This window comes from Vicugna pacos, chromosome 2, assembly GCF_048564905.1.
Source record: "Vicugna pacos chromosome 2, VicPac4, whole genome shotgun sequence".
In the NCBI taxonomy this organism is placed as follows: Eukaryota; Metazoa; Chordata; class Mammalia; order Artiodactyla; family Camelidae; genus Vicugna; species Vicugna pacos.
The window spans coordinates 103,548,643-103,692,821 of NC_132988.1; the positions used below are offsets into that span (position 1 = coordinate 103,548,643).

The window sequence follows — 144,179 nt, forward strand, 5'->3', positions numbered from 1 at the left end:
TCATAATTTCATCTTTTTGAAAAACTGAAGTATAAGGGAAAAGGATTTGGCTCAGTGGTAAAGTGCATACTTAGCATGCATTAGGGCCTGGGTTCAATCCCCAGTACCTCCATTAAAAAATAAGTAAAAATAAACCTAATTGCCTACCCCCCCCAAAAATTTGAAATATAGTCAGTTTACAACATTATGTTAATTTCTGCTGTACAGCATAGTGATTCAGTTATACATCTATATGTTCCTTTTCATATTCTTTTTCATTATAGGCCATTACAAGGCATTGAATATAGTTCCCTGTGCTCTACAGTAGCACTTTGTTTATTTTACGTATAGCAGTTATTGTCTACAAATCCTGAACTCCCACTTTATCTCTCCACCCAACCCTTGCTTCCTCACCGAGAAACCATAGTTTGTTTTCTATGTCTGTGAGTCTGTTTTTATTTTGTAAGTAAGTTCATTTGTGTCATTTTCTTAGATTCCATATAGAAGTGATATCCTTTGGTATTTTTCTTTCTTTCTGGCTTGCTCCACTTAGTATGACAATCTCCTGGTCCATCCATGTTGCTGCAAAGGACCTAATTTTATCTTTTACCTTCCAGTTTTGTAAGTTAGTTCCAAAGGGACAACAGAGCATGGGTGTGAACAGAGGCAAACGGCCATAGGTGTGGCCGCGGTTCTTTGCCGTCCCACTCACAACTGGCCTTGGCAAGGCGCCATGAGTATGGAACTCCAGTAGACCCACGATGAGTGAGGGTACAGCAAGGACCAGTGTGTTATGTCTCCAGCTGATTGAGCGGGGCCACTGATCACCCCAAGAAGCCATGCTTTCTGTTCACGCCAGAATTTTCTTCAAATGCAACAAAAGAGATGACTGAGAAACCCTATCGTATCCTTTGTCATTCGTGTTACTTCCCTGCATTAGCAGCCCACCCACGGCTGGAAGTGACACAGAAGATCAGGGCAGCCTGAGGTTCTTCTCCCTTTCATTGCTTCCTTACTCACCAGCAAGGTAGGGAGCATCTGTAGAGTGTGCACACATCAAGAAACGAAAACAGTTGAGTCAGTTTTGTGCAGTGTCCCAGCGGTTCTGGTAGGAACGAAATATGTTTATGAGCTACAAAATGTGAGTTGTGTGATTCCGGGAACACTGTGTTTCACTTAAAAAGCTCTTGCTTGCATTTAAAGCTGGCATCACACAATACAAAGAGAACCTTAAAATTCACACTAATGATTTAAATGTAAAATTTTCAACTTAGAACGGCATTAAATAGCAATTTTTTAAGAAGATGAGTCAAGAGAGACAGTGGAAGAAAGGAAATCTTGATACCCTTGGGCCTCTAATGGGCACTTTCCCCACTCTTTGAATGAGGGGCCCCACAAATCCTGCAGCTGGAGTTGTAGGTGAGTAGTGACGTTCAGTGAGGGAAAAGCCCTGAAATTTTTAGAAAATAGATCCAGGAGGCCTGTATTTCCCTGTAACTGAAAGCAAACCATCCTTTTGGATTTGATTATCTTGTTTATTTCTCAGGTCCCACAACCAGTAAAAAAATACAATCAATGCAGGTACAACGATTCAATTTTTTAAAATCAGAGTATAAAGAGTGCCACAGCCCTGCCCACGCTTAACTTACATATTTACAGGGTGTATGGCATGGGTGTGGCGGGAGAAGCATATTTAAAAAGCAGAATTACAAAATATACAAAGGTGGTCTTAGTAGAACCTGGCCTTGTCTCCAAATGAGAGCACTTCATAACACAAATCACAGTACTATTTACTACATAACTTATGAAAAATGCTGTACAGTTGCATGAGTATAAATATATAGTATTAATGGCTCTGGTTGGGAATCGATATCTATACAGGGAAGATCGGGGAGGCTCAGTTTGGTACCCCAACCTGTGAAAAGGATGGAGAAGTGAGGGTGGGGAGAGGGGAGAGCAGGGTCTTGGTGCACAACTGCACTGATGCCTTTTCCCAGACTCAGCTGAAACTCTCCAGGAGAACTGAGGGTAAGGAGCAATGGAAAAAAGGAGGTATAAATACAACGGGGGGCTCTAGAAGGCACAGAGAAGGCATCTGGGACAAGGGGCACACTCCTTGGACCCAAAGACACACACAGTCCCCACTGCCACCTGATGATTCTGTGGTTCTGTGAGCAGTCTATAGTCATGCCCTGATTTCTGCCCTTGATTTTTCCCAAGTGAGAAGTTTTGAGCTTTGCAGGCATGGTGAGAGGACAGAAAATCAAAGTTCGTCTATGGGGATATGGGAGAATGTTTGAAAAAAGGGTTCTGGCTTAGAGGGACAGATGGCTGGGTGTATGGACAGAAGCTGATCACCAAAAGCTGACCCAGTCTGTCATCCTGCACAGGGAGCAATGCAGCAGAGAGGTGTAGAACCGTTCCATGTTTACGCACCTCCTAGGATTCAAGGTGGCACAGTGGAGGGGACTCGGGGAACCTGCATATCTTATTCCAAAAGACTCGGCTGAGATGATTTTTATCTGAACAAGAGAGTAGCACTAGGCTTTAGCCAAAGTGTCAGCCAATTTGGCTTCTAAATTAGCCAGATTAACCATCTCCCCCAGATGTTCACCGCTCCCTTGCTCTCTTCTTCCATCTGCCAGCTCACAGGCAGGACCGCTCTCTCCTTAGGAAGACTGAGCCGCAGCTCTCTGAACCCCTCTCTGCAGCTCAGATGTGGCTCCCATCTTGGAAACTCAGAGGGCACAGCAGATAAATGGCTTGGGCTGGCCATCCCTGCCCAGGTGAGAAAACTCTGACAGGGGATTTGGGGAGCATTGCTCCGCAACGTGAAGCGGCAAAGGCTCCTCCAAGTCCCCAAACAGTTACACTGTTTCCCCTGAACTGGGCTGCTGTGGGGCAAGCACGCCCGGGAGCAGCCGCTCTTGGTTATTAAAGCCTGTCATTGGTCTGAAGCTGTCAGAAGCCTGAGCTGTATCAGGATAAAGAAAAAGTATGTGCATTTATGGGCCTTTGAGAACCTTCCATAAATTCCTTCCTTGGGGCTTTTCCTTTGGAAGAGGATGGCTTGAGTATGAAAAAAAAAAGTCCCAGTGACCAGCCCGGCTGTGTGCAGGGGTGACTGTAATCATCTCTCTGGCCAGGTTTCCCCAGTGTGTTTCTACACCATCCTGGGTATGGAAGACCCAGGGAGCGGGAGCGCGGGGCTGAGATGGAACTACCGTGTAGGCTGATACACTAGGCTAAGGGGATGCGAGTGAGGACGGATGTCATTTCTCGATGGGGAAAAATCCCCATGGAGGTGGAGTTGGAGGAAGGCATGCAGAACCAGGAAGGAGGATGAGTGCGTGGGCTGTGGGACCCTCTTCCCGCCTCCAGGCAGCCCCGCCCTACAAGGCTGTGATGGTGATCTTTGTATCCGCCGTGGACTTGGGGACCCCGTCCTGGTCCTCTTTGTCCATGGCCATGTTATCAAAAGCCTGGGGGGACTTAATGGGGACATCCTGCACCTCCTCCAGGTCCTTGCAGCACCCGCTGCAGCGGCAGCAATTGGGGCAGCCACACAGCTGACAGCAGACGCGACAGCACACGCCACAGCAGCAGCAGCAGCGCTGCTGGCAGCAGCTGGTGAGCGTGGAGATCACCCTGTCCCAGGGCTTCAGCGAGTGCATCCACAAGGGCAGGAAGTCCCAGTTCTGGAGCTTCCGGGGCAGGGCGCGTGGGCAGCGGGACTGCAGGAGCCTGATGAACAGCACCAGCAAGATCACGAAGATGATGGGCACCCCCACGCCCACCAGCACCGGCCAGCCAGCCAGTGAGAGGCCAAACACTAACAGCGGGACCAGGAGGAATAAGATGATCAGGTAGACGATGGCAAACCAGCGGTACTTAGCGGAGATGCTGCCCAGCCCCTTGGCCAGGCGGATGGGCAGGCGGGTGAATGGGATTGGGTACCACAACAAGATTCCTGAGATGTTGAAGAAAAAGTGGCACAGGGCAATCTGAAACACAAAAGGTTGACGGGTGAATGGGTCTGCTGCTCGGGAGTCTCTGCGGGGCACAGAGAGGGTCATCTAGTAGCAGAATCATAGGTCTTCCTTGCTTTCACAGCTCAGCCCAGAGCAGGACCTGTGTTACCTACTATGTGTTTGGAGGGCGCGAGAGGGACGGCAAGGGAGGTGACCGGCTGAATCACAGCTCAGTCATCAGGGTCTGAAGTCCTTTAGGCCAAATCCAGCAATGAACTTGCCACCCAGTGCCTTGACCCCACTGCTTCCAGCTGAGCAGTTAAGAGCTAGTGGGGAAGAAGGAAAGGCTTGCACGATAGCTGGCTTTCTTGGCTCAGTGGCCCTATTCTAGAGACGGGAGAGAGAAGGGTAAGGATGGTCACAGTTAATAACAAATAACAGCAGCAGCAGCTGCTGTGTGTAGAGTGTTTACTCTGTGCGAGGCAAGTGTTCCAAGCACTTTATGTGGATTACTTCAATCGTCAAAAAATATCCTATGAGGTGGCAACATTATCCCCATTTGACATAGGAGGAAATTGAGGCACCATGAGGTTAAGCAATTTTCCTAGCATCACACAGGTGGGAGGTGATAGATGGGATTCAAAGCCAGGTAGCCTGGCTCCAGAGGCCACACACTTTCACTTGGCCATGTGTGCCCACCAGGTGCCGAGCAACACACTGGGGGCGTTGGACCAGCCCTGTCTTGATACATGAGCCACAGTCCTTTCAGGTGTGGCATAAGTGCAAAATACACGCTGGATTTCAAAGACTTAGTCCAAAAAGGAATATAAAATATCATTCTTTTTTAGATCAGTTACATGTTGTAATGATAATGGGTTAAATCAAGTACATTATTTAAATTAATCTCCCTGTTCCTTTTTACTTTTTAAGTATGTGCCCACTAAAAAATTTCAAATTTCATGAGTGGCTCATATATTCTATACTCATTTTATATTTCTATTGACAGCATGGCTTTAGACAGTGCCTCATTTATAATAATCCTGAGATAAGGATTATGGTTCCCATTTTTCAGATAAGGGAACTGATGCTCAAAGGTTAGGTCATCTGTTTAAGGTTGCTTAGTGTGTAAATGGTGGGACAATGATTCAAATGCTAAAGGTCATCTTGCCCAAGGTGACCGAGTTGTTCCAGGCATAGCAGGTCCCCCTGATTCTTCTCAATGCCAGGCCTCCCAATGTCCAGGCAGAGTTCACCAAGAGAAGGGCAGGAGATGGGAAGCGGTGTCTGTGCTTCCTGAATACCTTTGTCACTTCTATCAAAATGGTCACCCCCACCTTTGTTTAAACAACCGCTGGTGATGGAAGTCTGACTACCACTCTAAGGAGAAGATGCCTCTGACTTTTGTCTCAAATCTGTCTCCCTGTGACTTCTCCACATCACAGTTTTGGACGTAACAGAGAAAAGCACGGCTTGGTTTCTTGGTTAGAAACCATTTGCTTGCAAGACCACAGATGGGGTTGGATCCCACCCACAGAGCCCCTGCCCCATGCAGTTATTTCCTGACCTGGATTGAGCTCCTCAAAGTACTGCCGGGGCTGGCTAAGGCTGCCAGGATGGCGGTGGTGGTGGTGCCGAGGTTGGCGCCCAGTGTGAGTGGATATACCCTCTCGATGGATATCACACCAATACCTAGGGAGGGTGAAAATACAAAGCCCATAGCATCAGCCCCAGAAGATGACAGGAGATGGTAATGGTGGCCAGAGAGAGAAACTCACCAATCAGTGGGGTCATAGCAGATGTGAACACGGAGCTACTCTGAACGATGAAGGTCATGCCTGCCCCCACAAGGATGGCCAGGTAGCCAGTCAACCAGGCAAAGGGGAAAGGGAAATCTGGAAGACAGAGGATAAAAAGATGTGTCACAGTCCTGGGGAAGGCATGGGCTGGAGGCCCAGCTGGTACCTCTGTAGGACCCAGGGGGCATGGCTGGCCAGAGGGATAGGTTGTATAAAAGCCTCTGAGGTCTGAAATTGCAAATTGGATTATCAGCATCCTTTCATCTTGCATATTCAGATGGTGGAACCAAGGATGTGGGTATATGTTATGAAGATAAAAACAGATTCACTGGAGGTCTGAATGCTGAACCCATCTCCCATCTCTTACAGATGGAATGTTTGTGTCCACATACCTCCCCACCTCCCCCCGCCCTGGGCTAAATTCATGTGTTGAAACTAACCCCCAATGTGATTATATTAGGACATGAGGCCTTTGGGTGGTAATTAGGCCATGAGGCTGGAGTCTTGATGAGTGGATCAGTGCTTTCGCAGAAGAAAGAGCTTGCTTCCTCTCCACTCCCTCCTCTATGTGAGGACAGTGAGAAGGTGGCCATCTGTAAACCAGGAAGTGGGTGCCTCATCAGAACCCAGTCATGCTGGTGCCTTCACCTTGGGCCTCCCAGTCTCCAGAACTGGGAGAAATAAATTTCTGTTGTTTAAGCTATAAGAATTTGTTACAGCAGCTGAACTGACTAAGACATCGTCTACGGAACAACCTTCCTCCCACAAAGCACTTGGAGCACTCAGAACCTCTGTCTTTTCTGCTGTCCTGGTCTCCCAGCACTGCACACCCTCCACCTTTGTTTCCACCTGAAGGGGCACTGGAGAAAAATGAGACAGCATGGAAGCCCTACAGACCCCGCCCTCGGCCACATCAGCAGAGGATCAGGCCCTGTGTAGTCTGCATAAATAGAGCCCCTCAGCTCGTCCTCATGACGACCCTGGGAGGTAGGCTTCTTCAGCCCCACTTCATGAGGTGTCACGGGGACACTCACATTGGCCAGGATGCCATACTCAGCAGGAGCCCCTCTTGGCCAATGGAGCCTCACTGGTTGCCTCAGTGATGCATTTATCCAGTACCCTGTTTTCTTCCCAAGAGATGGAGGGAAGTAGGTACCAGGGTGAACTTCATTAGCCTTTTCCACAGGGATCCTGACAGACCCAGTAGAGTCCTGGGCAAATAAGGCACCTGCCAGGAAGGAAGGCCTGTCTCATAGCTCTCTGGATTTGAGCTGGCTCTTTCACTGGACCTTGCAAACAAGTGATGAAAGTCTGTGCCTGCTTCCCGGGCCCCACCCACGACACTGAGAAAGATTTCAAGGGTGAACGGCATCCTAATTTCAGCAACGTATCAGATCCAAGAAAGAAACTCCACGCAGAGATCCTCCCTTGAGTCGGGGGGACACAGTGATGCCATCCCCTAGAAAGTCTGGAATGAGGGGCAGTGTGCTTACCTGTGTTGATGGTCTTCTTGATGATAACAGCTACCTGTCCCCTGAGCACAGAGCCCAGGAGCTTGACAATTAGGATCAGGCAGCTGCAGAGGACTAGCAGGGACACTACCAGCAGGATGACGCCCACGGCAACATCTGGGAGGCTGAAATTCACGAAGATGTGCTTGCCTGAAGACAACATGGAAAGCCCTGCTTAGGAGGGCATGGAGCCCCTGACAGCCACAGATCGTTATTTATTCCCCAACATCTTTCTGTCTCATAGGAACAGAATCTTCGTTGTCAGCTTGACGCATGACAGCCCAGAGTAGAGACCACACATCCCAGCTTCCTTTGCAGCAAAGTGTAGCCCTGAGGCTTTGTTCTGGCCAATGAATCTCATCATCATGAAGATGAAATAATATCCAGGGGCAAACCCAGGCCTCCCGCCCCATCCTTCTACCTCTACATCCCATCCTGTGTTTTACTCATGCTACTGAAGATACCTACAACAAAGTGTTTGAAGAGCAAAGTGAGGTAGGATGGGCAAGTGGGAGCTATTGCTAATTGAAAAACTCCCTTAAAACAAAACAAAACAAAACCCTGCATGTTCCTATAATAATTCCAGAAAAACATGGTTGTATCAATGGATGTATAGCTCTTAGAACATGGGAGGTGATAAGTTCACTTGATTCTGTGAGATAAACCCCAACTAGATATGGCTCAGGATTAATTCTGAGGAGGGGGGTGTGCATGGAGAAAAGGAGAAGCAGAGATATGCAAATGAGCATGTAAGGAATAATTAGAAGAACTAATGTCTGGGCCATAAAAAATTCCAGGGGCGACAATATAGCTTATAAAATTATTAGAGCATCATGTAGGCCCACTGCTTGGTTTAGTGCTATAGCACTAGTGCCTTGGACAGAGCTGGCTGTACAGTAGGGACTCATGACTCAAAGGTGAATGGACCTGTTCTGTGTGTGCCCCACATCTCCTTCAAATCTGGCTGTCATCTCCCTGGAGTTACTGCCAAAGAGATGCCAAAGCCCATGAAGGGAGAACTCTGGAATCTGCTGAAGAGTTCTGAATCCTTCTGACATTGCCGGGGAACCGAGCTTCAAGTCCTAGTTCTGCCCCTCACAGCAGGACCTTAGGCCTGTCCCCTGTCCCTAAGCCTTCGTTTCCTCTGCTGTGAAAATACACAACTCACTGGCTGGTATAGAATCATGCTCAGTGAGTCTTACTGCCCTTACTTCCTTCACTTACTGGGGCTCCATACAGATAAGAAATAACCGTCATCACCCCAGACAGCCCTTCCCGGCGGTTGATGCTCTGTGAGTCTCACTCACACTTGGCGATGTTCTCCTGGTAGGTCACATTCTTGATGGTCCAGGTGAACAAACCATCCGTCCAACAGAGGGAAGGGGAGGTGCAGTTCTCAGGTGAGGGGACAGTGACATTCCTCTCAGTCTGGATGGCAAACATGAGAAATGCTATGTATAGTCCTCAACACGCACTTCCAGCAGGGAATGGTGGGCAATGTGGGGGTGTCGGGGGAAGCACACCCATTTGTGCATCTATAAGCATGATGCACTGTTTCCTTAGGTCCCTCCATAAATTGAAACAAGGAGGCACCAGAGATAAGCCAAGAGACATGAAAATAAGCCAGGAACAATGTGCTCACGATGTGGGCTGCGTATGTCTGTCCTACTACATAACATCTGTCCATCCAGCATTCAAGGACTTAAGGATTCTCACTGGCTAGTTTTGATTTTTCAGGAGTCCCCAATTTTTCTTTTCCCTTAACTTTTATTTGCCCAGTTTCAATGAAAGTTTTGCTTTATCAAGAATAGACACAGGAGTTTACCTACCCAGCAATACTCTTAGAAACTTACCACGTTTGTAAAAGTCTTGCACCAAATCTTGATCAGACTCTTGTTTTTGGCTGTTTCATCATTCATCGCAATTTGGTTGATAACATCTTTATCCAGCTGAGGAAGGCAATTGACAGAAGAGAGTCAGCACGTCCTCAGGACTGAGGTGGGACGGACACGTTAAGCTGTTAAGAGGGGCTCTGAGGTTGTGAACCGGATTGTGAGCCCCTGCAGTGGTGAGTTGGGACTCACTCTGTCTGCACTCTCAGGGTGGAACACGGCACCTGGCTGTTAGCGGGGACTTAATAAATGAATGATTGTATGAACAATGGACCAGTATCTAGGAAGCAGGTGGTAGATACTTACTGGATGACTGAGTGACAGAAAAAAACAGAAGGTAAGAGTGAAAGGGCAAAGTCCAAGCTGGCCCCTTCTCCCCAAGGCAACGTCCACAAAGCCTTCTTTCATTTATCTCAATAATACGGACATATCCTAGTGAGTAGTGCAATGAGATGGCAGGAAAGGCAGTAACCTCTCCCTCTTTGGCGAGGAGTAGAGAACTACTGTACCAGTGACCCCACGGGTGCTGAGACCAGTAGTGGGGACAAAGTGCCCAAGTGTCCATGGAGAGTCCTGGAGTCTCAGAAGCACTTCCCACCCCCACCCCAATAAAGATGATACACAGGTTGAAGCCAATTATTCTATCGGATCGGTGTCCTTGAAGTTCTGACCCTTGTCCATCTCTTCCATCTCTCCCCGGCTGAGTAGGACAGGGAGAAGGGAGAGGGGTGAGTGCCTTTCCCTCTCGGAAGGAAGCCAGGTTACCTGGATGATGAGCTTCGTGAAGGGATCTGTGATCACTTTCAGAAGTTCCGGGGCATCCTCTCCACTCTTGAAGTGGAAGGAGTCCACCACCAGGTTGGTCAGTCTCTCCAAGTAAGAGCTGGCAGCCTCCAGAGGCAAGAGCACCAACACGGAGAGCCAGTTGAAGAAGTCATGGATTGTGGCCCCAGCAAAAGCCCTGCAAGAGGGGAGCCCCACCCCAAGCCGACCACCAGCTTAGTCAATCAGCATGTGGGCATCCGTCCAGGCAGGTCATCACTTGTATCACCTGCCAGGTGTCACCTATCTGCCTGCATGTGTGCAATCTCACTTAGTTTTGTTCTCACAGCAGTCCCCAAATCTGTCATATCCCCAGCCGACAGATGAGGAAACCGAGGGCCAGCAGGCATAGAGGAATGGAAGACCCCTGCAAGAGCGCTGGGCCCAGGACCCTCTTCTCCCACTGCCTGGCAGAGCAGCCTTTTCCACCAGATCAGACAGAACTCTGTCCGTTCTGCTTGGGAGAAGAGGGAACTAGATGTGTCCTGGCTGCAATAATTAGCTCAGCAAGCCCTATTTGAAAAAACTTCATCAGGACGGCTTTCGAATCGTGCATTCTGAAGACAACCTTCCTTTTGGAAAGGTGGGGGCCGGTATGAAGGGGACCATCAAAGCCTTCTACACAATTGAATTCTTTAGGAGCTTGAGACGTTAATCAAACATTTGAACAGTCTTCACAGGAAACAAAGCTAATATAGATCACACTGCATCTATCTGAGAAGGCTCACGGAGGCCCCCTGAAATCCACCTTATCCAGCTCCAGATTAAGATACTTTCTTTTCCCCTCAAAGAATGCTCCTTCAAAAAACACCTGCATGTCAGGAAATATCGAAAACCAAATAGGACACGGGACGTGAACGGACAGAAGCCGTTAAACACGTAGGGGGAAATGCTTTACCTCACTAGGAGTAAAAGGCATTTGCAATTTATTTAGCTGCAAGTACAAACTGTCACCTGCCCTATTAACCGATATTTTACAAAGTTAGCTTATTCTTCCTGGAGAGGGTGCTTTAGGACATTTTCGTTCGGTGCTGAAGTAAAGTGATACAAACATTTCTTAGTAGTTTGGCAAAATGTGTAACGAGCCTTATAGGTGTCTGATACAGTAATTATTGTTCTAGAAATCTATCTAGGACAGAATTAACCAGGAAAGAATGGGTCACATCTCCAAAGATGATACTGAAAGCAGTCTATTTAAATATCCCAAACAGGGGGTGAACTCGGGCAATTATATTCCCAACGTGTGGGCTCTTTCATAGATCGTATGTTTATACACCCAGAGGCAAAAATTAGTCTAACATTGAAAAGAATCCAAATCTCCAACAAGAAAACCTGGATTGAGTCCCAGGTATGCCCCTCTGTGAAGTTACTTAACCTCTTTATATTTCTACATTAATAAAATGGGGCACAGGGAAAGGTATAGCTCAGTGGCAGAGTGCATGCTTAGAGTACATGAAAGCCTGGCTTCAATCTCCAGTACCTCCATTAAAAATAAATAAATAAGGGCAGCAGGTGTAGCTCAAATGGTAGAGCACACGCTTAGCATGCATGAGGTCCTAGATTCAATTCCTACTACCTCCATTAAAAAAATTTTTTTTTAAAAACTAAACTAATAATAAATAAAATAAATAGAACTAATGATCTCCCCCCCCCAGATTTTTTTAAATAAATGAATAAGTAAATAAAAACCTAATCTCCCCCACCACAAATAAATACAGAAAAGTCTACTCAGCTTTTTGAGAAAATCAAATTAGCAAACACCCCAGGTAATGTGCATTATTTCGACCCTCAGAACATCACATCAGAGACCAAACGAGCTTAGCTATGGCTGAGGGCAAATGAATGGCTCTGAGGACATCTGCCAGTTCACGCATGGACGAGGGATGCTGTTTGCCAGCCCCCAACCAGCCTGTTTAACACCATCTGTCCAAGGCCACAGTTGAGCACGCCATGTGGACCAGCAGGGAACTGCTTCTCTGTTTTAACAAGGTCTAGAAAAAGCCCATCACCACTTAGAAGAGAGGCTGGAAAATGCGCTTAATTTTCACATTAACCTTTTGGAAGAAAAGGGTTTCCTTTGCCTATATTCACCCCGCCCCACTTTCAGATCTTATGCATTTTGCCTTTTATTGGCATGTGAGTGAAGAACAAAGAAAAAGTGGCGTGGGTTGAACTGGCCAAAACTGGAAGCTTTAGGAAGTTATAAGTATTTCTGAGTAAGCAGGATAGTAAATCTTATTTTAAGTGGCCTTGTTTTAACTACACTACACAGCAGGTCAGGCTTTCAGCAAGGACTGTGTTTAGGGAGCCCTGACTGTGTGCCAGGCACCTTGCTGAGCATCTATCTGCATGATGGTGTTAACACCTTTAGACAACACAGTGAGGACAGACACTACCATCCCAGCCCGGCAGATCAGGGAGCTGAGTGTAATCAACCAGGAAATGACCCCAACCCCCAGCTGTACTCCACTGTGGCTCATTCTAAGAGATCCAGGGATAACAAACGTGCTGTCATTGGTTAGTTAGGTCAACATTGGTCCGCCTGACGATGGCCAAGGCTGATTCTGAGCCTCCTACCTTCTGAACTCATTCCGGTCTCCTGCCTGCATAAGAGCCACGATGGTGTTGGTGATTGAGGTCCCAATGTTGGCCCCCATGACAATGGGGATGGCAGTCCTCACAGTCAGCACTGGAGAGTGGAAAAGAGTTAAGTTAGCACATTTAGGAAGGCAGCCTGGCCATGTTCCTGATGTGGCCCAAGGCCAGCTGACGTTCAGGCTGGCAACTCCCTGAAGTAGTAATTCTTAAACTCTTTTGGGTCTATACCTTGCTGTGTGGATCTGATAAAAGACAGGTTAGCTCACCAAAGAAATAAACATATATATCCAAAAAAAAAAAAATTCCAGCACTTAATTTCAGGGAATTCACAGGCTCCATGAAGCCCTTCTATGGACCCCAGTTTAAAAATTCCTTTCTAAATTTCTCTGTCCGCCCTATTACAGATGCAAGGCTAGCTTAAAGCAGACCAGGAAATCATGTTTAAGGACTTGTATATATTTATGATGGCAAATTTCCAGAAGTATAATTTTTTACTAACAAAATCAGTTTATTGCCACAACATTCTAAAATACGAAAGTAACATATTTGAAAAGTAATGAACCTTTTTCTAATTTGGTGCAGAAAAGTTCTAGTTAACTTTAGCTAAAATGTTGGTCTGGGCTGGAAATTCACCAGTTCAAACTGGTCCCCCTCAGAGGGTCTTATCCCAACTTAGAGGGAATGTCGAGCGAGTTCGAGTTTGGGATGTCAGCTCCCCAGGCTCAATTGCCTCCAAGTCAATATTGCGATGTGACTCTGTGCCTCTATTCTCGGCATGAAGAGCAGTGGTGGCGATGTTCTACCTTTGCACAATCCAGGATGCAGCCTCCAGCTACATGTGGCTACTGAGCCCTTGAAATACAGCTAGTGCAACCGAGCAGCTGCATTTACGGTTAAATAAAATGAAAGAGCCTCATGTAGCTAGTGGCTGCTGGACTGGGTGACACAGTTATGGAGAATTCAGAACTGACTGAGTCTTCAGACTTTCAGGCCACTTTTCAGACTCCGCATGGGAATGGAAACGGGAGGCTGCCTAGGAGCTAAGCAGAACACAGAGGTGGACAAGACAGGAAGACAACAGTCCAAGCCTGGACATATTCAGAGTAAATCCCAGTGTCCCCAGCTGAACAGATAAGTGCCTGAAGTGTGTCTGGGCTCAGGGGTACCTGGACTTACATGACGAGGCCACCATGCTGACAATGATGGACGTGGAGGTGCTGGAGCTTTGCACCAGGACAGTCACCAGCACCCCGATCACCAACCCCGCCACAGGGTTGGTCATAATGGAGTTGTTGCTGAAGAACTGGCCAGCCACCTTTCCTGAAAAACAAACCCATGGCCATGGGGGTTAGGTGGGTGCTGGGTTAACGGAAGTCTCCAGTCAAGGCCAGCCGGCTGTGGGTTGGGGAGCTCAGCCTCAGCCCCGCTGGTACCTAGGGCATCTGGCTTCCACAGGCTTCTCCCCAGTGCTGCTCTGATGCCATGCCTCTGCTTCTGTTCCCCACACACCCTTATTCCTCTTGTCCCTTCACCCTGCACCCTCCCATCCTTGAACCACTCCCATCAGCAAGCCCTTGTCTAGTCTCTCTGCTCACAAGCCTGGCCTCAGCTCAGTACTTGGTCGGCTTGATGAGTGCCAGTGCATCTCCTGATGCCCTAATTCTAGCCTCTGGGATGTATTCCCAATTCAGAAGATGGCTCAATCCAAGCGCATCTTCTCATTCTTCTCTATCTACCTCCCTAAACCCCAGCCCCTAGCTCTAGCCTGTATTGAATGCTGGAAGCATCATTTTTGAGAATGTGCCTCTGAGACCATCAATCCATCCCCCAGTTCATTTTTTAAAAGAAGCCTGAAGAGTGGAGAGTGGAACTGCTTGTCTGAGAGAGAGAGTGAGGCCCCTTATGGACCAGGGGGACCAAGAGCAGCATCCAGCAAGTCAGTCTGCCCCTCATGCTCCCCTAGTTCTCCCAGGTCACAAAGATGAGCTCTCAAGAAAGGCACCAACGACTGCAGAAATCCCTGGTCTTCTGTGTCGCTGGATCTGAGTTTGAATCCCACTGTGCCAGTTACAAGGCTGTGAAACCTAGTGCTTGCTGGGAAGGGACCTCCTCAGCCTCAGCCCATTCCTCTGTACATGGGAGGGACTCTGGGAAGGAATGTCTCAGACTACGCCTACACCCAGTAGGCATTCAGAAGGCTGGCTCTTAGCTGTCACTTCTGTGGCCCAGTGGGGATACACAGGTGACCGAGCACATGGTGACTTCTCTTCTGAGCCACACTCAGAACTAGGAGATGTTTAGGCAACTCCCTAAACATATTAACTCAGCATAGGACCTCTGTCCTTCTCCTGGAAAGGCCAGCTTTGATTTTTGGTTGTCGCTTTAGCCTGGGAGAACACTTTCATCTACTAATCCCCTCAGGTGGAGAGGCCTAAAGACAGCAGGGACCTCTCAGATAAGTCTTTAAGTCGAACAACTTCCTGTCCAGGATTCATGAGCAAACACAAGGAGCTGATAGTCTGGCCTTGGCTTTAGCCCTGACCCTGGCTTCTGCCACTTTAGCCAGCCAGTCACAAACCTTTTATAGGCCTTGGTTTTTCTCTTCTGTAAAATGGGGGCATTATCTTGTGAAGGATGATCTGAAACCTAAAACACTCCAGGAGGATGCAGCAGGAGAGAGCTTGCTGACTTGCGACGTTCTGAGCCAAATTCAATGAGAACACCTCCCCCACCCCGGACCTTTCACCTCTCTTATCCATACCTCCAACCAGCTGGAAGGCGCTGCTGAGAACATCCAAGGAGCATACGAAGAAGTAGAGAAATACCAGGAGCATAATTAATTTCCCAATGCCTTGGAAGACACAGAGAATCTTCCCTTTGGTGTCTCTCTCTGGAGGAAGGGAAAAGGCACGAAGGCTATTAGTGTCTGAGACACTGAGATGTTTGACAGTGAGCTCAGAACTCCGCCACCTCTCATCCCAACCAGGAAGCCATAAGCTCTTAGGTACAGCAAGTCCGAGTGATGGGATGCATCCATGGTTGCAGTTTTCAAAGCAGTCACCAAAGTAGTCCACTTAGTGACACCTGCTGTGCATGTCTCTAAATGGATTTGCCTCTGGGAGGAGGGGTTCAGTGGATTCTGGGGCATACAAAGGCAAACCAGGCGCCATGCTCAGCTGAACGGGTGTCACTGATGAGTCGGTTAAGAGCACTTGCCACCTGCTAGGTGTGGGGTCAGAGATAATGGGTCTCCCAAGCACCTTCAGAACAGCACAGAGTGTTTTCTACAAAGTGGGAGCAAGGTAGCAATCACAGCCGCCACTTGGAGAGGGCCTGGGGCCCTCAGGCATCCTAGAATGCTACATCCTCGCTGCTCTTTTCTCCACTTGCTTTTCAGATGGTTCTCGCCCCCTTCTCAGCCCCCTTCCCCCCTCCTGGCTGTCTGATCTGCAGACAGACCTCAGACCCTGCCTGAAAAAGAAAGGCAGCCTTTGCTTGCACCCCGGTTGTCCTGTCTGTATAGTCTGTTTCCAGTAAGTCTTTCCTGATGCCCTCATTTGGGGAGAGCCCCCCATCTCCAGGACTCTCTGAGAAGGGGCCTCGTCTGTTTACTGCTGCATCCACCACACCTCCCACAGTACCTCAGAACTGGTGCAGCACAAAATGGATTATAAGGAGCAGCACAGGATCTGGCTTGGTTATAATCCCAGTGCTGGCACATTTGTTGAATGAATGAAAGAACAAAAGATCCCTCAGAAATCACGGGATGCCTGACTCATGAGCCTCCAAGACTGACGAGTGGTATCCCTTATCTTGAACAATGGAGGGCAGAGGATGACACAAAGGAGGTGACATGGTGAAGACAGTGACCTCAACCCCTTGTCAACAGGCCACCCCTCCGGCCTGCCCCCCCGGCCTCATTCTTACCTGACCACTTGATCCCCTTGTCCTTAAGCTCAGGCAGGTCCCAGGGGTCCTCCACCTCTGTGCGCTCCTCTATCAGTGCCACGGTGGAATAGGATGGCAGAAGCTCCATCTTGGTTGCAGGGGTCCCAGTGTCATCTGCCCAAACAAGCAGTGAAGGCCATGAGGAATGAGGAACCAGGCCCCGAGTCTCCCGAGGTCCTCCCAGGGGGCCAGCCCGGGGCTGAGGGCTGAAACTTACCTTTGTTGGTTTCCTTGTCTTTTGCAAGCGTGGTGGACTGCTGACCAGCGGTGCCTTCAATGTATTTATCAGAGTTAGGCTGGGCATTCTCCACTTCAGGCCAAGGAGCCATGGTCTGTGGATGGGAAAACAGAGCTTAAAGAAGCGGCCACTGAAAGGAGGAGCACTCAGTTTCCATGATAAGAAGAGCCAGTGGTCACAGAAGTGCAGGGGAGTTCTAATACCTCCTTAAGTGTGGACCCTGAAGCATCATATTTCTGTAGGCCTCTCTCAACCCACTCACCCAGGCTGTCACTAAATCAGACCACTTTTTTTTTTAAGTTACTTTTGGGGGAGTCATTAAGTTTGTTTGTTTATTATTATTATTTTTTAATGGAGGTCCTGGGTTGAAACTAGGACCTCCTGCATGCTAAGCATGCGCTCTACCACTGAGCTATAACCTCCCCCATCAAACTACTTCTTACTGTTTTTTCCATTCTAGCCTCAAATCTATACATCAGATGAGTCTCTTTTGAATGCTCTAACTTCTGTCTTTGTCTTGATTCTCTCCTTTAATCGGAAAAGGAATGCAAACCCATTTATCTTCATCAACTCGTGGTATGTATGCCAGGTTCTCACCATGCTCAAATAGGCTTCCCATCTGCTTTTTTTAAAATTTTGTTTTAATTGAAGTATAGTCAGTTTACAGTGTTGTGTCAATTTCTGGTGTACAGCATAATGTTTCAGTCATACATATACACATATATATTCCTTTTCATATTGTTTTCCAATATAGGTTACTACAAGATACTGAATATAGTTTTCTGGGCTATACAGTATAACATGTTTCTCTATTTTATATACAGTAGTTAGTATCCTCAAATCTCAAACTCCCAATTTATCACTTCCCACTCCCTTCCCATCCCCTCCCCTCAACCCCCATAACCATAACTTTGTTTTCTATGTCTGTCAACTGTGCCAAACCTCATCCTGCTGACTTAACATATATGTTTATGCCCATATACATTCTACCTGCCTTACCTACTACCTGGTCTCCTGTGAGAAGTCTGACACATGAGATCTGGTTCAAATCCCACAAGTGCCACTTATCAGTGGGTGTGTGTTTAGGCAAATCCCTCTGAGCATAAAGCATTGTTTTCCCCATCTATAAAATGGGGATAATTCCTCATGTTTTGCAGGGTTATGAGATTAATGGTTATGCCTAGAAAATGCCTGGAACTAAGCAGGCATTAAATAAATAGTAGCAATTCTATTGTACCTGGATTAACAACCCTTTGTTAGGACCACATTCCTCCCAGCCTTTGATAGGGACTTCCTTATAATCCATTTTTTCAACAAAGCCTTCCTTGGATACATGGAGAGGAAATCTGGCTCCTGACATGCCTGAATGTCCACCACAAGCAGTTCTTGTCCTGATACCCATCAGACAATGTAGCCCAAAGGATGGGAACAAACAATTCACAGAAGAGGACGTACAAGGGGCTAAAATGCTTATTACAAAATAAGAGTTCAGCCTCATTAACGACCTAACATATGAAAGTTAAAACAGTGAGATATAAGGTTCAACTATCAAATCAGAAAAAAAAATTAAGTATAATACACCATGCTGGAGAGGATGCAGTGAAATGAGCGCTGCTGGGAGATTTGGAAAGCAGTTGGCAAAATGTCTAAAACACCCTACATGTTTCATGTATCTCTGACCCAGTAAATTTCACTTCTGGGAATTAAGAACCTAGGAACACTTTTTTTCTCAGAAAGTCAAAAATACCTGCCTTTGTCTGATCACCTCTTTGAAGAGGGTTTCCCAGAGCTGGGTCTATCTACCTGACTCCTTTCCAATTTTTCTTAAGTGGAAAAACTTCCTGACTACTAGAATGTAAGCTCGACCGAAAAAAGGGGGCTTTATCTTGCTCATCACTGCATTTTCAGAGTCCACAGCTCTGCCTGGGACATTGACACGCCCAATAAATGTCAGTTGATGAATGAATGCGATGCAACCCAAAAAGGATGTTTGCTGCGCTGTCATTTACAGAGTTAAAAATTAACAGGGAAACGATTACATTAACTGCTTGCTGTATAGCCACGCAGCGTAAAGCATGCCATTAAAAAGGCTATGAAGAAGCAGCCAAACAAACAAAACAGAAAAATGCTTCGGTCAATTGTGAACAAAAGGCACATTTTTGTCTTATTCACAGCATGATCCCAGTAAGGATCCAAAAATCTGCCATGGGGTTCAAAGTGGGTGGTGAGATTGTGTGCGGTTTTTCTTTTCTTTTATCTGAAATTGCCAAATGCTTTTAAGAGATGCAGCCCAACCTCCAAACCCACAAAGGTAAGATGGTTCATGGACACCGGTACTGTCACTGTCACTCATACTGATAAAGCCGGGAGTACAAAGAAACAGATTTTGTGAGTCCCCAACATGAGAGGTTTTCATGCACTTGATTCACCCAAGGAACTTTCTCAGCCTTCCCCTACGACTGCCGAGCACAGCACACGCTCCCACGATCACAGGGAACACCCTGCCGTCGCTGGCTTGCAGGAAGGCCCAGACCGGGTCCTTCATTTCAGCTTAATAAGCACCCAGCACAGGACCTGGCACACAACAGGCTTCATGTGCTTTGTGAGTAGGATGCTGGGACCTGCAGAGCCAGCAAGAGCCAGTATTTGAGCCAGGCTGTGCTCAAGCTCACAGCCGCCCATTCGGGGAGCTACTATTATTCTCTGATGATACAGATGAAGATACCCAGGAGACTCAAAAGGGGGCGAAGTGACTTGCCCAAGGTTCCACGTGGTGGAGCCTTGAGCCCAGGTTTGAATCCAAAGGCTTCTGCAGCTGTTTCCCTCCATTTCCTGTATGTAGGGTCAGGTTTATAACATTTTACAACTGCTAGGTTAGCAGGCAGCTTCAGCGAGTTAATTTCTGTACAATAATCTCTTCTGTAAACTGGTTCTTGTGATTCCTCTTACCATCCCTGTAAGGGGTTAGTGTTGTTCCCATTTTATAGATGAGAAAACCAAAGCACCCAGAGGGATGGAGTCACTTGGCCAGAATTCAGGGACAAAGTGAGGCTCCCATGGTCTCAAAGCATCGCCCACTCCAGGTATTTGTGCCAAAGCACCTGCATTTAAACCTCCTATCTGCACTGTTCATGGGCCATTTACAGCAGTCAGCACTTTGACTTCACCCTGACTTAAATCCAGCTCATTTCCCCATCACCCCAAACAATCCCCTCCGTAGAACTTTGTTATTTATGTGATTCCTGCTCTCATCTTCCCAGAATTTCCAAGTCATCTCTGTCGGCCCTCAAATCCAGCCAGCGCCAGGACCTACTGCTGACTGTATCTGGGAGCATCTTGGTTCCGGTTTCTGGTTCCTGGGACCAGTGCAGCGGCCTGTTTAACTGATTTGGGCCCCAGTTTCTCTCTGCAAGTTAAAAAACTTTCCCAACTCACAGTTGTGATCGTGTGGGCTCATCTCTTTACTGCCCACTGCTCCCCAAATGATCCCTCTCTTTGGGTCACACCAGCCTAAAATTGGGACCCCGAGTCCTCTCCCCTGCTCTTGCCCAGGCAGCCCCCACAACCTGGAAGACCCTCCTCCCATCTTCCTTAGGCTCACCCCCAAGCCCTCCCCCGCCCTCCTCTGCCTAGGTTCCCCAGGCCTCTCTGGTCCTGCCCTGCGTGTCCTACCCACATGACTCACCTGGCACTCTATCACACCACTGCAATATCTTTTCATCGATTTCTGATAACAAGTACCGTTGAATAAGTGCCAAAGAGGTGCTGTGCGGGTGCTTGACACGTTATTTCATCCAATCTTTATACAAGAAAGGGTCATGATCATCGTCATTTGCAAATGGGAAAACCCAGGCTCCAAGACATTTAAGCAAACCGTTCCAAGTCATCCAGTAGGTGAGTGACAGCCAGTTTTTAAACACAGCTCTACCTGTCAGTGAAGCTGGGGCCCTTAATCCTCAGTATCCTGGGCCATGACATGGGTATATCTTCCTGGAGCACTGTTTGTACCCACATAATTGGGGCAAGGGAATGTTAAATATTGTGACTGGTAGGTGATTTGCATTTGATTAATCCTACAAAGGATTATTATAAGGATCAAGTGTGTTACGTTTCAAAAGTTCTCAGAAAAGTGACTGACACCTTGTTAACCTTGTGTGACTATCAGTGATCATACTAAAACAAGCATGGGCCTATTATAGTACAGAATGTAAGATGTATCTAAATTAAAAATTAAAAAAAGGAAGTCAGACACAAAGACTGCTCTGAGCCTGCAACTGTTGCGGGTTTCTCAGCAGATCTTTAAGGATGCACAGATCTGGTCTCTGCTCTTGGAGGCATTCTGAAGGAAACTGGACACTGATCTTCTATCGCCTCTTATAATCTTAATTCTCCCTCGAGTTATTCTCCTGTCCCTCGCGCACGCTTATACTGCCTTCTCGATGAGAATGTAAGTTGTAGAGGGCAGAAACCCTGTTAGGCTTTTCTCCCAGTGCTCAGTGGTCAGCACACAGTGGGCACTGCACACTTGTGAATGGAGGAGTCAACACAGAGGGTTTGCTGAAGGAATGTTCTAGATCCACATTGATCCTGACCAGGAAACAGATCCAGCCTGAATCTTACTGATGAGTGGTTGTTCCTCATCACTATGTGCAAGCTGGTTTGGCCAAGGTCTGTTGGAGAACTGTAACAAGAAACTGCAACCTGGATGCCACAGCGGCCCCACTTGGGAAACTGCCACCAGTAGTAAGGTGTAAGAAGGATGATTATCTGCCTATTATTTAAATTATGTTTTTGGTGACTAGATTTCTGACCAAATAGAATCATTTTCTTTCCAAGAATGAACAAAGTGTCTAGTGAATTCAGAAACAGACACTTCCATGGCCAAGTCATGTATAATACCGCATGCAGTGGAAGGAGCAGACATCCGTGTATGCTGAACTGGACAGAAAAAATGGGATATTATAGCAAGGGATCCAACAAGCTGGAGTGCCTGCAGTGCTTCCTCCGTGACGTCTGTGCTGGCTCCATTCCCTTCTAGGTCCTCACTTACTATTAACCAGCATCACCAAGAAGCAAAGGTGACTTTCCAGTGAAAGTCTCCACTCTTCCTTCCTGGAAGTTTTGCTTCCCCTACTCCAAGTTCAGCCATCTGTCACAAGCCCAAATCCCCTTTACCAACACTTTCTTGATGAAGCAATCACCAGTTCAGTAGGCCCTCTGCATCCTCGGATTCAACCAGCCACAGATGGAAGATATTCAAGAAACATACTCCAGAAAGTTCCAGAAAGCAAGTTAATTTGCGGGATACTAGCAACTATTTACACAGCATTTACATTCTATTTACAGCTATTTACATAGCATTTTCACTGTCTTAGGTATTATAAATTATCTAGAAATGATTTAAAGTATACGGGAAAATCGCATCAGTTATATGCAAATGCTGTGCCATTTTATACAAGGGATTTGAGCATCTGTGGATTGTGGTACCCAAGGGAGGTCCTGGAACCAATCCCCACGGACACCAAGGGACTGTACATCATTTTCTGGCACATTCATTTACTCCGCCATCACTCATTGGGCATTCACTGTGCTAGACACCTACAGGTAAGGAGAGGAGATGCAGGTCTACACACCTAAGCCCCTTCCAGGAGCAGGCAGCCAGGAGTCATCTGGCCCAGCCCAGAGCATTCTGAGGCCACCAGTCCTCCCCACCCCTACAGCTCAAGATGCTTTTCTCAGGACCCAGGAAGCAGGGAAATGCAGGCCACTGGGCACGAACCACTGTGCTTGGCAGTGTGGCTGCAGAGTCCTGATTCCCTGGCCTCCCGGCCAGCAGAGCTCCAGCACTGGGCAGGCTGACCCCTCAAATCTGGCGTAAAGGAGGACTTAGAGCAAATGCCCCATGACGAGCCCCGAGACAAGGCAGCTGTTCAGCCTCCTCCAGGCCCCTGGTGCTGTCACCTCTGCTGATACCATAGTGCCTGGCACACAGCACCAGGAGAGAGAACCACACCGTGGGTGAGGGCTGGCCCTGAGGAGTCCTGCCACTCACTGTGTGTGCCCTGAGCCTCGCCAAGCCTCGGTTTCATCATCTCAAAAATGGGGACAATGCATCTCCCTCCCTGAGCTGTTGAAGGACTAATGGATGAAGGAGTCTACGTGAGGCCCCAAGCAGAGCGTCTGGCAGTCAACACTCAGAACTTTGTGAAAAATTGCATCACAAACAATGAATAGCTAAACTCCACTTTGCCCCAGACCATAAGCTCTTCATCTCAGTGCACAGCTGAGTGGACCTCAGCAGATATTTGTGCAACAAATGAATCCAAAGCACATAAGACAAAAGGATCTAATGTTTGTTTTGTGGTGGGGGAGGGTCCTATGTGATCTGGGACCCCATTAAATCTTAAAATAAGGAAGTTCTTCTTTCCAGTTTATGAAGAAACTGAGGCACAGAGAAATTAAGAAAGAAAGTCTCACAGCTGCCCAGGGATGGTGTCAGTGTTTGAACCCAGGACTACTGGTTCCAAAGCTGAGGGAGGAGGTGGGGTCTTTCCATAGAAGTCTCGGCCAGGGGCTGAGACAGAGGAAGGAAGTTATCCTCTGGGCCCTGTTATAGCAACAAGGCACCTATGGTCAGGCTCCGTGGGGGCTCCAAAGATGCCTGGGAGAGCTGGCTGGGCTCCTGCCTCTGCAGGGGTCACTCTTGCCTAAGTCATTCAGACAGTTAGAAATGCCAGCCAAGAATGCTCTTAATAACAGCCTGCCCACAAAAGCTTCAGGCATACCAGAGACCTGGATTTGGTCTATGCCAAGCCTTTTAGGAGTCCCAGCTGAGCAGGGGAGGTGACACTGAATGGGCCAGACAGAGGATGTAGCCCGAATCAGGCCACTACTCCCAGGGGTGTGACAGACACTGGCCTGTCTAGCACTCACTTCTCTTGGGAGGGGCTTTGGGGGCCAGAAGGGGTCCTTGGAGCCTGCGGGCCCCCTCCAAAGGCTCTCTCCCATCCCATTCCTTTGATTCAAGCTGTTCCCTCTCCCTACTTTCCCCCAGGGCCCACCCCCTAAGGCTAGCACTCTCTTACCACCAGCCAGAAGTAGACAAGGGTAAAGTCATCCCCCTTGGCAGTTTGATACTAATACCCAGAAAAATGGGTTTTAATACTCAGGCACAAGATTAGTGGCTATGATCACACATCTGCTCCCTGGCTCCCCTCCCCCACCCAAATCATCCCTCCAGTTGAGCTGGCTGTGTTGACAATTCTTTTAGCTCAACTTCCCGCATCCACATGTATACCCAATGCCAAGAGGAACTCTTGCAGGCCAAGGGGAAAAAAAACTGCTCTGCACTTCTCAGACCTGGGCAGCAGGGAAATGTAGGACACCTGGCAGTCACCCAGCCCCTTCGCTCTGCATTGTTTGAGCCTCTCCAACCCCAACCAGTACCTGTTCTGGGGCCGCCTGTGCTCACAACAGTAGCAGCTCAAGGCCATCTGAAGAAGAGGGGAGAGGAGGAGGCACGGGGCAGCGTCCTGCTGAGAGACCTCAACACGCACTCACTTTCCCACCAGAAGCAAAGAGAGGATGACCTCTGGAGCCCCAGCACGCAGGACAGTGTCTGCCAGCCAAATGCTTATTGAATGTTCTGTGCCAGGCACTGCAGTAAGCCGCCCTGTTCACAAATTAACCTGTCTAATCTCACTCGCACTTGAGGTATTTCTATTTGCTTTAAGTATTTATAACTTAGTACCAATGCTATCCCCATTCTACAGAAAAGGAAACCAAGGCACACAGAAACTAACTGCTTCAAGTCACACTAAGCCTTGAGACGATTCAAATTCAGGTAGTCTACCTCCAAAGTTCTCAGTATGCTCAAGAATACTTTCTTTTACTTTGAAAGAATGACGAAGACTTCAAAAATTCCCAAGAGGGTGATGATAACTTTCTTTCAGCTTCCTTCGGCCTTTACAAAGCAACATAATCCCCAGGGGACATGGTGGTGGTGGAGGGAGGCCTATGGGACTGCAGACAGAGAAGCAACTGGCTCAGTTTTACCTTGAATGGCTTTAGTTTAGAGTTTTGAAGACAGGCACTAATAGGATTTTTAAAAGACATTTACGCTATCGCTTTAAATGAGGACTCTATTGCCAAACCACACCCACCCTCACAGTGCACTTTCAATAAATCCTGTAATTACCTTATAACCGTGTTAATAATTTTACATTATATTAGGGAGACTAAAAAGGTTAATTTATAAAAACATCTTAAACATATTGCAATCTCTTTGCAGCCTTCTTTCTGCACTCTTTCACATTTCTAAATTCACTGGCGGTGGATTAATTCATTGGAATATCCTGACTACCCCCTGCTGATACTGCCTTTCTGTCCCCAGGGTGGAGGGCGGGGGAAGAGGGGAGGAAGGCAGGGTGGAAGGTGGCTAACGGTTAAAACTGTATTCCAAATCACTGATCCTGAGAAGCTGTTTTCTTCATTAAAGTGAATTCAGGCTATTCTTATGTCCGTTTTGTGTCTAACAGCAATAACCAAGACCGCCATTCTCCCACCACTGGGGACTTGGTTCAGTGAGATGGTTGAGTGATAGGGGGTGGATTTTAGAGGAGGCAGTTGAACACCCAAAAACTTTCACAAACCTGCCCTTCTAGCTACCAGTTCCCAAAGTTACAAAAATAGAGATCATTATCAGCTGGTTGGCTGGCAAGAGCGAGAAATTCAAACACAATCCATAACAATGGTCACTCCCAGGAGGCACAACTTTTTCAAGAATACCCAAAACAGAACAGGTCAGAGAATTCCAGCATAGGATGGGGGAAAGGAAAAAGTCAAACAGGGCTGGAGCAAGCAGAGCAAACACAAATTTCTTGGTGAACCTAAACAGGGAGGAAGAGGAAATGCTCAGTGATGAAATCCACAAGCCACCTCCATAAAATCAACAAGTTGACAAAGCTGCCTCTTCACTGAAGGAAAAGGAGAGACCCTTCACCTCAGTTCCAGTTAACCAGGGACTCTGAACACTGAATTAACTCTACTCCAAGTGCCTCCTCTTTCTGGCCTGGTCTCCCCAGCATAACCACACCTGCACACATCTCCCCAGTCCACTGCCTGGTACCCTCTGACTTTTAAAACACTGAAAAATTATGGGCTCTGCTCTCCCAAGTCAACCTGAGGGGTAGACCCTTTGCTGATGCTGCCTCCCCTGTTGTGTCCAGCATATCCTGCAGATAAGTAACCGTGCAAACAGGAGCAGTAAGTAGCACGTGGAAGCCACACTGGGGAAGGCGCTGCATCATAGGACAACCGTCCAAACCTGGCATTTCCAGCGCAGGAAAGACGGAGACCGTTCTGTTCCGCTTCCTGTAAAGGGGGAAACTGAGGCCCAGGGGCTCACAGGAACCTGCCTCAGATCATACAGCTAGTTAGTGACCAAAAAGAGAGCCCAGACGTCCTGATCCCTATGTGGTAGGAATCCTAAAACATCCATAATTTAGAGTCCTGCAAACGTGCCACTACTAATTGTGTAGTCATAGGAGTTGAAAAAATAGCAACAGCACTAACATTAAGAAGAAAAAAAAATCTGAAAATTTGGAGAAGGTTGATTATTATTTTTTTTCTCTTCCACAGCCCAAAGCCAGCCAAGTTCCTTGAGGTCAGCGTTGAGGGAAATCTAAAAAAAAAATTAAGTAAATTATAAGTGAATTAGGGTGATTTCAAGAGCGAGAAAGGAGGAGGAAGCACCCTGGTCCCAGCGGCGGTACTCACCGGTGCTCCCTGCGCAGGTAATGGACCGGAGCAGGCACCCAGGTGGAGCGCACCACCAGGGTATATATAGTGAAGGTGTTGCGCAAAAAGGCCGGCGGCAGCTGCAGTCATCACGCCCCTCGCACATTCCAGGACCGCCTGCCGCCGCCGGGGCACTGCCTACCTGCCGGCTTAATGAGCCCATCGTGACCTCGGCCGCTGCGTGGAGGAAAGAAGCGGACGGGCTGCGAGGAGAAACCTCAGACGGTCCCCCGCGCCCAAAGGCGGCGGATGTCCCCGCGCACCGTCGGCCGGCGCCCCGCGCGCCCTGAGCCCCGGCTGCCTTGCCGCGCGCCCAACCCGCCCGGACGCGGCGTCGCCCGAGATCCCAGCCATGGCGGGCTAGCAGGGCTCCCTGTCCCCGGCTCTCTCCTCCCCGAGAATCTGAATCTCCGAGTTTAGCTTCTCTGAGGCTGAAGAGGTCAGAGACATTGAGACATAGATAGAAGCCAACTGGAAACTCAGGGACAAATCCTCCCAAAACAAAGCCAGGATTGTTTGGCCTTATCAGGCTCTGGGATGCTTTCTGCCCTCACGGCTTGGACTCAGCAGTCAGACACTTTGGTTAGCTGGAGCCCTGGGTCTGTGACAGGACAGAGCTAGATTAGCCAGGCTGAGAAAGGCGAGGGGGGCTGCTCTCACCATGAGAAAGTCCCGCCTGCCGGTTCTGGCTTTGGCAAACCGTGGCCCTTATTTCACCTGCTCTGCCCTATATTCTCCGTGTTGCCACACATGTGTCTCCCTCCAACCTGGCTTCAAGAAGACGAGTGGGAGGCTTAACGTAACAGCAACCCAGCTATACTCAGGTCAAAGATTTTCTCCAGTGCCCACATGACACCTTCCCTGGGGTAAGAGCAGCCCCGTTTCTAGCTGGGCTAGAGGGGTTAGCAGGCAGGACGTGGGATTACTCAGAATTTGCTGAGCTGGGGTCTCATTCCAATACCCAGGCCCTTTCCCTCTGCCAAACCGTCCTGGTTTTATAGCTAAGGAAAGGGAGCCTTAGTGTGTTTACTAGTTGCCCAGTTACCCACAACTGAGTGGATGTGCTTCTTTGAAACTAGGTTGGTTTCACTCCAAAACCAAGTGTTCTCCCCAACCTCAGGGGGAAGAAGCCAAGAGTGCTGCTTCCAGGAACCCACAGAGTCAGGCTCGCCTTGGGGCTGAGAAGTCAGTGGTTCCGCACACTAACTCTGGGGTCAAACTGCCTGAGACTGGTTTCCTGTTCTGCCCCTTGCTTTTTCCTGCCTTCATTTGCTCGTGTGTAAAATGGGTGTAATGGTCCTTATGTGGTAGAGTAAAATGAACTAAAATACTTATAGCCCATAGAGCAGCACCTGGCACGTGATGAGTCCTCAGTACATGTTAACAGTTACAGTTTCACTGGGAACCTCTGGTGTTAGGAGAAGGGGAGTGGGAAGCTTTGATTAGACTCATCGGGAACCTCGGGACTCTGAGGTCATTACTCCACAGCCTCGAATGCTGGTCACATCAGTCCAAGGGCTGAGACAGATTGCTTGGAGAGTGGGCACTAGAAATCAAATTGGGCTGGGTGGTTCCTATTAGAGGAATAATGATTTTGCCTGTAGGTGCTGGACTTAAAAGTCAGTCCTTGGAGACAGTGAACAGCCAGCACCTTTCCACGGAGTGACTTCTAAAGCAGAGTCGGCCGGGGATAGGCACGCAACTGCGCGTGCTCATTGAGCTCAGCTCCGCCTCCAGCCCTGGTCAGGCGGCCCGCAGACATGGCTCAGGGCTTCCCAGGGCAGGCCGTAACTGGACATTCATCCTGACCCGCCTCCCCCCAGTAACTGTGGCCTTTATATCTAACTGTGTTCACATTGCTTTCATGTCACTTCCAGCAAGGAGCTGACAGATTGAAATGTCAAAAATTTAGGATGAGAAAGGAGGTCTCAGGTCCTCCTTTAATGTTCCAGTAGGAAAAGAAAAACACTGATTCAATCAAACAGCTTTTGGGATTGTAGGTTTGGGGTACTCGCACCATCTGCGGAGAAAGCGCAAATGGTGTGTGTGTGCAACTCTAGGACCTGTCCCTCTAGGGGAACATATTTTCCTATCTTCATCCCATCTCTGATACAGACACTAGCACCGTTTAGCATTTCAAAGTACAGCCTATGTTTACACACAAACTTCTAAAATACTTTCATTCTAAAGTACTTTTTTGCCTGTGAGGTAGAATTGACTGGATTAGATGCTATTATTAATGTGGATCCGAGGACCACCTGCCCAAAGCTACAAAACTATGAGCTAATACAGTTCACATCCCTGGCTGAGTTCCTGGGCCAGATGTATTTCAGAATTTAGAAATTTACATTTTTAGAAAGCAAGATGCAGACACTCCAATGGGACCTGGACAGCACCCTGTGAGCAAACTCCTTGATATTTTTTCTGTAAAAATGTATAAATACTGATACTAAGTGGAATAAATTTAATTTTATACATCAGGATAGGGTGCTAAATGAGTTTTTAAACTGCAGATTAGAGATCGTGACTTCTTTTTTTTTTTTTTTTTTGCCCAGGGCCAAATATTTTACATTCATTTATAATATTCTACACATTATATATACATGTGTTCTATTTAACTATACTTTTATTATCAACATTTTGAAACATGCAGAAAAGTGGAAATATTTTTACACTGAACACCTATACACATACTACCTAGATTTTGTAATAAACATTTTACTATGTACTTGCTTTTATTACATATCTATCAATTCTTCCTTTAATCCATTATTTTTGCTTTATTTCAGAGTTGTGTAGGCATGAGTTCACTTTAGTCATAAATACTTCAGCATACACGTTGTTAACCAGAGTTCAATATTTGTTTCTGGGTTATTTTCTAGGTAAAATTTATATAACTAACATGCAAATTGTAAAAGTAGCATTTGATACACTTTGATAAATATGTATGCTTGTGAAACTCAAACTCTTATCAAAATATAGAGTATTTCTGTCACCCTAAGAAATCCCCGAATGCTTCTTCCCAGTAAATTTAAATTTGCACTCCCCCAAAGGTAAGACTCTTAAAATTGTTTTCTTCCAGAGATTAATCTTTCCTATTCTCAAATTCCATATAAAGGGAACCGTATGGTATGTGCGCTCTTGGGAAAGACTTCGTTCATTCAGCCTAATGTGGTGTGTATCAGTAGACATTTTACCTTTTTAACTGAGATATAATTGACATATAAAATTATAATTGAGATACAATTGACATATAGCATTATAGTTTCAGGTGTACAACGTAATGATTCAATACTGGCATACATTACAAAATGATCACTACAATAAGTCTAGTTAACATCCATCTCCATACATAGTTACAAAAAGTTCTTTCTTGTGATGAGGACTTTTAAGGTCCTTTACTGAGTGCTTACTATGTGCAAGTACTGTTGTAAATATTTTACATATATGAAGTCATTAATCCTTACAATACTATGAGCTAGATATATAGGCCAGGAAATGGGGACCCAGAGAAGTTAGACAACTTATCCCAATGTTACAGGACAGGTAGGAGGCAGAGTTAAGCTCTTAACCCAGTTTGCAGTTTGCAATTTCAACCACATAATCAGCAAAAATTTTTTATTACTTCCTTACCTCCTTTTCCTTTTAGGCATATTTGGTTGCCCCAAGAACTTGTATGATGAGAGGGATGAAATAGAACAGAGAACCAGAAACACATATGAACACTTGCTTTACAACCAGATCACTGTGGAGCAGGAGGGGTAAAGAAAATCTGCAATAAATGGAAATCCAAAGGGGCACATATGAAACTTCACTCTCCACCTAACACCCTACACACAAAAGAATGCATCTAAAGGTAAAAAGCAAAACACTAGGACTGCTAGAAGACAATATAGATAAATATTCCTGAACTCAGAGTAGGGAAAGACTTCCTCAGTAGGATATAGAATGCAAAAACCATAAAGACAAAGACACTTTTAAGAAAGTGAAAAAGCCAACCAGAGTGAAGAGAGAGATCTGGAACACATGTAAGTGACTAAGAGCTTATTCCAGAATATGTAAAGAATGTCTGTACATTGAGAAAAAAGAATCCAGTTGAAAAATGGTCAAGAGACCAAGAGCAGACACTTCCCAAGGAAGGGTAGTTAATAAACACATTAAAAGTTATTTTTTGAATCACAGTTAAGGGGAATGTAAGTTAAACTACAATGAGATTTAAACCCAGTGTCTATACGTCCACTCCCAGGCCTCTGCCCAAGAAAAGTGTGCACATTTGTTCACCAAAAAGAATTCATAAAACTGCCCACAGCATCACAGTTCACAAAAGGGCTCAGATGTCCATTTCCATTAGTAGAATGGAATGACAGTGAAACACTCATACAGTGAAATTCTATTATAAAATTGCCATTTTTGTCATCAAAAGGTATCAAATAATATGCATCAATGAAAATGGATGATTTATTTATTGTTACATGGGTAAGTCCATCTCACAAACATAATGTTAAGTTAAAGAAGCCAAACATAAAGGTTGATACTGTTCGATTTCACTTTATAAAATTCCCAAACTAGCCAAAACTCAATGTTAGTGTTCAAGAATGCATGCTTAAGTGGTAAAACTCTGAAGAAAAGAAGGAAGGACTATAGACGTCAGAGCATAGAGGTCACTTTGGTGGGAAAGAGGGAGTAAGACTGAGGGAACATGAGGGAATTTCTGAGCTGGTGACAGTCTTCTCTGTGGTTGTGGCCATTTGCTTTGTGAGAAACCCTGGAGTTACACTAATCTTATGTGTTTCATTTTTCCTATGACTATCTCACAATTAAAAGATTTTTAAAAATTGTATGATATTGGGGAGAGATGCAGGGGAAGGGGTAGTTTCTGGGTTCTATCACTGAGTTTGAATCCTTTTGAAGCCACTAAGTTTGAGCCACTTAGTGGCTATGTCACATAAATGTTCACCGCTACCACCAGCATACCTAGCACTTAAATGTGGCTTGCTGTGTCCAGGATGCTTAACCAATGGCGAGTTTGTAAATTGGCCTCATACACAGAGGGCAGGGAGAGACCGAAGAAAGAGGCAGTGGCTTCAAAATTGGTAGGTGGCAAGTTTAATAAGGAAGGGAACTCAGATACTAGGCTTGTCTTGGGCAGCTGCAAGAGAAGTAGATTTCTGCACCCACCCACCAGAAGCTTAAATGTTTATATGGAAGCCTTAACTGGGCTCAGTCATATATACCACCCAGATGGTCTCAACAACACCTTACTCTTTCAAGGTTGTGTCCTTGGAACAGTTCCTGCTGTGGGTATGGCTGACAGAATGTATGTTCCAAGGACAGGGGAGGGGCTGAGGAGCCTGCAGTTGCTCAGGTCCAGCTCGTGGGTCAACTGGTGGTCACATCCTCTTTATTACCTCCTCCAACACCAATTATGTGATAAACTTTTAAAATAGAACACACACAGACTTTCCTGCCAGGAGCAAACTGAATATAACCACCTTCTGATGACTTATTGACTTTTGATCATTTTATAAAATCCAATGACAATCCCATATTTCCTTAAGCCCCTCAGAGCAGCTTTTATATCCTAAATAGACCCAAACTGCTACTCCGCTTTAAAATTTTTCCTCTGTGTGTGTGTGTCTGCATGACTGTGTGTATGTATCTCTGTGTATGTATATAAATATATATGTGTGTGTGTGTGTGTATATACACATCATTTTGGGGGTACTTTCTCTGCCTCTTCCTTTGCAGCATAGTGTTGGCAGGCCATTCACAGGCTCTGAGTTTTCACCATAAATATATGTAGCAGTAACCTTCCTGCTTTATCATTTTCACCATCCATCATTATTATATTGCTATTTCTAACCTGTTGCAGATTAAGAAAATAGCTCACCTTGTTTATTTATCCATTCAGCTGATAGTCATTAAAACTGTGTGTCAAGCAAGAGCAAGTAAGCCTGAAAGTTCTATTTATATGTATCTTTTGCTACCCAGACTTAATAACATTTACCTAGGATAATCAGTAAACTGTTTCTTACTACATAGTCCCGGGCTAGGTTCTAAATAGTTGAGACCATTGGCACTGAACTCCCACTTTATAAGGACAGCCCGTTTTAGGAATAAAACTAACAGTTAGTGCCATACAAAGGATCTGGGGTAATTAACTCTGAGCCTTACAGCCTGGGTGGTGGCCAGGAGTCCAGTGCAGAGAAAGCGGTGGCTTCCCTGCCATTCTGGCCTTTCTGTTTCCATCACTCATTCCTGCCCCAGGGCCTTTGCTCTTGCCATCCCTCTGCCAGGAACATTCTCCCAGACTTTCACAAGGACACTTCTCCTTACCATTCAGTTCTCAGAGAACTTTACTGTGTATTTCTCTGGCCCACAACTATTGTCACCCTGTTTTTATTTCCTTCACAGATTGTTGTATGGCCTCTTTTTTAAACAACAGACCTCCAAAGAGTTGGCTTCTTCCTGGGCAGAGGGATTGCGATTTGGGGTCCAAATTGCTCCCTAAATATTTTAATTTCAACTTAAACATTTTTAACCAAGGGGATTTCAAATTTAGAATGTATAACTTTTGATCATATTAGTTTAAATTAATTCTTAATGAATTAATCAAACCCACAAGATGAAATAATACATTCAAGGTGAGGAGGAACTCACAGCTCTGAACTTCAGCCTGAACGCCCTCCAGGAGGCTTGCATCTTCCTTCTACTCTCCGCTGACTCTGGTCCAACAGGCCTGGTTGGAGATGCCAAAGGAAGGATGTGAGTAATTCCCAGGCACTGCACCCACACAGAAAGCTCCCTCAACAGCCCTTTAGGGCATCTCATATTCCTACCATGTGCAACTACACCCCACGAGCAGTGAAAATTATGTGGGAGGAGCTATGGAAAAAAAGAAGATGTGTGTATTATCTCAGGAGACAATGCTGACAGTGTGACAGTGGTGCTTAAAAACGGTCTTCTACTTGGCTTTCACTCCTAGACTGCCTAATGACCCTCCCCCAAAGTATTATGTATTTAGGTGTTCTTATTGGTGATGCTTATGGTGACAAGCAATTGGAGACCATTTAAATGAATGTATAACAACTACACATTTCACAAACTTTTCCACATTGACTTACATTATAATCTATAATGTAAGCTAGACACTATATTGTTTCATACATGCATAACAAAATTCTTATATTCAGCCAACCATGAGCCAGTGGGGTAACACTGAAAAGCAGAAAATAGCTATGGAGAGAAAAAGATGGGAAGATACAGACCACCCTTAATGGGGATAATCTGAGGATAAGATTTAATAACTTATTATTATGGAGATACATATATATATATATATATATATATATATCTCCAAACATATTGATTTTGACATTTTAAAAAATTTATAGATTTTTATCCATTCACCCATTCTTCCATTTATCTTGTCACTCATTGACATGTACAAGCCACCTGAGCCTCAGTTTTCTTACCTGTTAAATGGGGCCAACATTTAGACCTGCCTTCCCTAACTTACAGATGATGAAAATTTAGTAAGCTAACAGAAGAAGAGGGCTTTGTAACTGTAAAGAGTTACACAAATACATGAGAGCTGGACTGTTTCAACATACTATATATACATACACAAATACTGTTATGTTAAATAGGTAGAAAACAGGGCAGTCCATCCACATCCCCAAGAAGCTCTACCAAAGGTGAACCTGTGCATTGACAAGGATTGGAATTGCACTGAAAACATTTTTACATGTCCTTTGCTTTACCTGAAAAGCTGCTGAAATGCGTAATAAATTATAGTAACACAAACTCTAGCCCTTTGGGTTCCTACTCTCATGCATATAACAACCTGAGGGTAGGTTAGGGGAGGCCAGGCCTGTGCTGGGATGACATCAGCCTGTCTCTTCCTCTGGAAATGCTTCCTGCACTAACCCACTCCGTTATCCACCTCACACTTTACCAGCTAACGGGGGGCGGGGGGGAGGGCTCTTAGACTCTTTTGCCCATAACGATGTCCTCTCACTCTGCTTCCTTCTTGAAAGATCTATTTCCTTGAAATCCAGCAGCCTGAGAGAGCCTCCCTAAGCATCCCTGCCTTCCAGCAAACCACTCCCACCCCGATGTCCCTGCCTTTGGAGGAGTTAAGACACACCAAGGTGAGACATCTTATCTTGAAACAGTGCTGCTGTTTTGGGAGCTCACTATCAGTACGGCTTAGCTGTTAAGGAAACAAAGTGCATGAGCATAGAGCTGAGCAGGAGTCACTCCCTCCAGGGCAGGCCCCAGGCTGAGCAGCCAGGCTGGGAGAAGGCAGGTGTGTTCTGTGCTAGCCTGGACAGGAAATGGCCAGCCCAAGGCTCAGCTCCAGATGCTGCATGAGAAGACCCGGACTGAGGCCGCCAGATCTTCAGACTTTTCTGAAGAAGCCAGATAGCCAGTTTTTCACAAGGAATTTACCACTAGGAAAAGAAAAAAATTAGACAAGCCAAACAAAGGAGGTCTGTGGACTGCCAATTTGACTTTCCTCCTGATGCCAGAATATGTTTTCAGGTGTTGAGACCCTGGCTCAATGCCCTTTGCATCAGCGTTGGATGTGGCTTGTCCTCTGCCCCTCCTCCCCTGACGGTTCTCCCTGCCAGTCTCCTAATCCATTCAGTGGGGCCAGTGCTCTTTAAAGTGGCAGAGAGAGGCTTCTGAGGAGATAATGATACTCCTCGCTGGGAGACGGCTGTGCACCCAGGAGAGATGTGAGTCCAGAAAACAGGCTCTCATTTTCTTCCTCGGCTCAGGGCCCTGCCCTCTGAGTCACCAGCCTGGGGAAAGCAAGGCACTCAGACCAACAGGAGAACCAACCCCTGGCTTTGCCCTGTTAATTCCCAATTACCCAGCAGCAGGAAGCTGCCAGCGACTGAAGTAAGGAAAGATATGCCTGTTGGACTCTCTGCTGTCAAAACCGGGCCTGGAGAGACAGCAGCCGTGTTCTGGGCCTGTCTGCTCAGGCAGCCAGCGCTGAGGGCCGTGGGCAAGCAGCTTGGCGCTGTCCCGGCCGCAGCTACTGCAAGAAAAAGGTATAAAGTGGATTGTCTCATAAAAGCTCCAAAAATAACACCTGAACAAAACCATTTAGAACTTTTGCATCCATTAGGAGCTTCTTCGGGGCCTGTGACAGTGTTGATAATTTTAGAATTTGTCAGCCAGGCCCACTGACAGGGTATCTAGCCCTTGGATGTAGCCAGAATTCAGGACACGTCAAATGATGGGTTACACAGTTGTGAGAAAGCACTCGACCTCAAAGAATCCAGTTTAAATGGGGAACGGTTAAAGGAACAGAGCACAGACTGACATAATTGTGGGCTGTTTTCAACTTTGCTTAAATATGTATATAAATATGCAGGGGAGCATTCTGGAAAACAATACACAAAGATGTTCAGAACAGTTATCTCTGGTAGTGGGAATGGGTGGGTTCATTTGCTGTCTATTTTGTGCTGCTCCAAAAAGGATTTAAGGCAACTTACAAATAGACAAAGGAAAATTGATTCAAAAATACATGAGGAGGAAGAGGCAAAAAGAAAGGTAGGGAAGTAAGATTGAGGCAAGAAAGAGGTAGGTGCTACATAGTAAGTGGAACCATATGAAACCGTCATTTTTGTAGGTCAAAAAACCTTCCCAATTTCACGCAGTTCAACTTAATACAGAATGCATATCTACATTTGCTAGAGCTAAAGCACCTCTGGCTCTCAGTTTTTCGGTCACCTACCAGAAGGCGGATAGAACACCAGTTAAAAACCTATGGTGTTCATCTGGTAAAAACCAACTAGATGCTCAGGACTTCCCTTCTATATTTTCCAAGACCATGTTTTCCTTTTGTAACAAGACATTTTAAAAGTAGATGCTTTTTAAATAAATTGGTGTGGGACCTGAGGCCTCTATACTGGAGTTCTCAGATTTGGGGTAATTTTACTCTGTTTCTCAACAGCAAGATAATCTCTACTCAACCTACTCCAAAAATGGTTTTGAGTATTCAAATAAGATACTCTTCAATAAGATTCAAATAAGATGTGAAATTCATCAAGCAGCCTTGCATAGAATAGTAATGGTACCATTTATTCAGTGCTTGCAGTAGTCAGATACTGTGCTGGTGCCTAGTAACAAATACACCTTTGGAGTTATAGTCACAGATATCACAGACTTACACTTTATGACATTGGTGAATGTAAATGTTTATGGGTAAAGTGACTTGCATGATGTCTGACACACAGGAGCTCAACCACAGTAATGATTAGTACTTGTAGGAGATGTAAATGTGTTGCTTGAGTCTTAACTAAGGTCCTAATAATAAAGGTTGTAGAATTTTGCATATTTTATAAGTTGTTTAGTAAATTAATGAATACCAACTATTATCATAGTGCCTAGTACATAGTAAGGGCTAAGGAAACAGCTGTTATTCCATTTATTTCTTGTTATGAGTCTGTTACAACTAGAACCAAAGTCAGGATCTCAAACCCTGGCTCTCAAACCCTTCCCACCACACTATACACATACTGAACACATAGTGGGTACAATATGTAATTATCAATTTAATGAGTCAGGCCTCAGTATCTTGAATTTTTTTTAACCTTGAATCCATTTTTTTTTAAGTTATAGATGTTCCCTTAAAACCCCCTGTTACCCTCTTTTGTTTCACTGCTACCTACTTTATCATAACCAATTTCTCCTCCCACCTCTCCTAGTGGGACAAATCATTCTTGTGTTTTATTTTCCTCTGGAATCTCAAGTCTCCCCTGTTCCTTCTCCCTGGCAATTAAGAGAGACAGAGACCCTCCCACACAGCAGTCAGTCAAGAAGCTTTTATGAAGCACCTACTATGTGTCAGGCTCTATGGGAAGTCCTGGTACCTGTTCTCATAGGGCTTATAGCAATAGATTGTCATCAAGAGTAATTTAACTGATGCACATACAGTGACAAATATAAGGCTCTGCACACAGTAGGACTCCATCCTGATTCTTATCTTTAGTTCTGTGTGGGGAGCCTCTAGGTTCCAAGCCCCCAAACTAGCTCCTCATGCATTATCTCTTTTCATCCTCATATTGTCTCAATTATTCACTGTTTACACACTAGAGATGAGAAATCCAGACCACAGGGGTTCATTCCTTTCACAGCCTTTTGGGATTCACTCAAGTCTGCCTAACTCCAAAGCCTATGCTTTGTCCAGGGCCTGGCACAGGGTAGATAAGATGCACTTAAAATGTAAAACTCAAGGAGAGAGGGTTCACTCTCCAGTTTCCTCTAGGATCCCAGAAGTTCAGTGATACCTGCATCGCCTCTGCTACTCTCCGCCTCCCCTCCCCCCTCTCCCTCCTTCTTCTTCTTTCTCCCAGCTCAGCCCAGAGCTGGCCTCTGTCCTGCTCCAAAACCATAATAAGGCGGCCTATTCATTCCTGGTTTTCTGGCAGCACAGATCTCTGGGCCAGTGGTTTCTAAAGAGAAAACCTGCCCCATGTGCTGGGCTAACTTGAATCTCAATCATGGGACAGCAGTCTAGCAGCAGGACCAGACACAGCTCCAGCAGCCAAGGATGTTTTATACTTTCCCAGGCACTAAAGCAAGAACCAGGCCAGCTGGCAGGAAAAGCCAGAGAACTCACACCAGCACCTCATCATCTGAATGGTAGTTTCTAAAGTGCAGTTGCCAGACCAGCAGCACCTGCAGCACTGGGACCCTGCTGGCAATGCAGTTCTCAGGCCCCATCCCAAATCTCCTGATGGGAAAGTCCGGAGATGGGGTCCAGCAATCATACCTGTGATGCTGGTGTGCATCTATCTAATTTGGGGGAACTGCTGGCCTTTAAGATAGAGCCCAGTCTGCTCCAGCAGAACCTCCATGGCTTATCTCTTTTCTCCCCTCTGTGTCACCTCCTCCAGGAAGCCCTCCCTGAAGAAGGGCAAACACAGTGCTTTGTTAGTTTCTGGTCCCTGATGCCTAGCACAGAGTCTGATTATAGTAATGAAACCAAAGCGGACATGAGAAAGTGGGGTTCAGGGTGTAGTTTCCATAGAGGAAATACAACACCTTCCCGAGCCAGCACTCTGGCCAATGCCCAATGCCATGGCCAGGTAAGTCTAGAATGAAAAGTCCAGGTGAAACAGGAGGTCTCAGAATAGTGAACTGACACACCTATTTTCCCCCAGAAGTGGCAGCTGCTCCTCAGCTTTAGCTGACGGCTGCTATTGGGAACGAGGACCACTGTTGTCACTCCTCTCACATCTCAGAAGCCAGAAATTAAGACTTTTTGGTAAAATTTCAGAATTTTGGGGGTTAGCTTAAATTAAAAACAACAGCAACTCCAAAACCCAACTGTAGGAGCCAAACAAAATACATCTCAGGCCAAATGCCACATACTATGTGCTGGCTAGCTCACTACCACTGCCTGATACCGCTGTTTAATTCTTTCTAGAACTTAAGTTCTTTTTTTTCTTTTCTTTTAGAACTTAAGTTATTAATGACAATAGAAGGCAGATATCACTAAACTTTTGGGGTCCTGGAGGGAATTGGAGAGTGAGTACCTCCTTTTTCTCATTGCCATGTCCCCCAAACCTAGAAGGTTGCCTGGCTCAGAATAGAACTCAACTGACATTCATGAAATGAATGAATAACACAGAGGACAGCCAATGTCTTCAGCATCATCGCCTGATTTTGTGCCAATTCCCCCTTTATCAGAACCTGGCTCATCTCAGGAAGGAAGGTCTCCAGGAGCCCTCCTGATTGCAGCCATCACATTCTTCCCTCCAAAACACCCAGTGCCTTCCCGCTACTAATGATGGCATGGTTGCCCCTTTAGCTCTCTCCCATCACAGAACGAGGAAGGTGCGGAGGGCTCTTTGCCCCGAGATGTGTCCATGTTGGCACTGGGCAGCTGTCCAGAGGATTTTATGCTGAGGACAGCTGCTAGTTACCAGGAACAATAAACGCTCTGTATCCCTATAGGAACTCAATAAAATTGAGCTCTTTCCCCTCCCTTGCTGGAGGCTTCAGGACCCCTGAGAAAGGACTGGGAGGTTTGCCATCTTCAACTGCTACTGTTCGCTGTTATTTCATTCTTTCTCATCTGCAGACCCTTAAATGAGACTCAGAAAAATGCAATGGGCAGTCACAGTGGGGCAAACACAACCTAATCTCATCTTGGTTCAGGAAGTGAGACTTCTAATTTGGAGTCACGGCTCAAGTCACATAGTCCCTGCCCTTTATGGGAAATCTGGCCAAATTTCGACTTTTTCCAGAAACTTCCAAAGTAACCTCTGCTGATCCAAGCACTGTGGTACCCACTGACTCTTATCTCCCAGGGAATCTGTTAAAACACTTTCTCCTGTCCCAGGAATTTAAGGCCCCATCATGTGGTGTACCTCCAGAGAAACCTTTGTTCAGATAAAATCACAGTGTGGCCATGATCTCAACAGTTTACAGGTAACACAGAAGCACAGAATGTTTTATGTTTAAGTTGGAACAAACTTTAGGAATCATCCTTTTCAGTGATTTTTTTTTTCAGTGTAAACAGTTAAAACAGATCTAAGCAGAATTGTGTCATCGAATCCCCCAGCCTCCCGTAGTCTTTCCTCCTCCTAATCTCCCTTCCAGCCCTGATAACCTGGGGGCAGGGGTGGGGGTGAGTGCGGAGGAACAGGGGTGCAGATTGGGAGGAAGCTCTGTGAAACCCCTGGGATTCCTGAGTTGCAGTTTGAAAACCTGAATCAATCCTCATGTTTTGAAAAAAATAAGAAAAAAAAAACACACTGAAGATTTCTCTTCTAAAAGGAATGGAGTGTCATTGTGGAAATTGTGAAATTTCTTAAAAATTAAAAAGAAAGAGGAAAGTTACTATCAATGAATAGTCACGATGACAGTTTGGGTGCATTTTCTTCCAGTTTTTCAGTTTCCCTCACACAGGTTTTGTTTTTTGTTTCTTTGTTTGTTTGTTTGTTTGTTTGTTTTGCCTGGGGCTGTGAGCAACCAAACTGCCGGCTCATTTTTCCCAGTTCCTAGGGAAAAGCGAGCCAGTGGTGGGGGCCTGAGTCATAGTTGCCCAGACCTCCGTCCCCACTGGGCTGATTCCATAGATCTGGCTTCATTCTGCTTTGTGCCACAATTACCCTTTTTGGTGACCTCACTTATTCAATGTGGGTGTCATAGTGGTGGATTCCGGGCCCTTGGGTGGGATTTTGTCTGGAAAGCAGATACTACACTTAGCCCCAAGTGAGGCCAGAGTTACAGCCACCACGTGGGCCTCCAAGCTTCGGCCCCGGGTCAGGGAGAGGAAGACAGGCAGGCAGGCTCCAGGGGCAGGCTGCACACCACTGGAGGGCTTTATCATTTTTGTTGAGTGAGTGAGAAGGAATCACTGACTTCCCCTTCCTCATTCTCAGCTGATGATACCATTTCTAATCTTGCTGCGAAAATGGGAGCCCTCAGGAGAAACCTTCCCATGTCTCCACCAAATTAACTCATCTTCCTGAATTTGTACCCATATACTCTGCATTCCCGCTTTGCACCTGGCTAAGCTCTGCCGGCTCTTATCCCAGGCAACACCTTCTCCCTTCTCCCTTACTACATCCTCTTCCCTCTCACCTGCTCCAGGACAACTTTCCTGAAAGCACTACCCCACCCCCATATCATTCACTTCTTTCCTCAATGGGAATCTTTCCCACTGGCATATAACTGGCTGGCTTTTCCGCCATCTTTAGGAACCAACCCCCTCCTTGACCTTACATGGCCCTCTTAGCTACTGTCTCATTTCTCTTGCTCCTCTTTTAGCAAAATTCTTTGAAAGAGTCATCCACTTTCTGTCTTTACTTCTTTCCTCCCTCCCATTCTTCCCCAAACCCATTCTAACCAGGCTTTGGCCGCCAATATGCCACTAAAAGAGTTTCTTATCAAGGTCACCATTGCCTTCCATGTTCCTAACCCCATGGTCAGTGCTTGGTCATCTTATTCAACCTCATGACAGCATTTGAGGTGCATGATCCCTCTCTCTGACTTGAATGCTTTCATTGCTCAGTTTCTTTCTTAATGTTCCTCCTACATCGTGGCCAGTCACTCCTTCTCACAAGTCACTTGTTGAATTCCCTTCCTGACCCTTACAGGTCCAAGTGCCCCAGGAACCAGTCCTTAGTTCTCTTCCACTCAGTCCTTAGATGAATGACTTTCAAACTTTTGACCATGACTCACAGTAAGAAATACATTTTACATCCTGACCCAGTTTGCTTATACACACAAACACAACTGAAATAAAATATTTCACAAAGCAATGACTAACATCACTATGTACAACACACTCTGAAATTTTCTGTTCTATTCACTTTCCCTTTTTTTTTTTTTAAGGCTGGTCAGGACTCAGGGCCACAATTGGACCATGCCCTTGTCTTTAAATGCCTTCTAATGCTACCTCTATGCTGACAGCTCCAAAATCTGTTATCTCCAACCTGGACCTGAGCTTCAGACATGAGTTTCCAACTGCCTCTCAATGGTTCCCTTCACAGGCATATCCCATCAGCCTTTCAAACACAACATGATCTAAACTCCACTCTTGACTTCCTCAGCCTTCCTCATCTCAGTAATGATTCACTCAGTTGCTCAGATCAAAAGTTTTAGAGCATACCATTTAAAGAAGAGTTAATATCTATCCTTCCCAAACTATTCAAAAAAGTTGAAGAGGAAGGAATGCTTCCAAACTCATTCTATGAGGCCAGCATTACCCTGATACCAAAATCAAAGACACCACAGAAAAAAAAAAAAAAGAAAAGAAAAGAAAAGAAAATTGAAGACCAATATCCCTGATAAAAATAGATACAAAAATTCTTAACAAAATATTAGCAAGCTGAATTAAACAATACATTAAAAGGAATGATCAAGTGGGATTTATTCCAAGGGTATAAAGATGGTTCAATGTTTGTAAATCAACATAATACACCACATTAATAGACCAAAGGGTAAAAATCAGGTGATCATCTCAATATATGCCAAAAAAGCATCTGACAAAATTCAACATCCATTGACAGTAAATACTCTTCAACAAAGTGGGTATAGGGGGAACATATCTCAAATTAATTAAGACCATATATCACAAAATCACATTTAACATCATACTGCATGATGAAAAACTGAAAACTTTTCCTCTAAGGTCAGGAACAAGACAAAGTTGCCCACTATCACCACTTTTATTCAACATAGTGTCTGAAGTCCTTGCCACAGCAATCAGACAAGAAAAAGAAATAAAAGTCATCCAGATTGGAAAGCAAGAGATAAAACTATCATTTTTGTAGACATGATACTATATATAGAAAAACCCCTAAATACTCCACCAAAAAAACTATTAGAACTAATAAATGAATTCAGTAAAGTTGCAGGATAAAAAATTAATATACAGAAATCTGTTGCATTTCTATACACTAATAATGAGCAACTAGAAAGAGAAATTAAGAAAACAATAGCATTTACAATTACATCAAAAACAATAAAATACCTAGGAATAAATTTAACCAAGGAAGTGAATGACCTGTACTCTGAAACCTATAAGACATTGATGGAAGAAATTAAAGACAACACAAATAAATGGAAAGCTATTCCATGCTTATGTTAAAATGTTCATACTACCCAAAGCAATCTACAGATTCAATGCAATCCCTATAAAAATACCCATGGCATTTTCCACAGAACAAGAACACGAAACCACAGAAGACCCCAAATAGCCAAAGCAATCTTGAGAAAGAGGAACAAAGCAGTAAGCACTATATGTCCAGATTTCAAACCATACTACAAAGCTACAGTAGTCAAAACAGTATGGTACTGGCACAAAAACAGACACAGAGAGCCCAGAAATAAACCTACATTTATATGGCAATTTAATCTACAACAAAGAAGCCACCCCCCCAAAAAAAAAACAGGAAAAAAAAGTCTCTTCAATAAATGGTGCTGGGAGTACTGGACAGTCATATGTAACAGAATGAAACTAGTCCACTTTCTTACACAATATACAAAAACTAAACTCAAAATGGATTAAAGCTTTAAATGTAAGACCTGAAACTATAAAACCTTTAGAAAAGAATATAAGCAGTATGCTCTATGACATTGGTCTTAGAAATATTTTTTTGGATCTGTCTCCTCAGGCAAGGACAACAAAAGCAAAAATAAACAAATTTGACCACATCAAACTAAAAAGTTTTTTGCACACTGAAGGAAACCATCAACTAAATGAAAAGGCAATCCACTGATGGGAGAAGATATTTGCAAATGATATGTCTGATATGGAGATAATATCCAAAATATAAAGAACTCATATAGCTCAATATCAAGAAACAAGACAAACAATCTGATTTAAAAATGAGCAGAGGACATGAATGACACTTTTCCAAAGAAGATGTATAGATGGCCAATAGGCACATGAAAAGGTGCTCAACATCACTAATCATCAGGGAAATGAAAACTAAAACCACAATGAGCTATCACCTCACATCTGTCAGAATAACTATTATCAAAAAGACAACTAATAAATGTTGGCAAGGATGTAGAGAAAAAAGAGTCCTCTTATACTGCACTTTTAGTGGGATTGTAAATTGGTACAGTCACTATGGAAAACAGTATGGAGTTTCCTCAAAAATTTTAAAATAGACCTACCATATGATCCAGTGATTTCACTTCTAGATATTTATCCCAAGAAAATGAAAACATGATTTCAAAAAGATATGTACCCCAATGTTCATTGTAGTATCATTTATAATAGCCAAGATATGGAAGCAACCTAAGAATTCATCAATAGATAAGTGGATAAAGAAAATGTGATGTATGTATGCAATGAAATATCACTCAGCCACAAAAATGAATGAAATCTTGCCATTTGCAACATGGATGGACCTAGAGAGTATAATGCTAAGTGAAATAGGTAGGACAGAAAGACAAATACCCTATGATCCCACCCATACGTGGAATCAAAAAAAAAAAAAAGAACAAACAAAACAAAACAAAAACAGACTCATAGATACAGAGAACAAACTGGTGGTTGCTAGGGGGGAAGGGAGTGGGGGTTGGGTGAAATAGGTGAAAGGGATTAAGAGGTACCAACTTCCAGTTGTAAAATAAATAAATCATAGAGATGTAATGTACAGCATAAGGAATATAGTCAATAATATTGTAATAACTTTGTATGCTGACAGATGATAACTAGACTTGTAGTGATCATTTTATAGTATATAAAAATATTGAATCACTATGTTGCACACTTGACACTAATAATATTGTAAGTCAATTATACTTCAATTAAAAAAACTTTGGAGTTTAAATTTGTACCTTTTGATTCTTTCTTTCTCATTCTTACAACAAATACATTATAAAATTCCTCAAATGGCTCTACCTTCAAAATATACTTCCAAGGTCACCACTTAGCAGCATTTCTACTCCCATGCTAGACGGGATGTCATCTTCACTCACCTGGACTATTTCTAGTGTCTCAACGGACTTTCTGAATGTGCTCCAACTCCTCTGCAGTCTATTCTCCAATACAGCAGCCAAAGGAATCTGTGACATAAACTAGATCGCATCCTTTCCTCCTCAAGCTTTCCTATGTCTCCCCATTCCACTTATAACACAATCTAAAGTCTTTCTGGGCCCTCCACAGTGGGCTGGTCTAACCTCTCTTCCTTCACTTTAGCCACATCAGCCCTCCTGCTTTCCTCAAACTTGGCAAGTACATTCCTATCCCAGAACAAGTGTCCTTGCTGGTCTCTCCTCCTGAACAGTGCGAGTGTTTTACAACTTGCTTCCTTGCTTCACTCAAGTCTCTGCTCAAATACCTTCTCTGAGAAAGTTTCCCTGACCACTTGGGGGCTATTTAACCGCCATTCTGTCTTGTTTTCCTTTCCTTCACACTCATCACCCCACAACATTTTTCTGTATTTTTCACTTCTTCCATTGTCTGTGGACCATAAGTTCCTTGAGGGCAGGTTTATCTTGCTCACTGGGCCTTGTAAGTTCCTGATACACAATAAGTATTCAATGAATTTTTTTGGACCAAATGATAGTCAAATGGCTTCATTCCAAGCAGGTGAAGGTTAAGCGGACATTAAGGATGATAAGTAGCGGGGCTTCAGGCACAATGGATAGAGCATGCCCTGCACTAAAATATTCAAGTTTACATGCAAAACAAAATTAATCTAACAAGAGATGTCACTGTGTTGACATAATCAGAATCCTTCAACAGGCTACCAAGCAAGATGGGAGGGGGGTGCTAAATTTTAAAACTCAGAGAACATTAGAGATGAGAACTTTAAGATCTTTGAGATCTTCCTCATTAAACAAATTGGCAACCTGATGTTCAAATCTTTAATGACCTGTCCAGGGTTACTGCAATCTGGGGCAAAGCCGAGGAAGATCAAGGGTCTTCTGAACCCAGTGCAGGGGTAATCTTTCTATCTGCTATAGAATATTTTATGAGGCCTTGGAGAGGCCATGTGAATTGATTTGAATTGTTGAAATGCAGAAAAATCCATCCTCTCGGGGAGTACCTGCCCAGTTGAGATAACTGTGGAGAAGAGCAGATCTGGACGAACCTTCAATCAGGAAAGAGTGACAAGGTTATGACACTTGGCTTACCCACCCTACCCTCAACCAAATGGTGTATTAGGGTAAATTCTCTACTTTGAACAAAACTGGCTTTTGCTAAGATTTATGTACTAGGAAGCAAAGGCAACTTTATAACTCCAGATTCAGTGAGGACTTCTATTCTCAGGCTGCCTCCTGCAAACTGGGAGAATCTGAGCTGATAAATAACTTACACATGGAACTAGACTAGGGGACCTTGCAAATAAAGGTTACCAGGGCACCACTGGCATGGAAATGAGATGTTACTAGAAAAGTAATCATTTTCTGCAGAAGCTTTGATTTCCTTATTTCTCCCTTTATTATGTTGTGAGCATTTTTCTTTGAAGTTATTGACTCTGCAACTTGCAAATGCCTTTTCCCGCTCTTGCTGAGAGCTCCTGCCAGAGAAACGAGTGAGTATCTTCACTCTCATCCCTCTCATCCCTCTCCAGTCTGTCCTGCATCTGGCAAAGGGAGAATTGTTTATGGGAACCCCTGAACTAGGTGGTTCTCTCCTGCATTAATAGGGTCTCGTGGGTACCCCTGTAAGGATGAGGTGGTCCCAACCACCCTCAGGGAAACTACCGGCCCCTCCCATCCTAAATCTCCAGAAGCAAGGGTAGGGGAAGGTGGGGGAAGGAGGTCATGTAGGTCTGGATGCAATGCCAGGTGTACCCCCAAGGCCCCATCTCCCCCACCTTCCCACACTTCACCAGGGGGAGGTGGAGCAGGAGCATCTGGTGAGTAAATGGAACATCCCCAGGGATCCAGAAATCACCATATTTGTCAAGAGTAGAGCAATATATCACAGCCCAGGGTTAAATCTTTATGGGTTTGGGTTTATCTCATTTAATCTTCAGAATCACCTTATAAACTTGATTCCATCCACATTTTGCAGAGTATCTAAAATCACACAGCTAGTAAGTGGCAAAGCACAGGAACCCAGAATACCAAAACCTATTGCTTTTCATCACTAAATGTTTTGGCAAGCCACAAGACTCATCATTTAATGGTCCTAACAATTCTAAGCAGTCTGGTCATTTAATCTCCAGTTTACGGATGAAGAGCTTAGACTCAGAGAGGATTTGATATTCTATCCGAAGTTACAAAGTTAGTTTCTGGTCCAACCAGGATTCAAACCGAGATTAACTACTGCTTCATACAATCTCTCACAGGTCTAAGCATGAAGCTGAGGACCCATCTACTGATGGGTCTTGAACAGGTGTCCCCCAGCAGGCAGCTTGATGACAGATCAGAAGACCCCCTTACTCTGGGTACAGGACCTCTCCCCCTTGCTCTACGCCCTCCTTGATGGATCACTCTAACTTCATTCATCACTCTCTGCCGAGCATCTGACACCCCCGCTCCACCACCTTCCCAGAGGCGAGCTCTGTTCGTCCAGGACTTGAAGAAACCAAGTACACCATGGTTCTAGGTCTCTTGGACCCCATAGCATCTTCATACAGGGAAAGGATGCAACTGGCAAGAGCTGGAAATTGCTGCTTCCTGAGAGTGAGGAAGATACCGGGCCTTACACAAGGTAAGCCAAGACGTAAACTAGCCCGCTCATGCCTGCAGCCTCCCTAAGCCTATTCTACCCGGTTTCCGCCTCACGGCCCCACAGCCCCACCCAGGCCCTGAACACAACTGGAAGAAGGGGTGCTACTGGCATTATGTGGGTCGTGTCTAGGTCTGCTGCCAAGCAGCCTGCACTGCCCAGGACAGTCCCCAGCAAAGGACGATCCAGTCAAAAGTTCATTAGTACCAAGGTTGAGAAATTCCGAGCTAGAGTGTTTTTGTTTTCTTCAAAGCAGATAGAGGCTGCCATTCTGCAAATTATGCCTGAAATCTGTGTTCTGTCTACCGTGTGCCACAGGTCTCTACGCCTGTTTAGGAAGCTAACAGTGTAAAGAATAATTAATTCCTCTCTTCAAGAGACACAGGAAAGCAACTAGAAGAAAAGTCAAATTGTTAGAGCAGGCAGATAGCTAGATATGAGCAGAGAAAGGGGGACACCGACCAAAATGCAGGAATTAGGCAGAAAGGAGGGGCACAGGCCAAATGCAGGAAACCACACATCAATGTGAGCAGCAGGGACCCTTGTGCAGAGAAAGAAAAGCTGGAATCTTTGGGCTGATAGGGGACCACACCTTTTGGCTTGGAGACCAAAAAAGAAAGGTCAGAAAAGGCAGGAATTTCCGGTGTCCAAATGTAACCTTTTACTCATTATGCCATCATTTCAATAAAATTAGCCTTGCAGATCAGAAGTACCCACCACGCGCCGACGCCATGACACTTCTGATCCAGACTAAATAAGGACAAAAATCCCTCCTCCCTTTGGGAAGGTGGAGTTGGGATGATAATCAGGGCATAGGCCCCAAACCCTTTCCTCCCCAATAAATATTCCGCCCATTCATTTTTACACCCTATGTAACTAACTTGCCAAAGAAACTCAGGGCAGCTGCTCACCTGAGCCTGCCCGCTCTCCCCTGGGAGTGTACTATCCATCCTTTAATAAATTCTCACTTTACCTTTTTAACCTTTAAGTCTTGTCTCTGAATTCTTTCTGGGACGGGACAAGAACCTGGAACACCAGTTGCATCTATCGGCGACAAAATGATCCATTCCTTCTTCAAGAGCCCAGGATAAAAGATTAGGGGAGTCTGACAGACATTTGAAAGGCCTGATGTGGCAACATGGTGCCTGTGTGAAGACACACAGCTGCCTCTTTGACTGGACCAGAGAAGCTCCAGCTAATGGTCAGGTTCAGAAGCCAAGCTCTTGTAATCCAAGTGGTCTCTGGTCGCGAGTCGTCATCCATCTCAACCTTTCTAGTTGTTCTGGCATTTCTGATACATGCTCCTTTCTTGAGACTCTTTTCTCCCATGGCTTCTGTGACATTGCATTGCTCTGGTTTAACGTGTGCTGCCCCTGACAGTTGATCCCCTCCCAGGACTCCCTCGCCTCCTTTGAATACGTTCTCTTCTCTGCTTTCTCTAAACTCAATTGTTAACACCCTTTGGGGGTTATAACTTGGAATCTGTGGGCCTTGTAGAGCCTGGCTGCTGTCACAAGCATGGCCCAAGGTTTATCTGCACTCAGGCAGAGCCTTGATGGATCCAACTCAACATTACTGTACTACCTATGAACTGTGGGGTGCTACCAGATGTGAACCACAGAGAAGAAGAAAGAATTCCATCAGGGTCAAGGTCTTCCCAGTTAAATAGAAAAGACATTTAAATATGCTAAAGCCAAAAAAAAAAAAGTCCACAAAATCAGATCTAATTTAAAGAAATGTAATCTTGAAATGTAGCAGCCTGGGTGGAGACACAGATGCCTGGGATTACGCCTAGAGTTTTGGAGTTTTTGAGATAAAGACTACGAAAAAAAAGCTCAGTACTGGAGTCCCCTGGGGGAGATTCAGAATAAAGAGGAGCTGCAAAGTAAATCACCTAGAATCTCAACATTTTCGTGATACATTAAAGATAATCTGTCCATACATGTTATTTTAATTTCTTGAAATGTTAAAGACAATTTAGCATATTAGTATCTATAATAGGTTAACATGGAGGTTTTAATTTAAAACAGGTAATTGAATAATTGACTTAAGCATGGACATTTAAATTGAAATTTCATTCAGTATGTAAACCATTTTGGAACACTTAAGAGTATTTAAAATCCATCCTTTTAAGGTTCAATTTGTTAGATTTATAAAAATGATGTAGGTGTCTTGGAAAGTTTGTTACATTCGACAATTGTAATAACTTAAAGAAACCAAATATATTGAAAGTATAAGTGAAGTTTAAAATGTAAATAATCTAATTTTATAATTTGTTCCTTAAACTTTGGTAGATTTATAAATAGTGCAAATATATTCATAAACTGAATCTAAGAAGATGAAGGGAGAAATAGTTTTTAAAAATGGAAACTTGAACAAATTTAAAATGATATTTTAAAAACTGAAATCTTTTCAGAATAATCCTTTCCATACACAAAAGATAATCTCCAGGGCACACAAAAAATAAACAAAAAACCATCCAGACAACTGGGTTGAACTTGAATGCAAGTTTTTCTGAATACGCGGATATGCGCATTTTTCTGGAAAGTGGGTCTAGATCTTTTCTCATATCCACAAGGTCCTTGACCTCAAAAGTTTAAGAACCTCTTCCTGTGGAGGGAGTGGCTTGTGCATCTTTCTCTCCAGCCCCACGGGTCCTCCTGGCTGCTGTGGAGTATCACTTGGACGTCCCACCAGCACCCCACATGCAATAGTCTGCAAAACCATGTTATCAGAGGGACCCTCTCAAATCAGTTCCTTCCACAGAGATCCCTCTCTACCCAGCAACCCAGACAGTGTCAGCTTTCACGGGCCCTCCCCTTTGGCAAAAAATCCAACCAGTTACCTAATTCTATTGATCTCTTTATTGAATCTCCTGATTCTATTGCTTCCTTTCTTTACTTTAATTTTTTTATTGAGGTATAGTTGATCTATAATGTTTCAGGTATACAGCAAAGTGATTCAGTTTTATATATATATAATATATATTTTTATATATATATAATATTTTATATATATATACACATATTTATATATATATATATATGTATAATATCTATTCTTTTTGAGATTCTATTCCATTCTAGGTTATTACAGGATACTGAATACAGTTCCCTGTGCTATACAGTAGGACCTTGCTATGTATCTAGTTTATATATAGAAGTGTGTACCAGTTAAACCCAAATTCCAAATTTATCCCTCCCCTACTTTTCCCCTTTGGTAATCATAAGTTTGTTTTCTATGTCTGTGAGTCTATTTTGGTTTTGTAAATAAGTTCGTTTGTATCACTTTTTTATATTTCACATATAAGTGATATATTTGTCTTTGCCTGACTTATTTCACTTAATATGATAAACCGATTAATCAATTCTAATTGATTCTATTGGAAGTCAATAGAATTAGGTAATTGGTTGGATATTTCCTTCCTTTGTGCCACAAAGATCTGAACTGCCACAAAAACCTAGCAGTTCTCCCCCGTGAGTGTTCCGTGTTTGCTTTCTTTCTCCCAGTCCTCACACGAGCGTCAGTGCTGCGGCAGACCCATGCGTCTCCCTGCCTCCCAGAGCGACTTCCCCAAATCAGCCCTCAGGTGTGTTGCTCCAGAGCTTTCAGTGGCTCCCTGCTACTCCCGTGGAGATTTCATCCCCCAGGCACTGGTGACTTCGTGCAAACTCTGAAGGCCACGCCAAGGGCAGACTCCTGTGTGCAGCCTCGCGTGGGGAGTGCCCTTGAAGTGCTCTTAGCTTCGCCTCTAGGAATCCCATTTTCCTTCAGGACTCAGCCTATTCAGGGACCTTCTTTTCCTTTGAACGATTCCAAGAGTATCTAATCACATATCCCCTTTTTGCCTCTGCGTCTTTCAGCCCTTAAGTACTCAAAGTTCCTGGAGGATGGAAAACATTTCCTTTGCAGATTTGAAACCTCTGAAGGGAGGCCCTGCTTCCACTCACTTATTAAGCAGCAACTGTGTGCCGGGCACTTCGAAGTGTTGGGGAGAATGAAGGAAAGCAGGTCCTTGCTATAGAGGAGTTTATATCTTGGGGGAAGCAGACAGATGAAAGGCTATAAACAAATAAAAACACAATTGTTTTTAGTAGTGACACATCCATAAGGAGATTAAAACAGCATTGTGGGATAAAGTGTGACAGTTGGGGGAGGCTGCTTTAGATCCGGAAGGTGGGAGAGCCCTTTCTGAGATGGTGACATTGGTGCTAAGACCTGAGTGATGAGAAGCAGGCCCCCACCCCCATGTTCACAGCAGCACTATTTACAACAGCCAAGACATGGAAGCAACCTAAATGTCCATCGACAGATGACTGGATAAAGAACTTATGGTATACTTATACAGTGGAATCCTACTCTGCCATAAAAAAAAAAATAATGCCATTTACAGCAACATGGATGGATCTAGAGATTGTCATACTAAGTGAAGTAAGTCAGACAAAGACTAATATCACATGATATTATCTATATGTGGGATCTAAAAAAAATGACACAAATGAACTTATTTACAAAACAGAAACAGGCTCACAGACATAGAAAACAAACTTATGGGTTACCTAAGGGGAAAGGGGATTAGGGGAGGGATAAATTAGGAAGTTGGGAATAGCGCATACAAACTACTGTATATAAAATAGATAAACAACAAGGTCCTACTGTATAGTACAGGGAACTATATTCAGTAGCTTATAATAACCTATAATGAAAAAATATGAAAAAGAATATATACATATATGTATAACTGAATCACTATGTACACCAGAAACTAAGACAACATTGCAAATCAACTATATTTCAACTAAAAAAAAGCAGGCCCCATGTGGAGGTCTGGGGACACTAAGGGCAGTCATAGGGTGAGGGGACTTGTCATGATGAGGCAGTGGCTCCAGTGTGGTGACTGGGGAACTGCTGTACCAGAGAGGCGAGAGTGAGTCCAGCGCCCATCATACGAGGCCTTGAGAGGATGTGCTGAGGGCTGGCTGTGGGTTCAGGTGCATCGGAAGGTCTCAAGCAGCGGGTGCTATCCCCTGAGTCAGTTTAAAATCTCGCTCTGCTGCTGTGTGGAGAATGGCTGAGGGTCCAGACCGAAGCAGGGAGGGTATGCAGTGGTGCAAATCAGACTAGTGTGGCCACAGCTAATTAGGGTGACCGACCGTCCTGGCTGGCCTGGGACCTAGGAGTTTCCTGGGACCTGGGACCTTTAGTGCTAACGTGGAAAAATCCCTGGCCAGCCCCGTGCTTGGTCACCATGTGTGGAGGCCAAGACCGTGTGACTCACTGAGGGATGGGATGGAAGGAAAGAAAGAAATCTACAGTGACTTTCAGGAATTAGCTTGAATGGCTGGATAGATGGTGGTGCTATTTACTGGGATGGGAGGAATGAGAGAGGAGTAAGTTCAGGGGTAAAATCAAAAGTCTGGCTTCCTGAGAGCCCTAAAATGAGCTCCAGAAGTCTTTACCAAGTGGCAAAGCCACTATAATAACACTTGAGAGAGACCTGCTGCTACCCTGAATCTACAGAGAACCAAATCAGATACAAAACTAAGCATCTAATCAAAAGCAAAATCACTCTGGACTCTCCTAACCACTGGTTAATTGTCACAAATGAGCCGTCCTTCCCAGAAAGAGAGGGTAAATCCATTTGCTGCAGATGCAATGTTAACGAAATCCAGAAGTGGTCTGGGGGCCGCACTGACCCTGCCCTCTACAGTCTGGTTACAGACATCACCCCCAGCCATTTGTGATGGCTGCAAATGTAATTCAAGATGAAGATGGGAGGTGGTAGACAGGAGTCACATCAAGTTACTGCAGTAACATCCTTCTCTGCCTCCCCCCTCCCCTCCATGATCATCCACCCTTGCTCCGATTCAGTACTCTTTTGTCTGTTATGCAACAGCTTTCCCTTTCTGACCTCAGCTGCCAGGGAAGCCCTGGGTCTGCAGCCTCTACAGCAAATGGACTTCTTGAAGCATATGCCGACAGAGTTCTTCCTTGCTCCCACTGATGCCAAGAGAAAGCGCTCCAGCCTTCCTCCCACAGCCTGCCCCTTGCTCAGCACGCACACTTCTTGGAGGCAACACCACTTCTTGGAATTCCTCTAAGCCTAGCCCACTCCTGCTTTGCAGCAGCTACTCCCACTGCTCCCAGAGACCCACCACCCACTTGCCCAAAGCTAAGGAAGACCAGAAGGACAGATCTCCAGGTTCCAACGGGTAGGAGACGTGAGAAGAGTCTGGCCTCCCTGTCTCCACTGCCTGCCTGAGGCAGCGCATGCTGTCCCCTCATTGTCTCTGGCCTCACTTCTCCCACCCAAACGCATTCTCACCGCAGAAGCAGAGGGGTGGTGACACTCATAGGCACTGATCCTTTCTTAATTTAAATTTTGTTATATTGTTTACAATGAATTTTCTTGCATAGATTTCAATTATTTTAAAAATATTGCATTAAAACATTATTTCTCTTGATTACTGAGTGTTCGGGCAACTCCTTAAATTTTGTGCTGGAGGCAAGTGCCTTGCTCACTTCACCCTGGCCTGGGACCCTCTGATTTGCCCTTGCTGGCAGGTACATCTTTCTATTTTAAAACCAGGATGGTCCTAGGAAAATCAAGAAGAGCTGGTCACCCCTGGACTGCCAGAAGTCAAATCCTGGCGTGACTGCTCTGCAGCTGGGGGACAACCCCTCTGTGCCTCCATCCTCATCTGCACAGCCGGAACAGGAGCAGCCGCCACCTCAGAGTGGCTATTGTGAGGTCGTCTGCACTGCGCTGGGTGTAGTGCCTGGCACCTGCAGCAAGTGTTTCAAAGCATGAGCGGTGATGGTGATTTATTGAGTGTCTGCCACATGCTGACAGGGCATCCAGCGGTGCTGGTGACGGACACAGCCTTGCCCTTCAGGGGCCCATGTTCAAGTGGGGAAGTCAGTGTGTAAACAGGTAATGTCAAAAATTATTTGCATAACACACGTGCCTGAGAATGTGCCAGGAATGCACGTGAGATCATTTCCCCCTCTCAACCGGTTTGTGAAAGAGGGTCTTTTGCTCCTTCTGGATTCTGTAGACAGGGCCAGTCAGCGCAAGACCAGGACTTGGCAGAGATCCCACAAGGAGCAACAGGCCCGTTAGGGATTCCACACCCGCCCTCAGAGCTGATCTTCTGTCCATGGCCTCTTGGAAGGTGCTCAGTGCAGCTAGGGTTCAGAGGAATGAACTCCAGCTCACACTTTCTCTTACAGAAAATTCTTTGCATCAACAGCTCATGTTCATCAGGCAGGTTCTCCCCAGGAGGAAGCAAATGACCAATTACCATTGGCTGCTTTTACGGGATGGAGCTGGCTGCCTGGGGAAAGGGAAACATTCTACTGCGTATCCTCTTGCACTTTTGAACTTTGAGCCATCTGAATATAATTATTACCTATTCAAAAATAAATGCTAACACTAAAGTTCAAGAATAAAAAAAGAAAAGAAAGGCTTATGAATTACCTTCAGGAGAATCCTGGAATGAATTAGCCTCTGAACAAGTTCAGTTTCAGCAAAATCTTAGCAGGTCCCCCGGGATGGTCTTCCCCTGCTGGAGAGAGGGTCCAGGCTTTCCCGGGTTAATTCACCTTTTGGGCTGCATTCTAGATTCCCTGGATGTCTGAATTTCCATTAGTCTCAGATAGACCTGGAGTGATACTGGGTCTAGACGTTTTTTTCCAGATGGTCTGGATTCAAGAACAAGCTTCACAAGATAGCTCCCAAAGAATGCAGAGGAGCTGTAACTGGCCTGACTACTCTCTCAGTTCATTGGAGGGGAAAAAGGAACATCACAGCCAATAGCTCACATTTGGGATTAACTATGGAATCTAAGGTGACGCCAAACCCACAGCCCTGCTGAGGGAAGATCACATCCTTCCTTCTGGTTGGATGAGAAACTCAGAATAAAGCATTATTCTAAAAGTACTAACACAGAAGACAGTGTTAGGGGTGAGGAGTGTCCCAGGTGAAAAGTCTAGAGAACTAAGGGCAGGGCCCAGCTCTGGGGAGGCCCTGTATCCCTGATCCTGAGTTTGTGGAGTGGAGGAGTTGGGCTGATGTTTCCCTCCGTCCCCTCTTGGGTTCTAACACCTCTGTTCTGGGTCTGTCCTCCGACTCTCTCTTCCATCCCTGGATTCAGTCTCAGACCCCAGAGCTGGAGTCCCAGTTAACTGGCAGCATGCCAGGGTACCACTCCCCAAGGCAGGGAACAGGACCTTCATTCCTTTTGTATGTCTTCCCACAGAACACATGGTCCCAAATTCTGCGCACGCTCCTCCTGCTCCCTCCACCCTCCTCCTCCTCCTCCATCTCCGGAACTGCCTCACACAAGCATGGTTACTTCTGTCCCTGGCCTCACAGGGCAAGTGTCTTGTCATCACTGTCTTGCAGATCTGCTAGGGTCTCTGAAGACTGTCAATACTGGGGGCGACCCCAGGCTAGGCCAGCTCCCCCAAGGCTGGTCTGGAGACATTGAAGGATTGAACTACTGTTGAAGGCAGTTTAATACAGGCAAGGACTTACAAATGCCACAGATTCTGGGACTCACACTCTAGGAACAGACCCCAATCGTTTCCTGCAGAGAGCTCCCCTCCCCCAATCCCCATTGTTAGCATTCAGATTGTCTCCGCTCCCTGCCATGCACACCCCGACCTCAACTATTTGGAGCAGAAGTAGACAACTGAGTTGAGCTGGATCAATCAGTCCCTTGCCTGCAAGGTTGAAATTGTGCTAAGAGATTCAGTCCCGCTGTGGCTGGACCAGTCAAGAAATCCTGAGGCTGCAGGCAGCCATTTTTAACCTAGGATGCCGAGAAAGTCAGTTTTCAGGGAAAGAGAGAAATGAATGAAGCAGAAATGAAAAGAGGGCTCAAAATGGGGCTCAGAGACGGTCCCACGGGCGATTCTGTCCCTGGTCAGTTTCTGGTCAAGAGCAGATTTATCATGTGCCCATCATCTTCCAAATGATGCCCCTGTTTCCTTTGGAGGAATGACCTCTCTCCATTGTGATTCACCTTGCAGGGATAAGTCATCCTAGGCACTCACCTCACTATGTTAGTGGGGAGCCAGATCCTTCTGCCCATCCCAGGGACTGCCATGTACAGGCTCATGTCCTGAGCTGAACAAAAACAATGGCAAGTGACTGACCGGCGCCATTCTCCCCAGTGGACTGGACGGTGCGGCCTGTCCAGGCTGTTTCTGCTGGGCTTCCTGCTTTTTCCCTTCCATGTGGCCCTGGGCCACGCCCCACCTGCAGTCAGCCATAAGCTCTGTGTGCCCCCGTCATCCTTCCTTTAAGTTTTCCTTCATTTTTGCAAAACCAGAGTTGCATTCTCTTGTTTACAAGTAAGAGGTCCTGATTGACAGTCACAGTTACATCACGTGCTTGGGTTCCATGAGACAATGGGTATACATCCCCTGTGATGAGCTGGAGTGGATTTCTACTTCTTATGACCGAAAGTCCTTAAAGTTTAGGGTGGATCCCGGACAAGTTGTTTTATCTCTCTGAGCCTGTTTCCTCATCCTAAAAATGATGTAACTGATTCCTATTGTGCAGAGAAATTGGAAGGATAAAATAGCAATAGTAATAAAGAATCAATTTTGGATAGTGCTTATGATGTCCCATTAACTGCTCCAGGAGCCTACATATAGTAACTCATTCAACCCTCACAGCAGCCCTACAAAGTGCTTTTAGCCTTATTTAAAGGTTAGGAAACTGAGAAACATAGAAGCTAAGTAATCTCCCCAAAGACACACAGCTAACAAGTACCAGGTTGCCACACACATACATTGTTGTTCGGTAAGTGGTAGCTATTCTGTGTGTTAGTCAAAGGGTTTAACAAGTCCCAAAAGTCAGTTTATGACTTAGGTGGCATCCCACGTGTGAAGGAGGCATGGTGCAAGCCTCCACCAGAACAATAGCTTATTGACTGTGGCCAAGGCAGTTGCAAAATGGGAAATAATTCAAGTCTGTCTCCCTCTCCCTTTACACAATCCTCCCAGTGACCTCACCACTCTCATAGCTTCAACTGTCCCCTCTACGCCCAGTTGTCCCACAATTCTGCCCCCAGATCAGGCCTCTCTCCTGAGCTCCCAGTTCATCCAACGGCTGCCGGTGGGGCATTTCCACTTCAGTGGCTCACGGGCAGCCCAAACTTAGCGTGGCTGATGATAAACATTGCATCTTTACCTCCAGCAGCAACATAACATCATCGTCCTGTAAGCTTCCTAAACCATCTGCCCAGAGATCACCTCGCTTCCTCCCTCACCCCTAATCCATTCAACCCACCTCTAACCCAATATATTCTGCATTGATAATCCTCATCTCTCCACTCCCTCAAGCAGACAGACCGTCATCACTCCTGCCCCATCACACAACTGCTGGCTGCCAATTTCCCACTCCCCTCCAATCCAGTCCTATGTCACAGCCGAAGTGATGCTTTTAAAACACAAATCTAGCCAGTTGCTACTCTGCCTAATTTTCAGTGGCTTCTCCTTGACCCCAAGATAAAGTTCAAACTCCTTTTTATGGTTTGCAAGACTTCCTGATCTAGCCCCTGCCTACTCCTCCAGTTGTAAACCTTGAAATTTTCCCTCTGACACTTCCTGCATCAGACATGCTAAACTTGCCCCTGAATTTTTCACCATTCGTTCACTTATTAATTCAATAAAGATTTACTGAGTCCTTGCCATGAGCCAGGCGCTGGGAATAAAATAAACATGATTTCAGCTCTTCTGAGAGCAGAGCACTGGTCTGTTTGACTCCTCTTCATCTTCAAGATCTCAGCTTACATACCAGTTTCTCAAGGAAATGTTCTCTTTCCTCTAAACCAAAGTAAGTCCCATGGTGTGTGTATCCAGATTACCTTGTTCTTCTCTGTATAACATACACCACACCTTACTATTGTTTAACCTCTCTCTTTCTTGCCAGACTGTCAATCCCACGGGGTTGGGCACTGGCTCTCTTGCTCACCTCTGTACTGCCAAGCCCGGTACACAATAGACACTCAAAAATAACTGATGAACGAATGAATAGCATTATATTCAGCAAATACTCATACTTCTGGTTTTCCTACAAGACTGTAAGTCTTTTTTTTTTTAAACAGTAAAGACCATGCCATGTTTCTATTTTTCTCCCAATAGTTCCTACATTAGTGCTCAATGAGTCTTGGTTGAATGGATGGACAAGTGTATCTATCTTCGTGTAGGAAAATGAGAGTAAGGATGGTCAAAGCAGGAAGGTGACATCATTTGGAGACTGAAGCACGTGGGGGTGCCTGGAGTTTGCAGTTACATGATCTGTTGATTCTCCAGAGGGGCATGGAGTTTTTTGGTTCCCAGTGCTTGCTGTACAGTGGAATCATGTGGGGAGGTTGACTGATACCCAGGTCCCTCCTCCAGAGGTTACAATTCAATTGGTCTGCACAGAAGTTGGGCAATAAAATTTTTTTTAAGTTTCCTAGGTGACAGTAATGTGAGCCAGGGCTGGACAGGCATGGGGCCTCATGAAATTTCTAAGACTTTGGCCAGATCAAGGTCTGCAGATAGAAATGTAATCTGTTAGGGATTCCTGAGTACTGGATGTGGACCAAGACTTATGCCATAATTAGAGGTGAAACCAAGAGAATGAAGACAGAGAGAGAAGTCAGGATCCATTAGTCATCCCTTCTAGATAAACACTTATTGAATGAATGAATGAATGAATGAGTCTATAATGGGTAAAACAAGTCCTTTGTACTGCTGTGAACTTACTGGGAATAGCTTTCTTTATGGCCATCAAGCTACTAAATACTCATAGCAACCATGAAAAACATTCCTAAAAAGGTTAAACAATATTAAGCCAGTGGAATCTTCTGATAACATAGACCCCCGGGGGGCTGCAGGGTCATCCACTCATTCTCCCATTCACTCATTCAACAAACATTTACTGAGCATCTACTGTCTGCCAAGCACAGTTCTAGATGCTAGAGAGGATATGGTTTGTTTTGGGCTGAATTGTGTCCACCCAAAATTCACATGTTGAAGTCCTAACCCTCAGCACCTTACAATGTGATTGTATTTGGAGACAGGGTTTTTAAAGAGGTACCTGAGTGAAAATGGGGTCATCTGGGTTGATCTTAATCCAATATATGTGGTATCCTTATATGAAGAGGGTAATTTAGACACAGACAGACACAGAGGGAAGAGCATGGAAAGATACAGGTAGAAAATGATCATCTAAAAGCCAAGGAGAGAGACCTCAGAAGAAACAAATCTGCTGCCGCCCTGATCTCAGATTTTCAGCCTCTAGAATTGTGAAAAAACAAATGTCTATTATGTAAGCTCCCCAGTCTGTGGTGCTTTGTTTGGCAGCCCTAGAAGACTAAGAGACAGTTGCTAATGAAACCAAGTCCCTGCTTCCTAATGCACGTATCCATCAAGTCTGAGAGCTACACGTAAAACGTCAACATATTTTTCTATTGATATTTTTCAAAGCTTCGTGGTCACAGCTGAATTTAATAAAATCCACATTCATTGAAAGAGGTTTTTAATTCTAAAGGGTATTTTGCCATCATATGTATCTGGTACTAGGTAAAGTTTCAATTGGATACTAGCATGTCTTTAACACTTTTCTAACACTTGCTAAGCTCTCTTATATTACACAATAGAAAAAAGGCCTGAGCCTCACAACTGACCCTAAGCAGAAATATCTGGCTAGAATTGAATAAAATCACTGTTTTATTTTTTTCTAGTATGCATATTTAACAGCAAGGGATAAGGATTTTCCAGTTGTAGCAGTTACAGGATGTCTTCATTTCAAATACATTTTCTTTTAGGCAAAAACAAGTGATTAGACTTTAAGAATGAATATTCAATAAGTAATAGTAATGTAGTTTGTATATAAGGCAAAAATCACGATGATGGTATGCAAATGATAAAAGACTGGAAAACATGGAATGAGGAGATTTCATAGAAATTGCTAGTTTTATGATTTTCACTAACTCATTTTTCATTTCACCAACACGGATTGAGCACATACTAGCTTTCAGGCATATTCTCACAAAATATCTTATTTAATTGCAGAAATAGATGAGAAGACAGGTACCACATCTGTCCCATTCATTGTTGTATCTTCAGCACCTAGTACAGTGAGAAAGCCCCCAGAACTTTTCCTTTGAATGCTACGTGTACATCTTTGAGTCAGGATTCAACTTATTAAATGATAAATATTCAAATCCAAAGTGCAGACCACTAAGAATTGGTTGAAAGGAAGGGTCAGTTATTAATTTTCTCTTCTTCCCTGGGCTATATTCCCTTTTAAAAAAATACTATTGCGGGGAGGGCATTTGCATTCAGTGAGAGTATAGTGCTTTTTTGAGACATTAGGTGAGCTACCCGATACCCTGAAATGGACCACTTTTCCTATCTGTCCTTCATCCATCATCCATCCATCCATCTGCCTATCATCCATTCACCCGTCCAATGAAGAACCTCTGAAAAAAACAAGAAACCTACATCTTTTTCTCAAGAGGATTTGATTAGCATCTGCAAAGCAATTGACAGAATTACACCAAGTGCCAGGCCCTGGAGAGAGGTGAAACTGGCTACCAACACTCTTTTTTCCATTTTCAGGAAGCAGTCCAGTTACCCCACAAACTTCAAGCATTCTGGGGCCTCAGCCCTGGTAATTAAAAGTATGGAATTTATGAGAGGATTTTGGGTTGGGTTCCCAACTCTACCAATGACTAGCTGTAAGCTTCTTGTGCCTCAGTTTCCTCATCTATAAACCAGGAAATACAATAATGCAAAAGAGGATTAAATAAATATTCTGTTAAGCTGTTAGAAGAGTACCTGGCATGTAATCAGTGTTCAACAAATTTCAGCCACTACTGTTGTTATTATTATCTGGAATGACTGGCTTGCATTCAAGGACAAAAACTACTGCTCTTCGAGGCCAAGTTCATTTTGTCTGGGATTTAGGATTTAGGCACATTCTGAATTGGGGAATAGGCTTCAAACCAAAATTATGGAATTCTGGGGAAGAAATGACAGCAGATCTGCCTGTGGTCACTTTCTATCTGGAAGATAAAGAAGGCAAGTCACGCTTTCAAGGCCAGGGTGTGAATTCCACAGGTATATGGAAGAGACTGCATATACTGGTTAAATGTTGATGATCTGTTTCTGCTCCATCCTATCCGGTCAGTTGCTGAGCTGTGGACATTCCCCCACGTCCTTAGCATGGCATGCGAGGCCCCATCTAATTCAGCCTGATCTTCCTTTCCTGCTTGCCTCTCATTACTCCCCTTCCGGAAACTTCCACACCAGAGAGACTGGTTTATTCATTTACCTTAAAGGTTGCGCAGGATCTATTCTCATTCTTTTGCTCGTGCTGTTCCCTGAGGCTTGATCATTTGCCCACATACACCCTCCTCTCTGCTTAGATGAATTACAACCCCTTTGGGCTCCACATCCCATCACATCGCTTTTTAAAGCTTCATCTGATCTCCCTAGTGTACAGGGACCTCTCCTTCGTTAGAATTCCTGGCTCATTTGGAGTCTATGTAACTAATTTGAAGACTCCACAGAAAGGACATTATGATGACTATTCTATTACTGCCTGTGATTGTTAATTTTATGTGTCATCTTGCCTGGGCTAAGGGATACCCACAAAGCCGGTGAAACATTATTTCCAGGTGTGTCTGTGGGGATGCCTCCAGGAGACATCCTGGAGGACATCCAGGAGGCATTTGAATGGGTAGACTCAGTAAAGAGTATTACTTCACCAATGCATCATCCAGGTCCCTAAGGGCTTAAATAGAACAAAGAGGTGGAGAAGGGGTGAATTTGCTCTCACATTTGAGCTGAGGCCTCAGACATTGGCACTGCTGGTTCTCAGGTCTTCGAACTTGGACTGAATTCCACCAGCAGCTTTCCTGCTCTTCTCCAGACTGCAGATGGCAGATCCTGGGTCCTCTCCACCTCCATGATCACCAGTCAATCCCCATAGCAAATCTCTCATATCATTAGATGATAGATAGATAGATAGATAGATAGATAGATAGATAGATAGATAGCTGACTATTCTATTGGTTCTGTTTCTCTGGAGAACCTGACTAATACATTGCCTCATCTAGTTTGATGTAATTTCTTCACATAGACTGTAAGCTCTTTGGTGACATAGAATCCTCTTCTATGAACTCCCCCACAGGACTCCAAAAAAGTCTCCTTTTTCTTGAACTAACCAACATCAGTTTCTGTTGTTTGCAACCAAAATTCCTCCATGAACTAGAGGTGGAAAAAAAATTCTGAATTAACTTCAGTAAATGCCACCAAGGATATTTTAACACTCACAAAAATTAGAGATTCTCTTACTTCCTAGATAGGACCTATTTACTTGTATTTTATATTCATCTCTCCCAAGTTCAACTATTCTTTCATCAAAATTATAAATGAATAGTAGGAGGACATCTGTCGTATGTACTTCAACGATAGAAAGAAGAGCTGATTGGTCAAAATAAAGAGAGAAAAGTCATAGAAGGCAGAGCCATAACTCAACAATCATAGTGGTTTGTGTCGATGCAAAGAAAAAAAAATCATACACTCAGTAGAACCGGATGATCTCCCAGTGTAATAACCAACATTTATATAATGATGCTCTGGGTCATTCAGAGTAAAGTTAATTTTCTGGTATCTTCTATCTACAGAAAGCCTGGAACCAAATAATTCATCTTAGTAAAATTACTAACCCAAATGTCTACATTTTTTTTTAAGTATGAGGCTCTGGAGAATGTTCCCACCCAGTGCATTCAGAAATTCATTCAAGAAATATTTATGAGCACCTGCTGTAGACCAGGAACTGTCTAGTAGGGGAGGACAGGGCAGCAAACAAGACAGACGGGATCCTTGTTCTACTGAACTTTACGGTCTAGGTGGGGAAGAGATCTTAAGCTAGGAAATACTTAAATGAACAAGATAACTTTAGATAAAAAGAAGTGCTATAATATATATGGAAACAGAGCCGAATGATGTATCAGAATGGTGGGGTAGACAGTGCTTGGGGTGGGGGATAGATTATACTGGGCAGCCATGAAAGGCCCCACCAAGGAGGGACATTAGACATGGGAATGATGTCTAACGTCCCTCCTGCATTCTTCCTGCATTCACATCCCACTCTCTTGGCTCCCAGAGATGCCCCCTGCCCCCAATCAGCTGGAAGACTCCCTGCCCCAGAGAGCCATGAGACAGCTTCCCTGAGGTGGGGAGAAGAAAGCAAAACAACTGCATTCCTTGGTCGAAGAGGCATTTGAGTAAACTCAATAGTCCTGCTTTCTAGAAGGAAGTTTTTGCAGTACCTGGATTAACACATTCTGCAGTTAATCTGAAGGCTGTCCAAGTAGGACCCAGTGGAGCAGGTCATTTTATTCCCCCTCATTTAGCAACTAAGGCTCTGCCCCCACACACCCAGGGGTTGATACCCAAATAATGATGGTCACTAATTCTGCAGGAGGTTTGAAGCTGATTTAGTCCTGACGAGCTCTATACTCAGTCATCCAGAAATTATTCAAGGCTGAGGCTTTTCATGGCCTGACACTTTGGCACAAATTCTCACAACGATTCCTCCAGAGCCAGCAACCATCCTGCTCTGGCTTCAAAGTACAATCTCTGACTCCATCCATACCCTCTGCCTGCCAACCCTCCCAGAAAGGTTACTTCTTTGTCCACCTGGGCACCTGGCATCCTCCTCTACAGGCAGGTTAAAAAACTTCCATCTGTTTCCAGCAAAAATGTTGGAGCAGATTCTCGTTTTGCTTCACGTGCCTCAGGAATGTGAATAATCCCATTTCAGAAGATGCTTGATTAAGTCTTTAGAACCCAAATCAAGTTGGTCATTCTTCAATCCCGAAAGCATGGCCTGTCATGAGGTGGAATCATTCTGAGTCAGATATTGTTCTAGAGAGAAGTCTGCTTTCGTGGGTTCAAAACATACAGAGATGGGTTCCTGTAAGAAGCAATCACAGCAGTTCCCACAGATGAATTCTCTCAAGCCAGTCCAGACCCTTCACCAAAGGGGACACACGTGCCACCAGACACCTGGCCTCTGATGAAGCCAACATGTGCAAGGCAGAGAGAGGGGAGGCACTGTATCTTCAGGCCTCATTGTGTAATGCACACTCCCCAGATGCCCAGCCTTGCAGGTAGAAGCACTCAAGTACCAAAACCACTGAGCAATCACTTCTATGAAAAGTGTCTTACCACATCATGTAACAGGTCAGTAGAAACAGCTCTCTCTTGATCTCCCCCTGCCTAGTGCCACAGCAGCACCCGTCCATGGAAGCTATCAAAGAAAGCTTAGAATCTACAAGAATGAACTGTCTCAGCCCGAGCGGAGCCCGTGCTGTCTCCAAAAGCCAGATAACAAGAAAAGCACATGGCTTCAAGGCGGCAACCCACGGCATCAGAGTCCTCATCACAGCATGCAAGGAAAGCCAAGGACTTGCTTTAAGACCAACTGTGGGTTAACTTGAACACTGGTGTGTATTTCAACAGACAAGAATTCACTTGCCAGTTTCTAGCAAAGGAATATTTTCCCCCCGAGAGTACCCAGTGTGATTTGGCATATATGAATACCTGAAGAATTTCCCTCCATTACTGCTGAGGTGGAACTGAGGGGTCGATAAAGTGTGAAACGAGAAACGGACGTGGTGTAGCTTAATGCTAATGACCGTGCAGGTGGTGTGGCTGGGCTTCCACATTCTTCCAGAATCAGAAATCTGATTAGCAACTACTTTAAGACTGCATTACAGAGTCTACCCCAAATGCTCTCCTAATAAGGGGAATGTTATGACTGCCACCAATCTTTTCCTCCTGTTAATCATTTCAAGGATACCTGTGCACACAAGGTGACTATTAAGCAATTAACCCATTAAGGGTGTTTTTTTTTTTTTTAATTTCAAGATTTGGCTGAACTTGAGAATGATCCTCCTTCCTTCTCCCCACCCCCATACCTTTTAACTAAGTACCTGAGTTCATCTACTGCAGTCTGTTAAAGATGTAAATAAATAAGTCTGGTGATAAAGTCCAGAGAAATTATTTCTATTTTTAAAAAACATTTATATTAGGATGCTTGCCCTTGATTACAGAACTAGAAACAATTATAAACCTGAAATTTCCTTTACCCGTGGTATGTTATTTTCATTGCTTCAGAGGTGGAATAACCAATCTATATTCACTTCATTCTGCTGGTTTGTTTTTCATTTCTGTGTATTTCTACTGAAGACGTTGGTGATTCATTTGTGTTTTGGTTTATGCGGTGATGGAGGGAGGGTCATGATGAGGGGAAGGAGAGATGTGATGTAAAAGTCAGAAGAGCATTACTGATACGTAGCTCTCCCAATAACTTTACTGACTTGCAAAATTACTATTAATATACATAACCTTCCCCTCCAAACTGGCTTTCTTACTGTGTTTGTGCATCTGCCCAAAGTCAGAAGCCAATTAGTCGTTTTAGGATTTTCTTCCAGCTTTAATACCCACCCACCTCTACTCAGTCACCGAAGACAGCTGATTCCACCTCTGCACTAACTTTTGGGCCCACCCCCTCTTCTCCAGGAGAGCCAGGCACACTGCTGTCATTCAGGGCCCAGTCATGTTCCATGGGGCAGCGAGCAGTCCCACGGCCGGGCTCCCTAGCACTGGCCTGGCCTTCCACACACCCAGCCTCCACAGTCCAGCTGTGCCTGTGTGACTTTCTCTAACACCATCGGAACCTGGGCTACAAAGTCCCTATTTGGAAGGGCCCAACAAGGATCCTTTCTCACCTTCCCCACACCGATGAGGGGTCCTTCTACAAAATGCCCCTTCACATGCCTCCCTTATAAGGGAGAACACTGGATTTTAATTGTTTGCTTGGAAAACTATCTCCCACACTAGACTGTGAGCTCTATGAAGGTTGGAACTGTGACTTTCCCAGTGCCCCAAATACTGAGAAAATGATCTGTAAATTCTCTTAAGAAAAGGAAAAAAAGGGGGTCAATGGGAAGCTTTTTGAGCCTCATGTGTCATGAAACCTAACTGAAATCACTTGTCACCCCGCACAGCTAACTTCTTAGAATGAAAAAAGGGCATCCCGGTGGAGGCACCATGGTCCAGCATCCAACCACGCTCCTGTTTGGAGAGAATCCCCTAGCGGCAGGGCCAGCTTCGTGTGCATGTACATTTTTTTAACAAAGGGCCCTGGGTTTTTCCCTTTGCACTGGGTCTTGCAAATTATGTAGCTAGTCCTGTCTGGTGGATATGGAAGTTAGGGGGCTGAGGACTCAGATCCTCCTGATCTCCATCCCCTGTGACAGCCCCTGTCCTCTGCTGTATAAATTCACCACGCATTCATTATCTGGGTGAGAGCCGAGTGAATACTTCTTGCCTACTTACCTACCACTATTTTTCAAAGCCACATAGTTATTGACGAATTTAATAAAATATCCATTGATTTGAAAGAATCCCCTAGTTCAAAGTGGCATTTTAGCATTTTATATGGTTTGTACGAGAGAAAGTCTCAGTAGGGTTTCAGCGTATCTTTAACACTGTTCTAACACTCACCACGACTCTTCGCTAGGATAGAAAGGGCTGCAGGCTCAGAGTCTTCCTCAGGCAGAAACATCTGGTTAGAATTGAACACCCTGGTACTTCCCACCCCCTGGGAGCCAGGAGCCCAGACACTCCTCAGCTCCAACCCGGGAAATGAAGGGGTGATGAGACGCTCCCGTGTGGCGGCCCCGGCAGTGGATTCCAGCAGGAGAAGCAAAGGATACCGCCCAGCTCTCCCAGGTTCCTCCTCAGCTCCTGCCTGTTCTCCCAGCCTGCACCTCTGGGCACCTGCTACGTTTTTTTTTCTCTTTTATTGAAGTATAGTCGACTTACAATGTTGTAATTTCTGGTATTCAGCATAGTGATTCATTTATATATACATATATATATTCTTTTTCATTATAAACCATTACAAAGTATTGAATATAGTTCACCATACTCTACAGTAGGACCTTGTTGTTTATCTATTTTCTATATATCAGTTAGTGTCTACAAATCCCGAACTCCCAATTTATCCTTCCCCACCTCCTTTCTCCACTGGTAACTGTAAGTTTGTTTTCTATGTCTGTGAGTCTGTCTCTGTTCTGTAAATAAGTTCTTTCTGTTTTAGATTCCACATGTAAGTGATATTATATGGTATTTTTCTTTCTCTTTCGGGCTTACTTCACTTATTATGATGATCTCCAGGTCCATCGATGTTGTTGCAAATGGCATTACTTTATTCTTTTTTATGGCTGAGTAGTAAAGATTTGTTTGTTTCTAATGGAGGCACTGGGGATTGAACCCAGGACCTCCTGCATGCTAAGCATGTGCTCTACCCCTGAGGTAACCCACTAATTGTGAGAGGCCCCGCCACCGTTCAGCAGATTCTCTTTTTACTGAGGCAGTGGGGGTGGGTTGCTGCTACTTGAAACAGAGATATTTCCTCCTAAAAAACCAAAGATCCAACCACTGCTGCTGGAGCTCCTTGTTCCTTTCATTTGCCAGCACCCCCCTGCGACATTGGAGGTAGGGACATACAGGGAGAGATAACACACCTGCCTTCAGGGCCACGCAACCTCACAGTAGCCTCGCCCCGGACCGCAGCTGGTACATTTTTGCCTTTTGACAGAATTCGGTATTGTTAGTTCCCGTGTGCAGCTCTCTTTTTCTACCTGCTCTTCTGGGTGATAACAGCTAAGGATTACTTCAGTCTGAACAGGTACTCAATCTGTCCCAAGCCCTTCATGTGTCTCCTGAGAGGAGCATCGTGGAGTAATCATGAGCTCAGAGTCTGACCCTAGACTGCTAGATTAGAACCTCAGTTTTGGTATCTGTGAGCTGCAAACAACAGAAGTAGCCATCTCCAGCGCCGGGGTGAAGTTAAATGAGTTAAAGTACATGTGACGCTTAGCCCAGTGCATGTAAGCACTGCTTGTGTTTGCTATTATTGTTATTCCTGTATCATTAAATCCTCACAACAGTCCAGTGGGGGACGTTTTGTTATTATTATCATCAACCCCATTTTGCAGATAAGAAAACTGAAGGGCAGAAAGATTAAGCAACTTGTTCAAGTCACCCTTTAGTAAGTGGTGAGGTCATCAAAAATGGCCTGAGACAATCTGAGTCCAGAGCTGAGTACTTTCATCACAAAGTACTACCACCTTCCCCTTGGGACCACCCAGCTGACTGTGGTCCACCGTGACCCGAGATACTTTTTCAGGTCTAATGCATCCTTTGCTGTCCTGTGTCTGGGTCCTATATGCATAAACCTGCCATCTTAGAACAGTGCCTACTGAATTGCATCTTGCTTTTCACCAAGTCCTCTGACTGCCAATCCCCAATCTGTTACGGAGGCTGGGGGTAGGAGTTCAGAATGGGGATGAAGGTGGGAGTTAAGGGCTGGGGTCAGGTGGTGTAGTAAGAGATTATGTGATGGAACAATGCAGCTCCTGGGAGAAATACAGTAGATCAACATTTCCTACCTTCTCCTCACATGTCTTCCTCCACTGCAGAGGCTGGAAAGTCAAGAACTACAATTTGCAGATGCAGCTATGGGTCCAGCCACCAGAAGGAAGCAGGGAGGGGGAGACCACACTTCTATTGCTTCCACTGTTTCTCCTGGCGTGTGCCATTGCTGCGGAATCCGTCTTTCCATGGTGTTCTTCCCAATCCAACTGGTAGCAGCCCAATTGTAAAAGATTGTGGTTCCCTCGATGCCCCTCCTGCTGCAGTGTGGTTCTCAAAGCTGTTCCTGAAAGCTCAGCATGGTACCTTTGGCTCCTGAGTAAATCTCTGAACACTGTTAAATCTCCTCAGCCTAAGCTAGCCTGGGAGCTGGAGTGGATTCTGCCTCTGACACTGAATTGTGACGGATACAGCATCTGAGAGGTGGAAAGCTGACCATGACTGAGGGTAACATGTCTCATTATCCAATATTATATTTTTTAAATATAAAAAATAATGTGATAAACATCCTTGTGTCTACCACCCAGCTTAAGAAAAAACATTACAAATAAAATTGATGATGGCCCATTTCCCCTTTACCATTTGAAGCCCCTTCCTCCTACCCCAAGGACCTACCATCATGAAATGCCTATGGATGTGTTCATATTTTCGCTTCTTATGTAACCCGGCACCAAATACAGTATGATTTTGTGTGTGTCCTTCCACAACTCTTTTTGTTGCTCAACACTACATTTTTGAGATTTGCCAGTACTGACACTTGGTTGCCTCATTTTATTCTTTTTAATGACTGGATGGTGCTCTATATATGACTGCATTTCATGCATGATTCTATCACAGGTTAGCCTGCTATTGATAAGGGACATCGTATGACTTTCTAAGGTCTATTGGGGGTGGTATTTCAAATGTCTTCAGAACAGACGGGTTAGAGAAATGTGCAGAATGCTCTAGTGATAATAGGGACTAGTGCCCACGATGACCAAGACTGTCTTACAACAGGGCCCTGGCTGGGCAAGTCTCATCCCTGGGGAAGGATCACCAGAGAGTCCACTCTGGTGTCCCCAGACATACTATAGAGGCTATTCATGACAGCCAAGGCCCCGTGACAGACAGTACCAGACTTGCTACCAGGAGATGAAAATCAAGCTGAAGCCGGTAACTGGCTTCTAAAGTCCTTGCAGCCATGCCCCCCAGGTTCTAGGAAGATGCTAATGAGCTCACTGACCAATCGTGGAGAAATTCCAACACCTTTGCCAGAAATTCCGGATGAAAGGATTCAGAAGCTTTTACCACCAGGGCTTAAAATTAGTTACTCTGTCACCCAAAGTTACTGAATCATAAAAAGTGGAGATGCATTTGCTATGATTCAGTTCCAGTCAGCAGAGCCTCCCCTGGACACCGTAGTGGGGAGAAGGGGAAAGAACAGGGCTTTGCAGTTTCCCTTCCTGCCACTTTCTATGTGTATGACCTTGGACAAACAGCTTCCTGTCTCTGAACTCTGGTCACCTCGTCTCTAAATGGGATATTAAAGTAATACTAAGGGATGTGACTGACTTGGTCCTCCAGCCCCTCTTCTTTGGGAAAAAGCAGCCAGATTTCCTTCTGGGGAACCGTCCCTCCATAGTCCATACATTTTGGGTGGGGCCTCCATCCTAGCCTCAGAGGTGGACATATGTCTCAGACCTGGGTAACAAGATCACCCATGACCCAGGCTCCACCATTGGCTCATTGGTTCTGAGCCAATGAGATGGAATGATACTTTTGTTGAAACTACCAGGGCTCTGCTCAATTTGAACTTGGGAGGGTGTGAGACTGGAGTTGCAGGGAGTCACTAAATTTTTGACAAGAATAAAGGCCATACAGCATACAGACTGCATTGCTTAGAAGCAGAAAGAAACCAAGCTCTAGTAATACTGTTTGAGTGACTTGATCAAGTTTTACTGAAGACCAAGATCAACTCTTGGGACTTTCAGTTTCAAAAACAAAAAACAAAATAAACAAACAAACAAACAGTTTCTGTTTGCTTTGCTTATGTCACTTACAGGCAAGTAAGCCTTGACCTACACTCTGTCACATTGCGCATCTGTGAGGATTCATCAAGATGATATGAACAATTCCTACTATGGACCAGATTACCTTTCCCTGCCTTGTTTTTGTTCTGATCCAAAGCTATCTTCATTTAACTCCTTTCTTAATTTTATGTAATTTTAAAATCATTTTGAGTTTCTAGAAACTTCTCAAAACTATGATATAGTAGTAACTTAAAAAAATTTAAAACGTTTAGCTTAACTGTGTCATGCAGCAGTCCCACTCCTGGGCACATATCCAGAAAAGACAAAAACTCTAATTCAAAAAGATACACGTACCCCAGTGTTCATAGCATCACCATTTACAATAGCCAAGATGCAGAAACAACCCAGGTACCCATTACCAGACGATGGGTTTAAGAAGATGTGAGATATATATATATAGAGAATATTATTCAGCCATAAAAAAGAATGAAATACTGCCATTAGCAGCAACATGGGTAAACCTAGAGATTATCATAGTAAGTGAAGTAAGTCTGTCAGAGAAAGACAAATATTATATAATATCATTTATATGTGGAATCTGAAAAATAATTCAAATGAATCTATATACAAAACAGAAAGATTCACAGATATAGAAAATAAGCTTATGGTTACCAAAGAGGAAAAGTAGTGGGGAGAGACAAATTAGGAGTATGAGATTAACAGATACAGACTACTATACATAAAATAGGTAAGCAACAAGGACCTACTGCATAGCACATGGAACTATATTCAATATTTGTAATAACTTATAATGGTAAAGACTGTGAAATATATATATATATCTGAATCACTTTGCTGTACACCTGAAACTAACACAATATTGGAAATCAACTATACTTCAATTACAAAATAAAATAAAAGTTTAAAAAGTGGTCAACTTAGAAAAAATTGTTCGGCAAAATAATAGCTTTCTTGAAATACTTAAGAGGCTGTCACGGGGAAAATAATTCAACTTCAACTTGAAAAACAGAAGTGGGCAACTGAGCAGAAGTCAGCAGAAGATGCAAGCTTCAGTGTGAGGAAGGATTGTCTAGTAAGAAGCTCTGAATGGCACCTCTGAGGTAGAGGGTACCCATCACAAGACACATTCGTGTTGAGGATGGACAACCACTGGCTGTTGCAGAGGAGACTCCTACTTCTAGGGCACAGTTACATGGATGACCACTAAGCCCTCTTGTTTATACGATGCTAAGATTCTAAATAAGGTGCAAAATACAGCTACAATTTATGCCCTCAAAATAAAAGTATCTCTGATTTTTCCAACAAAAAAGGGTTTTGAGCAATTTGAAGACAGAAACTTTTAGGAATGTAGATGAATATTCAAATGTGTATGCATACCTTTATTGGATCAGCTACATAAAGCTTTGTATTTGTATATTATACAAAATTCTCATGTTTGAATTTAGAAAAGTTGCTTTTTCCCTTCTCTCATATAGTGAAATAGCATTCAAGCCCTTCATGTGCACTTTGGCATTAGTTTCTTTTTTATTAGAGTCACTTTTGAACCATGTAATGTTGGATTTGTTCAATAATGTTTAACTTTTAGAGCTGTGCCTTTATGACTATAAAAAACAACCCTAAGATAGCCATTCTGGCAGGAGAAATATCCTTTTTATTGCAAGTCTAAAACTTTCTAGCTGCTAACCTCTCGGGCCCATTGTAAGTGATTTTTTTTTAATGAGTTTTCTTAGAAACTCTTTAGCAGAAGAAACCATGCTTGGTAACTATTAGAATGTTCTCTGGATAAAGGAAGATTCAAAACCATATATATGGTTTGATCCAAATATGATAAAAAAATTAGATATGTAAGTTCAAACAAAAATATGAGAAGGAACATACCAGAAGATTAGCAGTAGTTATCTCTGAATTGTGGTTGCTATGGATCTTGGTGTTTTATTTTTCATACTTTTCTGTATTTCTGAGGTTTCTGCAATCAGCATGAGTAACTTTACAATGAGAAAAAAGAACTAGTTATAAAAATAAATGTCTGAATGGTAGTTATAGAGAATAAACCCCTATTCTAGCTTCCATAAGGTTTACAAGATGCAGTTGGACCAGGGGTCACGAACTCAACCACCTCCATGTAACAGAAACGATGGAAGGGGGCCAATCATAATATAACAGGGAGTGGTGAGGACTGTGGCAAATTGGAGAACGTTTGCCAAATTAAACAGGGTAGACAATTATTGTCATGTAGGAATGTGAGCCCAGTGTTATCAAATGCTCTGATACCGGATGTTTATGTAAAATTTCCCCCAACCTTTTTTTTTTTTTAATAGTAAAGGACAGACCCAATCCTTGTTCTGGTTTCCTGTTGTCTGTGACCTTTAAGTTAGATAGGGTTCCTGCTCTCTATGAGCTGATACTAAACTTCTGACTTTTACTGCAAACTAGAGATTTTTAATTGCATTGTTTCCTTTCAGTCTCCCCAGTTCTCTAGTATTCTGTTTCACCAACAGCGCCTGTGTCAGTATTTCCCAAAGTGTGTTCCATGGAATGTGAGTGCTTTGGGATGTTTTGTGAAAAGAAAAGGGAAGGATTCCATAATTAAATGTGTCTGAGAAACACTGCTTTATATTTCCCATCTAGAGATTCGCAGTGTACTGGTATCTTAAAGTCCCTGAGAAGTCCTACAATTTACCAAGCAAGGAAACTTTGCTTAGTCTAGCATTTCTCAGACTCACTTGGCCATGGAATTCTTTGAAGGCATAACTTCCATTAACATGTTACTGCTACAGATGTAGTGGACCATGAAACACAGTTTGAGGAACACAGGTATAGGTTATTCAGAGTTCTTGGTGGAGAAAATAACCTAAGCTAAATGAAGGTCAATTTTTCCCCCTCGATGAAGGAATGCTGGAAGTGTTGCAAAAGAATAAGCAAAGAGAGGGAGTAAGATGCTGAATGCATTCTAATTGGTGCATGTAGCACATAGTGACTAAAAGTGTGGTCCTCAAAGCCAGACTTCCTGCATTCCAAGGCCAGGTTCTGCCACTTCTTAGTGGTGTGACCTTGGGCAAGTTGCTCGTCCACTCTGAGCTTCAGCTTCCTTGAACTAAAATGGAGATAATTATAGTGTCCATCTCGAGGAGTTGTACAGAATGAATTATGTGAAATGTAGAAACATTCCTGGTATATTGTAGGTGCTCAATAATTGTTAGTTACTGTTATGCTCATTCCCTGCTCACATCTGCTAGTGTATAGATAATAATAACGGCCATGATTAATATATTGATTATTACATCTTAATAGCTAACATATATTCGGAGCTTAATATGTTCCAGGCACTATGTTAAATAGATTATCTCCTTACAAAACCTGTGAGGTAGATATTATTATTATTCCCATTCTACACATACTCAAGGGGGGGCCTGAAGTTTAGAGAGGTGCCATCACTGGGCCTAGATTAAAGGGCCAATGGGAGAGCCAGGAGAAAATTCTGCTCATCAGACTTGAAAGCCCACCCTCATAACTGCGTTCTGCTCTTGAAGTCTCACAGCTTCACATTTTAGAACAGGAAGAGATCTTGAAGTTGAGCGACAGAAATTCAATGGTGCCTCCATTTTACTGAAACTAAGGTCCAAAGGGGTTGTGTGACCCACCTGAGGTCAAAGAGATGGGTGCAGAATTGAGATTAAAGGAGAGAAAAAAAAAAGGAAAGAAAAGAAAAGAAAGGGCCAGGGAGAGAGATCCAGAGGGGAGGGAGGAGAATGAGCCCAAGTCTTCTTATCCTGGCCGTGAGGAGAACATGCCGCCCAAATACACCACTTTGGCGTGAGGATTATTTTGAGCTGAAGGCAGCTGAGAATCAGCAGATGCAGGAAAAGCTCTTTTTGCTCCCCCTTTCTGTCTACAAATTTGGGCATCCATTTCCCTATGTGAAGATGCTTCCACTCCCTTCCAGACTAGGAAGAAGCGGTGACTCATTGCTAGAGTGAGACGGCACAGCCTGAATCTGCACTAAGCGACCTCACTAGAAGAACACTTACCTCCCTTTCCTGTCACCCGTACATTTGCCTTCATGCAAGCTACCACCCCTAGAGGCCCCAACCCTTTTCCTTTGGCTTACCACTTCTCCACCAACTTTTCACTCTCTGTTAAATTGCTATAGAAACTCTCAAGTCTAACTGCCCTCCTTTTCTGTGAGACTCTTGTATACACGTAAAAATTAAAATATTAACAACAGATCACATTTTTATACTTTTTCTCCTGTTAATCTGTTACATGTCAGTTTAATTTGCTCAGCCCCAGGTACTGAACCTAAAAAGGTAGAGGAAAGTTTTCTCCTCCATTACAGCCACATGCAAGTGGGAAAGTCTGTTAGTATCAATAAGGACGGTCAAGAAGTCAGTTGGGTCTTGATGCCTAGAGCTTAGGTAGCAGGTTGGATCTGGAGATGCACCGTCTATCTGGGTAGTTACACTGCCAGAAGCATCTCCTATCCTAGGAGCCATACTAGACACTGCCCCTCCCTCATCATGCCTCATGGCCTATGAGATCTCCACTATAGCAACCCCATTTCTCTCCACCGCTTTGCCCTTCACCCTGAGCAGGTCCACCATCATCTTTCCCATGGGGACCTATACCAGCCTTCTGCTTGGTCCCCCTGACTCCAGGCATGCCCCCATCCATCCAGCCTAGATAGGGCAAATTTGCTCATACCCTTCTCCTGCTTAAATACCCTTCCATTTCTTTCCTTTGCTCCAAACTCCAGGCTTTAGACTAATACTTTCTTTGGCCCCTGCTCAGCCCTCAGTCTCTTCTCCTCCAGCTCTTCCCACCATGTGCCATGTTCTCTCCCAGTCCCCTGCTTTGGCATAGGCTGTTTCCTCTGCCTGGAGCACTCCCACCTTCTTCAGCCCACTAACTCACATCTCTGTTTCAGGTCTTCCTCTAGAGAGCCTTTCCTGCCCCTACCTCCGGGCAAGTCCCCTCCGAGGGTCCTCATAGCACCTTGTACATACCCTCTTCAAAGCCTTCATCTTGGTGACTTGTAATCATCTCCACCTACCTGTCTCCCCCAACAGCATGCAAGCAACTTGAGTGCAGCCTTCTTTGCCCAGTGCCCGGCACATAGTAGGTGGGCAAGGAATAGTTTCTGAATGGATTCATGAATAAGCAGGAAACCTATACTAACTTATACCCTTGCAGTTTAGATTCCTGTCACCCTGACTTCACTCGGCAATTATTTTTATTAGACAACATGCATTATAGACTTACTGTGTGAGTTGCCAGCTGCAGATGTAAGTAAAGCTCGCCTATAGCCAGCTTTCTTAGAAGGTGCTATCTATGACATTTCCACCAAATTTTATATATAGCTCTTTAGCTCGTGTTACTTGGTTCCAGGGAAAGAAAAATCTTTCCATGTCCAAACTCTGAGCTCCCAGCTTCTAGCGGGGCCATGTCTTGGGTGTGTGTGGCCTGGTGCCAGGGAGAGGAGAAACCAATTTTGTGATTCATGTGGGACACATTCATGGAAAGCCAACTCCAAAGCCAAGAAGACAAGGAAGGTGTTGTGTCTGTCCCTCTGGGGCTGTTTTAATAAAGGAACATGAAAACCAGTCCTTCCCAGCAGCCTCATCTGACAAAACGGAATGCCCGAACCAGGCCCAGACAGCCTCTCCTCAGATGGCCTCATTTTAGCAGGACATTGCTGGACACAAGAATCTGGATTGCCGGACAAATACAGGACACCCAGTTAAATGGGAATTTCAGATAAACAGTGAATAAATCTGTAGTATACGTATATCCCACATATTACATGTGACATACTTATGCTAAAAATGTTGTTCATCGTTTACCTGAAATTCAAATTTAACTGGGCATCCTGTATTTTCACTTGCTGGGTCTGGCCACTCTAAATGAGGTGCCCTAAATAAGGTTGTCCTAAATGAATGAAGGTTGGGATTCTGAAAGGGCGTATTTTCCCAGCAGCCCCCTCTGCCACTAGGCCGCCCAGGGGTAATGAGTGGATCCCAGGCCCAGGAGGAGGGGCTTGAGCAGTCAGAAGCTGTCTCTGCTCAGGGTTCCGGACTGGGTCATGTAGTCTGGGGGACAGAAAGAGGTTTCCAATCTCAGCTGCTTGTGAGAATCACAGCGGTTGCTTTAAAAACATCTCAAAGCACCAGCCATGTCTGGATCATTTAAATCAGAATCGCTGGGGCTGGGACACAGGCTTGGGTATTTTTTAAAGCTCCCCTAGAAGATGCCACTGTGTAGCCAAGGTTGAGAAGCACTGACTCACGACCTCTTCCTTCCCTTGCACGAGTCACACACTAACCATCTTCTGCCTTCTCACAGTTTGGTCATCTCCAACACCAGGGCAAGAAGGCCTGGGATCCCAAACAATGGAGTCTGGTATCTGATGCCAGAAGTGAAGTTGCATCTCCTAACTTGGCCGAAGAATAGTGTAGGATCTTGAGCAAGAGTTGACTTCATAGCTCTGAGCCTCAGCCTCCAGTCTGTGAAAAAGAACCACTAAAGAGGAGCTGATGGTGCCTAGTCTGCCTGCTTTGCAGGGAAGCATGAGGGCAAGAGTTGGGCCAAGTGTGAGGAGTCCCTCGAAGGGCCCGACGAGTCGCACATCACTAGAAAGGCCAGTTGTCATCATGCTGACAAACTTCTGGGCTCAGGAGCCGATCTCAGAGTTTGCATTTGGAAGAATCAGAAACTGCATTTTAACAAGATCCCCAGGTAATATGCAGGCAGATTAACGTTTGAGAAAGCACAATACAAATTCGGATTCAGTGGGCCTTGAGGGGGTGGGGTCTCGAGAAAATGCACTAATTATTTATTCATAATTGACTGAAAGATTTTTAAAATTCTATAGTGCTTTACAATTTTCAAAAGTTTCACACAGATGATTTTCTATAATCCCATAATAACCCTTTTGCTTTCTCCCTGTCTCTATCTTGACCCTCCCCACTCTGCTCTCTCCACTGATAACCACTAGTTTGTTCTGTGAGTCTGCTTCTTTTTTGTTTTATTCACTAGTTTGTTTCTTCATTAGATTCCACCTATAAGTGATATCACGCAGTATTTGTCTTTGTCTGATTTACTTTACTCAGCATAATACCCTCTAAGTCCATCCATGTTGCTGCAGATGGCAAAATTTCATTATTTTTTGTGGCTGAGTAGTATTCCATTGCATATATATACCACATCTTCCTGACCCATTTATCTGTTGATGGACACTTAGGTTGCTTCCATGCCTTGGCAGTTTTAAATAATGCTGCTATGAACATTGAAGCGCACATATCCTTTTAAATTAGTGTTTTTGTTTCTTTCAGATATATACGCAGGGAACCTGCACTTCTAGCAAGTTGCCAGCTGATGCCAGTGCTGCAGGGGGTGGACCACATCTTGAACAGTGAGGGTTTAGAACAGTGAACAGCGATTCTCAGCTCTGGCTGTTCACTAAGATCTTTCTGCAGGTGGGGTTGGGGGGACATCTGACCCCACTCCAGACTGAGTCACAAGCATTTAAAAAAATCTTCTGAAGTACAAGCAGATGCACCTGTTTTCCAGGCCCCTGGAGAACCTGCCTCAAAACCGTGGAGACAAACAGTGCTTTCTTGTCCCTGTTTCCTGCCTTCAGTTGCCATGTTGCTTTATGACAGCCCTACAGCTGCCTTCCTTTCCATTGCCAAGTCCTAAAATAGATCACACACAGGTCGCCCCAGGCCTGAACCAGCAGTTGGGCAATGGCCCCTGAGCCCTTCTAGCCCTCCCTTCTCAATCCATCTTACTCCTGGCTTTAAGATCCAGGGGAAGCACCCTACTTCACTGGCTGAGAAAGTTCTAATGTCTTCCAAGCAGTAGTGTGCTGGCAAACGCTTAAAAACTATCCCTGAGTCCCGCAGGAAAAACAGCCTTGGGATTTACAATGTTTGCCCAGAGCTGCACCTGTCACCTTGGAAGCACCCACTCAGAGTAGCTCTCGTGAATATTACTACTACAGGTAATAGTCCAGGGTGTCTCCATCCCTACATCCCTTCCCCGGGGGCTTCATGATGCAGTTACTGATGTGCACACTTGGCCCCCCTGTCAGCCAGGCTCCTGGATTGGGAAATGGCTCTGCATTTCTAACTGCCTAATCCCCAGGCTCATCCCGTCTCCTCTTTCCAGAACTGCAGAGTGGCAAGACCAGTGGTGAATCCCTCTCTGGGACTTCCGAGTATGTGGAAAGACTCCTTTGAGATCCACAGATGAAAGGCCACTCTCCATGAGATGTCATTATGATGATGAGAGTTTCCCCATCTGTAAAATGGGCTTTAATGAGGCTACTTGTTTGCAGAGCTCCTGAGATGAAAAGGCTTGAGATGGAATAGATGCTGACGAGTTTGGCTCGGGGCCAGCCCTGGGTTTGCTGTGAAGGGGGCGGGTGTGGACTAAGGAGGCTGGACGCTCCTCCCTCCCTCCCTCAGCTGGAATCCAGTGCAATCCAGGAATGGGGGTAACGAAAGGGGGAAAGCAGAGGTCAGGATTGTGTGTAAGGGTGCATGTGAGAGCACATGTGAATGTGCATGTGAGAGTGGGTATTTGTGTGGGGGCGAGAGAGCATATGTGTGTATGTGTGAGTGTGTATATGATAGTGTGTGAATGTGTGTGTCTGTGTATTCATTACCAGGGTGGATAGATAAGGCCCCAGCCTTGAGTTCAGAAAGAAATCACGGGTTTTTATACCAAATTCCAAGAACTCCTTAAGCCGAAGCTCAAATTAGTTATCCCTCAGGAGCTGGTGCTGTTCCATTTTTCATCCAGCACCCTGTGGAGCCCCTCTGGGATCCAGCATCCACTACTGAGGAAAGGGGAAGTGGAGGGGACCAGGTAGCATCCACTTTCCACCCAAAATTGCTCCACACATGCCTGTTTTTGCATTACATTTCCTTATAAGATTTCATTTGAAAGGAAGGGTCAGTGGCTTACAAATACTCCAAAAACACAGTTTAGAGGCAGGTAAAAGAGGTAAATGAAAAGGACTCTCCTCAAAGTCAGAATAGCATACCAGTACGGAACACAAACTTCAGGTATAGATGGCCTAGGTCTTAGCTGTGTGATCTTGCTTCACATCTCTGTGCTATGTCCTGAACAGCAAAACAAAGATAATGATAGTAGCCGCCTCTTAGGGTTGCTACGAATATTAAAATGAATTTACAGATGTAAAGCACAGCGGGGAGTTGGGGCTGGCACATGATGAGGGCTCTGAAGCATCTGCCGTTACTACTGGAAGCCACCATTTCCCCTTGTCAAACGTGTCAGGTGCAGCGCTTCCATATACCTTTCTCCATGGCATCTTCTCAAAGGCCCTCTAAACTAAAACCATATGTTGACCCATTTTACAGATCAGGACATTAAGGCTTAGGGAGGTGATGGAAGAATCAGAGCCGGAGCCCCCATCTTGGATCTGCAAGCCTGCCTGCTCCCTGGATAGGAGGGAGGGGCTGTTTCTCAGGCACACATGGCCCCCTACCCCGGGCCCTTCTCCATACCATTTCATTCTCCACCATGCTTTGTCCATCTGGGCAGGTAGTGGACTCCCAGTGACCAATGGTAGTTGATGCCCAGCCCTGGGTCAAGGGGACCTGGTAGCCAGGAACAGGTTTAAAGGTTTTCTAAGCTATGCCAAGTTGCTCTAGCTCAGTGTTTCTCCAAGTGTGTTCCGGGGATCTCTGGTTCAGATCCTCCAGGGGCTCTCATTAAAATGCAGATGTCTTGGCCCCCTAAGTATTGAATCCCAATCTTTAGAGATAAGAGGCCAGGAATCTGATTTTAACAAGCACCCCAGGGGATTCTGATGCTTCAGAGGAGAGACCCTTGTGTTCTGGGCCTGCATGGGGTGGAGCCGGATGGGCTAGTTCATCTGACCTTCATCCCTGCATCTCCTGCCCCAGACCCAGGCTCAGCCCCTCTCTTAGAACCCTGGCTCCGGAGCCATGAGGCCTTTCCCCACCAAGCCCCAGGCCCGCCTCCCCCTGCAAGACTCTGCTGGCACAAATGGGCCGCAGGCCCCATGAGGCTCCCAAGAGCTGTGCTGCTGGGTTCGGGGCCTTCCTCCAAATCATACCCCCGCGTGTGGTTTTCTCTGTGTCTTCTCCTCCCTCTGGTCAGGCTCAACCCCTCTAACCCGTCTCACCACAACTGCCCTTTCCACATCTGTCAAATGGAGGCGGCGACCTTGTGTTTCTCTCCTGGCCCCTTTCTAGACATGGTGCTGCCCCCCGCCCCCCACCCATTCATTTTCATGAAGTGATTGCGGATGGGGGCACATTGCAGACAGAGGGTGATAAAGGAGAGAGATGTGTACCCCAAAGGGGCTTTGAAATCGGGGAGAGACCAGTGAGGGATCTCTGGGGTCAGACTGTGGGGCCCCTCCTCACATGAGGGTACCAAGGCCCTGACAGAATGAGGAACGTGAGGGTAGACCAGAGGGGACGGTCCTTCCACAGAAAGTGAAAGGAATATAAGATCAGAGAGGACTCTGTCAGGAGGTGTTTTGTAAAAAGAGAAAGTGCAAAGATGATCTTCATTCAGTAACTTGTACAAGCCTTGGATACGTAAGAATGTAGAATGTGACCCAGCTGAGTGCAGGCACGAACCTGGGGGCTCCTTGAAGACCAGGCAGGAAGCAGTAGAACAGAGCGAGTAAGGGCCCGGCTCTGAGACAGGCTGTGACCTGGGACCTGGGTCCAGGGACTTGGGGCCCTTTGCTACAGAGCTTGCACCAGGACAAAGGTCTCCTCCAGCAACAAAATACAAAGAAATGATATAGGGCTAAAAATAACTGCACGCATGCGCAGTTGGAGCGAATGATGAACAAGATACAAAAAGACCAAAAACCCAACTGCCATGTCTTTGGTGTCGGAAGCAAAAGCAGATTACTTACTGCGCATGATCCTTGCACACAGCATCACCAAGGGGGTGGCCGGCCATCTAAGCCACCCTTCTGGCCCATCGCTTGGACCCACCCCTACCCTCACCCCATTTAAGGGACCCCTACTCAAGGAGCGAGCAAGGGAACCTGTTACTTTTATTTTGCATCCTGGGGCTGCAACATGAGTCCCAACAAGGCCTTGCCTAAGTTTCCCGTCTGGCCTCTTAGCAATTTCCATTGATTAAGGAGATTAAGACCCCTGGTCAGTAACAGCTCCATCTGGGCACTCAGTGCAGGCCCATTAAAAGCTGTGTGGGCTCAGGCAAATTACTTACCCTTTCTGAGCCTCATGTTTTCATTTGTAAACTGGTGACAGTCACAACAACACCTCATGGGTTTGTGATGAAAAGCAAATGAGATCATGAATGTACCAGGCTTAGCCCAGTTGAGTGGCACCTACTATTTGTCCAATGTCATATCTCAGAGACCATGATTCCCTGTCTTTCTGAACAGCTCCAAACTGACAGTTCAGGGAGGGTCAGGACTAAGCCATTGACCGAAAGACAGCTGCAGGTTCCGGGCCCCAGGTGTGAAGAGGAAAAGGAAGACATGTGACCATACACCACGATGATACATTAAATCCCTTACAATAACACATGATAAATATCTCCAGGCTGAGCTTAGATATTTTCCCAAAAAGCAGCAGCTTTGCTTCTGTTTCAATGATCAAGCCCATTCTAATGGGAGGGCTCTAAAGCTTAGAGGCTATCTTTCTCTCTACCTGCTAATCTTCTGGAGGAAAGTTTAATTGTTTCCAGAGGAAAGTTCAGTTCCACCAACAACAGTATCAGCCACATCAGCAGCAGTGACAATGCCGGGGCTGAGCGATGGGTGAGCGCCATCTCATTAAATTCTCAACAACTTTCTGAAGTGTGTGCTGTGCTCCCCCGCCTCCATCTTAAGGCACTGGTTTTGGAGAGCATCTCTCCAAAGTCACACAGCAGGCCCGTGGCAGGGCCAGGACTCAAACCTGCAGCTGTGTGGGCTTGTGAGTCCTCCGCCACACTGCCTCTCAACATCAGTCAAACAGTCACAGGGAGAAATGCTGCCAGGGACAGAGAGAGGGTAAAGGAGAGAAGAATCTAGAAAACTCCGAGGATTGGGTAATAAACAGTGACCCCCGAATCAACCATCCTCTGAAATGAAGACGAGGAGCAAACAAACGAAGATGAGAGAGTGGACCGGAAGCTTTGAGTCAGGGCCAGGGTGGGGGTGTAATCTCTCCCTGACATCCTGCTTTTTCACGTGACCCCTGTGATCTCGGATTCTCCCAAAGAGTCAAACACTTTGCAGTTGGATTAAAAACCAAACCAAACTTTGCAGGCCAGGAGAAGGTGGAGCTGGCAAGGCCAAGGGATTAAAGTCAAACTCCCAGAGCAAAGTTTGACTGTGACAGCCTGTTTGTCCCGGGTCACTGGTATGTGGAGCAAGGGCAGAGAGGGCAACACACCCTCCAGGCGGTGCCTCGGGAGGTTCTTCTTGCAGCAAGCGGCCTCCTGAGGGGGGAAGTGGTGATGGACAGAAGATGCTGGCAGTGAACCTGACCTAAAATGGCGACAGAAGACTCAAGCGGCCCAGAAGCAAGGAGAAGGAATTGCCCCGAATGAAACTGGCAAGGAGTAAAAGAAGACTGGCTAAACTTTCTGCAGAGAGCACAGGAGTCAGAAATGGAAATGGGAACCAGCGTCTCCTGATCACCCACCTGCAGCCTGGGCATATGCCCCCTCCCACAGGCAGCACCTCCCCCACCTCCCAGGAGCCCCAGATCCTCTTCCTCTCAGGACACACTGAAGAAGGGGACTTTCACAAGTAGGAACTGGAAGAAAAGTGCTGCAAGATGAGCTCCTGCAGCTCTGGAAACCGCAGTTTAGAAGTTGGAAGGAAGGAGGGAAGGAAAGTAGGGAGGAAGGAAGGGAGGGAGGGAGGAAGGAAGGAAGTTAGTTTCAAGTTAAAAATAAATTATTAATTGTTTTCTACCAAAAAGAAAAAAAAAAAGGAGTGTTCAAATCTACTACAGCTTTAACGAGAAGCTATTTTGCTCCACTGAAGCCTGTGCCTAGACTTCATGGACTATATCAGAGAGTGGCAAAAGAGGCAAGACAACTTAAAATTCCAGGCGTTTGGTCGTCCACATGACTGCTGAATCCCAAACCACCATACGGACGGTATAGGATAATGGGGAGGGGGAAGCAATGACAGTGTAAACCAATGGAAATTTTATTGTAGGGCCAACTTACAGACCCTGGGATGGTCAGAATGAAAAATATAGATATAATAAGAAAGACATAGACTCACAATGAGTTATCAGTGGATCCTGGAATTCTTAATGTCCTGGGGACAATTGTCTTTTCACAGAGCATTCCTCGGGACTGCTATCAGAGACAGAACAGCATATAGCTGTCGAATAAGCCCTGAATTTGCAGTCAGATAGCACCAGGTACAAATTCCGGCTCTGGCCTCACTCCTACCCTCAGTGACCTGTGCGAGGGCCTTAATCTCTCCAAGGCTCAATGTTCTGAGCTGTAAAATAGGGTTCATTGAGTTGAAAGGAGTAAAGACATTTAAATGTTTATTGGGCACTTATTATGTGCCAAGCTCTAGTCTAGGCAATGAGGATACAGAATGAACAAAACAAAGATCTGCCTCATGGAGCTTATCAACAAGAGGGTCAAGATGAACAAGAAACATGTAAACCAAAAACAGCCGAGTATATCAGATGGTGATGGGAGGGGGGGGAGGAGTGAGAGGGAAGCTATTTAATTTAGGGCAATCAGGAAAGGCTCATGATAAGGAGACACGAGGTGGTGAGTCATGCAGACTTCTGGGGGATGAGAGTTTCCAGCAGAAGGAACAGCAGAGCAGAGGTCCTGCGGCAGGAGCCTGTGTTCACGTAGCAAGGAGATCCACGAAGCTGGAGCAGACTGAGTCAGGTGGGGGTGAAGAAAGAGATAAAGTCAGAAGGTCTTTGAGCAGGAAAGACAGTCTGGAGTTTAGCCTGGGTGAGCTGGGAAGCCAACCAAAGGATGCGATTGGCTTATATTTAGAAAGGATCACTTTGCTGAAAGAAGGGGCTGGAAGGGGTAAGAGCGAAAGGGAGAGACCAGTTAGAATCTATTGAGATAATTCAGGCAAGAGATGACAGCTGTTTCAGGCACTTGGGCTGAGCACCTGGAAGCGCGGAGCTGCCGCTTACGGAAATGAGGGAAACCGGGCTGGGCAGGTCCTGTTCAGGACACAATGAAGTTTGAGAAGTCTATTGGACAACCAGATGAAGATGCTGAGTCAACAGCTGGATATCTGTGCCTGGAGTTCAGGGCAGATTTTAATGCCCCAGGTTTGGATATGCTAAGCAGGGACTAAGTATAGATGGAAAAGAACAGAGTTTGAGGACTCCAGGGCTTCATCAAGGAGTCAAGACAAAAAGCAAAGACGACTAGGAGTGGCTGGGGTGGTAGAAGGAAAACCAGGGTCCCCAAGGAGTCTATGACAGCGGTCAGTAAGCTTTTCCCATAAAGGGCCTCATAGCAAGTATTTTCGGCTTTGTGGGCCATCTGGTCTCTGTGGCCACCACTCAACCCTGCCACTGATGCATGGAAGCAGCCATAGATGCTGTGTGAATGAACGGCCATGGCTGTGCGCCCATAAAGCTTTACTTTACAGAACAGGCAAAGGACTGGATTCGGCCTGCAGGTTATAGTTTGCCTAATCCTAGGCAAGGCAAATGGTGCCCCAGGAGTCATGCAACATGAACTGAGGACGTGGTGCTCTGCAAACCAAGTGGACAAAGTTTTGCAAGGGCTCAAAGTGATAAGTGGTATCAAATGCTGCCGACAGGCTGAGTCAGTTGAAGAAGAAGAATCAGCCACTGGCTGTAGGAACACATCAGTCATCAATGGCCTCAGCAAGAACCTTTTCACTGGAGTGATGTGGACAAAAGCCTGCATGGAATGGGTTCCAAAGAAGCTGCACCGTGGTCCAGCAGTTATTATTCATGTAGGACTGCAGAGTTTACAAGGCACAGGCACAGTGTTGGGACCATACAGTGACGACAACAGAGCATTTTCACACTGTTTGAGGCAACTCGAGTTAGCTATTTGGATTCACAAGGAAAACAGAACCTTGGGGGTCTGGAGCTGAGTTAGAAACCACTAAAATATGGCTTGAATTTGATGGAGCCATGCCCAGGCATCATTCAGTGAAGCCATTGTTTTACACATCCCAAACACGGTGCCTGCCATTTATTTATATCCTGCCCTGTGATGAAAAAGACTTGAGATACGGATCCGTGTCATGGTTAAACCACGTCTGCGCTTGGTCAAAATATTCCATTCTGAACTCAGCATCCTGCAGTCTATACAGCCAAATGGGCTTTTCATTAACTGGGGTGAGTTATTGGCATGGGGTCCATCCAATGAAAAGGCCTAAATTTATGCCACACTTTGTTTCCCAGGGAGCCCAAACTATTTCATACAAATTACCTCATTGATCTCCAAAGCCCTTGTGTGAGATTTAGAACTATTATTTCTTTTTCATCTTGACACCCGGTCTGCAGCAGGGCAATAAATATCATGTTCTGATGTTTATGATGTGGGACTGAGGACTATGTCAGTGAAATTCGTGTTGCTGTTTTAGCCTCTGAGAGGAGCCCTGTGATGGAGAGATGAGCAGAAATTTGGTTTAATAGACTGTACCGGGCATGTTTCCTGGGTACCTCCCTGCTTGTGTGGGGGACCACCTTTTGTACCTTATGACCCTGCCTCCTTCTGCACTCCCCCTCCACCAACCACAGTTCATTGGACCAGGAATAGACATTACTCTGTTAGCTGACCTAAGCCTATGTCTATGCCTGGCATGACATGATGATCTGGGCCAATGCCAGAGTCTCTTGAGAGAGCATTTCCCCACTAGACACAAGGAGACAGAGACGAGCAGACACAGAAGGGAAGCACCACCACATTGATGGTGCAACCCCAAAATACAGAGGCATGAATCCAGATGCAAGAGGTCCCTGGCACCATTTTGGATACCGATGCTTGGCAGGTCCATTCTCCAGGGAGCCTGGACCCCACTGTAGCCCCAGTTCTTACCTTTCCAGGAGATTCTATCTACATCATCACTACACCCAGCCCTTTTTCTTCTTGGTGGGGGAAGTGGGGTAAACAGGAGATCCTTGTTCCTTGTAGCCAAACCTGCTGAACTCAAACCCTGATAAAGCACTGGTCCAGGCTTGAGAACCCCAAATAAGAAACTACCCAAATAGCCCATTGCTCTTAAACTTGTGTCTGCTTACAAACACCAGGTGGTGGGGGCAGAAGCAGTGCACCCAGGGACCCTCTCCTTTTGTCTTTCTTCTTCCCAGAGTCCTGCAATGTTCTAGGCCATCTCTATTGCTTCAGACCCAGAGACCTACCCTGCCCCAGGTCATCACTGGTTCACGTATTCATCATTCACTGGGTACCTACTATGAGCTCACCACCCTAGGCACTAGGGCCGCAGGAGTGAGTCAGGCAGACCTAACCCCCGCCCTCCAGGGTTATAATTTGGAAGGAGAAACGGATCAATAAACAAGCAAGTACATGAAAATGCCACACAGCCTAACAGAAGAGATTGTGAGTAGAGGGATCCTCAGAGCAGGTAAAGCCAGTTCCCATCCTGAAGAAATCATGAGGGACGTTCTGGAGGAAATGATACCTAAGCTGCTACTTGAAGGGGGAGTTGGGGTTACAAGGAGGTGGCAGAAGGGCATTCGAAGCAGAGGACGCTATACCTGCAAAGGCCAGGCCACACCAGGGTCCCCTGAGCAACCAGACTAAGGTGAGACACAGTCCAGGGTCCCCTACAAGGATGCCCTAGTGGGGAACTGGACTGGACACACTCCCAAGTTCCTTCTCACCCAGAGCTCCTGATTTAAGGTAAAGCCCACAATCCAGTCTGGGTCCAGTTTAGAGCGGATCTGAACTTTCATCCTGAGCCCAGAGAATATTTCAGTCAGAAACCAGAGCAAACACCAAGGCAGCCCCCGCCACAGGGCCACAGGTGACTTACACCCACAGCAGAGAACTGGGGCGGCTGTCCTGGGCTCGGGCTTATCCGCTACCAGAGCAGGAGGGCACACTCGGGGCACGGCTTCCTCGAGGGTCTGTGGTCCCAAGAGGCCCCCAGAAGAGGGCTAATGACACATTTTCCCAAGAGTCTTCCTTCCACCCACGTATGTCTAAGCATTGATTTGACACGTCTCACCAGCCCAGAATGGGGGCACACAGGATCTGGACTTCATGTGTTTAGAATTCAGCTTGCTACTCAGCTCTGCTCTCTGGAGAACCAGCCCGAACTTCCCCCTGGTCTCCTGCCACTGCGCTGAGAGTGAAGTGGGCTGGATCTGTATTAGAAAAGTCTCAAGTTCCTACTGCAGGTCAGCGAGGGGAAGACAGCCCCAGAGCCACCCTAGGCTATCAGACACGGAGTTCAATTCATGCCCAGAAAATAAGGGTTCTCTGTGTACCAGATGGTACTATTACCATCATCCCTTTTCACAGGTGAGGAAACTGAGACCCAAAGAGATAAAGTAACTCGCTCAAGGTCACCCAGCTAGGAAGTGGGGAATCTGAGATATAGATTCTGCTAATCTGCTACTAGAGGTCAAGGGTTAGAGTCAGGAACTATGTGTGATTAACTTCCTCTGAGGAGCCTTTATCAGCACTGCTGGGGGCCCTGTACACACGCCTTGTAAGTGGGTTTCAGTGATGATGTGAATACTAGATAGCCCTTCACTTCTACAGAATTTAACAGCTTAAACTGCAAATGTTTGCTGAATGAAACAATGAGCAAACAAGAGTTTGTTTGGGCTTCATTTTCCTTCACTCTCCACCTCTTCCCTTGGCTCCTCTCTCAAAGCGTCATATCCCCCAGGACACTTCTTACCTCTGCAAAAGTTCTTCATTTCTACTTTCTGTTCCCTTGCACCATCCTACACTTCCTCTTCTCCCCCACCTCTCCACAGTTCCCAGTCCCCACTGGACTCTGGGTTCCCTCATGACTCTGCCCCTCACTACTTCTGTGACTGTGCTGAACCTCTTAACTTCTCTGAGGCTCCGCTTTCTGATCTGTTAAAAAGGAGCTAATGGCCCTAACCTTTTATAGCAGTGGATCAAAAAGAATAATGCAGAAAATGACTTGATACGGCCCCGCCCATAGGAGGTAGTCAAAGGGTATTTGTGCCCAAGCAGAAACCTTTAGACCTTCTCTCTAACACTCCCTCTATTCAAGGATAATTTCTTTTCTCAAAATATCTGGAAGGCACATGATTCTTTGATCTTGGCTTAGGACCAATTCTAAGCTACCACACAGTTGCAAAGCCATAAAGCAATTAACAATAACTGCTATCAATTAACTGTGGGGAGTGTAAATGGGTGCTCAAGATTCCATTTACAAACAAGTAAGAAGGTATAGAAGCTTGCAGTTCTTTGAAGCCTTAAACCAAACGGTTTCCTGGAAACCCCGAGTGGCAAGGAAGCACAGCTGAAGGCTACTTCCCTCTGGAGGCCATGCCACCAGGAAGTGGCCAACAGGACTGGGGCCTGAAAAAGCTGAGACTGAATTCTGGTTATTGACACCTGAGGCTGCTGGTTTCTCCCCAGAGATAAAATCTCTCTGGAGAGTTGGAGGGACAAGGACTTAGGACTTGAACATGGGTGACTAGAGCGATTACGAGCCCCATACAAAATTAAGAAATGGAGCCCAGGAGTTCCAGTTTTCCACCTTTGGACCAAGCTGCATGACCACAATCAAGGTCAATGAATTCTTGGAACTGCCTTACTGGTCAGATGGCAAAACCTTCAGATGTCTGTGCCAACTAAGATTTTTTTTCAGATTGGCAGCAGAAATACTGGAAGGGCTCTCTTCCCTCTGCTTCTGAGACCCTTCAGAATATCTTAGCAAATGTTTTGACTCAGATGATCTGCCAAGAAGGACTCTTTGCTTGCGATTTCCCCAACACTAAATATTTGAATCGAACCTGAAGAGAAATTGAGATGTTTAGGAAGTTAGGAGAAAACTTGAGATGTCTTGTTTCCGCTTAAATTCTCTTGAGGGTCAACTCTTTGACTTATAAAGCAAATAAATCTGTATTTTGTAATGCATTATTCTTATGTAATCTCTCTAGACTTCCAAACTTTAAGAAAAAATGTTGGAGATAAGTTAAATGGTTTCTATTTACTGTAATTTAGAAATGCAAAGTTTGACTAGAAAGAAATGAGAATGACTTTCAAACACTCCAAAGCTTTCATAATGGAATGAGTGTTAGCTTCAGAGCAGTTACCTTCAAAGAATATATTTCAATTTGAAAAGTGTTGTTATAGCTCAAAACACGTTCGGTAATTCCTCTTTGATGACTGTCTTCAAGGCCAATTTATAAGATATAAAAACCTGCTTTTGACCTCAAGTAGCATTATACGACTTGTCCACTTTGTATTAGTCTCCAGACTTGACCACAAATGGTTTCTGTCTATTTCCAAAACTCAAATCTACCTTAAAAAGATTAAGATTTGCCATCCCCAAGGATATATTGAAACTAAAAATGCACTCCAAACTCTGAAGATAATTCCCAAGAAAGGGTTTCTGAAATGGGAATAAGAGAAGCATTGTTTGAAAATAAGGCTTTCTATAGCTGTGACTTTCAAGACCACATACCTCATTTGTATGCACCAAGTCACAAAACACCAGACCTAGAAGAGGCCATGAGGACAAGGCTGGGATTAGGGTAACAAATCCCCAGTGAGCACCCCCTTGGAGTCTGTATGTATGCCAGGTGCCTCACTCTCCTCACCCAAGTCGCGTCCCAGGGATCAAGGTATCTAGCGTAAGGTTAGGCTGCCTCCCTCTGCCCCATGGCTTTGTTAAAAGCATCAATCATGTTACTTTATACTCGCATCTTGTGACTAGGGTTCTGAACAATGATAATAGAAACTGAAGGAGAAAACCACTGTGCAGGCTTCTGTTGGATTTAGCGCCTCCCACAACCTGGTAGATGCTCAATAATGTTGACTGAAATGAACTGGACTCAAGATGCAACTCTAAAATGTATTTTAACTAAGAAATACACTATCCCTCTTATCATTGCCAGTGTTAACCACCGGTCTCACCATTCTGCATTGCCAGCTGTGCTGAGAATTGCAAATGCAGTGCTGTGAAACTGTCATAACTGGGTGCTTTGTGAATTTTTTTCAGACTTAAACTGTCACTAGTATTGATTTTTCTGAACCCTGGACCATAATCAAACACTGTAAAGTACTCTGCTCAGTAGATTACCATTAAAATCCAATCCCTGCCAAGTCACAGGGAGAAGAAACAAGGAACTGTGCTTTGCCAGAGACTAGTGGAAGTCAGGGGAAGGAAGAGTTTGGGGCAAATCTTAGAGTTGAACGGACCAGTAGCAAAATTGTCAACTTTATGTTGGTGGTGAGTTGGCCGTCCTGGGAGTATTCAAGTGGAGGTGGGATGACCCCTTTAGGGGGAGGGCAGAGGGCCTCTGCAATGAGCTCCAGAGCCCCCTGGCCCCTCAGAGTAATTGGGTTTCTAGAATTCTATGACAGCAGCTTGTAGGATGAAGATCTTCATAATATACATTCCTTGAATAAGTCATTATACTCTGCCTTTTTCCTGTTTTGATAAAGTAAATTTTCTTTGGCTTTTTTTTTCAAATCAAAACTCTAAGCCCTTTTGCTGTAAGGAGTCATCCTGATTTGCCAAGGAAGGTATTGACTTCATATCCATTTCCCACCCCAGCTGGGACAGTCTTTGCCTTCACATCAGGATTTCTGAGCAGCAGGAGGCATTGCTAGGGCAAGGAACTAGCATCCTGGAAAATCTTCACAAGTATTCTGTGAAGCAAAAATTCCAATTTGTGTTTTATAAATGGGGAAACTGGGGCCCCCGGGGGGTCTGGTGGTCTGCTCGAGGTCTCACAGCCGGCAGAAGGCAAAGTGGGCATTCCTATCCAGGTTGAGTGGCCCCAAAGCATACGTTCTTTCCATTAGACCAGGGTATACACTGTGTAGGTGTGGGTATAAATACTGCATTGAGTCATCAGTCCACGTATTGTTATTTCACTTCCCGCAGCCACATCACCAGTCTTCACAATACGTTTCAATAAAAACAACTAAAGCTTATCAAGTGGTAGCCATGTGCCAGGCATAATCGTGGGAGCTTACCCTTAATAGACTCACGTTACCCTAGGGAGAAGGTGCTATAATTATCCCATTTCTTAGATAAAGAAACTGAAGTATAGGGAGTTGAAGTGCCTTGTACAAGTCACACAGCCTGTAAACAGCAAAACCAGGTTTTTAAACCCAGAATTTCTGTCGTCAGTAAACAACATCTCCCGCCCCCCAACCCTTAAGCGCTCTGATCTACTGAAGTGTAAAGAGTTCTTTAAATCATCCAGAGCTGTGCGCATACTTCTATGTTCACAATAGGAAATTCATAAATATTGTATGAACTGGTAAATATGGGAGGGATTATGAGAGGGGAGGAAATGACCAGTTTCTAAATGGGCAGTTAACTAGAATGGCCTTGCAAGATGGTCAGAGATGGGCGATGTCTCAGGGCCATTCAAAACCAATGGAGGGGCAACATCCTTCGAGAAAAAGCTATAGTTATCCAAATGCAGTGCTGCCTTCTCATGTCCAGAAACCCGGGCTCAGGGCCTGGAAAGAGGGAAGGTCCCTTAGCAAACTCACCATCTGAAAAACTGGTCCTGCCTATTGGTTCTGATGCCTTTGAGAGACTGAAGCTGTGTCTTTGTGTTTTTTCAAGCATTCATTCAATAAATATTTACTGAGAGATAACTCCAAGGCAGGCACTGGGGACAAGCAAAGGCCCTGTCCTAATGGAGCTTACATTTTGGTGGGGAAAATCAGAGGAGTAATGAGCAATGTATAATATGTTAGGTGGGGTTAAATGCTATGAAGGAAAATAAAGCCATTTTAAGTGGAGTAGTCAGAGAAAGTATCTTTGATAAGGAGAACTTTCAGCAGAACCTGAATGAAGTGAGGCAGCAAGTGATGCTAATACTTGGGAGAAGGGTGTTCACGAAGCTGTGCAAAGGCCCTGGGGTTTGTTCAAGCAAGAGTAAGGAAGCCTGTGAATCTGCAGCATGAACACTGATTATTTTGCTGAGACCAAATCAGAGTCAAAAGAAATTTGAAAGTTCCTGTGTGGCTCTCCAAACTTCATCAGGGCAGACCCAGTCAATTTTTCTGCCTTATTGGGAGAAAAACATATACATGATTAAGAACAGCTTATATCTATATAATATTTATAGTCTTAAAGTGCTTCTGCATAATCGATCGCATGAGTCCTCACAACCTGATAAAGCAAGCATCGTGCTCTTTTAGAATATTAAAGACACTGAGGTGACTAAAGTTTAAGTAGATTGCCCAAGGTCACACAGGTATACAGCAGGTCCTAAGCCAGTGCTCTTGCCCGCAGTATCTTCCCTCTTCAAAGCCAGAGTACACCTTCTCTCTACTGACTGTAACCACCATCCAACCTAGAGCCTGTCAGAGCCGCCCAGATTCACAGTAAATGCCTCTCTATGCTGTTGCTGAAGACTGTTGCAAAGGGGGCCAAGGGGGCTTCCTAGAAGAGACGAGGTGGCTAGAGCAACCAGAAAATGGCCCAGACGAAGCAGGGTTTTGAGTCTATTCTTGGCATCACATGGATGGAAATTCTAAGACCCAAAGTGAAAAATGACCTGTCCATGTTCCCAGAATGAACAGAGGTCTCAACAGTTGAAGCCCAATTCCTCTGTTTATCTTCCTCGGAAAAGAATATAGATATAGATATATAGATTTATATACACACACATATATGTACGCTTACATATATAACACATTTCACATTTATGTATGTATTTCACTTATTTGAAAAGGCATGAAGCAAAGCAATTAAGAATTTAGGAGCTTGATTCCAGAGTCAGGCAGCTAACCCTTCATCTGAAAACAGGCTATTTTCTCTCTGTGGCTCAAGCAGAAACACGCTGTTTTAAGACTTAGTTTTGGGTTTTTTTTGGTGTTGGGGGGTTTTGGTTTGTTTGTTTGTTTGTTTGTTTGTTTATTATTCCCTTCCGCTTTAGCCTAGCTGAATGACTGCTTCTACACATGTTCCATTCTGGGATCCAAATGTGTGTGGAAGGCGTCCTTCATCTATCTTGTTTGGAACACAGTGTTTCTGTGTTTCGGAGACAGGCCTACAGATATATATATATATACATGTATATATATATATATATATATATATATATATATATATATATATATATGTGTGTGTGTGTTTGTATATATATATACACGTATATATATGGGAAGGCATTCACCTAAATTCCGTTTTATGAGGCAAAATTCCTTGACCTTGAAACCGGCTCTAGGAAACAGGCTGAGAAATGGGGCTAAGTGTTTCTAGAGATTGCCTTTCACTTGAGCCTAGCTGAATGACTGCTTCTGCACCTGTTCCGTTCTGGGATCATAATGTGTGTGAAAGTTGTTTTTCATCTATATTTTTTTTAACATCTTTTATTGAGTTATAGTCATTTTAAATTCCAGTGTAGAGACATACTGTTTTAAGACTTAGTTGTTGTTTGGGTTTTTTCTTTCGGTGTTGTGGGGGAGGGGGGATTATTTATTTATTTATTTTGAAAGGAGGTACTGGGGATTGAACCCAGTGGATCGAACCCAGGACCTCCTGCATGCTAAGCACGTGCTCTATCACTTGAGCTATACCCTCTCTCCAAGGTTCAGTTTTATTTTTTAAGAATATTTCTTTAGAGCAGTTTTAACTTTACAGAAAAATTGAGAAGGAACAGAAAGTTCTCACATTCCCCTGCTTCCACACATGCATGGCCTCTCCCAGTATCAGCATCACTTACCAGAATGATACATTTTTTACCATGGATGATCCTACGGTGACACATCGTAACCACCCAAAGTCCATAGTTTACCAAAGGGTCACTCTTGCAATTATGCATTCCGTGGTTTGGATAAATGTATAATGACGTGTGTGCATCATTATTGTACCATGCAGAATAGTTTCAGTGCTCTGAGAATCCTCAGTGCTCTACCTGCTCATCTCTCTCCCACTACCCCACCCTTGGAAACCACTAATCTTTCTACTGTCTCCATAGTTTTGCCTTTTCCATAATGTCATATAGTTGGAATCATATGGTATGTTTAGCCTATTCAGATTGGCTTCTTTCACTCAGGACTATATACTCATGTTTCCTCCATCTCTCGCTCTCTCTTCTTTAAATTTTTTTTTTATTGTAGTGTAGTCAGTTTACAATGTTGTGTCAACCTCCATGCCCCTTTATGGCTTGATAGCTCATATCTTTTTAGCGCTGAGTAATGCTCCATTATCTGGATGTACCATAGTTTATATCCATTCACTTACTGAAGGGTATCTTGGTTGCTTCCAGGTTTTGGCAATTATGAGTAAAGCTGCTATAGGCGTCTATATGTAAGTTTTTGTGTGGATATAAGTTTTCAACTCTGAATAAACACCAAGGAATGCAATTGCTGGATTTTATAGTAAGAGTATGCTTAAGTTTTGTAAAAAACTGCGGAACTGTCATCCAAAGTAACTATAACATTTTGTATTCCCACCAGCAATACATGAGAGTTCCTCTTGTTCCACATTCTTGCCAGTGTTTGATGTTGTCAGATGTTCTGGATTTGGGCTATATTCTAGTAGGTTAAGACTCAGTTTTCACATCTGTAAAACAGAACTAACAACAGTGGCTAATTTTTGTATCCATTCATCCATCGATGGAAACTAGATTTGCTTCCACATTTTGGTTATTGTGAAAAATGCTGCAATGAACATGGGTCTACAAATATCTCAATTCTTTTGGCTATGTGTACCCGGAAGTGGAATTACTGGGTCATATGGTGATTCTAATTTTAATTTTTTGAGGAACTCCATAATGTTTGCCATAGAAGCTGCACCATTTTACATTCCCTCTAGCAGTGCACAAGGGTTCCAATCTTTCCACACCCTTTCTAATACTTACTATTTTCTGCTTTTGACAACCATCTTCACGAATATGAGGTAGTTCTAGGGTATTCTTGTTTTTAATTTTAAGGCTTTTTTTTAAGAGCAATTTTTAGAGCAGGTTCATAGCAAAATTGAGAGGAATATACAGAAGGCTGTAGGAAATTAGTCAAGAATAAAGGAGACTAAAGAGATAAGACAAGAAAATTCAATGGCTGATCCTTCATTGGCCTGGATTTAAAATGTTTTTAAAAATCTACAGTTTAAAAGATATCACTGGGACAATTGGAGAAATGTGACCATGGAATATCTATTAATGTTAATTTCACGAAGTGTAACCATTGTATTGTGCTTATGAGGGAGAATGCCTCTGTTGTTGGGAAATGCTTCCTGGAGCATTTAGGGTGATGTTGTCATGAGGTCTACAAGTAACTCTCAAATGGTTCAGCAAAAAACAAACAAATAAACCAGGGTGTATACACATATGGAAAGAGAGCATAAATGCGTGGGGAAGTGTTAACTCTTGGTAAGGCTAAGTGAAGCATATAGGGGTGCTCATTGTCCTATTCTTGCAATTTATTTGAAGATTTAAACTTTTTTTTAATGGAAGGTAGGAGAATCTCTGCCTATAAGTCCTTGCAGTGATGTCTCTCACTGTGTGACTTTATTGCCATCTTATATCCTTTTTGTAATAAAGAGTGTGGAGTGTAAATAGTTTTTAAATAGCAGCTTCTTTCCAGACATTTTTAGTAGAGACAGTGGAAAGTGTGATTAAAAAATACAACAAAACAAAAACAAAGACCACAGCTCCCTTGTCATTTAAAAATAAATGTACCTAACTTTGTTATTTTTGATGCAATAGAAATGTTTATGCCAGTTACAAAATTCTGGTTTCTGAAGTGGAAAAAAAAAGTGAATGAAGGGCCACCAATGGCAAAATGTCCTTCTTTCTTGTGGGTGAGTTTTGTTCCATTGCATATATGTGCTGCATCTTCTTTGTCCATTCATCTATTGATGTGCACTTGCGATGCTTCATGTCTTGGCAATTATAAATAATGTTGCTATGAATAGTGGGGTGTATGTATCTTTTCGAATTGATTCTTATTTTGTGGTTGGCTTCATTCCTTTGATAACTATGTAAGTTTAAAAAGCTAAAGCTCTAAACGCTCTTAGAAACAAGGAACAGTACATGCATGTAAATTTTTTAAATGTGCGCAGTATATTGTGCATATGTATTTAAATGGAATATACTGTACATGTGAAGTCAAACTGTAACAATGCTACCTAATAAAACTGAAAAATGAAAAACAAAGTACCTATTCTAAAAAAAGACAAAGCTAAAATAAGGTAAAAATCTGAACAGTCGTTGCCAGGGCCAGGGGGCAGAAAGAAGACCGCCCACAAAGGGGCAGGAGGGGACTTTGGGGGATGATGAAAATATTCTATACCTTAATTGTGGTGATTGTGGTCCAGCTGTACACATTTGTCAAAGTCCTAGAACCACAGACCTAAAAAGTGTGAATATTGCTGTGTACAAACTATACCTCAATAGGCATGACTTGGGAAAAAGAAAACACTCTGGTTTTTTAGCATCATGCTCATATTCCTACTGGCTTGAAGGGAATTTTTCCTGCCCAGAGGTTTGTCTACTTGCCCCAAGCAAGGGAGAAAGCTCAGATTAGTGCAAATCAAGAAAGGTATCCTCAGATGCTCCATAAGCCACAAACTTCTGCTCCAACAACCTCCCTTTGGGCCACCCTCCCCCCTCACCTGGGCTTCGGTCCCACCATTGGTCATGGTTTTGAACTGGACACAGGAAAGAGGATCCACTGTCAGAAGCCATCAGTGGGAGTGTTTATGCTTTCAGTGGAAGAGAGCTTCTTGTCTTTTTTCTCATACATAGTCAATAAACATTTACCAAGTAACCTCCAGGCGCCGGGCAGTACACTCAGCATGGGAGGATAATGTGTAGAAACCCATCATAATAGACTACGATTTAGGAGAATCAGAGCATTTTAGAGTTAGAGCCCTTTAGGAATCACTATTTGATACCTTCATTTCACAAGTTGGAAAACTGAGTGTTATGAACCGAATGCTTATGTCCCCTCAAAATTCATGTGTTGAAATCCTAACCCTCAAAGTGATGTTATTAGGAGGTGGGGAGTTTGGGAGGTGATTAGGTCATGAGGGTGGGGCCCCTAAGAATAGAATTAGTCCCATTTATGGGGTTAGACTCATGAATGGGTTTTATAGTCCCTTCATAAGAGACACAAGAGAGATGCTCTTTCTCTTTGTGTATCAGGACACAGTGAGGCGACAGACATCTATAAACTAGCAAGAGGTTCCTCACCAGAACCCAACCATGCTGGCACCCTGATCTCAGACTTCTAGCCTCCAGAACTGTGAGAAATAAATGTTTGTTTTTCAAGCCACCCCAATCTATACGATTCTGTTACAGCAACCAGAACAGACTAAGACACTGAGGCCCAGAGCAATGTAGGGATAAACTCAAAGTCGTGCAGAAGTCAGTGAGCCTCTCACAAATTTACAAATACCTTCACACACTCAACAGTGAGAGGCAGAACCAGCTCAAGGCAAGAGCTGGAGCTTTCAAGCTGGATGCATTTAGACCCAAGCTCAGCCTCTTAGATTTCGGCGTGGTAGCTGGCCTCAGCTCCTCACCTGTACCATGAGCATGACAGTCCCCTCATTGCAGGGTCTCCTGCAGAAACTAGTATAGTTTATGTAGAGTCCCTGGTGTAGAGTAAACCATCGTGGGAGACATGGGGAGTATGGACCAGCCAAAGGACAACAGTCCTCTTTAAGATTCTGATAAGGAGATGGGGTAAGGAGGCACAGAGATATCTGATGAATTCACCAGTGTCACAGCTCTGCTTGGGGCCGGTCATTGATCAAATTAACTCAATGTGTTGAGATGACTCTGTATTAAAAACATGTTCTAAACGATGTTTTACAACTAATACCCTTCTCGGAAAGGCAGAGGAGAGAGGACGGGGGTTCTGATAGCAAAAGCATTTTCTGAATATTTGAAAAATGCATGCAGCCTAAATGGTACTTTATATCTGGAAATTGAAATTAATGGAAGGCTCAGATTCTTACTACATGACACAGGCAAGAAGGCGTTTTCAGATCCCTAGAGTCATTCAAATTGGACTCCACTGTCAAGGTGAGATCCTTTAGGGATCTGCTATTAGGGAGAAACAGGGTTATTTTATTTACCAAATCCATATGTTTGAGGGTAAATGAGTGCCCCTGGGGGGGCCAAAACCAGATTATTCTCCAAAGGAGCATAAAATTCATTTGCAGCCTCCTTCAGACAGTCTGGCATTGCACACCTCCTTCAGGGTTAGGCAAAATAGGTGATGAAAAATAGGTACTCTTTACTCTGGAGACTGTGTCCCAAATGGACAAAGACTTACTCTCAGTTTAACACATCCTCCCTGGCCATCCCTAACCAGGTTCTATGGACCAGCTTAGCAGGTCTGGTCCTGGCATCTCTGAGCAAGTATCTGGACCCTGCATCCTCCAAGCCTCTGCAAAGACCTTGCCCCAACTTCACTAGCCAGGGAAGTTGGTTCCATGCCTGCCTCTTTACATCTAGGTGACAGGTACCTCTTCTAATGGTTTGGGACTTGATCCTTAGGTAACGTTTCGAAAAATGTGGAAGGTATACAACATCATGGGTTAGAGGCTCAGCTCCAGACTCAGTGTCTGGGTTTGAGTCTTGGCTTAGCCTCCCACCAGCTTGGGTCCCTGTGCGCAAGCTAATGTCCCTATGCCTGCCTCTATTTCCCCGGCTACAAAACAGAGATAATGATAATAATAATAGCAAACATGTGCATATGTCTTCTCCCCAGCAGACGCTGTTCTGAACGCTTTACGTAGATCAACCAGCTAATCCTCTCACAGCAATAGTAGAAGTCAGTACTGCGGTCACCCTCCTCCTCCCTACCTCACCATGAGGATTAAATAAATTCATACCCAGGAAGGAAGGCACTGAGACAGTTCCTGACTCAGCACTCAATAAACCCTAGCTATTATTACATGAGATGATTTTAAAGGTCACATGGATAGCATGTTTAAGTTCACAGTGTGCATTTATAAAATTAAATGTGTATTAGAAGGAAACCATATACTTTGCCTATGATTTCATTCTTATTATTTCCTAAATTAAGGATGAGGATAGTATTTAAGTAAAACATATACAGTCAATTTAAAAAGAGATTAAGTGAACAATCGCATAGACTTTAAAGAGATTACAGCAAAAATCATTAAGGTCGACCATAAATGCCCAAACACTGGGAAACACTGCTCTAGACTCAAAACAGCCAAAACACTGCCTGTTATTAGCAGGTATATTCTCTGTTCTTTCTTCCAAATGTCCACGTCTACCTGGTTCTGCAGTCAAGAAAGGAGTCCCATTCCCTCCCTGAAACCAGCCTGCCCTTTTCGGCTCATGCTGTTTCTCGGGTCAAGTCCATGGTCTCAAGAAAAGGCAAAGAGTGTGTTTCCCACTCTCTAATCTAGAGGTGGGCTGGGGGGAGCTCCCCCTAGACCACACGTCAGGCAGGTGATGATAACGGCATGGGTGAGGAGACACCACCTGTCCCACTAATGACAGGATCCCGCGCCCCTGGAAGCGCTAATTACTCCCCTGGTCTTTTAAGATCACTCCCTACCTAACTGTTAACAAGTCCCTTCTCCAGAAACTTGGAAACCACTTGAGCTGTTTGGCTACAGCCCTTGGAGACAGAGAGAAGGGCTTGGCTGGGCTGGCTATACCTGCCTTTGGAGATATTTTCAAATAGGTAACTCTTTAGCTTTTCAGTGAGATCTTGAATCAAGAGGGAGCTGCTGAGGCTCCGAAAGGTCTATAGAAACCTTGGTCACAGGTTTTGTTTTCCCCTGAAGAAAAGCCCGGGGCCGTCCCAGTCTGCCCAGACTTCCCGGTGAGCTTACCTGGGAGGCAAGGCAGCTGGGTTTCCCAGGACCCTTTTCGCCGTGGAGCTGCCAGGCTGCTCTCTTTCAAACTCGCATTCAACATCACCTTCACAGGTTTAATTTCATTCCCAGAGGAAAACATGCATAGAGAAACAGAAGTAACTTCTTTTTGGAGGTTACCGAACATGGTGCCACTGAGAACTGGAATTCCCAGTCTCTCTGGTTTGTGGTCTCCCCACACCTTGTTATTGTTTTGCCTTCTTCCAGGGACACTAACGTGACTCCCCAGAGTAATTACTCTGCCTTCACTAGTCCCTGCTGCCTCGAAGTTCAGACTCATTTCTTGGCAGCTTACGAGGTACCAAAGACTCTGCTAAGAACTTTTCAAACATCATCTCATGCAAACCTCACAATGACCTTGTGAGTTTAGGTTTATTTTTTTCTGCGGGAAGCCACTTAGTAAGAAGTCTGGAGTCAAAGTCAGGGCTGGATCAATGGCTCCACCTGTCATCAGTCTTTCTAGTTTTCCATCTTTCCTCATTGCCATCCTTCTCCAGGGAAACAGAGGTTCAAAGGGCTTAAGCAACTTGCCACAAATCACAAAGCTAGTTAAAAGAAGGGATGGGATTTGAACCCAATCCTGCCTACCTCCAAAATTTCCTGCCATGCTGGATGGAATCTTTCTGGGGATGGAATAAAGGGAGAGGGGTGACAGGCAGGGATATGCCAGCCCAGCCCCAGGGGCACTAGTACTGCCTTCCAGTACATCCCCAGCTCAAGTCCCAAACACAGGGAGGACTTGGACCAGTAACTAGGAGCTGGTGGATGTGGGAGGAAAAAGGTCTGGGACCCTCATCTCCTGGGCTTTGGCTCACACCTCTGCCTGATGCAGCTCCTGGTCCTTTCAACTCCTACAAACCTCCCTACCCTGGACTACAAATGCCAGACCTCCTCACACAGGGTTGCCAGACTTAAGGAAAAAACAAGACAAAATAGAACTCTCAATTAAATTTGAATTTCAGATACAAAAGAAATAATTTTTTAGTTTAAGTATGGATATCCATTCAACAGAAAAGCAGGAAGGTTAGCAGAGATGATTCATTAAAATAATGTTATCACAGTTCTTTGGTCTCCCAAGAAAAACTATGTAAGCATAAAACTTTATGACCTTAGTATACTATTATTATTTTATGTTTACATTTGAGATCAACTTAATCTTAATATACTAAAATGATATAGGTGTTAACCAAAGACATTAATAAACATAGAAGGTAAGATCTTAAAGACAGATAACACAGATAAGTTATTTTGCCATGCAGCACTAAGAAGCGATGTCAAAGTCCAGGACTGGATGGCTTTACTGGCGAGTTTTACCAAATATACAAAAAAGAACTCATACTGGTCCTTCTCAAACTCTTCCAGAAGATTGAAAAGGATGGAGTACTCCCAAACTCATTCTATGAAGCCACCATCTCCCTAATACCAAAACCAGACAAAGAAACTACCAAAAAAGAAAATTATAGACCAGTATCACTGATGAAAATATATGCAAAAATCCTCAACAAAATATTAGCAAACAGAATCCAATAGCACATAAAAAAGATCATACATACACCATGATCAAGTTGAGTTCATCCCAGGAACACGAGGATGGTTCAACATATGTAAATTAATCAATGTGATATACCACATCCACAAAAGAAAGGACAAAAACCACATAATCATCTCAATAGATGCAGAAAAAGCATTTGATAAAATTCAACACCGATTTATGATAAAAACCCTTACCAAAGTGGGTACAGAGGGAACATGTCTCAACATAATAAAAGCTATTTATGACAAACTTATAGCCAGCATAGTACTCAATGGTGAAAAACTGAAAACCTTCCCACTAAAATCTGGGGCAAGACAAGGTTGTCCACTCTCACCACTTCTACTCAACATAGTCTTGGAAGTCCTAGTCACAGCAATCAGGCAAGGGAAAGAAATAAAAGGGATCCAAATTGGAAAAGAAGAGGTAAAATTGTCACTATGTGCAGACAACATGACACTATATATAGAAAATCCTAAAAACTCCACACAAAAACTACTAGAACTAATAAAAGAATTTGGAAGCTAGCAGGATACAAGATTAATGTACAAAAATCAATTGCACTTATTTACACTAACAATGAATCAACAGGAAAAGAAAGTAAAGAAACAATCCCTTTTAAAATAGCACCCAAAGTAATAAAATACCTAGGAGTAAATCTAGAAAGACTTCTACATGGAGAACTACAAAACATTGATTAAGGAAATTAAAGAAGATTTAAAGAAATGGAAAGATATCCCATGTTCCTGGATTGGAAGAATCAATATTTTTAAAATGGCCATACTGCCCAAGACAATCTACAGATTTAATGCAATCCCTATCAAATTACCAAGGATATTTTTCACAGAACTAGAACAAATCATATTAAAATTTATATGGAATCACAAAAGACCCAGAATTGCCAAAGCATTACTGAAGAAAAAGAATGAGGCTGGAGGAATAACCCTCCCAGACTTCAAACATTACTACAGAGCTACAGTAATCAAAGCAGCATGATATTGGTACAAAAACAGACATACGGATCAATGGAACAGAATAGAGAGCCCAGAAATGAACCCACAAGCTTTTGGTCAATTAATCTTTGACAAAGGAGGCAAGAACATACAATGGAATAAAGATAGTCTCTTCAGCAAATGGTGTTGGGAAAACTGGAAAGCTGCATGTAAGTAAATGAAGTTAGAATGCTCCCTCACATCATACACAAAAATAAACTCAAGATGGTTTAAAGGCTTAAACATAAGGCGAGACACAATAAATCTCCTAGAAGAAAACATAGGCAAAACATTATCTCACATACATCTCAGCAATGTTCTCCTAGAGCAGTCTACACAAGCAATAGAAATAAAAGCAAAAATGAACAAATGGGACCTTATTAAACTTACAAACTTTTGCACAGCAAAGGAAACCATAAGCAAAACAAACAACAACCTACAGAATGGGAGAAAATGTTTGCAAAAGATAAGACTGACAAGGGCTTGACTTCTAGAATATATAAACAGTTCATATGACTTAATAAGAAAAAAACAAATAACCCAATCCAAAAGTGGGCAGAAGACCTAAACAAGCAATTCTTCAATGAAGACATACAAATGGCCAATAGACACATGAAAAAATGCTCAATATCACTAATTATCAGAGAAATGCAAATTGAAACTACAATATAGTATCACCTCACACCAGTCAGAATGACCATCATTCAAAAGTCCACAAACAGCAAATGCTGGAGAGGGTGTGGAAAACAGGGAATCCTCCTACACTGTTGGTGGCAATGCAGTTTGGTGCAGCCATTGTGGAAAACAGTATGGAGATTCCTCAAAAGACTAAAAATAGATTTACCATATGACCCAGCAATCCCACTCCTGGGCATATATCCAGAGGGAACCTCACTTCAAATAGACACCTGCACCCCAATGTTCATAGCAGCACTATTTACAATAGCCAAGACATGGAAATAACCTAAGTGTCCATCGACAGATGACTGGATAAAGAAGATGTGGTATATTTATACAATGGAATACTACTCAGCCATAAAAATGATAAAATAATGCCATTTGCAGCAACATGGATGGCCTTGGAGAATGTCTTTCTAAGTGAAGTAAGCCAGAAAGAGAAAGAAACATACTATATGATATCACTCATATGTGGAATCTAATTGTAAAAAAGACAAATGAACTTTTATATATAAAACAGAGACAGACTCAGAGACATAGAATACAGACTTGTGGTTTCCAGGAGGGAGGAGGGTGGGAAGGGATAAACTGGGAGTTCGAGATTTGCAGATCCTCACTGGTATATATAAAATAGATAAACAAGTTTATACTGTATGGCACAGGGAAATATATTCAATATCTTGTAGTAACTTATGGTGAAAAATAATGTGAAAGTGAATATATATATATATATATATATATATATATATATATATATATATATATATATCCATGTATGACTGAAGCATTGTGACACAACACTGTAAACTGACTATACCTCAATAAAAAAAAAAGAAGTGATGTCAGCATATAGCATATTATTAATTCTTTTTCTCATATGATTTACTGGAGCTAGAAGGATAAAACTAAGTGTTTGGAGCTATCTAGTAAAACTTTCATAAATACCAAAAACTGAACAAAAAGATGTTAAAAGTGAAGACCTAAACAAGCAATTCTCCAAGGAAGACATACAAATGATCAAAAAGCACATGAAAAAATGTTCAATATCACTAATTATCAGAGAAATGCAAATCAAAACTACAATGAGGTATCACCTCACACCAGTCAGAATGGCCGTCATTCAAAAATCCAAAAATGACAAATGCTGGAGAGGCTGTGGAGAAAGGGGAACCCTCCTACACTGCTGGTGGGAATGCAGTTTGGTGCAGCCACTATGGAAAACAGTGTGGAGATTCCTCAAAAGACTAGGAATAGACTTACTGTATGACCCAGGAATCCCACTCCTAGGCATGTATTCAGAAGGAACCCTACTTCAGGATGACACCTGCACCCCAATGTTCATAGCAGCACTATTTACAATAGCCAAAACATGGAAACAGCCTAAATGTCCATCAACAGGTGACTGGATAAAGAAGAAGTGGTATATTTATACAATGGAATACTACTCAGCCATAAAAACTGACAACATAATGCCATTTGCAGCAACATGGATGCTCCTACAGAATGTCATTCTAAGTGAAGTAAGCCAGAAAGAGAAAGAAAAATACCATATGAGATCACTCATATGTGGAATCTAAAAAAACAAAAACAAACAAACAAACAAAAACAAAGCATAAATACAGGACAGAAATAGACTCATGGACAGAGAATACAGACTTGTGGTTACCGGGGGGGGGGGGGGGTAGAGGGTGGGAAGGGATAGACTGGGATTTCAAAATTGTAGAATAGATAAACAAGATTACACTGTATAGCACAGGGAAATATACACAAAATGTTATGATAAATCACAGAGAAAAAAATGTGACAGTGAGTGTGTATATGTTCATGAATGACTGAAAAATTGTGCTGAACACTGGAATTTGACACAACACTGTAAAATGATTATGAATCAATAAAAAAAATGTAAAAAAAAAAGAAACAAAACAAAACAAAAAAAGATGTTAAAAGTGATCCACCTCACTAGTAACAAAGAAATTAGAACAATAAAATATTACTTTCATTTATTAAATGTATCCATATATTAATCAGTTGAATAAACAATGCTGACAACAGCTAATGATGTGATGCAAGTGGGTATAAATATGACAGGGTACTTACATTTAATACAAGAAGGAGTAAAAATCTCTACCTTTCTCAAGAGCAATTGAGTAAATTAGATCAAAAGTCTTAGAAATGGGCATCTGTCTGACTCAAAGGTACTTCTTGAAATTTGTCCTAAGAAAATAACTTGGGATAGGGGCAAGATTTCATTACAAAGATGTTTACTGCTGCATTGTTAGTGTATATATAACATTATGATATGTATCATTATGGTAATTATTAATATATATCATTATGGTGTATATATTATATGTCATTGTAATTATGATATATAATTATTAGTAATATAGATGCACATATATGTGGTGTATATACATGTCACACATCATATATACACCATATAAATATAAAATACACACACATCAATGGGGAAAGTAATAAATTTTGGCACACCTATTCAAAGGCAAGCACTTTTTTAAATTGAAGTATAGTTGATTTACAATGTTGTGTTAGTTTCTGGTGTATAGCAGAGTGATTCAGTCATATATATATATATATTCTTTTTCATGTTTTTTCCATTATAGGTTACTACAAGATGTTGAGTATAGTTCCCTGTGTTATACAGTAGGACCTTGCTGTTTATTTTATATATAGTAGTTTGTATCTGCTAATCCTAAACTCCAAATTTATCCCTCCCCCCACATCCCCTTTGGTATCCTTTGGTTTGTTTTCTATGTCTGTGAGTTTGTTTCTGTTTTGTAAATAAGTTCATTTGTGTCATTTTTTTAGATTCCACCTATAAGTGATACGATGTGATATTTGTCTTTCTCTGTCTGACTTACTTCACTTAGTATGACAACTTCTAGATCCATCCATGTTGCTGCAAATGGTACTGTTTCATTCTTTTTTATGGCTGGCTGGGTATATCCACCATGTATATATAACACAGCTTCTTTACCCTGTCATCTGTTGATGGACATTTAGATTGCTTCCACGTCTTGACTGTTGTAAATACTGCTTCTACGAACACTGGGGTGCATGTATCTTTTCACATTAGGGTTTTCTTGGGATAGACGCCCAAGAGTAGGACTGCTGGGTCATATGGTAAATCTATTTTTAGTTTAGAAGAGCAGCCACTAGAATTTCTCTATTTTGCCAGATAATACCAAACTGTTACTCAAAGTGATTGTACTAATTAACACTCCCACCAGCAATGTATGGGAGTCCACTGATACCCCACATTCTTGCCAACGCTTGGTATTATCTGACTGCTGCCAGAATTTTTGCCATCCATATGAGACCAAAATGATATTCTCCCTTGGTTCTATTTTGAATGTCCCTGACTATAAATGAAGTTGAGAACCTCTTTGTAAGATACATTTATCTTTTCCTTTTCTTTTTCCTTCGTTCAACATTATCAGACCTTACTTGCACCCAGCAACCTCTGTTTTCTTCATTCATATGGATTAGCAAAGGAACAGGCATGCAAGCAATTCAAAAATAACTTTAATGGAATTTTGGAATTATCAGTGTTTTGTCTCCACACTTCCCTTTTTAAATCAATTTTGCTTAGTTGGTCATTAAATCTGATTTGGAATCAGATTTGAGAAGTGGAATTAGGAATAGTTAACCTTTGTTGAGTGTTTACTATGTGCTAGTCCCACAGCTGGGGGTTTTATGTATATAAAAGAACAAAAAACTTGCTATCTAAAATAACAGCTTCTTTCTAAGGAGAAACTATGTCTTATCAGGGAAGCCCTGATCTTCTGAGCACTTTGGCTTAGTTACACAAAGTGAGTGTGGAAATAAGTTTGGTGCTCAAGGCTAGAGAGAGCCCAGTGCCCTGCTTCATGAAGCGAGAGAATTCTGGGGTGATCGCTGGGAGACCCGATGAGGCGGAGAGGTGGGACGGCACGGAGGAGAGAGGGAGGTCAGTCAGTATGCAGGGTGGGTGAGTCTCTAGTTGCTGAAATGATCAAAGGATTCTCCAGTTTGGGGTTTGATGATGTCTTTCATTGTGTCTGTTATTCAACATGCAGTGCCTTATGAGTGGCTTATGTTTCTCGTCTGTGAAATTTTCTCATATGGAGTAACACAGCGTGGGAGGTAACACAGCACGCTCAGGATATAAAGGCAGTTCTCAAACAGAACAAATTCACCAGACACCGAAATTTTTTTAATACATGGCCAAGCTTGAAAACAAGAAAAGAATATCCACAGGTTCCGGAGCAGGTACTAAAAGGAAACAGTCCACCTGGTATATATTGCAGAGACCGGTGATAACACAAGTACCCAGGACCTCAGCCCATGAGAGGTGGGGAACCCGAACTGAGCCCCTTCCCAAGAAAAGCTGGAAGCCAGGAAGCCTCTCTGTCTTTGAAACAGACAACAGAAAAAAATGCGTTTATTGGCCAGGGATGCCAAAAGGAAGTTGACTGTCTTTTAGGTCCACGGAAAGTCAAAGAACCGCTGTAAAGAAAGCAGAGCACCAAGCTGCATTGGGCACAGGCGTCCGACCTGAAGCCAAACTACCAATGAGACACAAGAACCCCTTCTGCACAACTACCCTAAAACTGGTCCGGAAGCGGCAAAATCCCAACCTAGTACACATGTTTCATGGAAAGTCACTCCTACTGAAAAAAATGACTGATTACATGAACTAAACAGCTGCTGTGAGAGAAAATCAACCAACACAACAAATGCAACAAAATCCAGAACCAAGAGCTACAGATACAAAGCAATCTCAGGGAGGCCTTAAAATCATGCCATTCAAACAGACAATAACATAAATGAATTAAATGCAAGAAAGTAAGAAAGAAAATAGATGAAAGAACATGACAGTAAGGGAGGGACTGTGAAATTTTAAAAAGAATTCAACTGAACTTACAGAAATTAAAAAATAGAGTTATTAAAATTAAATATTCAATGGGCACTCATCTGAAGAGAGAACTAATTACCTGAATGGTAGATTTGAGGAAAGTATCCATAATGCAGCTGTAGCAATAAGAGGTGGGAAGAATGAAAGGAATTAAGAGATGCATAATATAAAATGAAAAGATTCAGCATAAATTTAATAGGAGTTCCAGAGAAGAGAGAGAAAGACAATAGGAGATACTGTTAGGAGTCCAGGCCAAATCATTATGCAGGAGGGAGTAGATAAAGATATTTTAAGACATAAAAAGTCAAAGATAATTTACTGTAACATCCTCTTTACTAAGAGCAATATCAAAGGTGGTATCACAGCAAGAAAGAAACTCAACCCAAAAGAAAGATGTGAGATGTGAGATGTGAAAATGGTAAGACAAGAAATTGATGAAAAGGTTAATAAAAATAATACTGACTGTAAAATTATAACAACAGTGATGATGATCAACTGGGAGTTTTTTTTTTAAAGGTGGGATTAAAATATTACCCAACAATAACATAGAAGATGGGGAGAGGGGAGTTGGGAGTTAAAGCATCCTGAGTTCTTTGTGTTGTTTGAAAAAATGATAGGGATAGTAGATCTAAATCTTGAATCATGCTTGCTAACAATGAACCACCAAATGAACAGAAATCGTATGTTTAACTTCTAAACAGTTGAAGGGGAAAGAGGTGGGTGGAGACACAAAGAAAAAACATGGTGAATAGAAACAAAACCATAAAATGAGCTAGTAAAAACAAATCCACACATACCATTAATCATAACAAATACAAATGATCGCTGAGAAACTCTCCCACGTATGCCCAAGAAAAAATAGACTAGAAGGTTCATCATAGTATTGTTTGTAAAAGAAAAAGAATTAGAAACAACCCAAATGTACCATCTTTCGGAGACTAGATAGATACACTGTGATTTCTTTATAAACTGAAACTCTCTATTAGAGTTAAAAATGAATGAAATTTGATTTATATGTGAAACTGATGTTTATATATCAACATGGATAGGGCTGAAAAGTTGAAATAAGCAAGTTTCAGAATAGTATATACTGTGTAATGCCATTTATTTAAGTTGTTTAAATACAAACAATGCTCCAAAGTGTTGATAATTACTTAAACTATAAAAACATGGATGGGAGGGATACACACGCTTTTGGCAATGGAGGGAGAGGAGAAGGCTTCAAAGAAAACTTCAATTGTACCTTTAATATTTTATTTCTTTAAAAATATCTGAAGCACATACAGCAAAAGTTTAACTACTATGTGTATATTCCAGTTGTTGATTTATAAAGCCTTCTGTGTTTTTCTGAATATTTAAGGATATTTCATAGTATAAAATGTATTTTTGACTCAAAAAGCTATAGAGCTGGTTTTTCCAATAATTAAATTAAATTTGCATTTAAATTTTAATTTAATTAAAAATTCAGTTCCTCGGTCACACTAGCCATGTTTCAAGTACTCAGGAGACACAGGGACGGTACTGGACAGTGCAATTTAGAACTTTTTCATCATCAGAGGAAGTTCTTTTGGGAAGTGATAGGGCCTTAAGACCATCCTGGTTCACATTACTTCTCATTATTTAATACTGTCAGTAGATATTGATGATATTAATATGCAAAATGTAGCCCTGAGCATAGAGCATAGCTCTACACCCCTGTGGAAATTTGGTGAAGTTTTACTGTTGTGTTGCATTTCATCAAATTACTTGAAGTTCCAGGAAGGCTAATGTCCAGTTAATTGAGATGTTCCTATGGTATTTCAGTTGAAAATAACCACAGTAATTTAGAGCTGGTAATAATAATAAGGTGGTTTCAGACACTATGTATTTGATTCCCCAACTATTCCAATTCCAACCAGCGCCTTTCCAAGGTATAAATCTGGTAAAATTAACACAAAAAGGGACACTTCTTGGATTTTCTCATTTAACAAAGTAAGTGCTTTAAACAGTTATCTGAGTGGCCAGTATTTCACTAGGGATTTCAACATTAACAACAACAAAAACAGATTACAAAAGCATTGAGAAGGTTGGGAAAGCAAGAATTGGCTTCAGAAAGGGAGAGACTTGAGAATTTGCCCTCAGATCTCAGAATTACTGCAGGTCAATAAATGTTTTTCACTGGGGCTTTAATTGACTTTCTCATGGGCACAAATTTTCCCACATCTCCTCTATGTGTCTTACCAAGGGTGATCGGTGAAATACACTAAAGCAGAAATAAACTAGGTCCTGAATGTAGAAGGCTCCCAAAATATAGTAGTTTCACCAGCCATCATTAGGTTAACACATGGAAAATTCTTTGAGCTTACAGAAGGCTTTGGGGACTATAAAATCACTGATGCTGTACAACAAAGGAAAAAGCCAATTTCAATAATATGATTCCATGAATGAGTGAAATCTATGCAATCGTTCATTTTGACAGTTGTATTTTGAATACCTACTAGGTGTCAGGCACTGTCATACCAAATATAGAGACAGACGTGGTCTCTGTCCTCATGTTGCTGATAATCCACAGGGAAGAGCTACCATCCTGGCCTATGGCACTGGGTAACTCATGAGTTAATCGTAGTCAACTCAAATGCTAACACAGTGCTTTGAGGCTTGGTGAATTGTGGAGTCAGTTTCTCTCTGTAAAGAGGATTGGGGTGTTTATAAAAGGTGAAGCTGAACTTCTCCCCAAATTCCAAGTCTCAGTGAAGAAAATCTCTCCTTGGCCCTGTCACCCTTTGAGCCATATGCATGGTTTTTATTAAACACCATAATCTCCCTAATCCCCCTGGGATGAATATGCAGTTAGCACCCTAGGGATTTTCTGAGAAGGACTCAAACTTTACTCAAGGGATATAACTAAAAGGAGAAATGAGATGTTTCACTGTGGTCCAAGGTTGAAGTTGACACTTCTGGAGCCGGACAGAAGAGCACAGTATATGTGTGTCCCTGTGGAGAGGGGGCTACCCTTTATTGAGCATCTCTTTGGTTTCAGAGGCCATTCAGTCATCACTCATTCAATCCTCCCAGCAACTCTGAAAAGTGGTCATTCACACTCCTATCTTTCCAGTGAAGAAAACAAGGTTCAGAGAGGCACAGGGTCCTCTCCAAGGCCATCAGCTAATGAACTGAGGTCAGAACCCGGGTGTAGTAGCTTCACTTTTGTGTACTTTAACCCACCTGTTCTGATTCACAGGTGAGGACAACCTCTAAGGTTCTTTCCAGTGTCTCCAGATCAATGACTGCACCCTGTCATTCAGCGAGAAGTTGAAGGAGTTCAAAAAAGGCAATTAAGCTGCAGGTAATTTAGGCATTAGAATTGTAAACCACAGTGAGCACTGTTTCATGAGTCTCTTTTTATTACTTTCAAGTTTTATTCACTTGATAAGATAATAGGAGAGTAAGACCAAACCTGAAGGCCTTTGATTGCCCTCAGTACCCAGGAAGCAGCAAGATCTTCATCATTGTGTGTTGTGGACAGATTAAGTATTAAATTATGAAACTCAACTGCTCTGATATCAGGATTAATGTCAACTTTGATAAAGCTTTGAGCTCTATGAAGATTGCTTTCAAAATGCCCTGATCTGATTCAATGAATAATTTAAGAATTGATTTTCTGGCAGAGATGCTTAAGAATAAAAGACACTGTCTCCCAAGATAATCTTGGGAGGAAAGATTTCCTTCTTCCTGAGACCTTAATTTCACCTTAGCTTTGATGGGGCAGATTCCACCATTTGGCTCCATCAGTAGCTGGTGGACCAGAGATTTACAGCTTTTCAAGTAAATGCGGTTTATTTCAGTGTGAAGATACATGTCCAGATCCCTGCCCTGGGCTTCAAGGGAGGGGATGCTTCAAACCTGAGCCAGACACTAGGACCACAGAGGCCAAAAGTATATGGTCTTTCCCTTGGTAGAACTTAAGAGCTGGGGACAAAGGCAGCGAATTGAGAATCCAATGCAGGGTGAGAAGTGGTTTCAGAGCCCAGAGGGACTCTTAGTTCACACTGGGGTGTCAGGGACACTTCTCAGAGAAATAGGGAGGCCTAAGGAGTGCAAAGTCCGGGCGGAGAGAGACAGCCTGGCACCTTCAAAGAATTTCCTGCATCTGCCCCAGCCCAGAGTACGGGATAGTGAAGAGGTCAGCAGAGGCCGCATCGTACAGGGACATCTAAGCATAGGCAGAATCCTGGTCTTTCTCCTGAGGACTTTGGTTCGGCCCTCCTAGGACAGAGCCTAGGAATCTGAATTTTTAACAATCACCCTGTGGGAGAGGACTCCGTTTTCCTGACCTCATGCTTCCAAGGGCATCTCCCACTAGGCCGACATCAGGCGCAATGCCTCATTTTCAGAAGAAATATTTTGTAGCACTGCTGTTGCTGTCCTGATACAGAATGCACAGGTAATATAACCGATTTAAGAAAAACATGTTTTAAAAAATTACCCTAACTGTAATGTAAGGGAGAAGAAAAGGGTGATTTTAATATAAATGAATAAATAACTAAATAATAAATAAATAAAATTTAATAAAATGCATTTCAGTATGTAAATATTTAGGCACAAAGTACTAGAAGCTGAAAGGGAGTCATCAGATGTTTGTCCCTATACGTGGAAACACAGAGACTGCATCAGCCACAGATACTGGCCGACACAATGATGACAATGACAATGTTGTGTCAGTAATGAAAACACTAAAGGAGTCATGGTCATCAGTAACATCATTTGCTGAAACATTAACAACCCTCAGATAAGTTCTCAGTCCACCAAAGTGTAGTCAACACTCAATTCCCATCATAGTTGCTTCTTTGGAACATTTAGTGTAAAATGCATATCAAAACTCCACAAAAAGGACTTCCATCATGTAAGAACAGAGTTCTGTTTCAGATGTGGATAACTAGAGTCATCACTCACCTCTAAGAATGCCTGGGGCACATTAGAGTGCATGCAGAATTAAAAAGAGTTCTTTAATGCGCAGAATTGTTCCATGTATTGCCAAGCCTAGCAACTCTGGCCCCCATCCACTAAATGTCTTAGCACCCCATAAATTACAGAGCACCCCAGGGAATGGAACCACCCTTTTGGTGGTGGGTAATGTGCCTGGTAATATGTCTGTAATGTGCGGGTGATGTGTCTGTCCCCACCCCTGCCTGCCTCTTCCCCTTGGGAGGAGGTGACATTTTCTTCGGTGCCTTTGGGAGAATGTCACCCCTTCTAGCTTCTCTGGTGGAGCGGGCATACGGGAGGAGATGCATCCTGGACTGCTTTCAGCCAGGCAGAAATGCTTGCAAATGTCCAGCGTAGCCCAGGAACGGTGGGTGAGTTAATTCTGCAAGCCCATTTGGCTACAAATTTAAAGCCATGTCCTCAAATCTTCCTTGTCAGTAATAAAGCTGACTTTTTGTTCTCTGTCTCCTGTATCTCGTTTCTCAGTTGCTTGAAAGAGGCACTAATGTGCTCTTTATTGGCACACACTACATTTGGAGAAGGAGATTAACTTCCTTCTGGGAAGGATGAGCCCATCCAAAGAGAGTAAGCAGAAGGAGCTGTGACGAGGCCAAGCCAGAGGCCTGGAGAACCTAGCATTAACGGCTGTGGTTTGCACACTGTGCTTCCCAGAGCCTCAGGGTCTGGAGAGTTGCCCTCGGGGCTTCCGGGAGAGGAGCTGGGGAAGGGAGCATCACCAGCCCCCAAGAACCACTGCCACCTCTGTTCAATCACAGCAGTTGTGATTTTCCGCTTTTCATATGAGGCTCAGATATTCGTCAAATTTCATTTGTAAATTTTTAAAAGTTTCCACTGGGGGAAAAAAAATTGAAAACCACTGATATAAAGAACTGGCAGAGAGGGTGGGAAGGGATAGATGGGATTTCAAAATTGTAGAATAGATAAACAAGATTATACTGTATAGCACAGGGGAATATACACAAGATCTTATGGCAGCTCACAGAGAAAAATATGTGACAATGAATATATATATGTTCATTTATAACTGAAAAATCATGCTCTACACTGGAATTTGACACAACATTGTAAAATGATTATAAATCAATAAAAAAAAGTTATATTGTTAAGAAAAAAGAAAAGAAAAGAACCGGCAGAGAAAAGAACAACTCACAAAGGGGAGTGAGAAGGATCTGCCAAAAACGCAAGTGGAAGGAGGAACACTTGCTGACCGAGAAGTCTCAGGAATGGAACTTTTCAAGGGGGAGGGAGGGGTGGCTGGAGGCACCAAAGGCCAGAGGGACGGTGGGTGGAATAGGGACAGAAGAGTGACCAGCGGGTCAGCTGACACTGTGATCCTGGCAAGAACAGGCTCAGGGAGGGCCACGCACCAAGCCCAAATGGCAGTGGGGGAAGAGCTGAGTTAGGAGGTGAGGAAGGTGAGACAGGCTGGAGCACCCTGTGCAGCAGGGATGGAGATTGCAGGTAGCAGTCTCCCAGGGCTTGAGTTGTCAGAAGGATCCCAGCATGAAGGAAGTTCAGTCTCTGCGACATGCTGGACAATAGAGTATTATTCGTGGTGGAAATGGAGAAATCTCTCTTCAAATAAAGTGGCAGGAGGGGAGGGGCGCAGGGTCAAGGGGGGGTGAGTACACGGGCACACCCTGGGCTTCTTTCCTGGAAGGGCGCTTGGAGGGGGAGGTTATTTGTTTTTTCATGTTAAAGAGAACACTCATCTTTCTAGGAAGTGTAGGTGCAGTGGGAGCCGCAGTTAACAAAGCCTCCTCAGTTTCTAGCACGTTAACGACTGTCAGACCAGCAGGAGAGAACGGCCCCTCCTCTCCCATATTCGATGTCCTGCTGGTAGCAAGGACATAAATGTTGGCAACTTGCTGCCTAATGGCCCATGGAAGTCACGGAGGTGACATCATTAGTGTTGGGGGCCTCAAAAGGGCCTCTCCCTTCCTTCTTAGAGAAAAGTACTGGAACAATTAGAAAGCAACAGATAGGATGAAAACTCCTGAAGTGAAGAAACATGGCAAAAATGACATCTGAAGTGTCACTTTGCTAAGTGCAGCTCTGACATTCGAATTATGTTTGGCCTCCCCCACAGAAGGGCATGGTAAGGAGTCAGAAATATTTGCACGGCCTTCTGAACTCCACAAGACAAACTTCAGACCACTGGAAGGAATCAGGACCTGTGCTCTTCTAGTCTCAGCTCTGATCTTATGAGTGACCCTGCTTTTCCCACCACTCTCATTCTCTGCATCCTCCTCCATTCATCAGCAAAACTGCCTTTCTAGACCTCTGTGTGGATAACTCATTACAGCCTGCCACGGCGCTCGGCCGCTCAAGTGGCAGTGGGAAAAAGTGCTCGTTACTTAATTAGGTTTAGTCCTTACAACAACCCATTTTATAGACGGAAAAATAGAGGCCAGAACACAGGTCACTGGCATATGGTCTCTCAGCTGTTAAGTGGCAGAGCCAAGTCAAGAACAGAGATATACCTGGCTCTAAAAAATATGGAATGGTGAATGAGTGAGAGGAAATTGAATGGATGATACAGGAATAATGAAATAACATTATTATATATTGTAGAAAAGTAAAGTCCCCCCCTTGGGACTTTTGTTTCTTTCCCTGTTTACTTTCAGAGTCGCCTCCTTGTCTATAAACAACCGTAAGCCAGACAGTCCTATTAATGGTGGGAGATTTAATCTTCAAAAACTGGGCAAGTTCTGGCACCTTCTTCCTGGCACACAATAAGCTGTGCAAGACTGGTAAATCTTAAGGTATCCAGAAAAAAATTAAGTGGAAGGCAGGTGAAAAACATCATCTTGTGGTTAAATAAAATTTTATACATCCACAGAATGGAATGCAATGCAACCATTAAAAATATGATATTAAGGAGTTATGAGTGGCATATTACATACAATACAAAGTGGGAACAGATGTGTTCATGTATATTATTAACAATAATTGACTTTCAGAAATGGGATTGTGGTTAATTTTCTTCTTCTTTTTTATACTTTCTAGTGTTTCCCAGATTTCCTTCAATTAGCATTTCTGATTTTTTGAATTAAAAAAATAAATCAAACTTTCCATTGTTATTCAGCACTTGCCAAAATCAGTCCACTGGAGTTCACCTTTGCAGGGTGCACTGTGTTCAGAAACCTCAGGTCATCATCTCCTCCCACTCTCCATGGACACCCTGACTCTGTGGGGCATGGTTTTCCATTGCACAACATCACACCATTTTGCTTGTCCCTTGACTGGCCTTGGCTAGAGGCTCGAGGCTTCCGGGCAGCACCATGGATGTCAGATTTCTTCCTGCCTTGGTAATTTCCATCATCAGGGTTTAGAACTAGGAGATGAAGGCTCATTACACAAAACCCAGCTAAGAATCTCCCAGGATGAACTGGTTCCCTGAGGAAGACTTGAGAGCCTGCCCCAGCATCCCCGAGGGGATGGCTGCCTCCATCTGCTGACCCCCACAGAACTGACTTAGAATTACCATCTACCCACAGTTTCACAGTGGTTTTTCTCCATGCCTCATTGGGGCTCCTCAACAGTTCTTACTTTACTTAATTCAGAGCAAATTGAAGATTTGAAGGTTACGTGACCTCCCAAAGTCCTATGGCTAAAAAATGGCAGAAGTAAAACCTGAACCTTGGGTCATCTGCTTCTAAATCCCTTGTGCCTTCCGGGGAAGCACTCTGTTGCCTGGGGGTTCCTTTCCTTCCAGAGTCACATCCTGAGGCAATTCATGGGCCACTAGGAGCCACCTTAGGTTGGCCTTAAGGATCTGTCACTCTGGTCACAAATTGCCCCTCTGGTGAGAGTCAAGGTGTTAACAAATGCTCTATTCCTTGGAAGGAATCTAAATCGTAGAGGAGCGGCCAGTGCCTCTGGCAAAGCTGTATAAGATCACCAGTAATTCCAGGAACAGTTTCTAAAAATGAATGTATTCCTCTCAAACAGAGGAATAAACAACAGTCAAAACCCAATAACAACTCTACATCATTACTTATCAGGGAAATGTAAATTAAGATCCTTATGAGGTTATTAATCCTTACACATCTATTGGAATGGCTAAAACTTTAAAGACTGACTGTACCAAATATTGACAAGGAAGTGGAGCAAGGGAACCCTCGGATATTGCAGATGGAAGGGTAAACTGGTTTAACCACTTGGGAAAACTATTTGACATCATCTATTAAAGACAAACATGCATGCCTAAGACCCAGCAAATCCAGTCCTAGGTATATATCCAAGAGGAATGAGCCCACATGTCCCTTAAAATATATGTACATGAGTGATCATAGCAGCGTTACTAATTAGTAGCAGAAAAACAGGAAATTAACCCAATGACCATCCACAGGGAAGTGAATAAATTGTGGTTTATTTGTGCAATGAAATACTATACAGCAATCCAAAAAGAAAAAAAAAAGACACAGAGTGACAGGAGTAAAACTCACAGGACATGAGGTTGAATGAAAGAAGCCAGACACAAAGATTGGTATGTAGGAGTATGCCAGAGACGTCTCATAATAGCTCATGAGAACTAATTGTTATATTTTCAGGAATTTTGCAAGCCAACTGTTAAATGCAGTCTTTATTAAAAATTAAATTATTCAAACGTACAACTAAGTAAATTATATTTAAGACAAAGGCAATGAATACTCCAAACTCTTGGCTTCCTAATTCTTTTACTACATTTTTCCTATTATCTATGTGACCGAGTCTATTTATATATATTATACCAGTATGGTGGAAACACTGTAGAACTGTGTTCTTCTGCACATCAGTTCCTATCTCTCTGTTCAATGACCTCACCTTGATGGCTTCAAACCAGTGACGGTGATTGCCAAGGAAATAGGCTACAAATTAGGTTTTTTTCTTTTCTTTTTTTTCTTTTAAATTTTGGAAAGCCTGTTGTCAAACATTTACCAGCACACCACAGGTATGATTCCATTTTTATGAAGCTCAAGAATAGGAAAAACTGATACATGGTTATTACAAGTCAGAAAAGAGGTTACCTGGAGGAGAAGCCCCCTGCCTGGGATGAGGCATGTGGGAAAACTTACAGGGTAGTGGTCATGTTCTACATTTTGATCACAGTAGTGGTTCCCTGGGTGTAAACGTATGCATGCATTTTATGTAGGTGATATCTCAGCTTAAAAATAGGGGGTGGAGGGCACAGCTCAGTGGTAGAGTGTGTGCTTAGCCATGAGTATTGGGTTCAGTCCCCAGGACCTCCATTAAATTAAAAAAATTTTAATAAAATAAAATAATTTTCTAAAACAGCTATGCTCCTGGGAGCATCTGCTGTAGGAAAGGAGGGTGGGTTTGGCATTCCCACAGTATCTCCTGTTCTATCTCCGTGAGACAACCTGAGTTATGAGAGATCCTGGAAGGAGAAAGAGGCTCAGTAACTATCTCCTGTGACATCTGGAGAACAAGATCTGAACTGGGCTACTCTCTATAATTGGCCACAAGTCCCCCCAGAGTACAGATGATCACAATGGCTAATGTTTATTGAGCACTGTTCTAAGTGCCTTACCTGGGTTCACTCGTTTAATTCCCTCAAAACCTGAGGGGATTTTATGATTCCTATTTTTCAGAGAGGTCAACGAGCTTAAGGACCAGCTCCAGGTCACGCAGTTGGGAAGTGGCAAAGTCAGGATCTCCAAGGAACCTGTCTCCAAGTGCCTATGTTAATCACTCCACCCTCCTAATAATAAATTATCAAAATAATCTGTTATGTTGTTAAATAGTTAGCATCCAGATAACATGGCATGGTGCCCATTTCTACATCTCCATTATCTGTACCTGTGGGAAGAGATGGGAGATGGTCCAAACATTTGGCCTCAGTAACCTGCTTCCCTGCCCTCTTGGATGTGATAAGCGCCTTGCGGAACTTGTCTGATGTGAAATTAAACTCAAGGGCAATAAAGGTGGTCAGCTGAAAATAATCCCAAGGGGAACCTTGACTGGCAGTTTCAGGAGTGCAACTGGGTTACCTGTGCCCAGTAAGGGCAATTGTTCCATCACAGAAATGGAAACTCAGAGATAACATATTATCACTGAACCTGCTAAGTTGAGTCCAGTCTCTCCGGCAAGAGAAATAGTGAGATCCTACCGTGCAGACTGTTGCTTCTGGAAATTAATCATCCCAACTCCACCCTGTATGAGCATGCAACTCTCCTCACACACAAATCTGCAGCACAACCCGTGCATCAGGAAATCCACTCACTGCTGAATGACTCTGGGTGGCTTGTGGGTTCATGGGTGGGCTGAGCTGGGAGGAGCTTTCTAAATCATAGAGCCCTTGCTCTTGTGGGTGGGAAGCCCGAGCTGCAGAGAGAGGTTGTGTACAGGGACCCCATGAAATAGGTGAGAGAATTCGTCTCTAGCCCATCATTTAGCCTGCTGCACGTCCAATGCATTTGGTGCCAAGAAATATTTCTCCGGTATCTCAGATCCCACCCTCTGTGTTGGGACATCTAGCCTCCCCAATGGCTGGCTCCACCATGATCATTCTGTCCCAGCCATGATATTCATTGAGTGCCTATTTTCTGCCAGTATGGTGCCTGACTGGCTTGTCAGTTGCTGAATCTTACAAGTAAAAGAGCCCTGTGTAGTGCCAGACGCAAAGCGGGGTGTGGGGAGAAAAATGGCCACAGGGAAGATTGCATGCATCCAGCTCCTGGAGCTTGAGCCAGGGCTGAGTAGAGGCAGGGCAGAGCCCAGGAGGAGCCAGGGTGAAAATCTCATCTCATCTCCTCTTAGCCTTTTTCAACACTCTTGTCGTCTTGGATCCTGCCTCTCCTCTTCTCTGTCTCTCTCCTAGTCCCCTCTCTCTTCCTGACAGAACAGAAATAAATCGGAGTGCCAAGGTACAAAAGGGGTGGGCTCTGGTGTTACACATACCTGCAGACATACACCTAAGACCCTGATCAGCTTCCCTCTTAGTCTCTAAGTGAGCCTGATCTACAAAATGAAGGGATTTTCACAGGGCTCCCAAAGGGTTTGGAAGAGGCTATAAACATGCAAGTATATATACACACATACATTATTTGTTTTACTGTGATAGGCACACTAACAAAAAAAATGAAATGTTCCCTTTTATTATCTCCATACTCAACCTTCCCCCACCCCTAGAAAGAGAGATCAGGCTTTTAATTCTGGAATTTTGCTCCTAAATCCAAAGGCATTTTGGGCTTTTGGGGCCCTTGATCTCCCAGCCTTTACGTAAGATGGATCTTCAGCCTAGAACTACTGTCTCCTCCTCCTCCTTCACTTGGTCAATTCCTAATAATACATAAGACTCAGATCAAGGGTTCCTTCTTCCTAGAAGCCATTCCTTATCTCCCCAAAATATGTTCCCTTTCCCAGGGTTCCTGAGCTGACCTCTTTCTAGTCATGCCCGTAACCCTCAGGACACAGCCTCAGAACTGGGAGTTTCTGCTTTGTGGTCCTTTTCTGGGCCACATTAACCACTGCATCCAAGGTCTACACAGAGCAGGTGCCCAGGAAAGAATTCCCTCAAGTCAGTAGCGGGGTAATAAAATGCACTGATTCACACTAAAGTGCTGGTGACTTAAAATCACCTTTCCCAGGTGACTTTGCTTAGAGGAGAACAAAGAAAGGGGGACATAGAAAGACAATCTGCTAGTAGTGAAATTTCAGGAGGTAGGGGGTCTTTCCTAAAGCTCTTGAGAGAAGATGCAAAACTTTTCCAATGGAAAGGAACCTAGAAGTAAGTAAGTTTTGCTTATTTTCCAACTGTGCTCTGTGCCTGCCTCGAGGTTCCTGGAAAGTGGGGATGGAGTGGTGAGAAAAGATAAGGATTGGGGGATATGGCCTCAGATCCCCTCCCCCAGTCAGGAAAGGAAGTCTGGCTAGTATGTTTTCCATGCTAGGTTTATGTGCAAGATTTTATTTAAAGAACACCTTCTACTGCAGGGGTGAAAAATTGATCTAGTCCGACTCAGCCATTTTATAGATGAGGACAATGATGCTCAGAAAGTTACTGTCAGTTGCCCAGAACAAAAACATCATGAGGGCCCAGATCTTTTGATTCTCCCACCAGCGCTTATTTCAGTAGCTGCACTGGTCTCCAAAGCAGACTGTGCACCCAGCTGGCTGCGCCTTGGCAGGAAGGGGGCTCCCTGCATACTCTTGATTCCCTCCACCCCTTCCCGAACCACGCTCCCTTAAAGGAGGGGGACAGCTGACATGGTGAAACCACTCCATCTTACTATTCCCTTTTTCAGATGATAAAACCAGGGCTCAGATTCTATAGTTCATCCTTGGTGGACCCCAAGCTGCTCCAGAGGAGGAAAAACATGACAGCCTTAATGAGCTCCAGAATCACAACAGCTCTTTCCTGAGACTCTGGGGGAAAAAAAGCCTGTGATCACTCGTTCCTACTGCTAAGACCATTTGGAATAATTCTCCTTCTAAGTGTTAAGATCCTTCCGGATCCTTATATCAAATTAAATACTGCCTCCTCACTCAGGGCTGGCCGAGACTGAGCCGAAGAGGCAACTCAAATAAAAGGTACAAAGGGTCCTGTCATCCTGGGAGATGTTTTCTTTATTTGTGTCTTCTGGAAACCAGCAGGCAGAAGACAATAGTCCTTTAAGGACTTACCACCAACTGGAACTGCAAGTTACTGTAGGTGCCTCTTGAAAGCCCAAGACAAAACGCACCACAGGGAGAAAACAAGAGCTATTTCATTTTATGTGGAATCCGACTCTTAAAGTGCCCTTCCCTCCTAATAGATTTTTTACATCTTTTTTCTGTGCCTCTAATTTGTCTGCCTTATTGTTACTGTGGGAAATGCAGCTCTGTGAACCAAACTCAAATCAGGAGCCAACCTAGACACGCGCAGGGAAAAACAGTATTAACAACTAGAATGTATGTCATCTACACAATCATCGTGATCCCCATTTTACAGGGGAGGAGACGGGCACAGAGAGGTTAAAAGCAACTTGCCCAAGGACACACAGCTTGGGAGAGGTAGAGCTAGGCTTCCAAACCCAGGCAGCCTGGGTCGAAACCCACAGCCTTAGCTACTGTACTACAGAATCTTGGCATCTTGCAAAACTATGGATCAAGGTCTCTCTGCTGGAACTCCGAAGGACACACAAAACAGCAAGACATCTGGGCATCAGGAACCTGGCTGGCCTGATTGAGAAAGGTAAGCAAACATTCCTCTAGGCAGGATCCTATATCATCTAAATCATAGGACAGAGCCCCTGGGGTGAGTCAGAGACCAGTTGGGAGCACGGCAGGAGCCGTGCAGTCCAGCCACCGCCACGTGACAGCAGAAGGTAGAGACAGAGCAGGACTTTGCACTCAGGCAGATGGAATCTTGTTTCTCTTCTCACCAGTTGTTAACTTTTGGTAGAGTGTCTCATTCTCCGACTCAGTTTTCTCATTTGCAAAACGGGGAAATCATTATTAAACTCCAAGGGCTGCCATAAGAACGAGAGGAGAAAACACAGGTCGTCACCCAGGTGCCAGCCTGGAGGTGCTCAGAAGGCAGGACTGTCTTTCCTTGCCCATCCAGGGACACACCTGCCACCCACCTTACACCACCTGGAGCCACTGCTCATCACTTGTGGTTTGATGAGCTCATCCTCATCCTTATCATGCACTTTGTCCTGCTGTCTCCCAGACTCAGCTGGGCTTTGTAGAAAGGACGTGGACTCTTTTAAAATCAAACCAGTACAAATGTGAAGCCTGGCTCTGATGTTTACTAGTTTGAGCAAATGGCTTTCTTTTGTTGAGCCTCCCTTTTTCTAATGAGCGAGTAGAGATGCCAGTAACACCTGTTCCCAGGGCCCTTGTGAGACTGAATGTGTGAGCTCACTGGGGGCCGTGGGATCCAGGAATCTCCCCTTTACTCCCAGCCCTCATTAAACCAAAAGCTGCTTCCTAAAGTTCCCACCGTTCGAGCCTACCTATACCCTGTGTTCACTTCCTAGGGCTGCCAGCACCAAGTCCCGCAGACCGGGCGGCTTACACAACAGAAGTGTATTGTTTCACAGCTCTGGAGGCTGGAAGTGCGGGATCAGGGTGTTGGTGCAGTGAATTCCTTCTAAGGGCTTTGAGGAACAATCTGTTCCAGGCTCCTTTCCTAGTTTCTGGGTGGCCTCAGGCCTTCCTTGTGGATGGCCGTCTTATCCCTGTGTGCTCACAGCATCTTCCCTCCACGTTATCTGTCTTGGTGCCCAAATGTCCCCTTTTTATAAGAATACCAGTCATCTTGGATTAGGGTTCATCCTAATGACCTCGTCTTAACTCAGTCACCTGCAAAGACTTTATTTCCAAATAAGGCCACATTTACAGGTGGTGAGAGTTGGGACTTCAACCTTTGTAGAGGGACACAACTCAGCCCATGGCACGCTCTATGGAATTATGCCGAAGTAGTCATCCCCCTGCTCCAGACCTCAGTACTTGGAGCACGTGGGCTCAGCATTCCTGTCTCCTCTGAGTCTCCCCTTCTCCTGTCCAGGCAGAACTGCTTATTGGGCACAATTTCCAGATCATTCAGAATCTGCCCTCTGCTCCGGGCATTTTCAACTTTGATAGGATTTTTTGGTAGGATGCTTTCTAATGTGTTTACAAGGTCAAGCAACCATCACCACAATCCAATTTTAGAACAACTTCTTCCTCCCAAAAGAAACCTCTTGCTCATTAGAAGTCACTCCCTGTTCCCCACCCCACCCCTCAGGCAACCACTCATCTACTTTCTGTCTCTCCGGATTTGCCAAGGCCATTCCCAGAATAGAACAGGTTTCTCCATAGGCAATATATCTACAAAGAACACAGTGAACCCATCACTTCCCAAGGAAGAGAAACTCCCAGTCATTGCAGCCTGTCAAGCTGGTTTCCCTTGCCTGTTGGTCCACTTGAATTTTTGAACCTGGGTACAAGAGTTTATATTTAAAACTATTTGGTAAGAATCGAATGATTCTAAACAGCTCTGAATCTGGATTCTGTCATCTGTTTTAGCCCCCACCCTCAACAGCATCACCTCATCTGAGTCTCACTAGCATGCCTTTCCTGCCCTTCTCTCCAAGTCATCAATAAGAACATTGAGAGCCTGCATTCTCAAAGAGGATGACATCACCCTAAAGGGGCAAAATCATTACACTTTCTATGTATAAATCATAGACACGAATACAGTATGTAAACAAGTATACAGTTTATCATCTGTGATGTTAAAATTTCATAAAAGGAATGGGTGTTCAGGAAAGAGAGTCTAGTGAGCATCCTTAAGGGAATAATAATGAAAAAGTGGCTGAGAAACACTAGTCCAGAGGCTAAGGCTCAGAGCAAAGCAGCACCTGAGTCCCCTGGAGGTCCCGCCAGAGCTGTCAACATCCATCAGCATAATTAACCAACTGCAACAGAGCCCCTCCACACCAGTCGTGGCCCAATGGCCATTCTCAGACAGGCAGGAATCCAAAAGTTTCAATATATTCTAATATGTGGTACAATGATACTTTCTGTAGCTATCAAAGAGGCACGTATATTAACAAATTCCCTCAGCTCTAAATGGTCATTAAATCATCCATCAATTCATTCATTTAACAAACATCCACTGAGTGCCTACAATATGGCAGGCAATGGTCTAGGAGCCGGGGATAGACCAAAATAGGTAAAAATCTCCATTTTCATGGAGCTTCCAATCTAGAAAGGGTTGGCATGAGAGGAAGATAGATAATAAACTAAAAAGTAATTAAACTATAGAGTTATGTCAGGTGGAGATAAAGTGCCAGGGAGAAAAAAAGCCTCGTAAAAGCTATGGTCTGAGGGTATTGTCAGGTTAGTGAAACTATTCTGTGTGAAACGGCAATGATGGATACATGTCATACTGCATTTGTCAAAAACCCATAGAAGTATACAACACAAAGACTGAACTTTAATGTAAAGTATGGACAGTAGTTAATAATAACGTATCAGTATTGGTTCATTAATTGTAACAAATGTACCTCACTAGGATGCTAATAATAGGGGAAGTGTGGGGATGGAGGTGGAGTGGGTATAGTGAACACTATATACTATCTGCTCAATAATTCTGTAGATTTAACACTGCGCTAAATAAATAAAGTCTACTTTTTAAAAATAAAGCTGCACGCTGAACCCATGCAAAAACACAGAGAAAAAGAAGAGGTCAACCTTAGGATGTTTGTAATTAGAAACCTTGACAAGAAGAAAGAGTGGAAAGGAAGGTGAGGAGCAGAGAAGCTGACTTCTGTCGGGTGAGATGAATCCAGGTGCCGACAGGAGTCGGGTGAAATAGTACAACCAGGAAGAAGCAGGAGGGAATCGATTCCAAGAGATGATGCGGGACAATGGGAGCAGAGGAGCTCAAAGAAGCCACTCACAGCAGTTTTGGAAACAGCTTTAATCATAAAATAGAAAAACCATAACTCTACTAGGAGAAGGAAAGGAAGCCAAGCTGTGAACAATTTTAAAGGGCAGTTCAGGGCCAGAAACAAGGGAGATGGTATTCTGTTCACACAGTAGAATTTAGGAAGCAGGAGTGGAAAAGAAATTGCATGCAATTTTTAATACCCTTCTCCTAGACACAATTTCCAGTTTCAAGCTAATTAGAATTAATTTTATGAGTTTTCCCAGCTACGTTGAACTATGAAGAATAAAAATGAAAACAAGGAACATTTTATTATACTTAGATTAATTCATTACAGGAGTCCAAACATCTGATAAGTTTCTCACATAGGGACTTTAAAAACCACAAGCTTGCAATAAACAGACGTGTAAGGAAAGGAATCAGACTTTGTGGATAAGCTGACAGCAGAGCGTGATTTCATCAGCCCATGAGTCACACAAGTGAACACTGAGTCTACTATTTATACCTCTGGAAAATCACTGGGGATTGTCTGATAGGCAAAAGAGGTGCACACCCCCTGCCCCTCTCCTTAGGGAGATTAAAGTCTTATTGGAAAAGCTAGACCTACACAAAATAGAAAGAGAATAAAGGTGAATAAAATACAGATCGGCTGAACAAAATAGAGAATGAGTGCTGTAGACTAAATGTGTCTCCCCAGAATTCATCTGTCGAAGCCCTAATCCTCAAGGTCATGGTATTTGGAATTGGGACCTTTGGGAGGTAATTAGGTTTAAATGAAGTCATGAGGGTGGAGTCCCATGATGGGATTAGTGCCCTTCTAAGAAGTGGAAAAGATTAGTGCTTTCTCTCTTAGCTGTATGAGAACAGCAAGAACGTGACTGTTGGCAAATCAGGAAGTGGGCTCTCACCGAATCAGCTGGCACCTTGATCTTGGACTTCTAGCCTTCAGAGCTGTGAGGAATAAATGTCTATAGTTTAAGTCAGCCAGCCTACAGTATTTTTCTTATAGCAGCCAAACGGAGTAAGACAGGGAGGAAAAAGGACGGTCAGATTAGGTGGGCTCAGCTAGGCTCTAGTTTTCTCTTTATCAAGAGGAAGTTTATACATTGAGCCAGGAATGGACACATCTCGGGGAGTTAGGACTGTGGCAGCAATCAAGGGACCCAGGGAGGTCACCAAGACAAAGACACTAGCCAGATTAGTAGTTCTCAAATGAGAGGCACCCTCGCATCACACACCCCAGACACAGAATAATGTGGTGTGTATTCTTCTCTTCGTGTCCTTAGCCAAGTCTTCCCTTCTGCCCAGGGGCTCTCATCCTTCCTCTGCCCTTTAAGGCCAAGTTCAAATTCCATCTCTGCTTAGCCTAACATTGATCTCATTTTACTTAGAATTCCATGGATACACATGATCCATATGGTTTCCTCAGTATCCTCCTATGCAATATGGTGTGGTGGGCAACACTGAATTGGCAGTGATTGAGTTTCAGTGGAGACCCACCTCTCATTAGAGGTTATCACGGGCGGATTACTTAGCAACCCAGAGCCTCAGTTTCCTGATTTACAAATCAGGGGAAATGAGAGGATTCAAAGCTTCTATCCTTGAGGATGTGGGGCAACGGGAACTCCTATTCATTGTGGGTTTTGTGCAAACTGATTCAAGCCCTTTGGAAAACTCTTTGCCAGTGTTTCCTAAAGTTAAATCTATGCCTCCCCTCTGAGCTAGCAATGCCACTCCTAGGTATAAAGCCAATAGAAATGGGTGCTTACGTTCACCAGAAGATAGGAACAGCAATATTCACAGCAGTTGGAATCACCATAGCCCAAAGCTGAAATAACCCCAAATGCCCAACAGTCTCAGCCCCATAGAATAGGAGGCCTTCCTCCTCTACCCTTAACCCACTGTCATGTTCCCTTGTTGTAATTTTCTTTATAGCACTTACTAACAGAACTGGAAATTATTGCACTTTCCATTTATTTATTGGTTTAATGTTTGTCCCCACCCTTATGGGATGGCAGCATCTGTCTGAGTGATCCAAGCCCAGCAATGAGCCCTAATTAGTTGGATGGATGCAAGAATGAATGGCAATGTGAAGGAATGCATGTCTGATACTGTGCTAGAAAACTAGGAATACAAAGATTAATGACACATTTCTCTCCCACGAGGATATCACAGTGATCAGTTCTGTTGATTCTGCCTTAAAAAGGTACCCAACGCTCCCCTCTGTCTGATCCCCATCATCGTTCTTCTGGCCTGTTCAGCATTTCCCCACCTGGTCTCCCTGTCTGTGGGCTCTCCCACCCCACACACCTACACACACACAGTCCCTGTATCACCATCAGCTGACTTACTGATTAATCAGAATTAATTCTGATCCTCATGTCCCACTGCTTCCAACCTCCTTTGGCTTCTCTCTCCAAGTCTGAACTGCTAGAATGCCACAGGCTGGTGCCCAGCACCAGCCACCACTCACCTCCCAGCCCTGAGCATCCCTCTCTCCATCTTGTCTCCAAACCTCTCCACGCTCCATTCTCTACCCTTTCATGCCATTCATTCTCCGAACCACCCTCTTGCCCTCCTGGGCCTCTGGCCTCTTCTTCAGTCTCCCAAATGCCCTGGGTGATGCCTCTCTGACCCAGGAGTCTATAGCTTGAGGGCTAGAATCATTGGAGGTAGACTGAAAACCACAGGACGCTCTCTTCAATTTGTTTCATTAATTTTTATTGTTTCTCTCCTAATTTTTCTCAAAATACACATGCATACTTTAGATTATTGAGAGAAGCAAAGAAAAGGAATCAGAAGTTATATTTTCCATCCAGACATCACCTTTGGGTAACTAGAATGAACAAGTGACCCAAAGTCACTGTCTCCGTGGCTGTGGTTTCTTCTGGGCAACTTGTCCATCTTTTTTGCCTCTGGGTGTTTATTTCATTTTGTTTTAGCCCACAAAAGAAAAAGAACTGATTCCTGAAATCTTGTTTTGTAAACTGCTTTTTCTCCAAAACTTACAGTAGGATGTTTGATTTGAGGGTAGAAGTGTGCATAGCAGATATACAGCCCAGCCAGATCTTTGAACCTCAAGCCATTAAAATCTATATCAAGGTGGAAGATTCTACATGAAAATACGTTTCAGGGGCACTTCAAGAAGAATTAGTATTTTCTCAAGACATGGAGGAGGGGGGCCAGATGAAATTTATTTATGGTTTTACTCTTTAGTCTTTATTCCTTCAGCATCTATCCCAAGAATTGAGTTCACAGCGTCAGGGTAACAGACGTTCTCCTTCCATCATCACTGTGACCCCCTCGGACTGACACAAGGCTGTCACAGAGCAGAGATAAAAATAAATATTGAGCTGAATAGGGTCGAATTAAACTCAACTTCTGGCTAAAAGTCCCTGATCCTTCTCTTCTCCAGCTACTCAGACTAGAAAACTTTTTGACTCATCCCTTTCCATCACCATCCAGTCCCCCAAGGCCTGGTGATTTTCCCTCCCCGTGTCTCCTTGCTCACCTTCTCTTCTGTGTTCCCATCACCATGGCACACCCTTGTGAACCCAAGCCCAGATTTCCACTCCTGCTCCTGCCTGGCCTTTGGGGTCTCCTGACTCCAATCCACCACGTATATTATGGCCATATAACCTTCCCAAACTGAGTTCTTCCCAGCACCCTCTGCAAAAGTCCATGAGTGACCCCTTTGCCCAAGATACAGGTCAAATTCCTTAGGCTGTTATTCAGAGTACTACATAATCTGGATTCATAACCCACTAGGGTGGGAGCCACCAGCCACATGTGGCTACTGAGCAATTTCAATGTGTCTGGTGAGACTGACGGGCAGTTTCATTAGAGGGAGAAACACTCCTTTTCCCACCAACACAGTTACTGTCTTGCTCAAACTACATTTCACTTAGCCATTGTATCGCACAAGATATGACTGCTGTCGTGCACATGAAACCCAGTAGGACTCTGCAGGGCGTTCCAGGGGACAGACACCGCCCTCCATCCGCCGCCCCCACCTCTTCTGTGAAGAAAAGCTTTAGCTTCCTAAGCTTTCCTTGAGTTCCGATGAGTAAATTTAATCAGGGAAGTGAAAAAATACAGAAACAAAGAAAAACAATCAAGCAAGACAAAATAGTAATAGTTTAGACATAAAACAAAGTCAAGGACATTTAGTTCCTCCTCAAGGGCTATAGATGATATCCTGAGCCATATTCTTGAGTTGTATACCCCAGGTGGAAGAGGTCGACTGCCTGCGGACCACCAGCACATAGATCCCAAAGTGGTTGGAACCAGAAAACTGATAACTGAATTTTCCACAATACCACCCTGTTACTTCACCATCAACCAACCAGAGAATTGTGCAGAAGCTGACCCCTCACCCTGCGACCTTCTCCCTCACACTGTCTTTAAAAACGCTTCCCTAAAAGCCATCAGGGAGTTCAAGTCTTTTAAGCATGAGCTGCCCCTTCTTGCTCGATGCCCTGCAATAAATGCTGTCTACACTCTCCTTCACCACAACCAGCCAGTAGATTGGCTTCGCTGCACACCAGATGAGCAGACCTAAGTTTGCTTCGGCAATACATGTAGGGCACAGATGTCATTTTTACCTGTAAACTCATCAATGAATTGCTTCAGTTCAATTTTTTTCCTCTATGTACCTATGTAACATTGCAGTGTGTCTACTCAAATATTTTCTGCAGATAATAGGAAGTCCAAAGATATCTGTGTCAATGATAATTGGTAATTAAATCAAAACACTTATTTTGTAAAACTATAATGTAATCAAGTTTTTCTAGTTTAAAAAACTATGGGCAAATTTTAAAATTTTAAATGAAGCTATACTAATGATGCAGAATCAAGTGAAGATGCAGAAGCTAGAACTATAATCAGACGAGTAAAGCAAAAAAAGATAATGAAATGGAATTGCAATTTCCTGTAGCAGCTCAATGTGTAAAAAAATTTTTGAGATGATAAAGTGGACAATATTGAGACATTCTTCTGCAAATGCATAATGGATTTAATAAGAAGTTTCCTTTCAGTGGTCAAAAAGTTTAATAAAATTAGGTGCCTAAAAACAAGATTAAATGTTCAAAAAGAAATTTGTAATTATTTTTCAATTTTTAAAAAATTTTAAATAAATGTAAATAAGATCTGTGCTTATAAACTTAGCCAGCTATAAAAAAGCTTGGATTCTTTCACAAAAGAAAAACATTTTTAGATAAAGAAATTGTAAAGGAAAGTATTTTTCAGTAATGGAAATATTTTTAGAAAATACTGAGGAGAAGACTAAAAAAAAAGATATTTTACAAAGAGTGAAAGCTCTTTAATTAAGTCACTAAATAATTGCCCATAAAATGCAAGCCTTTTCTAACAATAGCAAAGACCAATCAATAAATTTGAAAAACTGAAAGTACTTTTCCCTAGCTTTAGATGTGTCCTGTGCTGTAACAGACACTGCCTGAATAATACTTTGGAGACATTTCATCTCAAAGGACCTCGAATTTACAAAGAAATATTGTCAATTTATAGCCTAAAAAAACTAACATATGGCAAAGATAGTTTTTAATCTTTTATATATGTCAAAGAAGAATTCCAGCTAGGTAAGAAAAAATTAGTTTCTATCACTACAAATGGTAGTTTGGCAATGCTAGGTCAAAAATTTGAATTTAGGAATTTCCAAATTAAAAAATCGTAATTTTCCTTTTTGCTTAGTCCATTGTATAATACTTATCAAAAATATTTGTACTTAGTTTTCTGCAGCAGACTCTGTGAAATGCATCATGGGTATAGTTGTCAGAATTGCTCATCATATATAGTCAAATGCTGTGAATTATCTCCAGTTTATGGAAAGAAATAGAAGATGATGGTTTTGATGACCTTGTGATCTTTGCCAATGCTCTTTGTTTCAATCATGGAAGAGTTTTATAAAGACTTACTGCATTTTTAACTTCAAGATTTTCTTGAAACAAAGGGAATACTTGCCAAGTATTCAGTAATCAGAGACAGAAAGTGGCAGTGTGTCTTATGTTGTCATTAAAATCATACTACACACAAATGAGCTAATTGTGAAACTCCGAGGTAAGAACAGCTTATCTGTTACCCAGCTAGACAGGGTGAGGATTCGTGTTGAAACTGAAAGTTTTATTATACAAATCAATAATAATAATTTTACACCTTTTTCTACCATAAATCAATATGCAGATTATTTCATCCCAACTGACAGGTGCTATGTAAATTGGTTATAAAGACAAAAAAAAAAAAAAAAAAAGGAAAGAACATTTCATTATCACTGACCAATTTTAGGTTGCTCTTCAGTTTATGCAACATGCTTCCAAACTGACCCAAGGGTTGGCAAATTTACTTAGCTTGGACAGATGTAGTTTTGAAACTCATATGCTTTTGCTCCAAAGTCAAATAAATTCTAGAAAAGATGAATAAGTTTTGTCAATATGTATGCATATATTAAAGAAAAATTACTTAGGGGTACTTTTTTAGATTAGTGGAAAACTTTTAAGAATGTTTGAACTATATTAGGTATGAAAAATTGCTTTTTTAGCTGTAAATTTTATCCAATGAAAGTTTTGTGTTTAAATAAAGATGCACTGTAAGTAAAAACAAAAGACTGAATTTCCAAGACCTAGTATGAAAAATTATATAAAATAACTCATAAAAAATTGTTTATATTAATCACATGTTGAAATAAGAATATTTTGAATACATTAGGTTAAGTAAAATATATTACTAAAGTTAATTTCACCTATTTTTGTTACTTCTTTATAATGTGGATTCCAGAAATTTTAAAACTATTTATGTTCACAGTATGTTTCTATTGGATTGCTCCACTCTAGAATGTAATTGCCATGATAATATGAGAAAGGTGACATGGCCTTTGTCTTGTTCATTGTTGTATTTCCAGAGCCTAAAACCAGTGCCTGGCACATACTAGGTGTTCAGAAAATATCGACTAAATAAATGAATCTAGTTGTACCTCCACAGTATCAGTAAGGGTTTGAGGCAGGAAATAGAAACCACTCCAACTATTGCAAAAAGAAAGGGATTTTAAATGAAGAATTTAGCATTTACAGCAAAGAAGACATATAAATGGCCAACAGGCACATAAAAAGGTGCTCAGCATCACAAATCATCAGGGAAAAGCAAATCAAAACCATAAGTAGATATCACCTCACACCTGTTAGAGTGACTGGTCTCACAAACACAAGAACAAACAAGTGTTGGTGAGGATGTGGAGAAAAGGAAACCCCTGTGTACTGTTGGTAAGAATGTAAATTGGTGCAGCCACTATGGAAAACAATGTAGAGATTCCTCAAAAAATTAAAAATAAAACTACCATATGATCCAGCAATTCCACTCCTGGCTATATATGCGAAGAAAATGAAAACATTAACTTAAAAAGATATCTGCACCCTTGTATTCACTGCAGCATTATTTTTTTTCTTTTTTTTAAACATTTTTTATTGATTTATAATCATTTTACAATGTTGTGTCAAATTCCAGTGTTCGGTACAATTTTCCAGTCATTCATGGACATATACACACTCATTGTCACATTTTTTTTTCTGTGAGTTATCATAACATTTTGTGTATATTTCCCTGTGCTATACAGTGTAATCTTGTTTATCTATTCTACAATTTTGAAATCCCAGTCTATCCCTTCCCACCCTCCACCCCCCTGGTAACCACAAATCTGTATTCTCTGTCTGTGAGTCTATTTCTGTCCTGTATTTATGCTTTGTTTTTGTTTGTTTGTTTGTTTTTGGTTTTTAGATTCCACATATGAGCGATCTCATATGGTATTTTTCTTTCTCTTTCTGGCTTACTTCACTTAGAATGACATTCTCCAGGAGCATCCATATTGCTTGCAGCATTATTTACAATATCTAAGACATGGAAGCAACCTAAGTGTCCACTGATGGATAAATGAATAAAGAAAATGTGATACACACACACACACACACACACACACACACACATATATACGTATATATAATCATACACACCCACACACACACAATGGGATATTATTCAGCCACTGAGGAAATAAAAGGAAATCCTGCTATTTGCAACAACATGGATAGACCTTGAGGGCATTATGCTAAATGAAATAAGACAGATACAGAAGGACAGATATCATATAATCTCATTTGTATGTGGAACATACAAATTTTTTAATTAAAAAATTTAAAAAATAAAACTGAGCCCATGAATAGAACAGATTGGTGGTTGCTAGAAGCAGGAAATGGAGGCTGAGCAAATGGGTGAAGGGGATCAAAGGGAATAATTCCCAGTTATAAAATAAATAAGTCATGGAGTATAATGTACAGTGTGGTGACTATAGTTAATAATACTGTGTTATACATTTGACAGTTGCTAAGAGAGTAGATCTTAAAAGTTCTCATCATGAGAAAAAAATTCTAACTATGTGTGGTAATGGATATTAGCATCATTTACTGAGGTGATTATTTCATAATACATACAAATATTGAATCACTATGTTGTATACCTGAAGCTAATACAATATTACATGTCAAATATATCTCAATTAAAAAAGAAAAAAACCTTCTAAATCTATATTTTAAAAAAAGATACAAATATCATTAGACAGGCTGGAGCAGTGAGCTCTGGACCAGACCCCCAGGAATGGTGCCAGGACAACACTGCAGAACCAGCCTGCCAGGGAGCTGCCACCTCTGCCTCCGTCAGGAAGGGAGGGCTACAGAAGGCAGTCCTAAAGCTACTGCCTCCAGCAACACACCTCTTCAAGCATCAAGTGTCAGATTTAGAGCCACATCACATCTGAGAGATCCAATCTAGTGAAAAATACATGGCCTGTGCCCTGCCTCCAAACTTCCAAGTAGCTGGTGCCTGGACACTGGAACACACTGCAGAAAAACCAGCAATGCTATTCAATGCATGACACTGTGCAGATGCCTTTGAGTTCTCATGCAAGTGCATCTAAGCTATGAAATCTAAATCACAACCAAACGGCACTACAAAGAGGTCTCTCCTATCTCCTCGCTGTCCTTACCAGGTAAACGCCTTCAAATTAAACATCCCTTCCGCCAGGAAGCCTTCCCTGGCTTCCCCAAGACTATGCTAAGTCAACTCTTCATGTATTTTGTATGCATTCTTGGCTCACTTCACTAAATTTTTTACTCCAAGTGTTTAATTGTCTTTCTCCTCTGATAGACTGCTAGCTCCATAGATGGGTATATGTCAGCGTATTTACCATTATGTTCTCCCCACCTAGTGGTAGATGCTTAATTCACGTGTGTTGAATGAGTGAATGAACAACCAGGGATAGGATTTTAACCCATCTTTCCCCACACTACAAGCACTCTCATAACACATCCTTGTGCCCCAGTGGATGTCCAGCACCTGCCAGAGGAAGACTGTGTTTGGCACACCATCACCAGGATGCACACTTGCCCACTCAAGGAGGATGGCCTGGGGCTGTTTCTAAGAAACCAGGAGGAACTGTTGTCTGCGCAATGACTTTCAAGGAAATGCTGCAGGCTCTGGGATGCTGGGCCCCAAGCCCAGGCTGCAGAACAGCCAAGGGAAGATCGGGCCAAGGGGTTATGCTGGACACTGCACAAAACACTCCCAGCCACTCTCCTGTCATCAAGGAAGACATGTGGACACTTAAGTGAAGGGCCCAGAATAGGATCCAGGTCATGCAAACAATGAGACTTTACACAAGAAAAGCATTTTCAGATTATGAACCTGCTTCATGAACATTGTGTTTATTATTACCCCCTCCCCCATTTTACAGATTAGGAAACTGATACACAGCAAGATGAGCAACGTTTCCAAAGGCAAGTGTCAAATCCAGGTCTCGGGTCCAAGCAGTGCGGCACTGTGGTTACAACACACACTTTGGAATCAGAAAGAGCCAAATTCAAAGTCATCTTGTGCCACACACCAGCCAGGTTCTTTGGGCAAATCAGTTTCTGAGCATCCATTTTCTCATACATAAAATGAAGGTGATACCATCTAACTCATGGGTTTTTTGTGAAAATTAAATAAAACTCTTATGCAAAGAACGTAGTTCAGCACCTCATGCAGAGTAAGGATTCAGTCATTTGTACCTGTTTATTATTATTACTATTCTGAGTTTGACTCTTTCCACTATTTCAGATTGATTTTTAATTGTACAAATCTTATTATTAGTAATTTACTTTAACAAATGCCAGCAAAGCCAGAGAGATATGAATGAGAGAGGAGTGTTATTGGGTATTCATAAGGGGCATTCGGTCACCTTGATTAGGTATACACACTCCAGGCCTGGTGTGCTATTATGTCCCAAAGACCCCACCCCAGAAGGCACGACTATAAGCACTTACTCTACTTTTACGTCCATCATGACATTGCATTATTTGGCTCTACTTATCCACTTAATAAAACGTTAGAAAAGAGTTTCTATTGGGGGGAACTTAGTGATTTCTTAGCATAAAGAAGGGATGTACCAGGTGGGCTCTATCAATAAAAGCAGAGGTATTCAATATACAGAGCGATGATAGTCAAGGTAAAGTATTTCAGCATAGAATATTTCAGCAACACTTCTTGCCTTTATTTGATCTTTCACCCTTAACCCTCAAGGACAGTACCAGAGGTTTGATCCCTAAAATATCCTGAGCCCCACCCCTGGTACCGAGTGTTGTGGTCTCATCAAGAGAACCCTCATGAAGGTGCTTTGGGATCCCCAAAAGAGATGGAGGGCTGGGGCTTCACAGAGCTTACGGAACTGCTGTAAGATCATTCTGTAAGCTTCCTCTAAGCCCATAGGCTAATACATATCTATCCTTATAGTAATTTTGGTTCTGATACTGACTTCCTTTACTCCCTTTTAGTATCAAATCTTTACTTACCTCTGACTCTAAGGGCTCTCCAAGACTTACCAAAAAGAGCCTAATATCTGAGATTGGCCAATCTGGCTTAGGCCATTTGCAACAATGGTTCTACTGAGTTTCTCTCAGGATATCCACAAAGCTCAAATAACTTAATGTCAAAATCCCTTTTGAATTTTAAAGAGCCATAGAGACGAGAATAATAACAGAACTGCATGTATCATTTGATCAGTTTCCTCTGCTGGTTCTTCTCTAGGACCCAGTCTTTAACCCAGCCTTGTTCTTTCTGTGTGGTCTGGTCTAGTCCTCCAGCCCTAAATATCCATCAGATGTTGAGGACTTAGACATGTTTGTCTCCAGCCTTGGCCTCTCGACCGAGCTCCAGATTATGTACATCCAACTGTCCACCAGACACCTGCAGTTGAAGACTTTAAACAGACACCCTAAATCGCCATAGCCAAAACACAACTCTTGGTGCCTTCTCTCTCAACACCCCCTTCACCACCACCTTGAGCTTTACCCATCTCAGAGGATGGTGCTGCTTAGATCAAAGACCTAGGAGTCATCTCCAGTTCTTCTCTTTCTGGCACAGCCCCACCCCCTCTCCCCATCTAATTCATCAGTGCTCTTCTACCTGTCTCTGAGGATACCACCCTAATCACCATCATCTCACATGCTCCCTCCAGAAGCCTCCTGACTGACCTCACTGACACCCCTCCCTCACCCTCGACAGAATGTCCTTTTTAAAATGTAAATGGGACAATGTGACTCCCTGTTTCAGCCTTCCAGTGGCCTTCCATCACTCCTAGAATAAAACCCAAAGTCCTTTTCCACCACATCTGCTTCTACCCTCCTCCTTTCTCTCTGTCTCCTACCACATCTGCCCTTAATAACTTTATTCTAGTCACACTGGCTTGTTGCTGTTTCTTCAACACTGATGTGTCCCTTTCAGTCCCTTTCATGATCTTTTCACCAATTGTTCCCTCAGCCTAAACACTCCTCTTTTGGGTCTTCGCCTGGTCGTGACCTTTGTATCACCCCAAGGTCAGCCAAGTCACCTCCTCAGAGGGGTCTTTCCCAGCCCCCCAGTCTAAAGAAGACCCAGTGTCCTTACATACCACTTTCATGCCATCACTCAGATTTACTACAATTCACAGCATTTCTCACTGATATCTTGTTCATTTCTTTGCTTATATATTGTTTGTCTCCCCTCTAGAATAAAAGCCCTGTGAGGGCAGGGGCTTCATTTTATTCCCCAAAGCCTCAAGCACCTCCAACAGTGGCTGGCATAGAGAAAGTTCTAGAAAATATTTGCCCAATGGATAAATGAGTGATTTATTTATTACTGCCTCTACATGACTTGTGGAAGTAAAGTTTGTGAGGAGGACGGATAAGCAAACTGTGGTGCATTTATATAACAGAATACTACTCAGTAATGAAAAAGAATAAACTTCTGATACACGTACAACAACATGATGGGATCTCGAACATGTTCTGTTGAGCAAAAGAGAACATATTGTATGATTCTGCTCCTACAAGATGCCAAGAACAGATAAAATAAATTTACAATATTAGAATTCAGAACAGTGGTTAGTTATTTCTGAGGATGAGGACTGACCCAAAGGGGTGTGGGCAAACATTCTGTAGTAATGGTACTACTTTGATCAGCATATAAGATACACATGTTTATACATTTGCCAAAACTCACCAAACTGTACACTTTGTATTTGTGCATTTCCCAGTATGGAAATTTGCCCTCAAATTAAAAACAAAACCAAACAAAACCTACTCTTGCAAATAGAATGACCAACTTCCTAGTATCAATCCATTTAGAATGAAACGTCAATTTGATTTAGTTCTAGTTCAGAGACTATTTTGGAATCCTAGGTTTCAATCATTTTAGAATATCTACCTAAGCTTCTTCAAGCTTCTTTTATTGTTTTGATGAGAGGAAACAATTTGGTCCTGTTTATCCTTCCATAAAAAAACAACAGTAACATTTAGTGTGGTTCTATTCAGGGACAGGCCCCTTTTGGTTTTGATTGTTTGCTTTGTTTCTTCCTGTGCAAAGTAGACTTGGCCTTACATCCTTGCTCCTGACATGTCTTTTTCAGGCAAGCAACAAATGATGCCAAAGATATGCCTATCACCCTACACTTCTAAGTGTCACTCTTCAGGATCAAAACCTAAAGGAAGTGATTATCTTGAAAATGTCCATCAGTTTGGACCAGAGAAATGAATCTGCTTTAGTCAACAGTTACCACACTTCATCCTTGTCAGGGTCACCTTTATCTCAAACTCTTACATTGGTTGCCCCCTCACCACCACCATGGGAGGTAAAACCTCTCACTCCAGAGCTGGCTTTATAGACAGGCAAACGGAACCTCAGGGGAGCTGGTGGCTGCTGTGAGTTAGTGCCAAACAGCGTTCTGGGATTGGTTCACTGTTCTAGTCCAGGAAGAGTATGCTGGGCAGAGTTGACACGAATTTTCCAACAAGGATTGTACCCCAAAAGAAAAAGTCCACAGTCTATGCATTCCTTATGCATGACCTTAAGCTCCAATCTTCAAAGCACTTCCATATCTCACATTCAGTTGAAAAGAACCTGCTTCCACCCTTTACAACTCCGGCTAAAATAAGAACTGTCTCAGACATCGAGAGGCAGGTGGTTGGGTGTATGCGTGGTGGGGTTGGCAGGATTTTTGTGGGTGACAACCTGATGTTCCTTTCAACTCAATTCAGGAAAGCTTGCATCAGGGCGGCTGAGGGGGTGGGGAGTGGAGAAGGAGTATCTGTCTGAGAAGTCACAGGGGCCCACCCAGCTCCACAGCCTCCATGCTAGACGCATAGCTGCCCCAGGGCAGAAACTGCTGCTGCAAAGCCAGGGAGGCGCTTTCTCAATGAGATTCACCCAGGAGCCACTCCACAGGGAAATGAGTGGCAGGTGGCCCCAGTTTGTCAGGGAGCACAGGGAGAGGACAGGAGGGGATTCTACACTGGTCTTCAGCCAAGCCAGCAAGCAGCTCAAGAGCTGTAAAGTCAACGTTTCAAAGGAGGGTGGGAGCAGGATGTGAGCGAGGAAGATGTGAAGTTTTCCCTGAAGGAAGTTCAAAACTCTTCTGCGGAGTCTGATGAGGATGAGGTAAACTTTGGGCGTCCATTCTGTGTCCCAGAGCATTTAGCTCTTGCCTGAATAGGAAAAATTCCAAAGGCAAAGGGAGATAAGTCAATAAATAAGAGGAACCAGCTGCAGGTCCTCTTTTCCCCTCCATTATGTAAACCACCAGCTCAGGAGACAATGCCAAGGTTATGGACATGTCGACTTTGGAGTCAGACGGACCTGAGCCCAAATGCCAGTGTGCCACTTGCTGGCTGAATGAACTCGGGCACTTTCTTAACCTCTCTGAGCCTCGATTTCCTCACCTGTTAAATGCAAATAGCACCAGCAGTAATCTCGTAGAATTTGTTGTAAAGAACTAAGTGCCTGCAAATCATTTAGCACAGCAACTGGCACATAAAAAAGGCTCCATGAGTGTTATGCTTACACTGAGTAAATCTTTTAGCAAGTAGCTCCCATAGCACTGGTGACTAATTTAAATAAGTGATTTAACTAACTAGAGCCAAAATGGCTCTTCCTGAATTACTAACCCTGGAATCTGCCTCTCCAATTTTGCTGGAATATAGCCATGCCTATGGTGATTTTTGGGGACCTTGCTTATTCATAAAGGGACTTTCTCAGTAGACAGTGTGTAAAGAAGCCTAGAGTTGAGGTGTGGAGGAGGGTGGAAAAGAGTATGATTATCTGAAATTATTCAAAGGGCTGGTCTGCAGATTAGGGATTAAATCTAACCTGTGGGCTGCCAAAGAGAGGAATTAAATCCAATAGGAGAAAATTGCAGAGAACAGATTTCTGTTCAGAGTAAGGAAGGTCTTTTTGCTTTATTCTGTTTTGTTTTCATGATCCAGCCAGAATTTATGGAGCTTCTACTGTGTACCAGGCACTGTTCCAGGTACTAGGGACACAAGTAGTGAACACAGTCCCTAACCCGATGGAGCCTGCATCCTAATAGGAGGTGGATACTGAGCCAGTAAACAAGGAAATAAATAAGATAAATTTAGATACTGAAAAATACTGTGAATAACATAAAACTGAGTGACCTACACTGTTGGTGGGAAAGTAAATTGGTGCGGCCACTACAGAGAACAGTATGGAGGTTCCTTAAAAAACTAAAAATTGAGTTGCCATATGACCCAACAATCCCACTCCTGGGTATGTATCCAGACAAAATTCTAATTCTAAAAGATACATGCATCCCGATGTTCATAGCTGCTCTATTTACAATAGCCAAGACATGGAAACAACATAAATGTCCATCAATAGATAACTGGATAAAGAAGATGTGGTATAACTATACAATGGAATACTACTCAGCCATAAAAAAGAATGAAATAATGCCATTTGCAGCAATATGGATGGAGCTAGAGATTATTATACTAAGTGAAGAAAGAAAGAGACAGATGGGCGGGAGGGTATAGCTCAGTGGTAGAGTGCGTGCTTAGCATGCATGAGGTCCTGATTAAATCCCCAGTATCTCCATTAAATAAATAAACCTAATTCTTAATTACCTTCCCCCCAAAACAGCAACAATGAACAAACAAGAAAGAATTACTAAAAAAAGACTAAATTTTTTAAAAAGCAAAAAAAATCATTGCTCTAAAAAAAAGAAAGACAAATACTATATAATATCACTTATATGTAGAATCTAAAAGGACAAAAATGAACTTATTTACAAAACAGAAGCGGACTCACAGACATGAATACGAAACTTATGAATACCAAAGGGGGAAGTGGAGGAGAGGGATAAATTAGGAGTTTGGGATTAGCAGATACAACTACTATATACAGAATAGATAAACAATAAGGTCCTACTGTATAGCACAGGAAACTATATTCAATATCTTATAATAACTTATAATGAAAATGAATATGAAAAAGAATATGTGTATTTGTATAATGAGTCACTGTACTATATACCAGAAACTAACACAACATTGTAAATCAACCCTACTTCAATAAAAAAAGAAACCTGAGTGATAAGGAGGTTTATTGGAGATTGGAATACACTTCTGTCTCTTTTTATTGAGGTATAATTGACATATAACATTACATTAGTTTCAGGTGTACAAAATAATGATTCAACATTTTTATATATTTTGAAATGATCACCACAATAAGTCTAGCTAACATCTGTCACCATATATAGTTACAAAATTTTTTTTGTGATGAGAAATTTTAAGACTTACTCTCTTAGCAATTTTCAGATACGCAATACAGTATTATTCATTATGGTCACCATGAGAGCCCCTTCACCCATTTCTCTTACCCTCCACCTTCACCTTCGCAACCACCAATCCATTCTCTGTATCTGTAAGCTTGGTTTTTTAATTTGTTTGGTTTGGTTTTTTGTTTCTTAGACTCCACATATACGTTAAGATCATGTGGTGTTTGTCTTTCTCTGTCTGACTTATTTCACTTAGCATAATGCCCTCAAGGTCCATCCATGTTGCTGCAAATGGCATGATTTCCTTCTGTTTTATGGCAGAAAAATATTCCACTGTGTACATACACCACATTCTCTTTATCCATTCATCCATCAGTGGACACTTAGCTTGCTTCTGCATCTTGGCTATTGTAAATAATGCTGCTGTAAATATGGGGGTGTATATATCTTCAAGTTAGTTTTTCATTTTCCTCAGATAGATACCAAAGAACAGATTTCTGCTCAAAGTAAAGAAGGACCTTTGGTCTCTCAGAGATTCCCAAAGTAAAAATGGTTGTCTCTAGAAGTAATGAGCTCCCTGTTGCTGGAGATGACCAACCCTAGGCCGGATGAGCCATCAGCATGAGTCTTTGAGACTTATGTCTGTGTAGCATTTTACAAGTTCACAGGCACAAGATCAGGGGAGTTCATTGTCCTTATTCCCTTTTTGCAGATGAGGAAACTGAGGCTCAGAGACGATACGTCCCTTGCCCAACACCACACAGGTGGGAGGTGGCACCGCCAGCATTGGACCTCTGGTCTTTTGGCTCTAACTCCAGTGGCCAGGCCACTCAGGCGTATCTCAGTGCTAACAGGCGTCATCCATTCCGACCCATCACCGGAGGTACTTTCTAAAACTACGGATTCCTGAACTTCATCCCTGACCTACTGGGGCCAAAGCTTCAGAGATGGTTTTTATTTTTTAAATTTTCCCTAATTATAATGATAATCACCAAATTCAGGATAAAGTTGCCTCAGCGTTGAGGGAGAGGGAAATCCACTTGGGGAAGGAGCCCCCACTGACTCCGTAAGCAGCCAGGCTTGGGATCCAAAAGATGATCTGTAGGGCCTTTCCAGCTGTCAAACTATCTGACCTAAAGCAGCTAGAACTGGGGGGCAACTTCCGTAGACCCACTGAGATCCCCTGTCAGTGACTAGACCCAGTCCCCACGGGGTTTACTCATCACAGCTGTTCTTG

At 43.6% G+C, this 144,179-nt stretch overlaps 1 protein-coding gene across 4 annotated transcripts; it reads right to left on the reverse strand.

Annotated features, from left to right (window-relative positions):
- Window positions 1-1,506: 1,506 nt before the first annotated feature.
- Window positions 1,507-101,329, reverse strand: SLC34A2 (solute carrier family 34 member 2). 4 transcript variants are annotated; one of them, XM_031686785.2, is made up of 14 exons: window positions 101,282-101,329; window positions 33,214-33,292; window positions 16,735-16,849; window positions 16,497-16,631; window positions 15,331-15,459; window positions 13,746-13,889; window positions 12,549-12,660; window positions 9,915-10,110; window positions 9,111-9,206; window positions 8,565-8,685; window positions 7,240-7,407; window positions 5,726-5,842; window positions 5,515-5,639; window positions 1,507-3,983 (listed from the first exon to the last, which is right to left on the reverse strand). In XM_031686785.2, exons 2-14 carry the CDS (start codon window positions 33,253-33,255, stop codon window positions 3,372-3,374), a joined length of 2,112 nt encoding a protein of 703 aa, XP_031542645.1. In that variant the 5' UTR covers window positions 33,256-33,292; window positions 101,282-101,329; the 3' UTR covers window positions 1,507-3,371. The 4 variants fall into 4 exon arrangements, with proteins under 4 accessions (XP_031542645.1, XP_072801669.1, XP_006207069.3 ...); XM_072945568.1 differs by lacking the exons at window positions 33,214-33,292; window positions 101,282-101,329 and adding exons at window positions 26,329-26,437; window positions 26,533-26,555; XM_006207007.4 differs by lacking the exons at window positions 33,214-33,292; window positions 101,282-101,329 and adding an exon at window positions 26,533-26,638.
- Between the last annotated feature and the right edge of the window lie 42,850 nt (window positions 101,330-144,179).

What these genes read in the sequence shown, in the direction of transcription:
- SLC34A2 (XM_031686785.2), bottom strand. Translation starts at nt 33,255, where the DNA reads ATGCAAGCCTCCTGGAGGGCGTTCAGGCTGAAGTTCAGAGCT. An exon ending in AGACAAGGAAACCAACAAAG is followed by an intron (nt 16,632 to 16,734) that starts GTAAGTTTCAGC and finishes TTGTTTGGGCAG; the next exon opens with ATGACACTGGGACCCCTGCA. An exon ending in CAGCATGGTGGCCTCGTCAT is followed by an intron (nt 12,661 to 13,745) that starts GTAAGTCCAGGT and finishes TCCACTCTCCAG; the next exon opens with TGCTGACTGTGAGGACTGCC.